The sequence below is a fragment of the Ahaetulla prasina genome, chromosome 1, assembly GCF_028640845.1.
Source record: "Ahaetulla prasina isolate Xishuangbanna chromosome 1, ASM2864084v1, whole genome shotgun sequence".
Classification (NCBI taxonomy): Eukaryota; Metazoa; Chordata; class Lepidosauria; order Squamata; family Colubridae; genus Ahaetulla; species Ahaetulla prasina.
In genome coordinates this window covers 100,475,396-100,592,464 of record NC_080539.1, presented here as the reverse complement: position 1 = coordinate 100,592,464, position 117,069 = coordinate 100,475,396, and the positions used below count along the sequence as shown (strand labels likewise).

At 39.0% G+C, this 117,069-nt stretch overlaps 1 protein-coding gene and 1 long non-coding RNA gene across 4 annotated transcripts; both read left to right on the top strand.

The window, feature by feature from the left end:
- The first annotated feature begins 4,575 nt into the window (after positions 1-4,575).
- On the top strand, positions 4,576-84,541 carry AIG1 (androgen induced 1). Of its 3 annotated transcripts, none has more exons than XM_058170431.1 (6): positions 4,587-6,063; positions 13,880-14,035; positions 20,694-20,795; positions 72,902-73,017; positions 74,123-74,165; positions 77,580-77,718. In XM_058170431.1, exons 1-5 carry the CDS (start codon positions 5,473-5,475, stop codon positions 74,151-74,153), a joined length of 996 nt encoding a protein of 331 aa, XP_058026414.1. In that variant the 5' UTR covers positions 4,587-5,472; the 3' UTR covers positions 74,154-74,165; positions 77,580-77,718. The 3 variants fall into 3 exon arrangements, with proteins under 3 accessions (XP_058026423.1, XP_058026414.1, XP_058026404.1); XM_058170421.1 differs by lacking the exon at positions 74,123-74,165 and adding an exon at positions 80,847-84,541 and having other exon boundaries at positions 4,591-6,063; positions 77,580-77,743; XM_058170440.1 differs by lacking the exons at positions 72,902-73,017; positions 74,123-74,165; positions 77,580-77,718 and adding an exon at positions 58,085-58,317 and having other exon boundaries at positions 4,576-6,063.
- LOC131191895 (uncharacterized) lies at positions 69,122-69,601 on the top strand. The gene is made up of 2 exons (XR_009153595.1): positions 69,122-69,276; positions 69,439-69,601. It is a non-coding gene; the product is annotated as an uncharacterized LOC131191895 (long non-coding RNA).
- Positions 84,542-117,069: the final 32,528 nt, after the last annotated feature.

Sequence of the window (117,069 nt, the reverse complement as noted above, 5' to 3'; positions counted from 1 at the left end):
ACTTGCTTGTCTAAGTTCATAATGGGACAAAGTAAATGGATGTGAATGCCAGAACAATTAAGTTTTTGTACCATATCATTGTTATACTTTTTAAAAACACATGACTTTCCTTTTTCATAGTTAGCCATGTTACCCATTACCCAGCTTTTATTCACTTTTTATTCTTACCAAATCTGGTTGGAGAAGCCAAATAATTTATGACATGTTAAGGATTCCCTCATTCCTTTCATATGCCAAATCAGGTGAGCATTTTTCGTGTCATAAGGCAATACAGTAGGTTGTCCCTAACAAGTACAAACTTGTAAAACCAGAATGAACTTCACAAATAGAAAGCAAGAGTATTGCAAGTCCAGTAATGAGTTGCCTGCAGCAAATTGCAGAAACAGAAAGGAATTTACCTCCACTGTCATGTGAGTAGATTTCCCTAGGTGCAATAGAAGTATTCTTTACTTTTCTCTTAGCTTATCCCTCAGATCTGCTCAGGAGGGTCTCCCAACTTCTTGGATTAGATCTATGATGGCATTGCATGAGAACTTCAGTGAGGAAGGAATATTCAGGACAATTTACCAATTCTGTCCATTTTGCTGGCAGACAGTCTCAGCCTGATACAATTTAGGGAACTGAATAGACTGAGATATAGAACAGACTGATAGGTATGCAGAGAAAGAATGCACAAAGACAGACATACAGACATGTATATAAGAAAAAGGGTTGATATAAACTAAGTGTTTTTCTGGTGAGACTGGTCTATCATGGCAACCCGGTCTACCCAAATATGGGATGGAGCATACTGCTTCCACTTTCGCTTTTCAGTCCCAATCCGGGAGTCTTCGCAGGCAGTCGCTTTCACGACAACTATTTTGGGTTAAATTTAAATTTACCGACAAAGAAATAAAGAAAAACTAGTACAGCTATTTCAAGCTTTTTAGCTCTCATCAGCTAGCCATATCCTTCTGGGATTCGAACAGAAATGTTGATAAACATTTTCAGACCTGAGCGCTTTTCAATAGCACATCTGAAAAACAATATCAGCCTGGACTACTGTTGTTTATATAAACTATTTAATAAAAAGTGAATTCTCCAAGAGATCATGGGGCTAGGATCCTGCACAATTAGATTACAGATTTCTAAAAGCTATTTACTTGCATCGTCCCTCGGATGCTAGGCTTTCACTTATCTGAGGAACCATTGAATCACAGGCTATTTGCAGACATTTGCTTGGAATGTGTCCATAAAACAGGGTATGGTATCTTTTTATAATTTGATAAAACATTTAATTGGACCTGATCTATTAAAAACAAAATACAATCCAATGCAGTATTCTCTGAAAGCAGACAGTGGAGCTCACAGAAGTAACACATGTAATTTGTATTTTCCTTTCATCTATACTTCTTTTCTTTCATGCAAAAAGAAAATGCAGATTTTAGTGCTAATATTATTCATGGAGATATTTGATATGGAACAAAACTTCTTTTGGATATTAGCTTATTCATGTTGCTTAAATGTTAAAACCAAAGCATATTACTTTATTTAATCTAAGAAAAAAAGAATGACTCTCAATGAGCAAATAATACTTGAATGCATATGACATCATATATGTGGGGTATTTCAATGGATAAGAGAAAAAAGGAAATGGTAGTATTAGGAAATATGCACGTGGACATAAATTGTGACAAAAGTAACACATCCATGTGAATAGAAGAAAATCAATGTTTATTAAGAAAAATGTGTTTGTTGTACGTTACAAAAATTCATACAGGTACCTACTTATCTGATTAGATTGTATTGGTAAGTTAGCTGGAACTGCCAGCTCCAATTATGATCCATCTCACTAATGTGAAAAAATATGCATGTTCCTAATTTGTTTAATATCAGTGGACTTTCAATTTTTTCCCCCAGAAGTCACATACTAGACTTAAAACTAGACTTAAAAGTGAATGAAGAAAAAAAACGATGACTTTAAACTGTAGTACTAGAGAAAATTGTTGAGTCTACCTTGGACTGTGAGAATAATTCAGTAGTATATAAAATAAAACCAGTCTCCTCATTGGAAGCACTAAAATTTAAGGTAAAATTTAAATATTTTTGACATATAATGTGAAGACAATCATTGGGAAATGCTATGATCATTGGAAAAATGGGAGGAAATGAAAAAGACATGTGGCTTGATGTTATCATTGATGACACAAATGAACGTATGAGTAGTTGGGTTATTGATAGATGATCTTAGAGACTTGAAGCATCAGAAATTATTGAACAGCAATCAAGGAAGTAGACTATAAAAGTACATCATGAGACAAGGGGGAGATGTGATCCAAGAGATTTTAAATTGTTTATATCATGCCTAGATGGTTAAGAGTCAACAATGATTTGATGGCAACTACTTAATTTACTGCAATAAAACAACAAAGGATATTGTGGCAATTTAAGGACATTTTTATAATAATAATAATAATAATAATAATAATAATAATAATAATAATAATAATAATAATAATAATAATAATAATAATAATAATATTTTAATTTGTATACTGCCCTTCTCCCGAAGGACTCAGGGCGGTTCACAGCCAGAATAAAATACAAAAAGAACAGTACATATAATATTAAGAACAACCCCTTAAAAAACTTATTCAATTGGCCAATAATTTAAAATACAATAACACTCTATAAAATTTACAAAAAATTTAAAAACCCATAAAAGCAAATTAAAAATTTTAAAATCAAGCCAGTTTATTGCTTATAAAGTTTTCAGGATGTTAATCACTTTTACCAAATGCATGTAACATACAATATTTCAGAGAGAAGTATTATACATTCATGAATTTAGGGTGGACAAGGGAAATATTAGCTCATAATGTAATGCAATACAGGAACTGCAAGCAATGAAAATTGACAGTCATTAAGAAATCAGTGGCTGATCATAATAAATATATTCTTAATAAGCTGTCTTAAAAGTTTTTCTTAATATTCAGTCAAAATCTTTCTTTCTGACAGTTAAATCCATTATTTCCTCTCCTACACTTTGGAACAATATAGAAGAGATCCTGACATTCTTCTGTAATATTATTTCACATATATGAAGCATGATATACTTCTCCCTTCTATACCATTCTCCCCTTCTCAAGGCTAAACACTGCAAATCGTTCAATATCAAATTTGTTTGAACTCTCCTTAAAGTGTGGTGTTCAGAACCGGTCTCAAGGAATTTGCCCAATACAGAATAATGCAGCACAATTACTTTTCATTATTAAAAACTACTTTAAAAGCTTCTCTTCGTGCAGCCAAAATTTTCATTCGTATTTCTGCAGTGACATCACCCTTCTAATTACACTAAACTGATAATCAACTACTATTCCAAGTTCTCACAAGTATTACTACATGGAGAATTATCCCATCTTATACCTATGCATTTGATATCCTTTTTCTAAGAGAAAGGTTTTGCATTTGATTCTGTGGGGTTTCATTCTATTATTTTCAGCTCACTTTGGAAGATCATTTAAAGTGAATACTGAACTACAACTGGATACCCATGAAAACGAGTTTATTGCACAGGACTGATTTTAAATCTGAATGGTTTACCTTTATATAGGTGATGAATAGTATTCTACCTTTTTGGTTCTTGGGCTTTGTTGATTCTCTCTATTTTATTATGGTTTCAAAATGTTCACTAGAATTTTTTTCATTGTATTTTTGATGCGTTTGAACAGAACGGACTATATATTATTATTGTCTGCTATGTTCAAACTAAAGTTCAAAGCAGACAAATATTTCCAATCAAAATTGACAAGATCTTGACAGATTTCACACAAAAACAAATCTTGCAAAATCTAACCACAATATCTCATGAATTCTGGGATTTATTGGTAGGTTACTGGACAACATCAAAAGAAGACATACAGAATACGGAACAACAGAGTTGGAAGGGACCTTGGAAGTCTTCTAGTCTTCATAAATGTACCACCCATGTCTACTTTATTGCTGCCCCACATTCCCAAGTAAGGAGATGCCAGAATTATTTTCTCAAGTACATTTTGTGCATTTGGGAGAAAGTTCTTCAGAAAGTCATATAACTCCTTTGGCATTCTTCACCATCTGTACCACCATCTGTACCACCTCAATATCTCTAAAATGAGGTACTGGAGCATTGTTTCAATAATCCAGCTTGTTTATAGTCATGAGTACTCCCCCTTTATTCACCTCACCAAGAGAAGATGTTGTTTTTGATATTATAGATGGCTCAATCTTCTGAAAGCTTAAGAGGTATAGGATAATAATGCTGCTTGCTAAGTACTGATAACTGTCTGAATGCAACATAATCATTCTGTATAAAACCTTAGGCATATTGCAACCACCTGAAAATATCCATTTAGAATTCTGCTTGCAACCCTTGAGAATATTTGCTCTGAATGGATGCCATCTCTCTCTCTCTCCCTCACACACACACACAAATCTCTCTAATTGATCTATCTAGTTATATTTATCTATATCTATTGCTTTTAACTGCAAGGCATTTTCCACATAGCTGAATTCTTTTTATTCATAAAATCAACTTCTCAACAGTGAAGAATTTTAGGGATGCCAGATACTACCAGGTTGAAGAGTTTATTCAGAGAATAATTTACAGCAGGAAAGTAAGTATACAATGGAATAAATGCAGATGGCAGTGTCAGCATCTGGGGGAATTTTGAACCAACTCCTTTATATCCCATTAACTGATTTTTAAATTTTATTTTAGTAATTTTGTGGAAAACAAGAAGGGGGGGAAGCTGGTTTTGAGATGAACATGTGCATTAGAATAATCCCAGGTTAGGAATAATTTAAGAAGATAATCAGACCCAGAAGGTGACTCTGAGAATGTTTCCGATTCCAGCAAACATCATCACGGTCCACACCTTGGATATTCTCAGGGTTGAACCGATTCTGAAGTCTTTACGACCCTCTTGATTGTAGTCAGCTACTGTAGAGTTTGGGAATCACAATCTATGCGCTCCTTCTTTGAATAGTGCTACACGCACTTAAACACGAGTGCAGGTAAGCCCGCTCTCTCTATAAAGAAATCTGGGGGAAACCCCCCCCCCGAAATTTAGTCGAGCTATAAACGGACCACCTCATTTCTCTGGAAAAAGAAAAAGAAGGGAGGTTCTTGCAATTGATACTGCAATGCAACATAGTTGTGTGGGTATACGTTTAGCTTTTAAATAAATGAAATCCTCTCTGCCACTTTCAATGACTCCGATCAGGCTGAAGATATCAGCCCCTTATGCTGGCGGAAGGTGTGGTTTTATTTCCTTATTTATATGGAAAAAGTGAAAGCCGAGCGGGAAATGCAGATCCCCAATTCGATGCAGACCACCGCTCAAGTTGCAGCCAAGATCTCGTACTTCAAACTTCAACCTTCCGTTCCGAAGCTCCTTCTGCGTTACATTGGGACTAAAAGCAAATGCAAGTGCAACGGGAGCGATAGAAAGTATGGGCGCGTTCATTTTTACCTCCCTGCAACTTTGCATTGTCGCCTCCCGGAGGAAGAGACGGAAGCACCCTTGGCGCCCAGGTGCAATCCAAGCCTTCCCTGTTTCCTATGGGCAATTCTCTCTCTCTTGGGCAACATTAAACATGGCGTCCAAAATCACCCCGGAAGTGGGGCACTGTGGGTGGATCTACACGCCAGAAGTTAATACACGCCAGAAGTCCGTGGCTCCGCTCGCGTTGCTTTCATCCCCAGCGGGGAAACACTTGAGCTGCGCCGAGCGCGCGCGGACCTTTTCGCTCGCGCTCCGCTTCCCCGGCCAGACGCTTGCTGATAGCGCCCGACGGCGCGCGCCCCTGAACCGCGAACGAAGCGCGCGCCCTTCTCTTTTAGCCGCCCGCTTCTTTCGGCGCTCAGGCCTTAATTGGGGGGGGGGGGAAGGAGACACCAACATGGCGCTCGTGCCCGGGCAGGTGCTGCGGGTCGCCATCCTCCTTTCCTATTTTTCCATCCTCTGCAATTACAAGGCCATTGACATGCCAGCGCACCAGACCTATGGAGGCAGCTGGAAATTTCTGACCTTCATTAACCTGGTAAGTCACCTTGCACCCCGCCACCGCCTCCTCTTCCTCGGGATGTGAAGGATGCGATCCCGTATCCCGGGCAAGGAGAGTGGCTGCGTTCCCTGGCTAAAATCTTGCCCCCGGGGATTTGGCCTTTTTTGCGCGGAAGGACTGGTGACGGGCAGCGCTTTCAAGGGGACGCCAGAAGGGGAGGTGCTGTGAAGGAAGACGCTGTTCATTCGCACCGTCGTATTTTTTAAAGAAAGAAGAAAAAGGCACCGCGGTCGCAACGCTGTCGTTTGGAGATGTCTTGTTTATTGACTACGCACATGAACAGTGCTAGGGAAGAAAGTGAAATATATTAGGATTATTATTGGCTCCCCCGCATTTAGAAATAGCGATATAAGGCACTTCTCCAAAAACATGAAAGCTGCAACTCTGTAAGGAGAAAGAGACTGCTAGGTAGCTGCTGAGAGGATAGCAACCCCAATGAATGACATTATTGTACATTAGGAAAAGGAGAAACCAGAAAGTTCAGTTGTCTCTTGAAAAAAGCACCTTTGGGATATTGTGCATTATATTATTTCACAAGCAAAGTGCTTTCCAAGAAGCAGTTCATCAATTTAAACAGGTTGGCTAGTTTCTTTTCTTTAGATTGCCGCATATTTCATGAACATCCGAGTTAAAATGTCACTTACATTCTAATTATTTATTTATGTTTGTTTATTATTTTATTATATTATTATTAATGGAAAGTCCAGTTTACCAGTTCTTTAGCTGGTGTTGGCCTTCCTGTGCATCAGTTCTTCCCAAGGGCCTAGGATATTATAATGGCATAATATATGTGTGAATCCAAGCAGGGTGGCCTTTTGCAATTGACAATTGGAAACTTCTTTCATTTGCAAGTTTTCTAAGTGCTGGCCAATATTTTTTTTGTTACGGCACTCAGTGTACCGATTCATTACTAACCGAAGCTTTCTCCTAGTAGGAACACATAAAAATATTATTCCAGAATTTCCAGCCACATTAAAATATTTGAACTATTATTTATCCTGCCATAGTTAGCTCTGCCCATTCTGGAGGAACTACCTGAAATTTTAAAGAACCTTGGCTAATTTTGTAGTCTAAAGGCTGAAGTTGAGTTCACCACAACTGCCTATAGCTGTCACTGCATATTTACGCTGCAAAGGAGTTGTTGGATAACTGTTGCAGATAGCTGCAGATAGACTGACGCAAACATCTCCCAAATCCCAACTGCACGTTGTGTAAAGGTGCACATCCTGTGTGCTGATTGGTTGATCTGATTTCCTGTTTTGTGCTTTGCTGTTTGGGTGCCCCCTAGTCAGAACATTAAATTTTCAGAAATAGAAATGGAACACCTAAATAACCATCCCCAAAGAACAAATGCATACTTTCCCTTTTGTGTAGTGCTGGAGAATTCTGCTAGAGAGTTAAAATTGGCAGAGTAAGAAGGTTTTGTTCATTTTTTTGAATCTGTAATGAGAGCAAGATATCATCTTCTAGTTTAGAAGGTCCCACTAAAATAGAGTGTCTTTCCCCTAAAGATATGAGAATCAGAAGTCATAATAGTGATTCATGACTCTTCTTGATAGATATAAAAGTGACAAGTATATCTCCAATGTTTTAGTCTGCCTCCTCAAATCATCAGTGTCCGATCTTGGGTACAGTAGGACTGAATATGGGTATAAATAAAAAACAAAGAATTTGCTTCCTTGACTCAAACTTCAATATTAAAATTAAGTTCAATCTTTTGCATCACAGAGACTCAAGGTTTGGGTAGTTGATCTGCAGTGATATTTAAAAGTTTGCATTTTCAATCTTTATGCAAAAATATTACCTAAATTTGTTTTAATCAGTTTTTTATGGTTTTTCTTTCAGTTTTTTTATTTGTAACTATTTATTGTTTTCTATTTTTAAGTGTGAGTTGCCCAGAGTCATATATGTGAGTTGGCCAGCTTATATAAATAGAATGGATAAATAAACAAATAAATCCCTTTATCAGCATTATGCCTATCTTTTCAAGAATGAAAAAAACTTTCCAGTGACCAGGATGGCCTTGTATTGATGTCATGTCTTCTATTCAATTATTTGACATTATACGTAATAGAGTCTCTTGCTGAGAAAGTGATCCATGTTAAATTGTGTTAAATTGTTTAGAAAAAAAGGGGGGAAATAACTATATTTCATAAAGATAAATTTTTGCTTTCTCAATTGGTGACAGCACATATTTGACCTTGTCTGGGCTTGGAGGCTAAGTAGTATCGACTAGCTGATACTTCAGTGACCTACAGATAGTATCAGAGCTGTGGATAGAGTGGAAAGTCAAAAATACATTCCAGTAGAAAGTTATGGCAAATCACTTCCAAATCATTATCAAGAAAATTGCATGAATCTTTCAATGAAGTCATAGGGAGTCAAGCTCAGATCACAGGAGACTTTATTGTACCTTATTTTTTAATATTCTAACAATACATTGGAAGCCTTCATAAATGCTTAGGGCAGAAAAAAAACTTGATGAAGATAGTATCAGACTGGGCTTTTCCTGTAGAGTTTAATGTCCAATAAATTGTATTCCTTGGTAGAAAAATGTTTCCCAACAGGATAGACCAATTTTACATTCTTTCTCAAAAAAGTGTAAATTGTAGTGTACAAATCTGCAACATGAGAAATGTTCTGATTTGATAGCACTCTTCCTTTCATCCAAACCAAATTACACAATTTTATTTTTAGCACATCTTTCTTCACACCTCCAGAGTTTTGATAATTTATAAAATATCCACTAGCATTTTACTAAACACAATATTTAAGTCTGTCTAAGATACGAAAGAAGGCAAGTGAGGGATTACAATAAAATGCATAAAATTATGCAAGTTGTAGATAAGTGAACAGAGAAATGTTCTGTATTTTGTATAGAATTGTCTATTAAAGCTACTTGTGCAGCAATTTACCACCAATAAAAGGAAATAATTAGAGTTGTTGGTAAAAGAAGTACAGACACAAAGGAAAAGGCTATCCGGTATCAAAACTACCATATTTACTTTCTACTTGCTAGGAGCAATATTGGGAGAGTGCTATTACACTTATCTTACTCATCCCCAAATGCATCCTCTTGGTCACAATATACAATAACATAAATTAAAAAATAGACTGTACTTACTAGAAAGACAAAAAACATTAAAAATAAAAATGAAATTGAATGGAAATGAGTTTGGATAGGTTTGGTTTATTTTGGATGATTTCAGAGGCTCATAGAATATATCCGAAAATAACATAAATTGTTCCTTTTCTTCTTAAATATTTCATTACAAAGATATTCTGATACGATACATTTATGCTTTGATACAGAAATGAACAAGCATTAGGTTAAGAACATCAATTTTGTCTCTTTGGGAATAGGGACACTAAATCTACAGACATCAACCAAATTTGTAGAGTGCCACAGATCCTGCTGTCTACATTTTGATGTTGCACATAGGGCTTGTATCATTATGCATCATAATATAGTATTCAGTTATTTGGCTTTATGCTGATTCACAAAGCAACACACTTTAAAATATTTGACTGTGGTATTTTGATTTCATCTGCAGAAGAGATTTACTAATTTTAACAGTTCTTTTGAGACCACTTTTGAAAAGGAATTAGTTATTTTTGGACAATTGCCTTGTTCAACGTGGCAGTGGCATATTAAATGTCTACAAATCTTTAGTAATCCTGGAAGTGCCTTAATTATCAATGTTACCTCTACCAAATTACCATTCATAGCTGCTTCTTAAAATAAATAAGATTGCTTGAATGTATATATTTGAAGTTCTTGGAAATTAGCGTACTTGGAATTTTTCTAGGTTCAATTTTAAAAAAAAATTCCAGAAGGTAAAATTTAGTTCGTATTGAGTTCTCAAATAATGTGTTCAGGCATTCTAATATATACTTGTATTCTAAATGGAGGGTTTTATATTCCTAATTGTATTTATTGTATTGTATTTATAATTAAGACAAATAATATCTAGTATGATAAACTCATGTTTAGTTTATTCATTTTATTTTTCACCAGTTTTCTTAATATTTTCTTAGCAACATTTTTTAGAAGTGATTTGCACTGACTTTTTACTAAGGCTGAGACAGAAAGTGATTGTCAAAGATTACCCAGTTGATTTCATATCAAAGGCAGGACTAACACTTTCAGTCTTCCAGTTTCTAGCCTAGGGTCTGCAGTCACTACTCCAATCTGGTTCTTGTTTTGCTGTTACTGTCTTTAAATATTAATAAAGTTAATTCAAAACATCAAAACCATTCTGATATGGCCAATAAATATAGGTCGAAATCATTCTTGGCTCTTTGTGATTATCTGGAAAAGCCTTTGCAGTTTTCTTAGCACAATTGTTGAAATCATTTGCCATTGCCTTCTTTCTAGAGGTGAAAGAAAATGAATGGCCCAACTAGTTCTATATTATCACTCTTATTAATTTTCTTATGGTCAATTATAATACTTAATTTAACATATATGTATGTAGATATTTAAGATGATGATAATTTACAAAGTAGTACTAATAATATTGCTACCACTTAGTTCCCTTTCCAGTTTATTTATCTTTCTTTTCTCTGAGATAATTCTTCCTCTGTCTTTTTGGTTTCTTAAGACCTCCATATTTTCTGACCTATTGCACTCAAAAACAGGGAGAGGATTGTTGTGGGGATAATAGGAGGAGGAAGGTGCATTGGACCTGTTCGCTACCTTTAGTTATTTTTAAAAATAATAAAGGCAGGATATAAACAGACAAACAAACAAAGCTGAAATCTGTTAAGGAAGACAAGTACAGTATTATCTACTGTGGAAAAATGCTTGCATTTTTACAAAGCTGGATTGAGAGTCATTTGGGATCATGTTTCATGTCATTCTGCATCAAACTTGCCTCTGCATGTAGATTTTGTTTTGTTTCTAAATCTATAAAAAAGACCAAATGATTTTTTTCCTAGGATTTCCTCATGGAAATTTCACTTTAGTTTGTTTTTAAATTGAATCATTGTAATAGTATTGTATCCTTTTCCTATTCAGTTCCATGCATTCTGATATTATAGAACTGGGGTCATAGATGAATTTTGTCAGAAGAGTCCAAATTATTGGACTGTATTTTGCATTTTTTTTTCAGTTTGGCTAATTAAATATATACATAAAAAATTTATTCCAGCAATGTATGAAAAGACAACCAAGAATCATTTGAATATGACGAGATAAGGAAAAAAATAATAAATAATAATATATTTATTCAAACAGTTACAGATCTACCGTAACATTCTGATGTCACAGGGGTAGCCTAATAGATCAAGCACTTTGCTTTGGACCATGTGGTATATTCTGTATATTTTAGAATTTTCACATAAATAATTCTGCGTAACTTCTTTTCCAAAAACTCTACACTACTAACCAGAGCATTCAAAACATTTGCCAGATCCATTCTTGAATACAGCTCATCTGTCTGGAACCCATACCACATCTCTGACATTAATACAATTGAACGAGTCCTAAATGTTTTACAAGAAGAGTTCTCCGCTCCTCTGTAAACAACAAAATACCATATTCCACCAGACTTGAAATCCTGGGATTAAAGAATTTAGAACTCCGCCGACTCCGACAAGACCTGTGTTTAACACACAGAATCATCTATTGCAATGTCTTTCCTGTTAAAGACTTCTTCAGCTTCAATAGCAATAATACAAGAGCAAACAACAGATTCAAACTTAATGTCAACCGCTTCAATCTTGATTGAAAATATGACTTCAGTAACAGAGTTGTTAATGCTTGGAATATACTACCTGACTCAGTGGTCTCCTCTCCAACTCCTAAAAGCTTTAACCAAAAACTGTCTACCATTGACCTCACCCCATTCCTAAGAGGACTATAAGGGGCGTGCATAAGTGCACAAAAGTGCCTACCGTTCCTGTCCTATTGTTTCCTTTCAATATATGTTCCTGTATATAATGTGACAAATAAATAAATAAATAAATAAATAAATAATTTGTCTGGTACTTATCAGAGAAAGACTTCTCTAAACCATTCTCTTGTGGCTGAGTGAACTATTTATTTTAAAACATGATAGAGTTTTCATGATATTGTAAACTTAATCTAGAAGTACAACTTAGTATAAATATCTGTGATAAATGTTTCTTTCTTTGCTCAGCAATTAAGCCAAAGTTTACCTAGCTTGTCGATGGCCTTTTCTAGTATTAATTGATGTTTGGCAGATGGCCTAGGATATATCACTAATCACAACTCTAATATTGTGTGCAATATAAAATATATTTAATTCAAAATAATTGTATATGCTGAATAGGTGTCAAGCAAAATTAAACTTTAGAAAAGATAATATGAAATGTGATCTAGTAAAAATACATTCTACATAAACACATATTTGCTAAATGGATAAAAATGCCCTGTCTTATAAACAGGACATGGAAAGTAATAAGGGCAGATTTTATTCATGCAGTTCAGAAGAAGCAGAAGAAACAGCATATAATTTAGAGCTTTTTAAAATAAAAGGTGATGGTTACTTAAGTAGATGTCAGGGCGATTTTTATGTTTTTTTCATATATGGCAAAAGTGCAAAGATGTTGTTGACAGGGGGGACCAGAAATGAAATGTTGGTGCATTAAGGGAGAAAAACATCCACAGAGACAGACAGTATAGTATGTTTTTCAGAATGATGCCAGACTGCCCCTTGTTCTCAGAATTGGCATTAATACCATAATTGAAGAGGAGAGTTCAGGATAAATGCACATATCCTGGATACTGAATACTGAATACTTCAGCTTCAATCAAAACAATACAAGAGCACACAATAGATACAAACTCATGGTAAACTGATCCAAATTAGACTTCAGAAAATATGACTTCAGTAAGAGTTGTCAACGCCTGGAACGCACTACCTGACTGTGGTTTCTTCCCCAAATCCCCAAAGTTTAACCTTAGACTGTCTACTGTAGACCTCACCCCATTCCTAACAGGGGATAAGGGTAAGGGGTGTGCATAAGTGCACCAGCGTACCTACCATCCCTGTCCTAATGTTCCCTTTTATTCATATCCTTTTCATGTATTTATAATTATGTTTACACTTGTATCTGTCATAAAATACATGCTTGACAAATAAATACAAATACAAAAAAATATCCTGTCTACTCTTCCATGCTTGCTAAGCAGCCCTTTCATCACTGAATAAAGAAATGCACTCACACTTAGTAGAGCAGAAAATAAGAATAATACATTTTCATTGCATATTAGAAATACCATGTTTCCCCAAAAATAAAACCCTGTCTTATATTTTTCTGAACTCTGAAATAAGCGCTTGGCCTTATTTTCAGGGAGGTCTTATTATTTTGGGGCACATGGAGCAAGACGGGGCTCCTCTTGCCATCTTACCTGATTTCCAGCTCTGTCTCCCTAACCTAACCAGAGGAAATGGTGGGGACCGGCTGCACATGCGTTTAAATATTTTTGGGTAGGGCTTATTTTCAGGGGGGGGCTTATTTTAGCACATGCACTCAAAATCCCAATTGGGGTTATTATCAGGGGATGTTTTCTTTTCAGGGAAACGGTAGTGTTTGACTTATTAAGCCAGAGTTACTCTGGATAGTAAAGATTACATTCCTCCTATTTTTTCTATGAAGCAAGGTTTCAGAGTAAGCCTGAACAATATCCAGCCTGATCATTTTAAAAAACTCAATAAATCTACTGCTGCCAAATGTCACCACCACCAGGAGGGATCTACAGCTAAAAATGATATTATCGAGACTGAGATATTTATGTTTCAATATGTTTATATTTCTAATGCAGGTTGTTCAAGCAGTCTTTTTTGGGATCTGTGTACTGACTGACCTTTCCAGCCTTCTGACTAAAGGAAATGACAGCCAAGAACAAGAAAGGCAACTAAGAAAACTCATCTCCCTCCGTGATTGGATGATGGCTGTCTTAGCTTTTCCCATTGGGGTTGTAAGTACCATGGAAAGAAAGGAATTTCCTTCCAATTTAGAGTATACACCCTTGGTTTTTAATCTGTTTTTAAAATGTCAGTTATTTAAAGGAAAGCTCATAGTCACCAGTTATAGACTAGTCACAATTTTATAGACTAAAATGTGCCATTTATTTACTGCCTTCTCTGTGGGGGCTTCTCTGTGGGGGCTCCCACCCTCTGGAACGAACTACCCCCCGGACTTCGTCAGCTTTCGGACCTTCGGACCTTCCGCCGCGGGCTTAAAACATACCTATTTAATTGTGCAGGACTGAGCTAGATTTTAAACTTATGGGTTTTAATTGGGTTTTGTTTTTATATTTTAATAACGGGCTTATAGAATAAGTTTTTTAATTGTTTTTATATTGTATTTATGTGTTTATATGTTTTTTAAGTGCCTGTAAACCGCCCTGAGTCCTTCGGGAGATAGGGCGGTATATAAATATGATTAATAAATAAAATAAATAAATAAATACTGCATTTATAAGTAATTCTATTTATTCATTCAATGTAATTATAGTAACAAAAATGTTTAGTACATACTGTAGGCTCAGTGGGCAATATAGGACTGCTATACAGAAAAAGAAACTGTATTTCCCAGCTTTAAATGTATAATTTATCTTTATATGCCTCCAAATTCACATGTAGGGACAGTTGTAATATAAAAATAATGCTTAAAACAATTAAAAGCACTGATATCAATTTAAAGTGCATTTGTAAGAAAAACAAAACAGCAAAATAGCATAGAGTACTTAAAACTTTGTGAATTGTTTTTAATTTTCAAAATTGCAGCATCATGACCTAAAACATGATCTGTTCTTTACACAACTCCTAAAACTAAAGAGGATGTAATTAAACAAATGAGTCAAAACCATTAGACTTGTTCATTTATTCTTTGAGGGAAATGATCCAAAGTTACATATTTATGTGTGGCAAAAGTATGTGAACTTTTGCTTTCAGTTACTAGTGTGCTGCCCTGCAGCTAAACATTTCCAATTACTATTAATCAGTCCTGAGCATTGGCTTGGAGGAATTCTAGTCCATTCCTCCTTATATATAGCAGCTTTAACTCCAGGATATTGGTGAGCTTCCTCACATGAACTGCCTTCTTCAGGTCAGTTCTAGGATTAAAGTCAGGATTTCGACTTGGCCTTTCCAAAATATTTATTTCTTCTACTTCAATCATTCTTTGGTCATACAACTTATCTATTTAAGGTCATTGTCTTGCTGCATGACCCACTTTCAGCTTCAGTTCACAGCAGATACCCTGACATTTTCCTGTAGAATTTTCTGTACAAATCAAAGTTCATGTTTCCCATCCCAATCCATTGATATCTCGTAGTCAGTGATGGCAAGTTTCCCTAGTCCTCAAGAGGCAGAAAAGCAGATCTAAACCATGATGTTTCACACAAAATCATGTTTCACAGATAGGATAAGGTTCTTATAGTGGAATAGTGTTTGCCTTTTGTCAAACATAATACTTTTCATTCAAGCCAAAACTTTTCTATTTTAGTCTCATCTTTCTACAGAACACTCTTCCACTAAACTTCAGACTTATCCACATAGTATTTTGCAAACTGTAGATGGGCAGCAGTGTTCTTTTGGAGAGTAGTGGCTCTCTCCTTGCAGTTGTTCCATGCACACCATTGTTGTTCAGTGTTCTCCCAATTGGGGAGGGGTGTCTCATGATCCCTGGCATTTGCCAATGTGAGAGAGGCTTTTAGTTCCTTAGATCAGCGGTCCCCAACCTTTCTGAGTTGGCAGCCCGATGAAGGGGGGGCAGAGAGAATGGTTTTGTGTAAGGGACAGGTGCGTGCATGCACACTGCTTCATTTGTGTGTGCATGAGTGGGGCTACTTGTGCGGCCCAATTCTCAATGGGCTGCAACTGCAGCCCACCAAAGGGCCACAGGCCAGGAGATTGGGGACCCGTGCCTTAGATCTTACTCTGGGTTTTGTTCTTGGTGTGATGTTTGGGGGAGGGTAACATTGGTGTTGAATGGCCTCCATTTGTACATGATCTTCCTGATAGTGAACTGGTGGAGTCCAAACTCTTTGGAAATAGTTTTGTAACATTTTACAGCCTAGTGAACCTCAATAGCTGTTTCCTCAGAAATGTGACTTTGTTAAAGTCACATGTTTCTATATATCTGTATAGTGAAGATCAGACTTGGTTAATGAATAGCCAGAATTCTGTACTTTAAGTAAGGAAAAACTTTTCACACTCATACCTGCTGAACGTGCGATTGATTGAAATGCCTGACTCTGATTTCTCCTTAAAATGAAGTCCTAAAGAAATGCAGACCAGCAGGGGCTGCAGACGGGCTGGCAGAGACTATGGGTGGGTGGTAGGGAGCATAAGCAGGTTGGTGAGGGCTGCAAGCAGAGAGGTTGCTCCAGGTCAGTGGGGGGTATTAAGGGCAGGCTGGTGGAGTGGGTGCTACGGAGTACGAGATCTCTGGGACTTTTCTTCTGGGAAACCGGCAGGGAAGGTTACCAATGGTGATCACATGATTGTGGGATGATGCAGCTGTAATAAATGTGAACTGGTTGCCAAATGCCCAAATCCGATCATTTGTCTATATGAGTGCTGTGACATCCAAAACTTCAAGGACTGGCTTAAGTATCACTCATTCAGTGCCATCCTAACTTTGAACAGTCACTGAACTGGGGATAGCTGCATAACTTTGTATATCAATCATCTTTGTATATGTGATATTACAAAGATATCACTTTGTATATCAATTCTGTATATCTTGCATTATCAGTTGAATTCATTATACATAATCAGAAGGCTTTTGTCCATTAAAAGAGTTTTGCTGCATGAAAAGTCCTTTTCTACTTCCTGAGATGAAGCCATAAATTCTAATAAGTGCAGTTGCTTAAAAAACACATTTTAATACTATCATTGTAATTTGGGGGCAATAATGTCTGAGTGAATTTTTTGAAAGCTATGAATTTTTTGAAAGCTATGTTAAAAAAATTGAACAAATAATGAAAATATAAGTAAAGAATCATAAATAGGGAAATAGCAAAGACTCAACCTTGGCAGAATAAAAAAGGCTTCAAGAGCAAGGGAAGGGGACTAAAGTAAATGTATGAAAATCATATTCTGTTTTTTTACATTTTTCTAGATTCCTAGAATTCATACATCTTAAGGAACTGCTTTGATCCAGATGGGATACTATTGAGTTTTAAGAAATGTTGAATGGGCAACTTGACTAAAATTAGAATAATTTGCTTAAGCATGCTTTTTTGAACCTGCCTGTTTCATTAAAGAAGTTCTGGCCACCTGGAGCAGCAGATGGTTGCAACCAATTTTGCATACATTGGCTGACTTTGACAGGACAGATGGAATTTCCTGTCTTTTTCACTTTTACCTCACAGGCAAGGTCAATAAGCTTTCTGTTCTTCAGAAAATATTCAAATACATGGCAGCTTTTTAAAATCTTCCATTAATATCAGATTTACTTTTTGAAATCTAGCACTGGAAGTTTCTTTTCTAATGCTTTTGTTTAATATGCCAGTTCATCTTGTTCTCTTAAATGAAATATAATCTTAGATTTCATTGATAAAAGAATTAAGAGACATAATCGTGACATGGATCGTGTGATCAAAATCACTCCATTTTTCAGGAATTCACAAAGAAGCTCAGGAAAGCATCCAGGGATTTTCAGGGTTAACTGAGACTGTGGATTTGATTTGCAGAAGAACACTAATTAAAAATAAGATTCATGGGAAAATAGCAAGTGGAAGCCATAACTCACTAATGACAGCATGGATACTATTCTGTAGTTTGCCATAAAGCACATAGATGACCCCATCCTTCAATTTTTGGGATTAATGTTCCAGAATCAAAAGTAGAACCATTCAGACTATTCAGGTGTCATTATGTCTGGCAGAAACCAAGTATTTCAATAAAAAAGGTACCATCTGTTAGAACAGAGGTGGGTTTCAGCAGGTTTTGATCAGTTCTGGAGAACCGGTAGCAGAAATTTTGAGTAGTTCAGAGAACTGGTAAATACCACCTCTGACTGGCCCGACCCCATTTATTTTCTGCCTCCCGAGTCCCAGCTGATTGGGAGGAAATGGGGATTTTACAGTATCCTTCCCCTGGAATGGGGTGGGAATGGAGATTTTACAGTATCCTTCCCCTGTCATGCCCATCTACCCACGCCCACCAAGCCATACCACGCCCATCAAGCCACACCCACAGAACTGGTAGTAAAAATTTTTGAAACCCACCACTAGCGTGGAAGTAATATTGTCACGGTATATGGAATATGCTTTGCTACCTCAGAACTGGTATAACCTGCTATCATTAAAGAAAAGCATGAATTCTGCTTTATAGTTCCACAGGATAATATTAAGTGGTGATCTGCTGTATTTTAAAGTTTGTGTTGATATGCCTTCCACATTTGTCATCACCTCCTTAAAGAAGCTCTGTCTCTTCCTATGCTCTCACAGTATTGGCTTGATCACAGGAAAATATACTTTTGATTTAAGGATGCAATATTTCAAACACCTACTTTCCTAGGATCATTGGGTTACTATGCAAGTCAGGAAAAGGCACTGCTTTTTTAAGGAAAGTATGACAAGTGTGGTATATGTGCATCTGCATCAGCTCTTAAATGGATTTCTGCCTTAGAGAATAAACTTCCCTCATATCAACTAACCAATCATAAGCTAAAGTACAAATGATTCACGCTCTGATTCCAGACATTCAAGCAAGGCCGCAAGAGAACAGAAGAAGAACAAATGGAGTGTTTTAGAATGACAAAGTCAGACTCCATATCTAAAGTCCACAGAAAACTTAGAAATTGTTCAATAGCTTAAACTAGAAAATCCTCAAATGTAACACTGAATTTTGGAGAAATAAGCCAAAACCTTACCTATCACGGAGTCTTAACAGGGAATATCCTCTGCACTCATATTGTGCCAGTCACTCATATACCCTTCCTGGCCCACACAATGCCTTTTTTGCACACCCTTGTGCATCATCTCTGATCTGTGCCTTGCACATCCTACTTGATCTATATGGTGCCTAGCGCACACCCTTGTGCATCACCGCACACTCTCCCCGACATGTGTAGGACCTCTCATTCACTCCCTCGCATCTTCATGCACTTTCTCTTCCGTGATCCATGGCATACCCTTCTGGACCCTCACTATGCCTCACATGCTCCCTCGCACATTCATTTCGAATCACACGATGCCTTTCTTGCTCCCCCTCACAATTTTGTGAATCCTAACTGTGGCATGCCTCTCATGCACCTTGGCCTGGGACTGCAACCTCTCCAAAGACTCTGATTGCACGTTGCCAGGAGGAAGTTGCCTCACCTAAAAATACTAATGACGGCAACCAAGACCGCAGTGATCGCCATTGCTAAGCAGATTTCTTTGCTTAACAACAGAAAGTCCAATTCCATTGGAAGTCAATGATTATCAGTACTATGTCCAGCATTGTACTTACTCCCCTTTTATAACATCTTTGTAGTTAGAGCCATGGTGGCAGAGTGGTGAGAATGCAACATTACAGGCTAATTTTGCCAGCAGTTCAATTCTCACCAGCTCAGGGTTGGCTCAGCCTTCCAGCCTTTTGAGGTTGGTAAAATGAAGACCCAGATTGTTGGGGGCAATATGCTGACTTCCTAACCTGCTTAGAGATGGCTGTAAAGCACTTTAAAGCAGTATATAAGTCTAAGAGCTATTTCTATTGCTAGTGTGCTGCTGTCAATCATATCTCAAGTAGGAAACTCAGCATCTTACATTAGAATATATAGGGTTCGCATATTTCTCAGGATCATTTGTTCATAGCTACTCTGAGTGTAAACTTCATTGAGCAGGAATAAACTGTGATACTTATAAAGTATGGTATAGTTTAGTACTTCAAATATGTCTATTTAGAGGAATGAATCTGCTAAGATTCAGTTAGTTCATGCATGACCCTAAAGGACCAGATCTGATGGGTTGTTTATGGTTTAGAGGAAACTACTATATCCAAAATATCACTCTAATTGCATACAATACAGATCATAGTACAATAATGAATACAGATAATCCTCGATTTATGACCAAAGTTATGACAACACTGAAAAAAGTGACTATTCATTCAGCAATCATTCAAATTTACCATAACAATGGACAAGGAGACTTATTACCAGTCCTCGTAGTTGCAGTTATTGCAATGTCCCCATAGTCATGTGATAGCGATTCAGATACTTGGCAACTGGTTCACAATTATAAAAGTCATAGTAGCATCCGGCAGTCACACGATCACCACTTGCAATTTTCAGTGCAAGCTTCCAGCAAGCAAAGTCAATTGAGAAACTGGAAGGAGGTTGCAAATGGAGGTCATGTGATGCCATGCCTAGCAGCCATCTGGAATTAGCTTAACAATGACAACTGAAATTGCTGCAAGGCAGTTGTCCTTAACTATGGGGTTGCCAGTCCCAATTACCATTGCCAAGTGAAGACTACCCACATATGTATAAGCTAATCAACCTAGATTTAAACTACTTTGTACATTAAAAGTATACACAACAGAACAGTAGTAATTGGTTGAATGTAATTCTTACAATAAAAGTGTGACTTTATATACCTGAATAGATATATATGTATTCTTTTCTCTTTGCCCCAGTTTGTTGTGCTAATGTTTTGGAGCATCTATATCTATGACAGAGAACTTGTTTACCCCAAGCTTCTTGATAATTTTATACCAACTTGGCTGAATCATGGAATGGTAAGTATAAAAACAGTGTTGTTTCTTTTAAAGAATATTAAGGATTTTTTTTTTCATCTGTAGATACTGAAATTCATAATATGAAGTGTCCATGGATGTCTACAGCATAATAACTGAAAAATGTCTGGTATTTTTTTAAAGGAGTAACTTTTCTACAACAGCTTATTGTCACTTACTATTAATATCAATAGGGAATTAGTTTTGCCAAAATTGAGGCCACAGACAAATATGAAATCACAAAGTTATTAGACAACTGTTAAATCTCCCAAATTTCAAACATGATTATTTATAAAATATACATAATACATCAGTTCCCATAAATGGCATTATTCCAATTTTAGTATATGTACTGCTGAAACAAGTACAAGTCCCATTTATGGTGACATTATAAATAAACAACTTTTTTTTTAAACAACAACTTCATTTCTTTCCCTCCCAATTTTGTTAAAATTGTAGAAGAAAAGGCTAGATATTTCCCCCAGTGTTAAAATTTATGAAAAATTTATTTCTTTACTGAATATTTTTATTGTATTCATGATTTCATGTATTAACTGTTGAAATGAATATCTTTATTCCAGTTTGAAATACTTTTACGCTGTGTTTTGTTTCTCAATATTAAAATCTATTTAAGTTCCTAGTACAAATATTTAAAAATATGTTAACAATTAGCTTCTTACATAAAGTATATATTTCTGCATATCACAGTCTGTGATGTTAGGTAAGGCTTTGCAAAAGACTCCAAAAGGATGCATTTTATTTATTTATATATTAAGTCAACATTTAGAATCTCCCGTCCCATTCTATAGAAATTGCAGAGATATTATATGGTCTTCGTTTAACAGCAATTCATTCAGTGGCCATTTGAAATTATGACAGCCCTGAATGAAGGGTCTTATGACCCACATACGAACGTACAACCATTGCAACGCTCCCCACGGTTATTTGATTGTGATCTGGATGTTTCGGTGTCCTGAAATCAAGTGATGGCTATCTGCAATCTTTCCTACTGGCTTTAACTAGAAAGAGCAGAGAAGCCAGTAGCAGAAATTTTGAGTAGTTCAGAGAACTGGCAAATGCTACCTCTGGCTATTCCCAGAGTGGGGTTAGAATGGGGATTTTGTAGTATCCTTTCCCTGGAGTGGGGTGGGAATGGAGATTTTGCAGTATCCTTTGCCTGCCACGCCCACAAGCCACGCCTGCCAGGCCACACCCATCAAGCCACACCCACAGAACCAGTAGTAAAAAAAATTGTATTTCACCACTGCCTGCAAGGGTTAGGGTTATGATATTCCTTCAGCTTTCCTTTGCTTTACAGACGTGCAAAGTTAATAAATACAAGGATTAGTTGCTTTTTTCATCACTATCGTAATGCAAATAGTTGCTGTGTGAGGCTGTTGGTAAACAAGGACTATCCATACTTACAAATGCAGCGGGTGGAATGGAATCTTATTTTGGGATAAATCAAGTAAAACCATCCAGTTAGTGAAACTCAATTCATGGTCTATACAGTGCAGACAGGTTGCAGGCAGGAGGGTAGTGTAGCAGTAAGAAAGAGCATCATTTTGACAAAAGCAACAAGATTATAGATGCCTATAGTCCAGTGATCAGTAAAGACTGATTTCTAATTACTGTATTTTATATTCCTAATATAAAAATAATTTAGATAGTAGGGCACCTTCCTGACTACTTTAAATTTACAGGTTGAAAGGCCTTGCTGATTAATTAATTGCACTATTACGAAGGAAAATGTAATATATGATCAGAGGATATGTGTTTATGTAGGTTACATTCTAAACATTTGTGGTGGGAATATAGAGGTGTCTGACATAGCAACTTAATATGTTCATAATTTGTGATGAGCAAGGAAATGCAATGGAAGGAAAATGGGATTTTCTTTAGACTGGAATTGTTAAAATAATTAGTATATGAAATAACTTGAGGATATTATCTAGGCTGAGTTCGATCCTGTGACTCCCGATGACATGGACAGGTTGTTGGGTAGGCTGAAACATGTTTATTGGACCCGTGTCCCTCCTGGATGGTACTGGCCACACGGGAGGTTACACGAGGCTGGCTCCTGGGAGTTACCAACGCTTCCTTGTTGGGGGGCATTTTCCCCACCGCCTTGAAAGAGGCGGTGGTGAGGCCCCTCCTCAAGAAGCCCTCCCTGGACCCAGCTGTATTAGCGAACTATTGTCCAGTCTCCAACCTTCGCTTTTTGGCGAAGGTTGTTGAGAGTGTGGTGGCATATTAGCTTCCTCAATACCTGGAGGAAACTGTCTATCTGGACCCGTTCCAGTCCGGTTTCAGACCTGGATACAGCACCGAGACGGCTTTGGTCACGTTGGTGGATGACCTCTGGAGGGCTCGGGACAGGGGATGTTCCTCTGTCCTGGTCCTGTTAGATCTCTTGGCGGCTTTTGATACCATCAACCATGGTATCCTGCTGTGGCGGTTGGAGGGATTGGGGGTGGGAGGCACCGTTTATCGGTGGTTCTCCTCCTATCTCTCTGACCGTTCGCAGACGGTGTTGGCAGGGGGGCAGAGATCGACCTCAAGGTGCCTCACTTGTGGGGTGCCTCAGGGGTCGGTTCTCTCGCCTCTCCTGTTCAACATCTACATGAAGCCGCTGGGTGAGGTTATCCGTGGTTTTGGGGTGGATTACCATCTGTACGCTGATGATACTCAGCTGTACATTTCCACCCTGAACCACCCCAATGAAGCCGTCGAAGTGATGGGCCGGTGTCTTGAAGCCGTGCGGGTCTGGATGGGGAGGAACAGGCTCCAGCTCAACCCCTCCAAGACAGAGTGGCTGTGGATGCCGGCGTCCCGGTATAGTCAGCTTATTGTATTGACCCCCAGGGGAAGAGTGCGCAACTTAGGCGTTCTCCTGGACGATCAACTGTCTTTAGAAGAACACCTGACGGCCGTCGCCAGGGGAGCATTTTATCAGGTTCGCCTGATTCACCACTTGCACCCCTTCCTTGACCGGGACTCCTTGCGCACGGTCACTCACGCTCTCGTTACTTCCCGCCTGGACTATTGCAATGCTCTCTACATGGGGCTCCCCTTGAAGAGCACCAGGAGGCTCCAGCAAGTCCAGAATGCGGCCGTGCGGGTGATAGAGGGAGCACTGCATTGCTCCCATATAACACCTATCCTGCGCGGCCTGCACTGGCTGCCGGTAGCCTTCCGGGTGCACTTCAAGGTGTTGGTTACTACCTTTAAAGCGCTCCATGGCTTAGGACCGGGTTATCTACGAGACAGCCTTCTGCCACCGATAGCCTCCCAATGACCTGTGCACTCCCACAGAACGGGCCTCCTCAGGGTGCCATCGACCAAACAATGTCGGTTGGCGGCCCCCAGGGGGAGGGCCTTCTCTGTGGCAGCACCGGCCCTATGGAACGAGCTGCCTCCAGGGTTACGACAACTCCCCGACCTCCGGGCCTTCAAACGTGAACTGAAGACTTTACTATTTCATCGTGTGGGACTAGCCTAAGAAATATTTTATTGTATTTTAAATGGGTTTTAAATCGGTCTTTGACTGTTTTAGTTGTTCTGGCCATTAAATATTTGGTTTTAATTTGTTTTTAAATATTGTTATTTATATTTGTATTTTAATATGGCTGTAAACCGCCCTGAGTCCTTCGGGAGAAGGGCGGTATAGAAATTCAATTATAAATAAATAAAATATAAAAACTAGTTTTTCCCTTATTGTCCCCCTCATACCCTGTTTCCCCAAAAATAAGACCCAACTGGAAAATAATCCCTAGCATGAATTTTCAGGGTGCTCGTAATATAAACCCTACCCCCAAAATAAGCCCCAGTTAAGATCATCAGCAGACAGAGGCATTTAGTACTGTATTTCCCCCAAAATGAGACCTAACCAGAAAATAAGCCATAATGCGTCTTTTGGAGCAAAAATTAATATAAGATCCAATTTTATTTTGGGAGAAACGCGGTACCAAATAATGTGAACATTCTAATTGTCCATGTGGGCCTATTATTAATTTTTATATGCAACTCTGTACAAGACCTTGCTAAAAAAAAATCTTTAAAACAAATAGTCTTGTCAATTTTTGTTTTTTCAAGTGTTCCTCTGTCTGAGTCACTATGAAAGTATTTTGCTGTTGTGGTGTTTCAGCACTGTCTAATGCTTTAACCATAATATTATCTTTACTGTTGATTTTCATTTTAATTCACTCTGATTCTTTGTACATCATAGTAACCCATTTGAGAAAAGGGAGGGGGGATTTCCTAACAGAATGTTTTATTTTTAAAACATTAAGATATTAACTCTTTGGAGAGAACCATGATTTTAGAGTATACTTCAAGAACTTTCATTATATACTGTATCTTTTGAGATGAATTATAAATCTGAACATAATTTTACATGTGTCTAAGGGACAAATGTATGTATCTAAAAGATAGCATGAATTCTAGAGTAGCTGTTTCTAGTACTTTAAATGTATCTCTTCAAATTTAGTGACAGGAACCCAAAATGACAAGTGGTGTGTTGACCCCGGTTTGGACCGGTTCACAAGCACTGGTAGTAAAACCAGCGGAAGGCTCCGCCCACTGGCCCAGACATTATCAGGAAGCTTCTGCGCATGCGCAGAAGACTGAGTGTGCGCGGCCCCATTGCAAACTGGTAGCAAAGGTAAGTAGAACCCACCCCTGAAGTCAGTGTCAGGAAGTGTAATGCATATTGAGCTAGGAATCCATGTTTCATTTACAAAATGTTGGAGACTGAACTGTCACAAGTCAACCAACAACAAGCAGATGCTTAGATCACTGGAATAGTTCAGTGAAATAATCTGCACAGTGTGCAGCAGCTGTAAAGAATTCTACCCATTCTATGGTACAGGTAGTTAGAAAAGGTATAATTTAAACAAATGTAGATTTGAAGTGCTATTCTGGCTGATCTCCAAGAACTGTTTAGGCTTATGTGCTTGTTTAAACAGTTTATATGAAAGTAAATTCAGTTAATTTGCAAATATGCTGCCTTATCACCTAAATATTATTGCAATTCATAACTATTCAAGCAGAAAAAGATATTTCTCCAGTACGGCCCATCAAACATTTGTAATTTATGTTATTATAACCCAGAAATGCCTGCATGGAATTGATTAAAACCCATTAGCTTTGCTGGCTGGGGAATTCTGGGAGTTGAAGTCCTCCAGGCTTAAAGTTGCTAAGGTTGGAGACCCCTGCTCCAGAAAGTTACAGGAACGTAAGAACTGTAATGGATCAGGCATGCACATTCTTATCATTTGTCTATATAAATACCTACAGAAATCAGCACAATCCTACTTTCCCACTCATGGAAATCAGATGTCATAGAGCATAACAAATACATGCTGTCAATTTTCACAATTTTTTTCAGTCATTTGTGCAAGCCTGATAAAAATTTACTTGTTTTGGGTATCATATTAAGAATTCTAAACACCAGTGGAAATATTTAATTCTTCATATATAGGATCCTGGTATATTGCATGTTTTGCAAATCATAGAACTGTGAACAATTGTAATGTAGTACATTTTACAGTTACGCTATATGGCCTGAAGGCCATTACTGGAATTATCCATAAAGAAAAGAAAATCCCTTGTGGAAAAATGCCCTACTGCAAATGTAGGCCTCGAAACTTGATAATTATAGGAATTATATGTCAGTGTATTATATACAATTTGATCCTCTCTTTGTAGTTTATATGCTTGTTTCCTTGCAAGTTTTGTTTTGCTTTCTTCAAGAAGCACAGTAACTCAAAAATAATCTTAAAACCTTTATTGGAATTTAAGCACATAAATGGCCATGTGGTCATGTTTTGCACAGAAGAGTAAACACATGGTTTTTGTACATGTATTTTCATTTGATTGTTTTTAAGATTGAGACTAAGAATGCACAGTGTGATGCATTCAGATTACACTTGCAGCTAATATTATTGCTTATGGTCATCAAATTTTACACATTTAATAAATGAAGAAAAACCATGCTAAAAAAATCCCAATTAACCCATTACTAAAAGCGATTTAGATTAAATTTAATATAGTAGCAATATATAAACAATATTCATGCTACTCCTAAGATAAAATTCAGTCATCAGATAAACCAAACCATGACTCACAAGGGAATGAATTTGGGGAAGTGGTGGCTGCATCTGTGCTACTGGCTGATGTTGTGGTCATATGATCTTCATTTTCATTTTCAATGTCCCATGACAGTTTCTCACCAATCTTGCAATCCCTCCCTCCCTCCCAACCCAGCTGTACCTGCCCGCTGAAAAGGGAAAGAAAGGAAGAAGAAATCCCTGTCCATCTTTCTAGGCCCATGGTACATCCCAGTAGGCTCCTCTCAACCTGTGTTGCTTCCCATGCACTTCCCATGACCTCCACACCCATTCTTGACCCCCTACTTTACTTCTCACCCTTCCTGCCTACCCACATGCCCTCCCCTACCCATGTGACACCTCTCAGGCACCCCCATGTACCATTCCTGACCTGTACTCCGTGCCACCTAGTTTTGAACTTGCAACTTCCTACTGGTTTCCCCAGTGGTTTCTTCCTCCAAGCTTCCCACCAGCAAAGCAAATGGGGAAGCCAGTAGGAATTCTCGGAAGGGAGGGAGAAAAGGAAGGAAGTTAATGATAAGAAGGGAGGGAGGGAGGGAGGGAGGAAGGAAGTTTTCTGATGCTCCCTACCCATTTCCCACCAGAAAACTCAATGGAGAAGCCATCAATAACTCAAGTTGCTCCCACTCCATTGCTTTTTTGCACCTAGGTGTGTCTCATGGTCCTGTGCATCCTATGGAGTGAAAAATAAGGTAGTTCATGTCTGTCTCAGTCACTAAATATTAATATATATCCTTGGGGGGGGGGAAGTTGCATTTCTGAACTATTGTGAATGCATTTTATGAAGAACAGGGAAATACAATTTATATATGTAAATAAGATTAGAATACTGAGTCTTGTTATAATTCTAAGAATCATGTCATTAAACAACGGCTTTGTCAAAAGACATCATATGATAGAGTTGAGATACAGTAAGATTTAAATTCTACTTTTCTGCAGCATAGCTGCAAGAAAAAATTTGGATGTTATCTGCTATCCATTTTATTAACTCTAATTTTTTCTGAATCTGATAAATTCTGTTTAATTTTACTGTAATTTTTAAATATAATCTATCATCACGTTATGTTGGCTTGTTTTAAAAATTGTAGTTTAATTAGAGCTTAGTATTCAGATACAATTTTAACATTCACATAAGTGGAGGAGGAGGAATACCAGGGGACATATGTGAGTTGAAGATTTGTACGATTTATTACCATAGCCATAATTTGTTATATTTAATATCACAACCAACCATAATTTATTATAACATCTAAATGGAGCTATTAATAATTTAATTCGAAAGCACGTAAAAAATGCAAGTAGAAAAATAGGGACCACCTTTGGTGGAAGGTAACAGTGTTCCGTGCGCCTTTGGCATTTAGTCATGCCAGCCACATGACCACGGAGACGTCTTCAGACAGTGCTGGCTCTTCGGCTTTGAAACGGAGATGAGCACTGTCCCCTAACGTCGGGAACAACTAGCACATATGTGCAAGGGGAACCTTTACCTTTACCTTTAATCAGTACAGGTTCACAATATATAAAATCCAGATCTAGCTGTTTATAATTAAAGACATGATTCACTTCAGTATCGGTATAAGTAACATACGTTCCATGAGCAAAACTAGTGAATTGAAGATGGCAAGGTAGAATTAACGATGGGTAACTTTATAGCAGCAAATGTCCAGTAGAAAGGGGGAGGGGAATTAAAGTTTACTGATACGTTGTATTTTGGTCTAAAAGACCTTTATGTTTTAAGTTCTTAAAAATGATCAAGAATCTTGATATTCTATGACTCTGTATTGTCTAAAAGTAGTATTGTATTTTTTTATTGTTTAAAATAAAGCAGGAATTGAGAACTTTTTTGTGCACGGTAGTGCTGTAACCTTCTCGTTACATTGACCATCAGGAGTCATCATGTTACCAATTTAACCCTTACTGGGAATGTCAGGTTTGTATCTGATGATTCTCAATAAGGATGAAACTGATAATACAGTGCCTCCTGATGGTCCATATAACTGACCAATACTATAAAAGACACTAAAAATAGAGAAAGTGGAAGTCCTGTAAAACCCCAAACACGGGCATAATATAACATCTGTATCTCACTGCTTTTTGAGACTTTAAGGGATGGTGGACTTCTCTGAGAATAGTCAGTCCACCATTACAGTTTTGCAGAAAACTGTAAGTGGATGAGTAAGAGGTCCAACTTTTTAAGACTATATACCTCTTTTCTCCTCCTTCCCAATCCTTCCCTTTTTATAGTCCCTTTTCCTTTCATTTATCCAAACACAATACACGTAACTTAGAAGAAAGCACTATACGTCTGTAGGTGGAAGTACTTTTGAAATATAGTAACAAAAAGTGATTAGAAAATTGTACTTTTTGTGAAATTTCAAAAACATTACAAATGCACTTTTGCTAACTAATACTTTTGTCACACACAAAGTCCTCCTTAATAAACTAAAACCTGATTATTTAAAATTCACTGTGTCTTAATCAGACCACAAATATTTCTTTTTAAGCATTCCAAAGTATTTCATTTATTTGTTTAATTTGCTGCTATAGCAACTGAATTCCATCAAGTTTAGCATATTGTTGGTGGTGGAGGTTTTTTTTTTTTCAAAATCACAACTGTGCAGTATGATCAAGTTGGTTTAGTCTTGGCAAGGAATATTTCTTTCAATTGAAGACATATGCAAAAAAATTCAGCAATCCCCATAAAAATCCTCTGTAATATAATAAGAATTATTTTATAGACGAGTGACACTTAAATTGCCTTAGTTACACCTGGCTGAGAAACTAAACAAGGTTAGATGTGGGTAGTTATACTTACATTGGAGATATCTACATGATTAGATTAGGAAATTGAAACATTTTAGGAAAGGTGAATAGCAAATTAATTCTATGTATTTAGTGGGAAAATTGCATTTAGAAAACAGGGAGACTTTACTTTTTAAAACTCAAATTAATGCATGATTTTTTGGGGGATAATGGTAAATTAGGACATTCTTCTGATTTTTGGGAATACATGTATTCTGTATAAACAGGACTGCAAATAATAAAGAAATTTGAGATGCCCCTATCCAGTTTCCGATCATCACTGTTTCTGCAAAGTGCTTGAACTGGCTTGACATTGATCATATTTTCATGAACTACAGATAGTCCTTAACCTACGACCACAATGGAGCCTGAAATTTCAGTAGTAAGTCATTGTGGTCATAAGTTGAGATACCACATGACTGGACTCCATGTTATGATCATCTTTACAATGGTCATAAAGTGAGACACCATGGTTGTAAAGTGAATCACATGGTCGTTAAAGAAATTATGTGATTGTTCAGTGAATCCATTCTTCCAAATGGTCATTTTTTTTAATGGTAAACTGAAAAAACATTATTGGAAACTGGGAAAAAACATTGTAAATCATGACTACAGGATGCTGTAACCAGTTGTAAATGAGAACTGGTTGTCTATCACCCAAAATGCAATCATGTGATTATAGAAGGAGGGTGCAGCAGTTGTAACTCAGAGGATGGGTTGTAAGTAGCTTTTTTAAAATAACTTCAAATGGTGGTTAAGTGACCGGTCATAGGTTGAGGACTCCCTATAACGTGTCCTGCCTCACAAACCTTGTGTTTCACAACTTCTTTTTCTTTTGAAATAAATTTTATTTACTAGTCAAGATCCCTGTCTTTCCTTCTTTCTTTCGTCCTCTGCAAAGAAAAAAGTCAGTGACAGCAGCTGCAATTTTTTATTTAATAGGAGTCAGGGGTTTGGGCAGATATTTTCATAATCTAAGATACTCATTAGTATCATGTTCATCAAGAAGGGCCTCAAGAAGTTGTTCACAGATGGACTTCCAACTCTGGTCAGAATATACAATGGCAGAAAGTTACTACTCTCTGTCAAGTAAAGGAAGTCTGTATACATTTTGCATTCGGAGCCAATGTAGATGATGAATGGAACAGCTACTGCCATGGAGCCATCTGTGGGCCTGATGGTTTGTTCTCACTAAATCTTGTATAATTCAGTTGGGGCATTCCCAGTTTCAGCATGTTTACATTCCCTTCATATCTTATGAAGAAGGAACCATCTGTAAAACAGATAATCTCTTTTAGAGTTTTTAAAGTCTTACATTTACACTTGATATAGAAAGACTCCTTTTTGATGCTTAATGAATTAATCAGTGAATTCTGGGTATCATTTTGAAATAATATAGATTCTTTTTGGATGAGAAGGATGAATGTAAAAAAAATTTCTGTATTAATTGATTTAACAGTTAGTATTTTTGTATACAGAAATATATAATAAAATTATGCCCTGGTGGGAAGAGTGAAGCAGAAACACTGCTGCCCAATTGTGAAACCTTCTTTAATAAAATTTCAATGCTTGAGTTTCATGAGGCTGTTCCATAAAAATTAATAAATGACTAGCTAATTCTTTTTATTTGAAATTTGACTGGTTCATGGTGTTCTGATCCTAGAATGTTTTAATGATGTAGAGTTCTGCATTGCATACAATTGTATACAGTTAAACTAAAAAAAAAGTGACATGAAATATATCCTATCTAACGTAGCCGAAGATGTTAATTGTGCTTTTAAATTATAAGTTGGTAGTTTAAATAATATTTCATTGGGAGTTCAATAGTTTTATGTTTTCCTGAAATTGTCTATACATTTGCTGTAAATTAAATTTCTTTTATTATAACCAAATAAAATTTTGTGGCTTCTTTTGGATCATTGTGAGGTATTTATAAGAAAGACTGAATATGTATATATAGTTATAATTCTTTGGAGGAAAAGAAGGATATAGGTTTTTCATTATACTGTGTTTCATGAAGAATGAGAAGAACCTCAAAATCTCCATTTTCATTTTTACTTGAATTGTTAAAAATGCTCATTAGATAAGAGCTAGGAAAGCAGACTTTATGAATAAGTCAATGTCTTTCAAAAGTGAAGGGGGAAGTTTAGGGGGCGAACTAATTAATCCAAAGAAAAAGTATCAAAGAGTAATAGCAATGACATCCAATTTCAGTGCTCTAATCTCAAAATAATCTTCTTTAAAACTAAAGAAAAGAGAATTGTGACCTGGGGTAATGTTTTTCCTTTTTTTAAAAAGTAAATATGTAGCTATTCTCAGCAACATGTTATGCATCTTTCAGTCAAAGTTAATTCTCACTCCAATTCTGTTGGCTGCCATGGTTTAGCATTATGATGTGCTCTGAAGATAGCCCTCTTCTTCACCTAGAGCTGAAATAAGGATTCACATAAATGTTACAAAAAAGGTTTCTTATCTTTTCAATAATAGTGAAAAGAAAATTATAAACTTAATTAAGTGCTTAAATAATATACAGTTTGAAGGCATTGTACATGGTGTATTACACTATTCTTTGGCTATTGTGTTGTTTTGTAATAGAATCTTGCAAGTCTTGTTAAGCTTCAGCTTCTCCTTTTCTTATTCTCATATAGATTAGAGGTGTCTTAGACGTTTACGCATACCGAACCTTCTTGTCTTGAACTCAAATTGTGAAAACATTCATCAACTTTAAGGATGATAAATTGAAGTTATAAAAATAATGTCAGTTTTAAAAATAATGTCAGTTATAAAAGTTTACATCTACTTTGAAAAATACCCCTTTTCAGATAAGACAGTGTTTATTAGTTATTTCTCAAATGTGGCTTAGTTGGCATAATTACAAATATTCACAGCTGTAAAAATGATACTACTGAGATCACAACAGTAGTCATGGATACCTGCATAGTTTTATTACTATATTAATGTCAGATTCATTTTTCTGGAAATAACATTACTGTATAGGAAAATGAAAGGAAGTTCCAATAGTAGTATTTTAAATTTGAGAGCAAGTGTTAATAGAAAGGGTGTTGGTCCTACCTGAACGCCTGTTTTCTGGGGCTGTGGAATTGTCTAGAAATGGGTTGCTACAGTCGGATCTGCCTGGAGACGCCTCCTGTCTTCCTCTCTCAGGCCCAGTTTCGACAAAGTCCCATCTGTAAGAGAAGCTCCGCCAAAAATTAGAGAAAGGCTGGCTCCAGGCCCACGAGCATAAGGGTGGGTCTGGACAATTCCACAGCCTCGGAGAACAGCCGTTTAGGTAGGACCAACACCCTTTCTCCTGTGAAGCTGTGGAATAGTCCAGAAATGGGACATACCAAAGCTTGACATCCCTAAGGGCGGGCAGCCATAGGCCCTGGAGCACCTGAGGCCAGACGCACCTGCTGCAGGACTCTCCTACCAAAGGATGCCTCCGCGGAGGCGAAGACATCCAATTTATAAAGCCTAATGAAAGGCGAAGGATTAATCCAGGTAGCCACCCTGCAAACCCTCCTCAAGGGAGGCTTGCGTAGACCACACAGCGGTGGTGGCTGCACTTCTTGTGGCATGCGCAGTGATGCATCTGGGTACAGGTAGAGTGTGTGTCTGGTAAGACATGGTGATACACGCCCTTATCCAGCGACCAGTGGTCGGAGAAGACACCTTAGTGCCTAACGAAGCTGGTTGATAGGAAACAAAGAGAGCCTCAGACTTGCTGGTGGGTGCCATCTTCTTAATATAGATCCTGAGGGCCCTCCTTACATCCAGGGTATGCCACCTCCGTTCCAAGACATGGGATGGTCTTGGACAGAAGTTTGGCAGGATGACCTCCTCAGCCCAGTGGAACTAGGAGTTGACTTTTCGGGATGAAGGAAGGGTCGAGTCTCAGGATCACCTTATCAGGATGGAAAATGCAGAGGTCTGCTCTGACAGATAAAGCTGCCAGTTCAGATATGCGCCTTGCAGATGTTACAGCGACTAGGAATGCTACCTTAAGGGTCAAATATCTGAGGCTCGTTGTTCAAAGGGGCTCAAAGGGAGTCTCAGTTAGAGCCCTCAGCACCTTGGGCAAATCCCAAGTGGGATATTGGTAAATAGTCAGAGGTTGTAGACATAGAGTAGACCGGGGGGCCATGTGCATCAGAGAGCATTGGTCCCCTCCGCCCCTCAAGTTGAAAACCTCGTGAAGTAACAAGGAAGTTGAGCATTCAGCTGAGAGGCAAACAGGTTCACTATTGGCCTCCCGAACCTGACACAGATGTTCTGAAAGATGTCTGGGTGGAGGTACCATTTGGCATTGTCCACCGTAGTCCTGCTCAGATAGTCTGCCTGAGCATTCAAGGTCCCGCAATGTGCTCCGCCTTGAGGGAAAGGATGTTCTTTTACACCCACTTCCGCAGACGAAAGGATTCCTCCAGGAGTCATCTGGACCAGGTTCCTCCCTGGCGGTTGACATGCACTTTTGCTGTGACATTGTCGATTAATATGAGGACATGATGCCCCTGCAGTGACTGTTGAAAGTGTTGAAGGGCCAGATGTATTGCCCTCAACTCTAACCAGTTGATATTGTTGGCGAGGTCTTGTGGTGACCAGCGACCCTGTGCCACTTGGAACTTGAAATGGGCCCCCCAACCGAATAGACTGGTGTCCAATGTGAGAGTGAGACTCTTGGGCTCCCTGAAGCAGCTTCCCTTGTCGAGAGCGGCTGAGGTACACCAGTGGAATGATCTTTTGACTGGTAAGGGGACCCTGACCATAGTCAGTGTATGGGAAGTGTTCACCCTTTGAAATGGTAGCAGGAACCACTGAAGTTCCCTCGCATGTAGCCTGGCCCAAGGGACTAACTGCATGCATGACACCATCTTGCCCAATAATTTGGACAAGGTGGCCAAGGGAACCCTATGGTTCTGCTGTATCTGACGTATCAGATCCTCTATACTGTCTCTCATTTCTTGTGAAAGAAACACTTCTCCCGTCTGGAGTCTATAATGGCTCCCAGATGAGTTATCAAGGTAACAGGGGTCAAATGGCTCTTTTTGTAATTGACCAGAAACCTGTGGTCCTATAAAGTTCGAATTGTCACATTTAGGTCGTCCTTTGCCCTTGAAAGGGAAGAGGCCTCAACTAGTATGTCGTTCAGGTAAGCCTGTAGCCTCACCGGTTGTAGCTTCAGGTGGGCTGCAATGGCAGCCAGAATCTTTGTAAAGCACCTGGGAGTCAATGCCAGCCCGAACGGCATGGCTCGGTATTGTAGATGTCTGCCTGCATAACAGAAGCTTAGATACTTTCGATGCGCCGGCAGAATTGGTATGTGGAGTTATGCCTCCAGGAGATCTATTGAGGCCAGAAAATCCCAGGGACGAATTCCTTCCAGAATGGATGTTAAGGAACTCATCTTGAATCTCTTGTAGACCAAGTGGGTACTGAGGTTCTTTAGATCCAGAATTGCCCTCCCCCCCCCCACATGCTTCGATACAATAAACAGAATCAAATCACCTCTATGGCTTGGATATCCAAGAGGTAAAGAATGGCCTGTTCCATGAGAGCCTGTTTGACACCGTTGTGTCATACAGGGCATTGTATGAAGTGGTTAGGGAGGTTGGAGAAGAACTCCAGCGCAAGGCTGAATCTGACCGAATTTAGAACCCAGTTGTCTGTTGTTGTTTGTACCCACTGGTCTACAAAGAGAGACAATTGGCCTCCTATGGGTGGATTTTCCCGTGAGTCATTTTTATCTGCAGGACTGGCAGTTGCCAGTTCCATGAAATGAGCACTTGGGGGTGGGAATTGTCTCGTTCTGTCACGAAAGGACTGCCTGTCTAATTGTCAGGACTGGCCCTGCAGGAAGAATCTCTGCTGGGAAGGTCCTTCCTGATTGAAATAGCGAAAGGACTGCCTCCTGTAAAAGGGAGTGAATCTCCTGTCTGCCTGCCTCGTTGAGGAAGATAAAACTTTTCATTTTTCCAATGTTTGCAGGAATGGCAACACAGTACTCTGAATACCTTGCCATGTGGGGCCGCCTGACAGCTGGCCTGAGGCTCGGGCGCCGGCGGCGTTACCAGCTTAGTTGGACTAGCCAGCATGGAGTTAGCCGATCTCATGGGCTACCCCATGACGAATAAGAAATTAGGCCGAAAATCAAGAATTCAAAGAAAAAACCTGAAAGCTGCAATAGTGCAGAAATGGATTGCTATCAGACGATCTGCAAGGAACTGTCTCTCAGGCCGAGTCAAAATTGAGCTGAGAGAAAAAGACAGGAGGCATGGCCAAAAAAATATGACTCAATCTCCAGGCAGATCAGACTGTAGCAATCCATTTCTGGACCATGCCACAGCTCCACGGGAGAATAAGCTTTTATGTAATTTATGGGTAATATCACCTATATTACAGGGACAGCAATATATCAAGTGAAAAAGGACCTTCAAAGTTCTTCGTTGTTTTCATTTGATGACTTATCATTAGAAAAATAGGTTGTTTAAATTTTTTTACACCAAAGCAACGTACATTTCACCCATTTGATTTCCTGTGTCTTTGAATTGTATTTTCTTCCACTTCCTTTCTATGCTCTCCTCTAGTTCTTTCATTTTTAAATGCTGATTGGAAAAATATCCTATAAATAAAACATAATTTTTAGTGTTACAACTTTAATTTCTTTAAAGTTAATCTAGAATCAAATAAGGATCTATTAAGCTCTAACACAGAAGACATAAATTACCATATTTTAGCTAGCTGGATGTTGGGAAAGTTATCAATGCATATAAAAATGTTACATTTTTTTAAATTAACTATAAAAATTGCCTTTTTTTGTCCACAATTTTTTGAATTCTTAAGTTATCCCATAAGGATTGAGTTTGGTATTTTCAGTTAATTTACTGCCACTCCACTGTCAAATGTAGATTTCAGTTCTTGCTTTATGTGTAAAACAATCATTTGATGATGAAATGCACAAAGAGGTGCGGATCTTAACTGATGGGACCACATAGAGGTTGACGATGTATCGTACTTAATGAATAGTAAGTTGAGATAAGCAACATTTAAAAAATAAAACAAAACAAATAAATAAATAAATAATAAAAATAGTGTCAAAGGGACAGAACCAGTAGAAAAGAATAGTATATCCACTTGGAAAGAGAAATTCTTGGCTCTTTTCTTCATTTACATCTCTGTCAGGATTATGTGCTAGATTCATTTTGTTATTCACCTCATTAATGAAATATCAGCAAAATGTTGTGTTACAAAAAGGGCATTTGAAAACTAGCTCAGCAACATTGCACAATGTTTTTGCTGTTGATTTTGAAATCTCTGTGATCAAGTATACTAAGAATAAAAAGAGAGTTTGGTTATGGAAGAGGAAAGAGGAATAGAGTTTGATTGTTCTTTGACACATATTTATGTTGTCTTTATCAAAAAACTTTCAACGACATTTTGAAGTTAATATTCCAGGCCTTGAACCAAGAAGGCTCTCTGTTTGTCTTTCACTTTTGGACTCCAAAGTCATAGCTAATCAATGACTTTGGCCATCCTCTGCTTTTAACCAAGGAATGCTCTCAAAATGCAAGATGTGATATAATGTGATGTAATGGCCAACGGGGTTATATACCCTTCGATCAGAAAAAACAGCATAACTTAGTGTCCGCTTTCATGCTTCAGATTTAGTTAGACCTGTGCAATACCAATTGAAATATGTGACCACCTGTCCACAATTCCCAGACATCTTGTGCAGTTGCTGGCAGTTGGAAAAATAGGGGGAGGAAGGGAATTTCCTCTGAACTTGCTACCACTGAGCGTGGGTGGCAGGGAGGTTCTTGGTTGCAGTCTGTTTCATAACTCCAATCTTTCACTGCCTTAATGTATCTTCACTGCCTTGATTTGTATCTTTATTTCTGTCTCTTGTATTTATGAATACGCCTATATTTTTAAGACTATTTGCAGTATAATTTGTCATATATTGTATTGATCTGAAAAATCTTTTTCTTCAATAGATTCCCTATGTGTCTGATTTGATTCTTTATTTAATTATTTTATTTGCTTGACAAGCATGTACAAGATAGCAAGTATAGGTATGAACATGAACAAAGGAAGTAAATACAGCAAAATGGGGACAGTAAGGCAGGGATGGTAGGCACGCTGGTGCACTTATACATTCTCATCAATTTAACCATTTATTTATTTTGCATCTTTGGATTCCATCTTTCTATTGTAAGTATTTCAGGAAGTTAAAAAGTATTTATCTTTTAAAAGTCATTTACCAAATTTAGATCTTTCACTAAAATTGACAGTTCAGTTCTGGTATAGCACTTTGTCATTCAACTATACACTCAATCTTAGCTCATAGGCATCTAGAGAGAGAGGGGGGTGGATACATGATACAAACTGCCCGTTTTGTATGTCCCTTGTGAAATTACACACACATGGGTCAAAGACAGAGCTTGAATTTGCAACATTGTTTTGTTTTTGTTAAGAACTGTTGGATTTTGCAGATCTCCATGAACCCAATTGTTCTATAGCCTTACATTAAGCATAGTAAAATCACATTATCATGAACCTGGATACAAATTAAGTATAGGAGTGTGTTGGGCTATGGAACAGTCCATATCTCTTAGCAAGTACTTCAATTTTTTTCTATACATTTCAGAAGCTGCATGCAAACATTAGTCTACTACCCTGTTTCCTCCAAAATAAGACATCCCCTGATAATAAGCACAATCGGGCTTTTGAGCGCATGCTAATAAGGCCAAGCGTTTATTTCAGGTTTCAAAAATATATAAAACAGGGTCTTATTTTCAGGGAAACATGGTATCTGCCCAAACCAGGCTTTGAAGAATATTCACTCCTAAGGACTACTTTTTTGATTCTCTCAAGCTTTGGTTGCTAACTGTCATATCTTTCTTCTGTTTCTTGACTTTCATTTAGCTCAGGCTGTGGGCAGGAAAAAAAAAACACCAGAATTAATTAATCAATTTAAATAAGACTTTTCTAATGAAATATGAGATAAGATCATTCATCAGAGCACCCCAAAGATTTTTTCCCGTGCTAATCCAGTTTATTTAGATATCAGGGAATTGTGATAGTAAATATAATAGTATTTTCTGTGCCTGGGAGGATAGTTTGCAAAGTATTGCAAGGCAGACAATCTGTGCATTCCTTTCTTATCAGGGAAATTGGTGGCAACATTTCCCTTGCATGAAGTGGCAACCAGGCAGAGAATGAGCAAGACCAAAAAGACCCTCCTTGAAATACTTATTGATTAATGGAGTGCTAAAATTTAAATACCCAGTTTCCTAACCTCTTTTGTTTTTTAAAAATTTGACTAATGAGAATCTTTGAGAAACTTACCTCATAGTGCACCTTGTTTGTCTTAAGGAGCTCTGGGAAATGGGAAGAAGACTCAGCTTCTGTCAACAGCTACCCAGCAGCATTTTGGGAGGGGTGACCTATTCTCTGTTGAGACGGTAGTCAGTCAGTTGTTGCAAGGAACTTAGAGGATCTAGATTATTTATACCCATTTCAGTCATGTTTCAGGCCAGAGTAAAATATGAGCACAGTGTAGGTCAGGAAATCCTTCATACTTTGGTTCAGAATGGGCCAACCTGCTGCAGCCACCTTGCTTCAGGACAACTAGTTTAACTTTTGTATTACTCATTTCATTCAGTTTCTTTTATTTTTGTTGACCAAATTTTCGTCAAAATTATTTTATCTCTTGTATTTTTCTATTCACTTTTTTACTCACTTTCACTATTTTATTATTATTGGCTATGGTTCCATTGAAATCAATTTAAGTTTTATAGTTCACATTTTCAGTTAGTTTTCTAACTAAACTGTGTTTTAATTTTAATCTTTGTCCTTTGATTGTATGTGTTTTTATTACTTATGCAAACAGCTTTTGGTTTAACTTATCAATAGAGCCGAGAACCAGTTTTATGTAGTGGTTAATGATGTCATGGTTAAAGGCACTAAGCTAGAAATTATTTACTTCTTTAGGCCCAAAGCCATCTGGGTGACTTTGGGGTAGCTATTTTCTCACACTCTAGGACAAGGACCATGGTAAACAAATTCTAAAATATTATTAAGAACTTGACAAGGCAATCACCAAAAGTCAAGACTGATTTAAAGATGCACACACACACATACATAGAGCAAAGACCTCTACAATGAACTAGGCCCAATGATGGCGAACCTATGGCACATGTGCCAGACATGGCACGCAGAGCCTTCTCTATGGGCACGCATGCCGTTTCCCCAGCCCAGCTCCAATCGCGTTTCTCCATTGCATTTCACTCAATCAATTCCAATTTCTTGTGAAAGAAAAAGATCTCTCAAAATTGATTGATTGAACTTTCTCATTCACGTGCTTCACAATGGGGGAGGCGGGGTCCCGTCCTTCTCCTGAAGCCCATTACAACGCGGAGCCACAATGCGACCCCTCGGCTGTGGTTCCCTGTTGCCCTCTCACAGCGGTGGTGATGGGCGGAGCCTTAGTGTGGGAGCAAAACGCCCCTGCGCTTGCCTTTGCATGGCAACAGCATTCCACCTTCGTTGCCGAACTCTTTGCCGCCAGCAAAGAGGGCTGGGAGAGAACGGCAGGGGTGGATCTTGTAGGGTGGGGGCCATCTCCCAAGTCTGGCCTTCCTCCTCCCTCAGCAGGGCCAAGAGAAAGAAAGGAGTGGCATGTGGAAGTGCTCCTCTCCCCCTGCCGAGCGCTGAGCACAAAAGCCCAGCCAGGTGTGGCTGGTGCAACAGAAGCGCCCCCATTGGCGAGTCGGATGGTGGAGAGGCCTCCAGACGTGAACTGCCACCTTTGAAATGTGCAGTGCCTATGAGAAAGCTGGGCACTGATGGCTGGGGCCATGAAGGGGCAGTGGAGGCGTCAGGGCTGATCGCCTCCCCTCAGCAAGCCGGAACCAGAAGAGCGCAGAGAGTTGTGGGCTGAGCGCCAGTGAATCAGAAGGCCCACTCTCACTTTGCCCCAACACACATTTCCAGCGATCTCTCGTCTGTCACAAAGTGGGATTGAGGTGGGAAATAGGGGGAAGGGAGAAGGGAGCAGGAGGAAGGGTGGGGGGGCTTCTAGGAGGAGAAGCCTGGCTGGCTTTCTGTTTGGTTTAGGCCGGGGGCCACATGCACTACACTCCCATCATTCCTGAGTTGTGTGTTAAAGAAATCCAGTGCCACCAGGGAGAAGTCAAGTTGTAAAAGAGTGATTGAAATTCTTCACAAAACCTCATTATTCAGGTTAAATTGCCATGTTGGCACTTTGTGATAAATAAGTAGGTTTTGGGTTGCAGTTTGGCCACTTAGTCCCTAAGAGGTTTGCCATCACTGGACTACGGGATTCATGGTATGTCTATTGATTTGTTATTCTGATAGGTACACCTTTGGCAAATAGTACTCTTAAGTTATTATTTCTTTTTACATTACTAACATTTTGGTAATTCAGATAAGACAGTCATGAAATAAATAACAAAGCTGCTACCTTGTTGTGACCAATTACCTACTTTTAAAAAATAGCTGTCAATTTATGTTCATACCTTGCAATATGCAAATTTCTGTATATAAGCTAGTAATCTTTTTGTTTTCTTCAGATATCATAAAATTGTGTTCATCAGTATCTATGTGTTTGTTTGCCTACTTGCCTGCTTGCCTATCTATCTCTACATCAGAGGTGGGGAACAATGGCCCTTTTATGGCTTTTGTTCTTCAACTCCCAGAATTCCTGACCCAGGAATTGAAACCCACAAGTCATATAGGGGCCATCGTTCCCCACCTCTGATCTACATGGTGTCTCTTAAGCAATCACATGAAATGGTGCTGAAAAACATTTTAGTTGAAAGCTCCTTCAGAAGTGGAAACGGGTGCACTCATTTTTTCCCTGAATAGCCAGTATTTCTGCTGGTGCCTGAAGTATTTTACCAAACATCATGTGGAACAAAGTTCTAATGCAATTCTGAGTCTTCTTGCTGAATTTGGATGTGTGGCTGGATCTTGAGCTCTAGCTCATCCTTAACAACTGAGAAAATATTTACACTGCTTAGTACAGAAAAGGGTAATTTTTTCCAAAGTACTATACAAGATCAGAGTTAGAAAATAGACAATGAATATTTTTAAAGAGTTTGGATTTATGCATCAATAATTTTATTGAATCATTTTCCAGAGACTCATTAGAACAGAGCATCAGTCTGCACCATATTGTACTTTCGTTAAAAGGCAAGAATTAAAGAGTTGTCACTATGAGATCACTAACTCATTTGGTATGAGCTTCATATAAACTACAAACTATGAATATATACCAGCATATAAACCTAAAAAAAGGGAAAAGGTATTTGATATATGTTTCAAATTTTGTAATGTAACTTAATAGGTTATATGAGCAATGAAAAAGGTTTCGTAAATAGGACAAAATCCATTCTGTCCCTTTGCAGTCAATGCATCTTTGTAGGATATATTGCAGGCTGCTGAAAGAAATATAAATACTTCCATCCTAATTCCAAAAATGTAGCATATTTCTAAATTTTATGCATAGCTTTTAAATGGCAAGTTAATACATTTATATTGAAAAAGTCTCATTAATCTCATGTAATTTGTGTATCATATACCGTAAATAGCTATGAAACTGAGCTATTCATTTTGAAATTCTTAGTTCATCTTTTTTTTGTCCCTATACTTTCACACAAACAGGTTCTCTGTACACAGTGCAGCCTTTCATCATCCACTGCATAAGTCTCCTGTCATCTCCTTTTTCAGATGCCTAACAGTAGATAAATGCATTCTCACTCAGTAATTATATTTCTTCACTTTCTGTAAATGTCTAAGTCTCAGGCTGCATCTTCAGGGAACAGGTGCACATTAACAGCTACAGTGCTTTTGATTTATAGTCCTGAAGTCATCCTTCAGAAAGTGGATATGTGCTGTGATACAAAATTATTCCCCTTTGATGGATGCTACTTCTGTCTTTTGTGTCTGGCAAAGGACCCATACTAGGTGCATAAGTTCAGTGTTGCCCTTCAGTTGTTGGCAATACAAAATGACGACCTGATACAGGATTAAAGAGGGGGAAGCATTTCCTCTGAATGAGATGCTATTAATTGCTTAGAATTTTGCAGAAATCTTAATCCAGCAAAATGTCTCCCCCATGTTGTTCAGTATATCTAGTATATGCTTATCAGAATACCATTAGCATTAAGCATTGTATTCCATGAACCTGCTGTAAAAGGACAGATAAAGATCTGGTAGAACTTCTTAATTAACTCCATGATTTCCAAGAACACTGTTGAGATCTTCTTCAGCTTGATCCAAATGTTGTATGTTAGCTGGTTGTTGTATGGTTGTTGTAATGTTGTATGTAAGCCCTGCTCTATCCTCCTCATCTGAGAATTCATCAGCACTAAGCAATCTTTAGTTTTGATCCAACCCATACATCAATCTCCCAATATTATTAAAATTAGACACACACACACACCCATTGGGTGTGTGGATGTGTGTCTAATTTTAAAAACACCCCATCAGGGTGTTTTTTCCTCTCCAACCATCACAGCATCCAGCAACAAGCTTTTATTTTGAATATTATTTCAGTGCCAATTCTATTTGTTTTCTCCAAATATTCTCATAGGATGGGATGGAAACCATAGTTATCTCATTTCTCAATAGAATCGGGATCACAATTCTTGGATCATCTGTTACTCAGCACTACAGCTCAAAGGAAGCTAAAACCGTTTTGGATATGATATAACTTAGTTCCACCCCACAGAAAATTGCAGGATGTCTGATTAATCCATGCATTATTATTTTTTTTACAATTCTCAACTTCCCTATAAAATGCTGTTGCAATATAATTTGGCTTCATCACCATATCTTCCTCATTGCAGAAAATTAAAGATGTCCTCAAGATTTTGTATGCCAAGATTTTGTAAGATATAGTCCTTTCCCACTATTACAGAGAGGGACTCCTCAGGGTGCTGTCGGCTAGGCAGTGCCGGCTGGCGACGCCCAGGGGAAGGGCCTTCTCTGTGGGGGCTTCCACCCTCTGGAACAAACTTCCCCCAGGACTTCGTCAGCTTCCTGACCTCTGAACCTTCCGCCGCGAGCTTAAAACATATTTATTTATCTGCGCAGGACTGGATTAGATTTTAAAATTTAAATTGGTTTTAAATGGGTTTTATTATGTATATTGTTATTTTTAATTATTCTGCCATTTCTAATAAGTTTTTTAACTGATGTTTTATTTTTTATTTATATGTATATTTTTTATTTGGCTGTGAACCGCCCTGACTCCCTAGGGAGATAGGGCGGTATAAAAATACGAAAAATAAAATAAAAATAAATAAATAAATTACCCCTCTTCACAAAGTCATTAGAATAAGTAACTTTAAAATTAATAAAATTATAGTACCATGAATTCTACCCCTGATATTTCATAATTCTAAAATAGGACAGAGGCATCTACTCCATTTATGAACTTTGCACAGTCAGTTATTACATTGATATCCAACAGTTCCAGTTGGTGACTGTCAAGTCCATCATCCCTCTGCAGAACAGTGGTTTAATCTTAGTCCATCAGTGTATATGCACTGATCTCCATCACCAGGGATCACAGGTGTTACCCTAAATTGACAACTTATTTCTTGTTTTCCCCAGAAGAACTCATCTGATAGGTAATTTCATTTAGGCTCTGCTATACTCTCTGCCTTTGTGTTCACAACAATAGCATGTCTTAACTCTGTCTCACACTGTCCAGTTAATTAGAGCTGTTTGTATCCATTTTCCATGAACACTATGTTTATTCAAGAGGCTATTGTGAAGAAAACATTTCTGGAAAGTCAAACGTCCAAGTAAATAATCATTTGATAAAGGTACTTTAAATGATCAAGACCAATGATCAAATATGTACAGTATATGTTGATATATTTCACATGCTAGGCAAATAATAGAATCATCCAAAGCAGATTAGAGCCTTATGGAAAGGGAAGTTGTATACTGGCTTTTAAAAAGGCTGAGGAACTAGATCAGTGGTAGTCAACCTGGTCCCTACCGCCCACTAGTGGGCGTTCCAGCTTTCATGGTGGGCACTAGGGGTTTTGTCCGATACTGAAGCACTTTCCTTTTTTTTTAATTTAATTGACTTTTTAAAAAAATTCATAGCATTATTTAAAAACATTTTCATTAGGTTTTCATAAAATTCCCCGTGACAATTTGAATTTCTGAAAATATACTATTTGTACTGGCCGCGCATAAGTTTAGTTCACGTTACGTAAGTGGAACTAAATGGCGCTATAATGTGACCACAAACAAAAAAGCCTCATCCCAGAATAGCTGGTGCATCTCCCCCCACACCACTCAGCTGTAACAGACAAGCTGTAACACTCAGCTGTAACAGACAAGCAGAGCTGGTAGCCCCCCCCCCAAACCCAATCCACGATGCGCGAGAGGCATGTGCATTACTGTGGAACCGGTGGGCAGTTAGAGAAAATTTTACTATTAACAGAGATACAAAAGTGGGCAGTAGGTATAAAAAGGTTGACTACCCCTGAACTAGATAATAGTACTGCTAGTGCACACTGGATAATTCAGAAAGCCAAAGAATACAAAAAAGAATATATAGTCAATATACATTTTATTGACTATTTAAAGATTTTCACTTGTGTCAATTATGACAAGCTTTGAAATATTTTTAGAAAACTGGAAATATCAAGACATCCAAGTTTCCTTGTATGAAACTTATAGATAAGAAGCCACAGTCTGGACAAAACATGGCAAAGAAGGCTGGCTCTAAATTAGGAAAGGAATGATATAATCTAAGTTAAAATAAGGTTTACTCCTATATGTTCATCGTATATGCTGAATACGTATCAAAAGAAGCTAGATTGCAAAGAAAAAAGACAAGCGTGGTTTTAAAATGTGAAGGAAGAAATATTAATATTTTTTGCTATAGTGAATCTACTGCTCAGTTGAAAATGGAAATCATCCACAAGCTCTCATAACAAAAGACAAGGAGCACAGTGGAAAAAAAAGGAACTAATGATAATCATTACAGCCTTAGAATTGACAAAGCCTTAGGATTGACAATGAACTTTTTTTTTTAGTTTCACTTGTCCTTTATTTTATTTATTTATTTATTTGTCAAGTACGTATTAGATAATATATATATATATAAGTATAAGCATGAATTGAATACATAAAATGAATACAATTAAAGGGAACATTAGGACAGGGACGGTAAGCACGCTGGTGCTCTTAAGCACGCCCCTTACAGACCTCTTAGGAATGGGGTGAGGTCAACAGTAGCCAGTCTAAAGTTAAAATTTTGGGGATGGTGAAGAATTATACACTAGCACTCAAAAGAACAGGCATTAAGGCTCTAGAAAACACAATTAGATGCTATGAAGTACTTAACAAGGGTCAGAAATCTGTAGGCGAAAGTTTTCCCTCTGACACTGCATAGAAGTGACAGCTGATTTTGTGGAAGCAGGATAGCAAGAATACTGATGATTTTCAACTTTGGTGTTGGTGAAAATTCCTGGGAATACTATGATAGTCAAGAAAACAAACAATGGAATTTAAAATAAATCCATAGTTTTCATTAAATGACCTGGCTCAGATTTTCATATTTTGACATATTACATGAAGAAGACCCGGTTCCCTTGAGAAGTTCGTAATTCTGGGAAAAGTGGAAAAAAAGAAAAAGAGGGCAACTAGCAGCAAGGGGATAGACTCAGTTATGGTGATCCTTAGGGAACAAATCTTCCTGAAGAAGATATATTTAGATGCTCACAAAGAGTTAACCCTAACGTGGTGTCTCCTAATCAATTTTAAAAAAAAACCCTAGATATGTTAGATTATTAAAATAAAATTGCTACAAAAAAGTCAAATTTTTATCAGACTTTTTACATTCACTGATAATGAGTATTAAATAATATTTCTTAGGATTTTAAGTCTTTTGTAGACTACATTTTTATGTCTCTAGATTATTTTAGTGCAAAATATTAAAGATATCTCTAAATATGATAAGCAATTTTATTAAGTTTTTCCATTCCCGGATTAGTTCAGAAATAACTAGTTATTCAAGTCTTATGGTTTACAACCAAATAAGATTATTTGGGGGTTTTGATCTTTTAATAATGTTCTGGCAAAATATAGTCACAGTTGTCATTGCATTTGAATGCTCTGAAGTCATATAATATTGTTCCTCTTGCTTGAACTAAAAAAAATAAAATATTTTCCTTGCTGCCATTCTAAGGAACAAAATAAAAGTCAAATGAGGTTTGTATAGTGGTTTAGAAAGCTTTTTCAAAAAAACAAACAAACCCAGTAATCAGAGTGATGTAATTTTGTGGCCTTGAATGATTGTCTTTTGCAAAGCCAGTGCAGCTTTAGCAGCAGGCTTCAAAAAGGCAGCAGCTTTTACGTTTTTTAATAAAGTTTAAGGCTTCTGTGATCATATATGATAGGTATATATTATGAATATCCCATTTGGGGCATAGGGAGGCTGACACAGATAATAGATGATTAAAAAATAGTTTTGCAAAATAGACAACACTGTATCTTTTTAACGAATCAATGTTTGTACTATTGGTATAAATAATATTTCTGATTAAGACTGAATGACAAGACTTTAAAATTTATTTATAGGTAAGCAATGAGATATGTGAAGAGAATTTTTGTTATAATATTAGAGAAGGTTGTAAATTTTGAAATTGTATTTGTCTTGATGAAGGGATGATTCATTTCTTCATATATCTTTTTTCTTTTTATTGGTTTTTATTATTTACTATTTTTTAATTTTCCTTTTTCTGTACTTTTTATTTTTCTTAGTTCTACTAGTTTTTTTATTTTTATATTTGTAAATGTTAATAAAAAAATTGTAAAAAAAAGAAATAACAGTTATAAGGATAGAAATTCGGATCATATCTACTATAATACCTTTTAAAAACTAAGCCAGTTTTACCTTTTTGAGCATTCCTTCCCCAGAACTTTGCCACTTGTGATTTATTTCACCAATGAGTCTTTTGGAAAATCAGTTAAAGATAATGGATATATAAAACCAGGATCCTCTTTAATTTTCTCTTCATGCTGTTTAGCAGGGGTCCCCAAACTTGGCAGCTTTAAGACTTGTGGACTTCAACTCCCAGAATTCTCCAGCCAGCTATCCTGGGAGTTCTGGGAGTTGAAGTCCACAAGTCTTAAAGCTGCCAAGTTTGAAGACCTCTGCTAATTAGGGACATATACCCTCAAATCTTGTTTTTTCTAAATTACATGTGCCCTATAAACTATTTTTACCTGTGATTGCTTTTAGTATTGATTCTTAATGTCTGCTTCCTAAAAGATGCCCATTTTTGTGAAGGGTTTTTAGAACCACATTGTTGTTTTATGTGAAGAGCCAGTAAAAAGCAGTTTGTACAGGTAGACTTCCATTAATGATAATAATTGGGGTTGTAATCTCAGCCGGTGAGCGAAGCGGTCATGCATGAAGGAGAAATCCAACTCCCATCCTTCCCTTCTGCTTGCATTCTTTTCTACCAGCTTTCCCATTGACTTTCTGTGGAAGGTGGCAGAGAAAATTGCAAATGGTGATCACATGATTGTGGGCACTTGGCAATCATTTATAAATATGAGCCAGTTGCCAAGCACGCTAAATGCAGTCACACTAGAATTGCTTTACAATTCTTAAGTTGAGGACAACCTGTAAATGATACTAGTAATTTAAGTGGATTTATGCTGTTTTTTACCACCCTCTCTTCTTGTATCCGCTCATGGTCTGTTAGATATACCTTAAACTAAGCTAGTTTGGCAGCTATACATTCCATCTCTGTAGTTTCCAGCAGCAGGAAGCATCAGTTCATTCTGACATCCTTAAGCCATCTGTTCCCAGCTACATCCTTTCATGTACTCCTTTGAACACCCACTTTATTTTTTTAAAAGAAAAGTGATTATTGCCAAATAAAATATAAACTACATTGAGGTTTTCTGTGGTGTAATACATTGGAACAGTATTAGAAAGGATGGCAATGTTTATTACCATTCCATTATCATTCTCCTCAGGTTTTATTATTTCTTAAAGAGTTTCTCTGATTAATCATTCTTCTGTAATAATTTACAGAATAATAATTCTGTAAATTTGAGTTGTATAGGTAAGAAAAATCTAAAATGTAAAGTTGAAAGGTGATTTTAGGACGATTTGCCATTTTAAAATGTAGCAAATTATGCAGTAGATTCTGGCTAAGTGTTCATCTATATTGACTGGGCCAAGGGTCTCCAACTTTGGTCCCTTTAAGACTTGTGGACTTCAACTCCCAGAGTCCCTCAGCCAGCAAAGCTATGCCAACTTCAGTATCAAAGAAGGCTCGCAGCTGAAAACTGTTCACAAGCCAGGCCATGGGTTGTCTGACTCTGTACCTATCATCAGATACATTTGAGTTTAATTTAGACTACTTCTTAGAATATTTGAAATCCTTGGAATAAAGGAAAATGTAAGAAATCATGTACTAAATATAACATATTGGAAATCATGAACATAATATCACATTATGCAAGCAGACTATATATATTTTCCCCTCTAGATTCTCTCTAGCAACTATAGCACATGGCACTTTAAGAATGTAAAGAATAAGGACTTTTTTTAAAAAAAAACTGGAAGCTTTATATGGACTTTTTACCGAAAGAAGATGGAACTGATGAATTATGGCTTTGGGAATTAGGATTAAAGAGAAAGGGAAAAGAGTAAGATTGCAATTATTAGATAGATAGATAGATAGATAGATAGATAGATAGATAGATAGATAGATAGATAGATAGATAGATAGATAGATAGATAGATGAAAGAAAGAAAGAAAGAAAGAAAGAAAGAAAGAAAGAAAGAAAGAAAGAAAGAAAGAAAGAAAGAAAAAGGCAGAAGTTAAAATTGTGAGGTTTTTTCACTTCTTTCCTTTATTTTCTTCTTTCCTATCTTTTACCATTTTGTTTTGTTTTGTTTGTTTGATATGTTATGCAATACATTTATTCTATGATAGGATTCTAATAAAATATGAGAGTGAGAGAGAGAGGGAGGGAGGGGGAGAGAGAAAGAGAAGAACTGGGGAGGGCCTTGTCTGCCAACACGTTCTCAAGTTACAGTTTCTGGCCTGCACTCAAATTTCTTTCTTTGTTTTTGTTGTGGCTCTTCCACCTGTTCACAAAGTTATCGGTCTTCCCATTATATAACCCAAAGCTTAAAATCATATAATGAGGCCCTTCTCCCTGTCCCCTCATCAAAGGAGATGATGTGGGGGAAGTTTTTCTGTAGTAGCACCCTATTTATGGAATTTTGTCCCCAGAGTGGTTTGACTGTCACCCATAGTAGCATAATTTTGGCACTAGGTGAAAACTTTTCTATTTTCCCAGCCTTTGTCGCTGGTTTTTAATTGTACTTTAATTACAGTTTTAGTTTTGGATGGCAGCCTCGCATTCACCTAGTTTATTTGGTGTTGATTTTATGCACTGTGTTTTAATTCAAATAGTTTTAGTGTACTTTATTGTAGAGAGCTTCATTTATTGGGTGGTTTAAAAATGTAAATAAAAAACTTCTGCCTTAATGGTTTGTGCATCTAAAGAGGCAGTTTGCCAGATTTCTTATTTACAATAATTTGAAGTTAGGTTGACTTGCCAAAATTCTTCTCTAGACCCAGGAGCCTATTTGGGGATTTCATCTGGGAACACATGTGACATAGAGTCATTCCTGGGGCATTTAAGAAAAGCAACTGCTTGATTGTACATTATACAGCCAGAGAGATGAGATCATATGGGGGCTGAGCTAAAAGGAATGTGAAATCCAGATGAAGCCAAATCAGAATTACTGCTTTGTTCAGTCATCTGCACCTGTGAATATGGAGGTGGGGAGTTATGAAGCTACTGGACAAGCTCAGGAATGTTCTAGTAATCTTCCTTCTTCCCACCGCTTCTTTGCCATTCCTTCCAGCATCCAATCTCTTACTCCTGTATATTTTCATCTTTGAGAAACCTGAAAAAAATTATAATCTTACATTCAATCTGATGACTAATTACTGATAGGTACTTGCCTAATACAAGTCCTAGTAGTTGTGAGGGGTGGCAGTTCATGTTTCTTTCCACTGCAGTTCTGTTGTTGATCGTCGGAGTCTAATGATCCTAAACTGTTATGCTTTCTGCTATGTTTGGTTTCTTTGGAATGAAAGACGTGACATACCATATGTATTCTCAAAAATGTTGTCCTCAGTCCACCTTATGGTGATTTTTGATTGCTCCACTTTAGGCAGAGACTACATTATCATAAAATCAACCACAAGTGGTTGTTTTATGGTCCGAATTAAATATAGCTTTAAAAAGAGCAAATAATGAATAAACATTTTCTGACAATTTTGAATTGGTATGTTGGAAGGCCCTAAACTTGAATCACCAGTTTCTTATTCTGCCTACTCTGTAGCAACTGTTCTAAAAAAGTATTTTAAATATTCAAGATGTTACATCTAGAAACTCAGATGTAGTTTTGTTGCACTAGTAAGCACATTTCACACTTTATATACAAAAGGATGGTCCTTACGACATCATACTGCTTTTGTCATTTTGATAAAAGCCTATACAGTAATCCTTCTGATGCCTTTACTAGCAGTAACTATAGTGTCCTGTTGCTTATTTTGTCTATGCAGGCTTCTGCCCTAAACAAGAGAACTGCTTTAGCTCTCAAATCATCTGTTCATGGTTTGTTAGTGGTAAAATGTATTTCAAACACAACTTGTGTACAAATCTTAGTAGCAACAAACTCTAAATAAAATAAATACAATAGACTCTGAGTGGCTTATGAAATCCAAATACATATTGTGTCATTTAAACATCTTACTCTGCATTTAATCTCTCCAATTCTTCCTTCCCTATATACTAACATTTGTACCAGAGTTTTGGTATTGTGCTAAGTCACTGTTTGGCTTGTTAGATTTAGTTTTGAGGCTGTGTGAATCCAGGAAGCTTGGATTTATTAAACAAATAAACAAATTAGCATGATGTTTGATGATCTCAAATCCTGTAGTGCTCTTCATTGTGAAGGAGGATGTTCCTAAGAGAGATGAGTGAAGAATGCTGGTGGCATATTTTCCCAGCAGGTTCATACAAGGTGTGAAGGTCATCCTAGCTTCAAGCTAAAGCAACTAGACTTCTACATAGGGCAGTAGGGATCTAGGAAGATATAGATGATCTATTTTGAGACAGTGACAAAAGCTTAATTTCATACCGAGCAAAAGAATCCAATGATAAACCATTCCTGTATTTTATCAAGAAAATACTACAGACAGGAAATGGTTGATTAAAATGGCACTTAACATGCTACTAAGGAAGAGCTGGGGATTTTTTGCAATAAAAATGGTGTTTATTTTATTATATGCATAATTTTATTAAGAATTTTAATTATAATAGTAAAATCTAATACAGGGCTGTCAAACTTGCAAGATGGGTCAAACTTGCAAGATGGGTCACACGCTGGCTATGCCCATACCCGGTTTAGCGAAGAAAAATAGAAATAGAAGACTTACAGAGATAGAAGGATATGATCTGAGATTTAATTGGCATGGATATACCACAAATTTATGGTACAATAAATTCAAGGTTAATATAGATTTCAGAAATCATTGTGGTAAATGTATTATACTGAGCATATGGAATAATGGGCAAACACAGATGGTTAACATATCATGCTAGAATTCTGTCAAAGGGAATGTAAAATAACATCAAGAGAGCAACTGATGGTATAGCTAATGGTTTTCTTATTACAGTTATCAGAAAGATTTAGAGTAGATAAAACAATGTACAGTGTTGAACATTGTAAAATGTATTTTGAAACAGAATTGTATACAAATGATGAACATGTGATTGCTAAAATGATAAAATAAAATGATTTCCTCAATTTTGATTGAAATTTGAAACAGAAGAACAAGTTAGGGAAGGTATGATAAAGTAGGCTAAAATGATTGATTCTAGAAGATATTCCTTACTTACTTAGTATTAAAAGATAAAGTTATATCAATACTCCAGTCATTACCGAATCCAAAAGTTGCAGGAACAGATGGAATATATACAGAAAGCAAGCAACAGAAGAAGTATCATTAAAAATTGTTACCAAACTATGGCAGTAAATGGGGAGAATGCAACAGTGGTCAATGAACTGGGAGAGGTCACTCTATATAATACCATAAAAGGAGACTTAACTCAGTATGTAAACTATCACACAATGTCCTTAATTACACATGCTAGCAAAATAATGCATAGGACCATTAAATATAGATTAAAGGCTTGCATAGAAAGGGAAGTGCCAGGTATTAAATCTGGTTATAGAACCAAGGAATAGGCAACTTTATTGTTGATGCTTACTGGATAATTGGGAAAAAAAGAATATAAGAAAGAAGTCAGTATGTGTTTCATTGATTACAGAATGACTTTTGATTGCTCTGATCATTTCAAATTGTGGAATGTGCTTAGGAAAATCAGAATTTCGGAACAACTCACTGTTCTCATGCAATATCTATGCATAAATCAGGAAGTTATAATCCAGGAGGAACATAGCAAAACAGTTTGGCAAAGGAGGGAAACAAGGCTGTGTTACTCTCCTCCTGTATATTCAATCTTTATGCAAAATGTATATTGAGGAAGCTGAATTGGAAGAATATGAATAAGTTTTATTGTTATGGCTGTTTTTCAGTGAAATCTATTATATTTTATGTGCAAATGCACAGTCTTGGGAATGGGGTTAATATGGTCAGTAGGCAATAAATTTATTTTAGTAGCTTCATTCAGAATTTATTGAATGCAAGAAATATCAGCAGAAAAGGTCAGCAAGGACAGTGCTGCATTAACCTTGCCAAAGGCCACTTGAATGTTAGAAAAAGCTTCCTAATGATAGCAACGGTTTGTCAGTAAAATAAAGATTGTAGAATCTTCTTTGCTGGATGTGTTCAAGGAGAGGCTGGGAGGGGGTTGGACTTAATCCCTTTAATGGCATTTTCTGATTCTGTGATTTTTGTAAACACGAGTAAGTCTTTTCTCCCATTCTGATTCTCTTACATGAGTTTGCTAATTTTAACACTGTTCCTATTTGGCAGTGATAGTTATTAACGGAATAGAATATCATTCTGGCAGAAGTAACAATACATGCTCCTAAATTAGTTTGCATCAGTGTTTGCACCTGAAGCCAATGGCCTTATTGCTAAGCGTATTAAGTTTCTATTTAGCAGGTGGTAATTTCATATTAAAATACATATTGTGTAATTTAGGCTGGTTGCACAAGAGTGACCAAGAAGACTTATCCGGAGTATAAAATTTTCAATTGGCAATTAAGAAGTATTCATAACAAACAACAATCAAAAACTCTAAACTCTGGAACGAACTCCCTCCAGGACTTCGTCAACTTCCGGACCTCCGAACCTTTCGTCACGAGCTTAAAACGCACTTATTCATCTGCGTGGGACTGGATTAGATTTTAAAGTTATTGGTTTTAAGGGTTTTTTTATTATTTATATTGTTTTTTAAATTCGGCAATAGAATAAGTTTTTTAATTGTTGTTGTTGTCTGTATTTATATGTATTTTAACTGCCTGTGAACCGCCCTGAGTCCTTAGGGAGATAGGGCGGTATATAAATTTGAAAAATAAATAAAATAAATAAATAAATAAATAAATCAGGAGTCTGCCTTGATGAGCAGAAAATTTCTTTGCTGAATTGAGTTTAAGAATTTTGCCTTGATGAACCAAAAATCACTGCCAAATCAAGGTTAAGATGATTTTGGGAGTAACTAAAAATACGTTTAAGCCATTGTAACCTCACAACATAGTAGTATAACTTGTATTGACAATTTCCACATTTTGGTTGAATTAGGTTCTATGTGCAAACCATTCCAGGAACTTCTTTGGAAGGTATTGCAAATATTGTTACAAAATATTAAATTTGTATTTAATATAGGTAAAGGTAAAGGTTCCCCTTGCACATACGTGCTAGTCGTTGCCGACTCTAGGGGGCGGTGCTCATCTCCGTTTCAAAGCCAAAGAGCCAGCGCTGTCCGAAGACGTCTCCGTGGTCATGTGGCCGGCATGACTCAACGCCAAAGGCGCACGTATTTAATATAGTGTAACAATATTTTTACAATATGTTTAGGGAGGTTCTCTACATGTGTAGATGTGAGGGGAATCTAAGCTGACATATGTGACACAATACTAGTTAAAAAGAAAAGTAGTATTTAAACAGTCCATTCATTCAGCAACCGTTAGAAATTGCAATGGTTCTGAACAAAAACCTGACCTGTACCTGAAGTTGGCAGGTGCTGCACCACCCCTACAGTTATGTGAACAAAATTCAGGCCCTTGGCAATCCGCCTGCATTTATGACTGCAGGGCTGCTGCTGTGGTTCTACTCCCATCCCACTCAACTGAGTCCTTTGGACCCATCTTCCACCCAGCTGGGTCCCCATAGTGTTGGGCCTGCTTCCTGCCCCCCTGGGTCCCACACCTTTGAGCCTCCCCCCCCCCCGCTTTCCTCTCTTTACTTACCTTTTCTGAAGATCACTTTTGGGAAGAAGAACTGAAGATCTGCATACAGCCTTCATAACCAGAGGGGCATGATAACATCCCGGAAGTAGATGCCATTTTGGAAGTGGCAGAGGTCTCTTCATGACATTCTAGAGTGGACTGACCGCAAATGCAATCTGCACAACTGTTTCTGCCTGCATGGAATTAAATGTTAACAGTTCTTTTTAAATACAAAATAAATATGAATTTTATGAAAATATGCAAGGGTACTTAAAGAATAAAAAATATCTACTTTGTTTGATATTCAGTTCATAGGTTGCCTAACTATTTAATCTAATAATTTGCTTTTGTCGCTAAAAGTATTAGTTCATAATGAAGGCGAATTTTCAGATTCACTTTTTTAATTTAATTGCTTTCTGTTTTACATGGACATATAGCAGGCCCAATAATGAATAACAATTGCCTAAATTAAAGTGAAATATCATAATAGCTAAATATACTATAATCGTAAAAACACAATAATAATAAATCTAAACAAGTACAAAGCTAAAATGAGCCCCAATGAGATTTCTGTGATAAGCAAATATTAACATCACTCCATCATCATCATCATCATCATCATCATCTTCAATTGCAATAATACACGAGCACACAATAGATTTAAGTTTAATGTTAGTGTTAATGTTAACCGCTCCAATCTTGATTGCAGAAAATATGTTAATGCTTGGAATAAACTACCTGATTCTGTGGTCTCTTCCCAAAATCCCCAAAGCTTCAACCAAAAACTGTCTACTATTGACCTCACCCCATTCCTAAGAGGTCTGTAAGGGGCGTGCATAAGAGTACAAGCGTGCCTACCGTTCCTGTCCTATTATTTTCTTTTGTTATATCCAATTAATATAGTTATTACATACTCATACTTATATATATGCTTATATATTGTATAGTTATTACATGCTTATGCTTATATATATATATATACTGTGTGACAAATAAATAAATCTAATCTAATCATGTTTAATAAAACACTTTTTCTATACAAAGCCTGCTATATACATGTTAGTGTAAGTCGATGTATCTTTAACAATAATGGAAGTAGTTGTTTATGGGCAAAAGTGAAAGTAGATTGATTATGTTTATGAGTTATATTTCTAACATTGGTGCATGCAGGTATATACTTTTTGCTGTAGTAGAACCAGAAACTAATATCTTCCTTCTCCTTGGTACCAAATTAAAAAAAATGAATGCAACTGAAGAAAATTTATTATTTGGATCTTTTGTTAAGTTCAAAAGCTAATCTACCATCCTAAAGTAACTGGGATCCTAAACCATTTTTGGACCAAATTCTTATACTAAATTGCATTAGGTCTGCCAAGATAATCATTATTATTCATGTTGTTATTGGAAAACATTTAATTTAAGCCTTCACAGATATCTCCCAAGTGTCTCATATTATGAGCAATGTTAAAACATTTGGCAAAGTTCTTTGTTTTGTAAAATGTTGATGGGACTGAGAAAAAGAGGCAGAATTATTCTCAGTAGTCTTCAAGGATAATGGAAACCCAGAAAAACGGTTTTTGGTATACAATCCAAATGAATGTATATAAAAATTAATAGTGAGCAGAGCCAACACCCTATTGATGCAACAAAGAATGAACTGAAGACATATGATAAAACTTTACTCCAGAAGTTTTTTTTAAGTTCTAGCTGTCAAAAAATGGTCATCATTTAAGAATTAAGGATGAAATTATCTTTCAAAATTTTATTTAGCATTATAGTACCATAAAGTTGAAAAGTGCTATTTAGATATCAAATCCATTCCCCTGTTCACTGTGGGCATCCAGATTAAAGCATCTCCAACATACAATTTTGCAATCCTTACATGAAAACATCTAATGAAAGGGAGCCAAACACTTTCTGATCATTGGTCTAGTGCCCATCTGCCATTTCCCTTAGGTAGTTTTTCTAATATTTACAAAATTTACCTTGTTTGTAACTTAAATTCATTATTTCTTGACCATTATTTCTTCTGGTACAAAAGAGGAAAGGTCTTGATTTTCTTATATGTGACTTCCTGTCAAATACCGGTACTTCCTATGTATCTATTTTATACCATGGCCACCATTTAGATGCAACCAGATCAAAAATTACTGCCCTTGATAGACTTAAAAACAGGAAGAAAGAATGTTAAAGCAAAGTCTATGTAGACCTTTGAACTAGAAAAATATTATGCTAGGAAAACACCAATTACTGTTGCAATGAAATAAAACATTAATTCATCATATAAAATTATTTTAACGATGCTTAATTTTTTAAAATATCATAATAGATACAGTATATAATGTTCAGGTGACTGTCTGTAGCAGAGGTGTCAAACTGGATTTCTTCGAGGGCTGGATCAGCATTGTAGTTCTCCACAGACTGGCCGGGGGTGTGTGTGGAAAGTGGGGGGTGGGGAGACAGGACGGACACCTCCTGCAGTACTTTACCGGCCAAAACTGGCCGCAGAGGACTGCATGTGGCCCGTTTGGGCCAGCAGAGGCACTGCGGGTCGGTCCTTTGAACAGACCAGAAAAGTTAAGGTGTAATCCCATTCCAATTTTACATAGGCATCCAGTAATATAATGATACTAGATAAGATGGAAATGCTTATAAATCCATTTGGGATTGTGGTTGGACTGTTTCAGAAGTATGCTTTGACAATAACATGTAGAAAGCATTCCATTGAAATGACTGGTTGTCGTGCTAGTCATTGGCATGGTGCTTGACTGCCCATCTGTTCTTCTCTGGAATCTTCATCTGTCAAATAAAAAATAATAATCCTTTTCTTTGTTTCATAGGAGAACTACTTAGAAATGAGCATTGGACAATGGGTACATGGCATGTTGGGGAGTTTTACAAAAATGTTGGGTTTTTTTTTATATATCTTATGTACTATATATATTTGTGATGCATGACGTGTATTACAGTATACTATATATAAAATAACCTGCCAATATGGAACATGGGGAAGGGAATTATTAATGTTAATAATACAACATTAATGTTTTTATTGTGCTTTGTTTAACATACTGTCCCAGGCTTGCGATTCTGCACGTATATTATATAGCATTGTATATGTTTAGTTCTCATCTGTCATGTTCTCATAAAATGCTAAATAATAATTGATAATTAGCACTGTATAAAATATTTCTTAACATTTAATTCTTTGAATGAATATACTTCATGTTGCTGCAATCTTATAGTATGTATATAATTTTACAGAATGATATTTGTAATAAGGTATGTTATCCTCTGAAAATTGGTCCCCTTACTTATCTGCTTTTGATTATGCTCAGAGCATACCGAAAAACTCCTGTACTAATTTTGTCCAAAACTGAAGCCACGTAGTTCATGCATGAAACTGTCAGACATGAGTAGTTGCAGATGTCAGTGCGTCAGTGGCAAGGAGCCAGGAAGATGGATTAAGGCTTAGTCACTGAAAAATGCATGCCAGCACATCTGAGGCACCAACACTGCGCCACCTCATAAGGAAAATGTGTCATGACCACAAATCGATAACCTCTTGGAGGCAATATATTTGATTAATTATACTGGCGCATGCTTGGCAATGTAGCTTCATTTAGCATTAACTTAATACTGTTTGCATGGGGCAGTATTGTAACCACATTCATAAGTCAAAAATAATTTTGCTTTTAAAAGTTCAGCGCATAGATATAATAATGTCTTTGTTGCAGGTTTTATTGTGTATATTGATAATTGCATGTTTTTTACTTATGAGCTACAATAGCATTCATTTAACTTCAATTAAAATCGCATAAAATGATTGCTTTTATTACAGCATCTAGAATAAAGATGCTGTAATTAAAACAAGAACAAAAACATACCATGAAACAAATTCAGATTGAAGGAATAGCTAGTATCGCACTGGAACATCTGTCCTTAGTGGACAACCAGCTAGCAGGTAGCAAGGAGAAGCCCCCTCCTGCTTGCATTTTCCATCATAGTTGTTCTGAAGTTAAGAAGAGAACCATTGGAATGGCTCTTTATTAAGCACTAAACTTTCCATTTTTCATTCTTTTTTCCCTCTGGCATTTCTGTTTCATTTGATAGCTTATAAAATAAATGATAGGCACTTTAGAAATTGAAACATGGAACACCTGAAGCCTTGGGTTATTTCTAGACATGTATCAAGTTGGGTGGAGATTGGATGAGAGTTGAACAAAGTATGGCAATTTATACTATAATTTATCTTGAGATCTGGAAGGCAGGAATTCTGGTTGATGACATTTGTTTATACTTTTCCCCATTTCCCCATGTTAAGTATTGAAAACAATTTGCAGCATGCACCATTATAAAAGTCAAAACTTGGCTATTTTGGAATATATGCTGTTTCCTGGACAAATGTTTGATCTTGAGGCAGGCAGTGGAAAGCATGAAGTTTGAGAAGTTGTTGAACATTGACAAAGGATGAGGGCAGGAATGCCTGTAGGAGGTGTCCAGAAAGTCAATAAAGGATAGGATTAAAAGGGATCTTGGATGTCTTCTAATTCAACCCTCTGGTCAAGCAGGAGACGTTATACTATTTTGAACAAATAGTTGTCCATTCTCTTTTTGAAAATCTCCAGTGATGGAGCACCCACACAATCGTTCCATTAATTAATTGTTTTCACTAACAGGAAATTTCTCCCTAGTTATAGGTTGGATCTCTCTTTAATGATATTTCACACATTACTTCTTGTCCTGCCCTCAGGTGGTTTGGAATATAAGTTGACCCCTCTTTTCTGACAGCCTGTGAAATATTGGAAGACTGCTATCGTGTTACCCTTAAGCTTTTCCTGTGATAGGCTAGACATACTTAGTTCTCTTAACCATTCATCATACGATTTAGTTTCCAGAACCCTTATCGTTTTTGTTGCTCTTCTCTGTACTTTTTCTAGGGCCTCAGCATCTTTTTCATATTGTGCCAATCCAAACTGGACTCAGTATTCCAAGTGTAGCCTCACCAGTACAGTATAGAAAGGTATTATCATTTCTTTCGATCTTGATGTTATCCCTTTGTTGATGCATCCTAGGACTGCATTAGCAATTTTAGGAGCTGTAGCACACCGCTGGCTCATACTTAAATGGTGGTCCACCAGAATGGATACTTCTGTGTGATCAAAGTCCATTCTGAGGGAATGTATCTATATTTAACAGAGTTCTCTTTCAGAGGTTTGTTTTAAGCAGACTACCTACTTTACAATGTGGATTTTGAATTTTGTACTGATAATTGTATCTATTATAGAAAGATACAAACAAGATTTCTTCCTGCTGCTCATAATCAATATTTCATATCTCACTGTGAAGCAGACTAACCTACAGTTGGTCTGCTATTGATTACTACAATATTTGCTCATCAGCTGAAGAGAAAAGTCTGTTAATGTAAGCATAAGAAGTGAAAGTAGATGAATTGTGAACTGTTCATTCTCTGCTTGCCCATCTAGGGTAGCAGCTCAGATAGCAGTAGGAATTATATACAGCGTTCTAAATTATACCATTATGTATCAATTAGAAAAGGACACCTAAATAAAATTGTTACGAATGGAATCTAGACATGTTCCATTTCTGATATATTAGTAAAAAGAGCTATTTAGAATATTGGAAATGTTGTTAGTAGAAATAACAAAAGAGTAATGACTTTCCAATCAAGCAAAATAATTCAGCAAAATATTTTATAGCTTATACTGCTATAAGCTATGAATCTATAATAGTGGACCAGAGGAATGCTGTCAATATAATTTACTTGGACTTCAGTAAGGCATTTAACAAAGTAGACCATAACCTACTGCTTGATAAAATAGAAAAATGTGGGTTAGACAGCATCACCACCAGATGGATTCATAAGTGGAGACAGCTTCATCACCAGATGGATTCATAAGTGGCTGACCAACCGCACTCAACGTGTAGTCCTCAATGGAACTGCATCTACATGGAGGTAGGTATGCAGTGGGGCATCCCAGAGCTCTGTTTTAGGCCCAGTACTCTTCAGCATATTTATCAATGATTTGGATGAGGGAATAGATGGGGAACTCATCAAATTTGCAGACTACACCAAGCTAGCAGGAATAGCCAACACTCCAGAAGATAGCTTAAGATACAGAAGGATCTTGACAGACTTGAACATTGGGCACTATCCAATAAAATGAAATTCAATGGTGAAAAAAGTAAGGTTCTACATTTAGGCAAGAAAAACAAAATGCACAGGTACAGTATACGTGGTACCTTGCTCAATAGTGGTGACTGTGAGAGGGATCTTGGAATCCTAGTGGACAATCACCTAAATATCAGCCAGCAGTGTGCTGCAGCTGCCAAAAAAGCCAACACAGTTCTAGGCTTCAAGGAGCACACTTCAAGGTTTTGGTTACTACCTTTAAAGCGCTCCATGGCTTAGGGCCAAGGTACTTACGGGACCGCCTACTACTACCGAATGCCTCCCACCGACCCGTGCGCTCGCACAGAGAGGGACTCCTCAGGGTGCCGTCCGCCAAGCAATGTTGGCTGGTGGCCCCCAGGGGAAGGGCCTTCTCTGTGGGGGCTTCCACCCTCTGGAATGAACTTCCCCCAGGACTTCGTCAACTGCCTGACCTTCGGACCTTCTGCCGCGATTTGAAGACTTATCTATTTATTCGCGCAGGACTGGCATAGAAATTTTAATAGTTTTTAATATTTGATATAAATTTTATGGGGTCTTTACGGTTTTAAATGGTTTTAATTTTAGCCTTATATTTAATAAGTTTTTAAATTATTGTTTTATTGTGTATATAATTGTTGTTTTATTTTGGCTGTGAACCGCCCTGAGTCCTTCGGGAGAAGGGCGGTATAAAAATCTAATAAAATCTAATCTAATCTAATCTAGGCTACATAAACAAAGGGGTAGAATCATGATCACGTGAAGTGTTAATACCACTTTATACTGCCTTGGTAACGCCACACTTGGAATACTGAATCCAATTTTGGTCACCACAATATAAAAAGGATGTTGAGACTCTAAAATGAATGCAGAGAAGAGCAACAAAGATGATTAAGGGACTGGAGGCTAAAACATATAGTGGTTATCTATACGATAAAATTGTTCAGCTTCGGGATGGTCTGGATCAAAATTGGGTGGATCCAGATGAGATGTCGGAGGGCTGTCTTGTTGAGACTGTTTGGGATGAGTTTGACCCTGTGGCTCCCGAGGATATGGACAGGTTGCTGGGGAGGTTGAACGCCACCACATGTTTACTGGACCCGTGCCCCTCCTGGTTGGTACTGGCCACGCAGGAGGTGACACGAGGCTGGCTCCAGGGGATTACGAATGCTTCTTTGTTGGAGGGGATCTTTCCGGCCGCCTTGAAAGAGGCGGTGGTGAGACCTCTCCTCAAGAAGCCTTCCCTGGACCCAGCTGTATTAGGTAATTATTGTCCGGTCTCCAACCTTCGCTTTGCGGCGAAGGTTGTAGAGAGTGTGGTGGCATGTCAATTACCTTGGTACCTGGATGAAACTATCTATCTAGACCCGTTCCAGTCCGGCTTCCGGCCCGGTTACAGCACTGAGACGGCTTTGGTCGCGTTGGTTGATGATCTCTGGAGGGCCAGGGACAGGGGTTATTCCTCTGCCTTGGTCCTATTAGACCTCTCAGCGGCTTTTGATACCATCGACCATGGTATCTTGCTGCACCGGTTGGAGGGATTGGGAGTGGGAGGCACCGTTTATCGGTGGTTCTCCTCCTATCTCTCTGATCGGTTGCAGACGGTGTTGACGGGAGGGCAGAGGTCGACCCCGAGGCGCCTCACTTGTGGGGTGCCGCAGGGGTCGATTCTCTCATCCCTCCTGTTCAACATCTATATGAAGCCGTTGGGTGAGATCATCAGTGGTTTCGGTGTGAGGTATCAACTGTACGCTGATAATACTCAGCTGTATTTTTCCACACCGGGCCACCCCCAATGAAGCTATCGAAGTGCTGTCCCGGTGTCTGGAAGCCGTACGGGTCTGGATGGGGAGAAACGGGCTCAAGCTCAATCCCTCCAAGACAGAGTGGCTGTGGATGCCGGCACCCCGGTACAGTCAGCTGCAGCAGCGGCTGACTGTTGGGGGCGAGTCATTGGCCCCAATGGAGAGGGTGCGCAACTTGGGCGTTCTCGTGGATGGTCGGCTGTCTTTTGAAGACCACTTGACGGCCATCTCCAGGAGAGCTTTTTACCAGGTTCGCCTGGTTCACCAGTTGCGCCCCTTTCTAGACCGGGATGCCCTATGCACGGTCACTCATGCCCTTGTGACATCTCGTCTGGATTACTGCAATGCTCTCTACATGGGGCTCTCCTTGAAGAGCACCCGGAGGCTCCAGTTGGTCCAGAATGCGGCTGCGGGGTGATAGAGGGAGCCCCTCGTGGTTCCCATGTGACCTCTCTCCTGCGCAGACTGCACTGGCTACCTGTGGCCTTTCAGGTGCGCTTCAAGGTTTTGGTAATTATCTTTAAAGCGCTCCATGGCATTGGGCCGGGATACTTACGGGACCGTCTACTGCCACCGATTGCCTCCCACCGACCCGTACGCTCTCACAGGGAGGGACTCCTCAGGGTGCCGTCAGCCAGGCAGTGCCGCCTGGCGACGCCCAGGGGAAGGGCCTTTTCTCCAGACAGGTGGGAAAACGGCAGTCAGGCATGGGTTAACTCTTGTGTCAAGCTTGTAGGACCGAGTCTTTAATCTGTTTCAAGCCCCGCCTTATCCTGTTGTCTCTCCAGTTTTTTACTCGGTCCCAAGCTGGACCAACGTGTCTTCCTGAGCTCCTAAGTTAGCTCTAGTTTTATTTTTCTTCTGTGCGTTTATTTAATCAAGTTTTCAGCGTTATTTCAAGATTTACAAAGGATTCAGATTTCAATCATCAAGCGGCAAAAGGAGAGCAGCAATCTTGCCGGCTGGCAGATTCATTCCTCAGCAACCTCCCGGGGCTCAGAGAGGTTTGCTTAGCTTCCCAACTCTGCAAAGGGGGCGGAGTTTTCCTGCAAGCTGCGTTTCACAGCCTTTGCTGAGCAGCTAAAACGGCACACGGAGAGATCTATTACAGCCCTTATCTTTCCGATCTCAGCTGCAGCTGCGGAGAACAGTTTGGCTGACGCTACAGAACCCTCCTCACGCAAGTATACCACCGGCTGGTGAAATCGTGGGGGAAGTAGAGTGGGGCCTCTTACTTGAGCTTTTGCCTCTGAGGCCACAAGGGCAGTTTATATTGGCGCGATCTCGAACGGCTAATTTTGGCGCGAAAAGACTCCGGCGCCATTTTGAGGCAATTAAAGTTCTTTAGCCGGTCGCCATATTGGGAAGCGATTCTTACTAAGCTTTTGCCTGCTTATTTCGGAGGATTATTAAAAAATGAGCAAAAAGACCAATAAAGAAAGAAATATCACCTCCCGGGTTCCTGAGGATGTCCCAGGGGAGGGAACATCAGCCCCTACAGGCAGATCTTCCAAAAGTAAGGGATCTGAACTCAAATCCAAACCCACGGTGGAGGAAAGGAGGAGACATAAGGCATTAGAAAAGGCAGTCTCCAAGGCCCAGCACCAGGCCTCTCTCACTTCCAGACCTCAGTCCACTGTGAGTACTACTCCTTCACGGGAGGAGGAACAGTCCCCCCACAGGGCAGCATCTGTTACCTCTTTACCCCCTAATTGGTCACCAGATCAACCAACTACAGGATCTACTCCAGTCCCTATAGATGGGGCCCCATTGTTTCAGACTATGCCAGAAACTGATATAAGACCAAGCCAACATTCTGATGCCAGGGAGCCCATTCAAACAGCGCCCCATTCCAATCCTATCCAGGGCCAGGGGGGCTTACAGCTTCCTCCAGAGTTTGGGATTCTCATTGCTGATGCAATTCGATCCAGCTTCAGGCAATGTTATCAGCAGGAGTCTAGGCCTCAAGCTACTCCAGCCAGATCTCATCAGGAACATCTAGGTTCTGAAGACATCATGTCAGAACACGGGCAGACGGTATCTCCTGACCATTCAGATCAAGAATATTTGTCAGAGGGAGAGATCCCTAGGGATGAGGCCCTTTCAGAAGATGAAGGCTTGGATCTTGAACAACCAGCCTTCATTGGATTATTTAATCCTCAAGTCTTTAAATCACTATTACATAAGGCCCAAATGACCACCCGATTGGGAGAAGTGGCCACAACTAGAATTAGTAGGGAAAAAGGGGATGATCCCTCTACTACTTTATTTTCTGAACCAGCAATAACAGCAGACGCTGTACCGTCCCCCAAACTATTTACAGATGTGGTTCAACGACAATGGGGAGTCCCAGGTTCTGGACCTTTCCAAACAGCCTAGACAAACGCTTATATAATATGACTTCTGAAATGTCCAACCTCCTACAGGTACCGCAGTAGACAATCCTATAGTCTCTCTTCTGCCACCTCCCACATAACGGGACCCCAGAGGAATATCTTCGTCCGGAAGGTAAAAGGGCTGAAAAGGTTCTAATAAAAGGGCATCAGGCGGCAGCTTGGTCAGTGAAGGCGGCTGCTTCAGCATCCTTTTTCAACAGAGCAACCATCATTTGGTTGAAGCAGTTACAAGCAAGGACAAACACAGCAGATACAAGATCCCACCAGGACCTTAACAAGATCATTGCAGCTCTGGAATACTCGGCAGATGCCACACTCAATGCCGCCGCTTCGCATCCAAGGCCATAGGGTCTTCTATCACTTCACGCAGGCTCCTTTGGCTTCAGAATTGGCAGGCAGATGTCAAAAACAAATGGAGACTAGCCTCATCACCCTTTTCAGGAGAAAAATTGTTTGGGAGTCACTTGAACCCCTCTTGATTGAAACAAAAGATAAGCGGAAGATTCTTCCATCATTGTCCAGGCGCCTGACGCTCGCTCAACTCCTTATTCTCGCCATCAGTCCTTTCGGGTTCCGATTCCAGCTTCTACCAGCCACGCCAACACAGACCGTTTCAACCCAGAGGCTCCTTTCAGCAGGACAATCAGGTCAGAACACCTTACAAGATTTCTTCCGAAAGCCCTTCCGTGGGGGTAGGGAAGGCTCCGTAGATCTAAGTAATTCACTCTTCCTCCCATTGGCGGACGCCTGTCCCTTTTCTCCGCCCACTGGGAATCTACTATTTCGGATGCTTGGGTTCTACAGACTATTAGGGAAGGTCTCTTTCTAGAATTCACCTCTATTCCCCCTAGGTTTTTTATTCCTTGTCCCATTTCTCACGACAGTCATAACTGCTATCATGGAAGAGGCCATTACTCATCTCTCCAATATCAAAGCTATTCAACAGGTTCCACAGTCTCATCAGGGCAAGGGGTTTTACTCTAGACTTTTTGTAGTAGCTAAACCCTCGGGGGGATGGAGGGCAATTCTGGACCTTAAATCCTTAAATAAATACATTGCTTATCGAAAATTTAAGATGCAGTCCTTACATTCTATTTTAGAAGCCATTCACCCAGAGGATTTCATGGCTTCAATAGACCTAACAGAAGCTTATCTTCATGTTCTTATTGCCCGGGGACATAGAAAATACCTCCGCTTCTGTTACAATGGCCAACATTTTCAATATAGGGCCCTTCCGCTTGGTTTATCTTCAGCCCCTAGAGTGTTCTCCAAAGTCATGGGAGCCTTAATTGGTCACATTCGCACTCATCCCATCCGTATCCAATTCTACCTGGATGATATTATCATGTCCCGATCTGAGCCCTTGGCTCATCGGGACCTAAATACCACTATTCATATACTACAGGAACATGGCTTTTCCATAAATTGGGCCAAAAGCCACCTCTCACCTTCCAACATTATCTTACACCTGGGAGCTATCATAGATTCCAAACAGTCATTAGTATTCCTCTCCCAGGATCGCCAGAATAGTCTCAAGGATCTGGTCAGACAGATCATTTATTCCCGATCCAGTCCCTTGAAATCTCTTTCCCAACTATTGGGGAAGATGGTTTCCACTTTTGGAATTGTACCCTGGTCTCGCTTACACAGCAGGGAACTACAATGGACCTTGCTCCCGTATCAACGAAGAGGCCAGTCCACATCACTAACAAGAATTCGTCTTCTACCAAAGACATTGACATCACTCCAGTGGTGGCTATCAGACGCTCTGTCCAAGGGCAGTCGATTCAGAGAACCCAACAGAATTGTCCTTACGACAGATGCCAGTCTCACAGGATGGGGAGCCCACCTGGGTCCAAATATGGCTCAAGGCTTATGGTCAGCACAGGAACGCAAACTCAATATAAACCTTCTAGAACTAAGAGCAATCCACAAGGCCCTTCTCCACTTCCACGACTTAGTGAAGGGTCAGGACATTCTTGTGCTCACAGACAACACAACAGCAAAAGCCCATATAAACAGATGGGGAGGCACACATTCAAGAACCCTCATGACAGAGACACTGACCTCGGCCACTGGGCCGAATTCAACCTTCTCTCGCTACGAGCTTCCCATATTTCAGGCACAGCAAATGTTCGGGCGGATGCCCTCAGTCGCCAGCAAATAGATCAAGCGGAGTGGAAACTAGATCCAGCTCTCTTTCAAAAGATTTCCCTTCGATTTGGGCTTCCCAAGGTGGATCTATTTGCAACTCCTCAAATCGTCAACTACCCAGATTCTTTGCCAGGTTCCCGCCCCAGGAGCGGAAGCGGTCGATGCGCTTAAGATCACCATGGCCACCGGAACTGCTTTATGCTCCTCCGCTCCATTAATTCCCAAGGTAATCAGAAAACTCCTGGAAGAGAAGGCCGAACTAATCCTAGTGGCTCCTCATTGGCCTCGGAGACCTTGGTTTATGGACCTCAAAGCTCTTTCAGTGACAACACCTTGGCGCATACCAGACAATCAGATTGCTCTCAGTCAGGGCGTTCTCATCCATCCAGAACCTCAGTGGTTACAACTCACCGTCTGGCGATTGAGCGGGACATCTTAGCGGGTCTCAACATTCCCCCAGATGCAGTACCGACAATTCAGGCGGCACGACGACCATCCACGAAACGCATATACCAATTCACTTGGAAAGCTTTCTCGATATGGTGCTCAAAGAGGTCCATTTCTCCTAGGGATCCTGACCTATCTCACATCATTGGTTTCCTACAAGAGGGCCTGACGTCAGGTCTCTCTCCTAACACCCTTCGACGCCAAGTCGCAGCTCTTTCCTCGGTGCTTACCTTCAACTCATCAGAGTCCCTGGCAAAGGATCCAGTCATCAGATTGTTTTTGAGGGGAGCCTCTAACCTGCATCCTCCTACTATTCACAGGTACCCATCCTGGAACCTTAATAAAGTTCTTAATACATTAATGAGAGCGCCATTTGAACCACTCCGAGAGGCTTCTTTACGACTCTTGACTTTCAAGGTGACTTTCCTTATTGCCATAACTTCAGCTCGCCGCATTTCAGAATTGGCAGCGCTCTCAACACGCAAAGACCTTTGCATTTTTCACCTCGATAGGGTAGTTCTGCCTCGACCCAACCTTTGTTCCAAAAGTTAATTCACTATTTCATCGTTCTCAGGAACTGATTCTCCCAAATTTCTGTCCCACCCAGACATCAAAGGAACATGAATGGCATCGTTGGATGTCCGAAGAGCCTTAAAGATATACTTACATCGTACTTCTCCATTTCAGAAACGGAAGCTCTCCTTGTTTCCTTCCAACCTTCTTCGTTAGGCTCCAAAGTTTCAGGACCTACCATTGGCAGATGGATACGGGCCACCATAGCCATGACATACGATTTGCAATCTCTTCCTCGGCCAAAGAACATCACAGCACACTCCACGAGGAGTGCCTCCACTTCGGCAGCTTGGGCGGCCCAGGCGCCTTAGAGGAAGTATGCAGGCGGCAACTTGGTCATCACCGTCGCCTTTCATCAGACACTATAAACTCGATACCTATGCATCGGCAGAAGCCTCCTTCGGTAGACGAGTTTTGCAAAGTGTACACGACAACCCATGACTCATCGGCCTATCTTCACCCTCCCGGACAATCACCTAGCTTTGGTATGTCCCATGCCTGACTGCCGTTTTCCCACCTGTCTGGAGAATGGACGTGGGGCTTACCTGAGACGCCCTTTCTCAGCAAGGAGGAAAACGGCAGTCAGCCCCACCCTTCTGGGGCCGATGTTTATCCATGGGGCGTACATTAATTGTTTGTCATTTCAGGAAGACACGTAGAGTCTGAGCAGCTTCCTCGCCAAAAACTGGAGAGACAACAGGATAAGGCGGGGCTTGAAACAGATTAAAGACTCGGTCCTACAAGCTTGACACAAGAGTTAACCCATGCCTGACTGCCGTTTTCCTCCTTGCTGAGAAAGGACGTCTCAGGTAAGACCAACGTCCATTCTGTGGGGGCTCCCACCCTCTGGAACGAACTTCCCCCAGGACTTCGCCAATTTCCTGACCTTCGAACCTTTCGCCGCGAGCTTAAGACACATCTTTTTATCTGCGCAGGACTGGATTAGAATTTTAAATTTTAAATTTGGTTTTAATGGGGTTTTTACTATTTTATTGGGGTTTTAATATTCGGCCGTATTTAATAAGTTTTTTAAATTGGGTTTTAACTTGTATTTATGTGTATTTTTTACTTGGCTGTAAACCGCCCTGAGTCTCTTGGGAGATAGGGCGGTATAAAAATATGATTAAATAAAATAAATAAATTAAATAATAAATAACATGAAGAACGGTTGCAGGAACTTGGTATGTCTAGTTTAATGAAAAGAAGGACTGGGGAGACATAATAGCAATTTTCCAATATCTCAGGGGTTGCCACAAAGAAGAGGGAGTCAAACTATTCTCCAAAGCACCTGAGGGTAGAACAAGAAGCAATGGGTGGAAACTAATCAAGGAAAGAAGCAACTTAGAACTAAGGAGAAATTTCCTGACAGTTAGAACAATTAATCAGTGGAACAACTTGTCTCCAGAAGTTGTAAATGCTCCAACACCGGAAATTTTTAAGAATATGTTGGATAACCATTTGTTTGAAATAGTGTAGGACTTCCTGCCTAAGCAGGGGGTTGTACTAGACGACGTCTAAGGTCCCTTCCAACTCTGTTATTCTATTTTAATCTTAAACGCTTAATTTACGGATTTGGGGTTTTTAAAGCTTAGATAGAAATTAAATTGTCATTAGAAACAAGTATTTGTATAATTATTATTAAAGATAACAGACATCAGTGATATCTGTTGATAGCTTTATCTTTTATGAGTATGTCCTATCATCTTTTATCCCATCCAAATACTGCCTGTAATGATCTCTTTTTTTGATAAATCACATTAACCGTGTCCTATGAGAAAAATACTTCTGTTCTGAATATCTATCATTAGCTAATCAAAAGAATTTGGATTTTAGTATTATATGAGCAAGGTATATATCTTTCCATTCATTTTCTCCAGATGCACATTGTATTTATATACTTTTGCCATTTCTCACCTTTTCCCCTTAAACTATAAAACCACAAATATTGTCATTCATCATAGAGAAAACATTTTTATGTTTTTCTGCAACTTTTCTACCTCGGTAACATTTTTCACACAATATTCCAAGTGTGCTCACACCATAAGATTTGTTAAAAATGATATTGGCAGTATTATTTTAATTCCTTGTTAATCCTCAATGTGAAACTTGTAACTGTTCAACACTCCAGTTTATGTGTTTTCACTGAGCAATTGGGGGTGGGGGGGCAGGGTTGTCATAATACCCATTCAGAGGTGGGTGTCACATACTGTAACAACTGGTTCACCTGGTACTAAAACTGTGAGCATCGAAAAACTGATGATTATATAGGATATGATAGTGCCAGGGCAAGATGGGGGGGCAGCCACCGGTTGGAACTACTGGTTCGCCCAAACTAGTCCGAACCGGCAGCTACCCACCACTGTACCCATTGCTTGCATATTGAAATATAAGTTATATTACAATGCCCAGTATAAAGTTAATTTTATGAAGTTCTTCATTACTTTTTGTTTGTTTGTTTTAAATATCCAATGCTTTATTGCTAATTCCATTTTATGCCAGTTCCATTTTAAATGTATTAGAAAGCATCAGTTCCAAAACACATTATTGGGAGATTCTTTTTAACCTCATATGTCACTTGTGAAAGCTCTCCTTTGATGTTTACCTGCTGCATCTTGTTGTTTTTTTTATCAGCTACCAATGAACCAGAGGACTTTTTTCCTCTGATCCCATATATGCTTAATTTACTTGAATGTCTACATAAGATAGAATAGAATAGAATAGAATTTTATTGGCCAAGTGTGATTGGACACACAAGGAATTTGTCTTGGTGCATATGCTCTCAGTGTACATAAAAGAAAAGATACGTTCATCAAGGTACAACATTTACAACACAATTGATGATCAATATATCAATATAAATCATAAGGATTGCCAGCAACAAGTTATAGTCATACAGTCATAAGTGGAAAGAGATTGGTGATGGGAACTATGAAACGATTAATAGTAGTGCAGATTCAGTAAATAGTCTGACAGTGTTGAGGGAATTATTTGTTTAGCAGAGTGATGGCCTTCGGGAAAAAACTGTTCTTGTGTCTAGTTGTTCTGGTGTGCAGTGCTCTATAGCGTCGTTTTGAGGGTAGGAGTTGAAACAGTTTATGTCCAGGATGCGAGGGATCTGCAAATATTCTTATACACTTGGAACAACAGTAGCCCTTTGTTTCTTGTTTACTATCTTTCCTTTCCAGTAAGTTTGTTTCAGTGGCGAGTTTCAAAAATTTTTACTACCAGTTCTGTGGGTGTCGCTTGGTGAGCGTGGCATGGCTTGGTAGGTGTGGCAGGGGAAGGATACTGTAAAATCTCCATTCCCTCCTCACTTCAGGGGAAGGTTACCGGTCAGAAGGTTACCTGGGGGCAGGACCAGTCAGAATTTTTACTACCAGTTCTCCAAACTACTCAAAATTTCCGCTACCAGTTCTCCAGAACTGGTCAGAACCTGCTGAAACCCACCTCTGGTTTGTTTCTACTGTTACTTCATACTGCAATTCTTGCAGTTGAATCTATATTTATACTGATTTTTATTTGGTTGTCAACTGTGAGTCTAAACATCACTTAAAAACTTAATGCTCTTGTCTATAATAATTAACAAATCACACCATGAAACTTAACATTCTGTTTAGGCTCAGTCTTTACAAAAAAAAAAAGTAGTGATTGTGAAGCAATATATATAAAATCGAAACATAAGTTGTTCTTCAGTTTATATTAATTATTGCATTGTCACCACCAGCACTTTTAATTATATTAAATAACAGATATTATTTCTAAAAAGTCACTTAACTGCAGCCTATGGTTGCAGAAAGCTGGACATTGAGAAAGAGCAAGAAAAAGAAGATACAGTAATTAGTTTCAAGAAGGCCAAATGATCAGCAAGTAAAAACTTATATATTTTGGAAAGTTGAGGGGAATAGATAATGGAATAGAAGAATGCTTGGCAAGGTTGAAAGAAGTTGAACAAGGGTAAACAATAGATAAAATGAATGTCTGGAACTAAAGGGACCATTGCAATGTTCTTGAGAGAGCTAATGATTATTGCTAATTAAATAATTGCTTAATAAATAAATTTATAGAAAGTGCTTGCATGAATTGTTTTCTCCTATCTTGCTTTCACTGTAGCATACAACTGTTTTACCCTTTATATTAATTGAGATGAGAACGACCCATCATGAATATCCCAGCAGGACCTACGGACTGATTGCTGTGTGCACTATTTCAGTTTGCTACATATTATGGTAAGGAATCCATTTTCACATTGTGAAAGCTAATCGCTGCTCTCTCAGTCTTGCCAAGCAGGATTTGATAAAAAGTTTCACACTGTGGTTTTTCTGATACTATATAGCTTATATTTTTAGGGACTTCCCCCACCCCTTCCATAAGACATTATTTAGGAATTCGTTCTATGCCCCTCTCTTTTTCCAATCAACGCAATTAAAAATAACTTTTCTATTTCTCTCATCAATTTTTACTGTTCAGTTTCATAAAAGTGAAGTGTATTAAAGTAAAGGTGGATGCAGACCGCAAGAGTTAGCTTGGGTCTCAGTGTGAGGATTTATGCCGAAGGGCACTTTACCTCAAAGCAAATGAAATATTGCCCAATTCAAGCTGGTATCTAAATCTGAAACAGGATTAAGAAACCCAAAGTTTTGATCTTCTGTATTGATTAAAATAGGAAAAATACAAATTGTAACCTTTGTAGGGCTTTTCGGAAGAAATGAAAATCATCAGGGAATAGATGCAAAAAAAAAAAAACCCTTCTAATTTTTAAATGAGAGTATTAAGTGTTGCATTTTTCATCTCTGACATAATTAGATGACATATGGAGGCAAAACTGCCTTCTGAGGAGATTTATTGGCCAGTTCCGAGCTAATAGATGCAAATTGGGGGATTGCAAAAGGGCGTCTTCAGTCTTCACAGTTTGGCTAAGCAACTTTTTGTTAATTCCTTTTGTTGCTTAACTGCTGAGATCTGTAAATGGAGGGAGGGAGGGAGGGAGGGAGGGAAGGAAGGAAGGAAGGAAGGAAGGAAGGAAGGAAGGAAGGAAAGAAAGAAAGAAAGAAAGAAAGAAAGAAAGAAAGAAAGAAAGAAAGAAAGAAAGAAAGAAAGAAAGAAAGAAAGAAAGAAAGAAAGAAAGAAAGAAAGAAAGAAAGAAAGAAAGAAAGAAACCTTCCTTGGATAACAATTTTGCCCCATGCTACCCAAAACCAAATTAATTCTGTGAAAAGACTAATATGCCCTCTTAGTTCCAGAGCTGTAACCTCTACTTTCAGATTCTGAAACCATAATATTTCAGCATGTAGGTTTTGTTTCCTTACTTACGAAAAAGCATTTCTTTTTTAGGCCAAGACTATTTTCACAAATCAGGGAATAATCCAGTAGCAAAGTAGGTTTCTTGAATATCTGAAAATTGTATGTAGTGTTAGTATGTCTGTAAATGTTGTTAGTCTATAAGCAAAAGTTGAAATTGCTATGATTTCTAACTCTCTTACAAAGAAACAAGAATTTCATTTTGTGTTCCCATATTAAAAGTGAAATATGTGCATTTAAATTCTTTTTTCCCCTTTTTCCTCTTTGCTTACCTTGACTAGAAATTCAGATCATTTCTTTTTTTTCCCCCTAGGCATATTCAGTATTAAATTGCCTTTTATTTTATAAGACCGGAAAATGGTAGGGACTCAACCAAATGGCTACAGCATGGGACTCTAAAATGAATTTTAATGCATGTTCCCTTCTGCTTATCTAATAATAAGCAGTATAACAATTGTACTGTTGAAGGCATTCATTAGAGTTAATAACAAATAATCTTGTACGGAAGCTTTATGCCTAAGGTTGATCAAGCCATTATTGTGCAGTATTGAGTTAGCATGCATTCAAGCAGGAAAGAACTCCTCAACAGAGGCCATCAGGTAATGTTTCCATGGCAGCAGCACTACTTTTTGTAATTCTCCACATAGACATTGCAAGAATACTGCTAATGCCACTCTTCCATAGAAGAGAAAGATAGCGAAACTAATTGTATACAGCAGATCTTAGCTGGTCTAACTGGCTAGTCATAGATAGTTCTGTCTTTATATTTGATGTAGAATTAAAGTCAATTATTTTTTCATTGTTAATATGATCTTTCACTTATTTGTAATGTAGCTTTGAGGGCAACAGTGACAATTTATTCAAGGATATAGATTACTAGACTCTAAGATTAATCCTGCACTGCTTCCAGCTGGAAATCTATTCCAAAGTCTGTTGAAAAACAGATCGTAGAGACAATCTTAATTAGAGAATAAGATTACTATATTTTAAAGAAGTGTTCCAAAAAATGAATTCGGCCCCACTATCCTTCATCCCTTCAAAATAAGTGCTGTTAATCAGAATATTCACATACCAAGCTTTTGTAGTAAAACTTAACAAATCAGTAAGTGTCAATTTCTGCTATTGGAAATATAACATCTAAGACATGAGGTGTAGTTTCTGTTGATAGCACAATTAAAGGGGTGAGAAATTTTCTATTGATTTCAATAATGCTTTTCCGAAAATATGCTTAGCACACCTATCTTGGTTTATTAGGGAGTAGTGAAGCAGATGGAAACATTTTCTGAGAGTTTCTCATACAAAGCATTTTGGGACACACCACACTATTTCCCCCCCAAAAAAGACCCCATATTTAAGGAACATAGTTTCACCTTAAATTTGGTCAGGCTAACCATTCACTTATATCTGTATTGTCTAATCCAAAAGTTGTGAATGTGGAATTCCAAACTTGTTTTTTAAACAACAGAGCTATCCTTACCTATTGCAAACTGGTGTGTAGTCTAAAATACAATAAAAATAAGTCATTCTATGCAGCTTCAGGCTGGTTTCCAGATTTATTTTCTCATTATGAACCTTTTATGAACTGATTCTGTTACACCAAAGAGGGGATCAGGCAAGAAAAAAAAGACACAAAAAGTTATGTGTGGTGACACAGTGGTTAAAATGCATTATTTCAGGATAACTCTGCCCACAGCCAGGAGTTTAATCCTGATTGGCTCAAGGTTGACTCAATCTTTCATCCTTCCAAGATTAGTAAAATGAAGACCCAAGTTGTTGGGGGCGATATGATGAAAGTGTAAATTGCTGAGAGTGATGTAAAGCACTATGGAGCAGTATATAAGTGTTATTGCTATTGCTAGTTTTTTTTCTGTCTATAGAATCTACCATCTATCAAGCTATCTAGCTATCTTGTTTCAGTTGCTTGAATTCTTTCGTTATGGCTTCCTAACTTTTTTTCAGTAAAGAAGTAAAGATTACTTATTGAAATTCTAATGAGCTTATATAAATAATTTCAGTCCTTCCTGTTGAATGAAGCAAGGATGCATGGATACCAGTAGAAAGAAACGGAGACCACCGATCTGTGCAGTGCTTTGGCTTTAAAGGCAAAAATAGGTTTTAGAGCCTGAGGGAAGTCACACATAATACTTACAATCTCTGAAATCAGATAGCTTTTCTCAGAGCTCAGTGCTGAGAAAAAAATGCAGCTGCTTTATGGAATTGCAGACAGGTGTTACACAAGCACCCACACACACGTTTCGGGTTTCAAATTTGAATATATCAGTGTTGCACAGGTCTGATATAGATTATTCTGACCCAGAGGGTTCCCAAAAAACCCCTCTTTATTTAACTACTGTGAATTCATGGCATTCACATACAGAAAAGTCTAGGCAGTAATCCTTCCAAGGGTTAATTGCAATAACAGACCTTATCAGTCCTTGGATAAATACCAGGCAGAGAGCTTCCAGTGGCAAAGCTGTAAATTAATTCCTGGCAAGAAGTCTCTGAGTCAGGAGCCGCAATAAGTAAGTCTTCCATAAGAAATACGAACTGTTGTCTCCTGCAATCACCACTCCCCTTTTGCTTCTATTTATTCCCCAACCAGGGAGAGGCCATTCATCATCTACATGTGCCTTTCTTCCCCAAGTCAGCCGGGTTCCTCAATTGTTCTCCTCTCCTGACAGCTCTGTGCATACACACATCTGGAACAGGCCCCGGTTGTTCTTTTTCCCCACTTATCTCCGAAGGCAGCTGGGAAATGTCGGACGGCCCTGGCTATATCTCTGCTTCCGACGCAGAGCATCCATCAGAGCCTTCGCCAGACTCCAGGACTGGCCCAAGTTCCTCCCCAACCTCCTCATCGTCTGAGTCTGCCGCCAGCTTCGCTGGCAGCTGGTGGGCCACAACATAGACAACAACTTTAAAAACACTGTCAGCCCCACCAGACTGTCAAGAATCAACTTCACGGGAAGGCTAAAACTACTTTTATGGAGAGTTATAAAAAGAATTTTTGAATTTGATTGTGGTGTTTCTCTTTCCCTTTTTATACTCCAGTGTATTAGAGAGGTGTCTAGGCCATATATATTGGTTGTGTACTTAACTTATGTTCTTGCTGTTTTGGTAACGAATCAGACCTATATCTGTTAAGATTATCTTCCTTGCTTTCTACAGATATCTCACTGTTTATTGCCTTTGATTGTAAGTAAAGTTAAATATATTGATTGGAAATCAAATAATATTACAGTTGATGCATAGAATGGGTTTGGTCTATAGGTCCTTCTGTGGAGGAAGAGAACCATTGTCTCCTACTCAGGGTAAGGTCTATGAAGGCTGTAATCCAATACTAATTTAATTGGGAGTAAACCCCATCGTGTGAATTGTTTCTGAGCAATCTTGCATTGGATTGAGCCTTAGGAAAACAAGTGCATTTTTATTGTGTTTTTAACGGAATACTTCATTATTAACCATATTTTCTGTGTGTGTTTTTTCTTAGGGTCTGTTGGATATATCATGTGACTGGGGTTTGGGTATATCCTCTCCTGGATTACCTTGGTTCAACGGCTAAAATTGTCTTCTTTGCCACTGTAACTGTAGTAATAAATATCTTTTACTTGCTGGGTGAAATATTAAACAACTGCATATGGGATACACAAAAATGTGAGTATCGGATTGAGAAACTTTTTTCAATACAAAATCATACTTTAGTTACTTTTATTATATGTCATACTTTTACTATGACTGTTGAAATATTTTTACAAAGCAATGTCGGCTGGCGGCCCCCAGGGGAAGGTCCTTCATCTTTTTATTCGCGCGGGGCTGGCTTAAATTGATTTTAACAAATTTTTAAATTCTTAGAAATTAATTTTAAATGGGGTTTTTTAGCTTATTATATATTTTACTTCTCAGGCCAATTTTAAAATAAGTTTTTTAACTGCATTTTAAATTTGTATATTGTACCGTCTGTTTTATTCTTGCCTGTACACCGCCCTGAGTCCTTCGGGAGAAGGGCGGTATAGAAATCAAATAAATAAATAAATAAATAAATAAATAAATTAACTCCATTATTTCTTTAAATGTAAATATGGTAATTATTTCACATATTATTATTACAAACACAATTCTACAGCAAATGAGGTAATCAATGCTAGCTCGTAGCTAAAAGCATCTGCCTGATTAGCCTTTTCCCCTTTTTTGTTGATTTCTTAACTGATGCTGGCTGTGCTCATAGAAATACTAAATCTAATTACTGAATTAACCTTTTTTTTGGGTTTGCTCAATAGTCAACCAAATCCCCTGGATTTATATAATATAACAAGTCATACTTACCCCATCCCATCCATAAAATAGGAGTAGGAGGTATTTAAGCATGTTCTGAAGATCTCAAAAGCAAATGTAAACATTGGTTTATTTTGGTTGATTGTAATTATAAAAGAGGTAGCAAAGTCTCTCAGTAGGTGGCAGAATCTTTCTGGGCTTAAGAAGGTAAACATGATTGATAGAAGACTTCCATGAAGTAGTAGGGAATAATTTGTCTAAGTATGCAAGAGGAAGAGAGGAGCAAATAACATTTCTATTGTTGCTAATAAAATGACATTTATGTGCCCATGAATACACTCAGTTAAGCAGTATCCTAATTTTATCAGTGAAGAGACTGCTTAACTGTATTAACTTTGGGTACTGATGTAAAATATTGGGAAAATATTCATCAATATCTTCTTGCAGATCACACAGAAAGAAGGTTCAGAAATATACATGCCAGATAGTGTTTTAAATAGTTTGCGAGTTCCTAACATATCTTAAAATAATGCAGTGTGTACATGCCAGATGTAGGAAACAAGATGACAAAAATAAGAATTCCACAAATGGAAATTCTTAATCTGAACATTTTTTTTTCTTTTTCAAGAGTTATGTTTAAATACCAGAACAGAATAAATTGCAGTTGATTTTTCCAAAGTAAACCATTAGTAAACCACTAATGTGAGCAAAATAAAAAGTAAAAATGCCCTATTCCCCAGGCCAGATTTGATTCACAAGCCTGGATGCTAAGATTTTGAACATTGGATCCATCAGCAATGAAATATTTTTCAACAAAGCTTAGATGACCTTTTTATAAAAGGCAAATGAAATTGTGGATATTTAAACCACTCAGTGGAAAATGTTCCTCCAGCAGCAAAGGAAACAGAAGACCAGAAATTGGCACAACTGTACTAGCCAAAGCCAAAATGCGTTCTTAGAGCCATGCTGTTGTTTGTTTTCTTAAACCTTTGACTGCAATTTGATTGTTTTGAGTTTGTCAGCAATACACAGATCACTGTATTTAAACTATTGATTTTAACCAACCTCAATTGTTTTCTTATTATGTATTTCATTACTATCAGATTCCCTTGCACGCCTGCTATAATCAAAACCAGAATATGAACTTCTTTAAAAAGAGTCCATGGTTACTTAGAATTTTAAGGTAGCCAGCTCTCCACACCTAGCAATTAAAAGGGTAAAGAAAGGATCACATTTCCTTGCATATTACGGTATAATAATGGCAGCATCTAAATGATCATTTTTATAATTATTAGGATTTTTCAACTCAATAAAATTATACCAAAAAAAGTAAAAAGAAAGAATAGCAGCATTAAAAATGATTTAGGCATCATACTATAGCTGCATTTCTATACAATTTTATTTCAGATAAAGCCTGAATAAACATTTCTAGAGTTAGCAAGAAGCCCTGAAATGGAGGACTATTTGGATAAAGGATTTAACTATATCAACTATTTGCTGAATGTTTACTTGCAGATAAAAGTATGTTGTAGTATTCTAACTTAAAAGAATAGCAGAAAATGTACTTATCATTTGTTAATTGTATGTAATAAGATATAAAGATACATTTTTTATAAAATATAAGAACATTACTTTTTTTACTTTTTAGAAAAATACATTAATTTTTAAAAATAATAAAAATGTAGCTTGAATAAAATGTAGCTTGTTCACAAACAAACCATTCTAAGTCTTACCATTGGACCTCAAACTGTTTCCAAGGGATGCAGGTTAATATATGAAAGAAATATTTTTATTGAAATTTATCAATAAAAATATTTGGTTGGAAGCTTCGTATTTTGTTAACATTCAAAAATCAGAGTCTTAGTAGGCACCTTTTCAGATCAACAATTTGATTTGATAAAGTAAGTTGTAAGAAATTTCTGCCTTTTAATAAAATATGTTACTCTAAATGAACTATTAGATTACTCCTGGTTTTTGTTTACCATAGACCAGGAGTGTCAAACTCAAGGCCCATGTGTGGCCTTCCAAGCCTCCCAAGTTCTGTTTTCGCTGGCACAGGGTTGCAGAAAGCTATCGCAGCTGAAAACGGAGCTTGCAAGGGCTGCACGTGGTCCTCCCGAGCTCTGTTTTCGCTGGCAGAGGTTGCAGGAGGCTGTCGCAACCAAAAACGGAGCTCGGGAGTCCGTTTTTGCTGGCAGAGCACTCAGGACACCACAGGTATCCCCGATGAGTGACGTCAAGGTGGCCATGCCCACCCTAGCCACACCCACCTCAGACTCCAAAGGTCAAACACAACCCTGATGTGGCCCTCAATGAAATTGAGTTTGACACCCCTGCGATAGACTAACATAGCTCTCCTCATCTATTGGGCAGACCAGTAAATTAAAAACAATTTATGCAGAGGAAAATAACAATATTCACTTTCTTGTTTACACAAACATTTCAAAAGCTGTTTTTTTGTTGTTGTTGTTGTTGTTGTGATCAGGTATAGAAGAAGGAAAAGGAAAACATAAATCAGACTGAACACAGGATAAAAGAAGAAAATAGAAGACCAGCTGTTATATGAACGGCATCTCATAACATCAAAAGAAATTTCAAAGAGGCATTTATATTAACAGTGCATTCAAAATACTTTGTTTTTTAAAACGAGATGTTGATTTTATAATCTTCTTGATACCTTTGCTACAATATTGGAGGAATTGGGATATGGGTATACCTCATGTGCTGAATATGACATTATTTATACAGAGAGTGTGTGTGTGTGTTCGTGTGTATGTGTGTCTTTCCGGCAACTGCATTAAGAATAAATTAATATCTACTCTCATCGATTGTAGGGCCAGCAGTCAGGAATGGGTTAACTCTTGTCTGATATCCGAGGACTGAGTCTGCAAGTTTTTAAGCTCCTCCTCTTCCTCTTGCTTCCCAGCTTTCAGACTCAGTCTGATTTGGACAGACATATTTGGCTGATTTGCCCAATTTTTGACTTTTAGAGTGACAGTTGCTCCCATTTCTACCTTGGTTGAACTTGCCAGCGTGAAGGGACTTTGAAACATTAGAAAAGTCAAACTTGAATCATTTGGGTTAAATCATAAAGCTGCATCTGTGAAAGGATGGATAAGCCCCTTTGAATAAATTCAGGACTTTTGATTACGAATAAAAGAGGTCTGAGTTGCTGCCAATACATCTGGATACAGTGGTGTGTACCTAAAGCATAGGGCATTCAGGTTTGGGGTTGTCTGTGAAAGATTTATGAAAAAATACCAATGAAAGATTTCCCTGAGAGTTATAAAACAAAAAGGGAACATCCTTCATTTTTTAGAACCTCTTTTTAAATAATTCATTGAGGAATAATACAACTTCTTCAAGACAAGGAGTTGGTTTAATTCATGATACCAATCATTATATCGTCTGAAAAAGCCGCTTGTAATTGAAACACATGTATATTATTTCTTGCATATTTATAAAGAATGGAGATGCATCTAATGGGAACAACTGAATTAGTACTGGTTCTGGTGCCCAAATGATTCAGAATGACAGAGGGAGCATTGAGCATGGCAGTGTGAGAAGTGAACAGTACAGTACAAAAATTTTGGGAGGCCTGCTTTAAGATCCCAGGAGAAAAACAGGCAACTTTTGTAGTTTTGTACACTAGAGAATCAGTTGAAATGTTCGAATCGTGCTAGAAGTATTGTTCTTGAAATGGACTGCTCTGTCTGTTGATTCAAATTAGTATTAATAACTTCACAATTGTAAAAACAGGCCACTCCCAACATACAGGCAGCACGTGTGTGTGTATATAACGTTTGAATGTAACATTTGAAAGTACAGGTAGTCCTCAACTTAACAACAGTTCACATAGTGATGTTCAAAGTTTCAACGGCACTGAAAAAAGTGACTTACGACCATTTTTCACACTTACGACTGTTGCGGCATCCTGGTCACATGATCAAAATTCAGACGCTTGCAACTGGCTCATATTTATGATGGTTGCAGTGTCCCAAGGTCATGCAATCCCCGTTTGTGACCTTCTGACAAGCAAAGTCAATGGGAAGGCCAGATTCACTCAACAACCTTGTTACTAACTTTAACTGCAGCGATTCACTTAACAACTGTGGCAAGAAAGGTCATAAAATGGGGCAAAATTCACTTAACAACTGTCCCTTAGCAATAGAAATTTTGGGCACGATTGTGGTCGTAAGTTATAGACTACCAGTATATGTGTTTTACTTGCCAAGGAAATTTTGTGGAATATTCTGATGAGACCAATACAATTCAGTGTGGCAATAGTGAGGAAAGTGGTGGCAATTCTGATAAACAATCGCATTTGCCAACAGAACTTCCTATTACAATATAATGATTTTTCATCTAAGGGTATCCTCTGAAAAGATTCTAGTAAATCATTGGTATGATTCTCCTAGGCCGTTTGAACTAGAAAAATATTAGCAACAATAGATCTAAACAAAATTCATGGTGGACTAGAAAAGAACTAATAAAAGTACTGAAACATAACATCCTGAAATAAAAGGAAATAGTCAGAAAGGGCAACTTTGAAATACATGTTTTTAAAGACAAAAATGAAGGAAGAAGCAGGTAACACTCAACAAGATGGGAAGAGCATCTTGTGTACCAAAAATGACGGATTGGTACAGTTAATGGAAAAGCTTTAAAATGAGGAGTAACCAAATATATACCATAATACAGTTTTTCCCATATAACTGAGGAATTTATGATGTAATCGTATTTATGTCTGTGAGAGATCGGAATGCTGTAATGGAGCTTGTTCCTTGGTAAGTGGCTTATGACTGCATTTACTATTTGCAACAACGGCTAAAAGAACTCAGTTGAATCACATATTGTTTATCAGGAAATATTTATAGATGTTGTAAATTTAAGCACTTCACTGGTACAATGTAAATTAAGGTTTCGTGATCAACAATGTAAATTTAACTTGATAAAAAATAAATGCCTGCAGTTTTGTTAATAGTACTCAAGCATGTTCATATGGTAAGGCTTACGTAACTCATTTTTTTGCTGCTGGGACTTTAAGTCTGTATTTCTCATTCTCATTGTTTTATTCATTAACTTAATTGTGTCTTCTGAGTTCTTGTAGCAACATCGCTCCTTCCTTCCTACTTCTTATACAAAGGAAATGACTGATGCCTAGAAACTACAGTGTGAATTCTTATTACTGGCCTCAAGTCTCATGTTTATTTTGCTGATAAGGATCATGTGAGGATAGGCCCTTAGTATGCCACAGCTGATCAAAGGATGTACAAATAGCCGGTTACAAATATCACCATCTGATAAGTGTGAGGGGTGGCCACCAGTGCCCCCCCTTCAATGAAAAAACAGATTACAGCTATAATCTCGGTAAATTTAATAGCAAATTACTTGGGAACATTTTAAGTATTAAGATTACAAAAAAGCTGGTACAAAGTAAAGAATTATGAATGAACTGGATATAAATTTCAATAGATCTATTTTTGTTTATAAACTGGACCTTTTTCTGATTTTAAAAACTGGTTCAAAATAGCTTATTTTCTATGTTAAGGGGGAAAATATTGGATTTTGGTAGCAAAACAATGTTCTCTGGTTTACAGAGATGCTTATTATGCTTTCTTACAAAATCTCTCAAAATCAGTCCAGATAAAGTCTATAATTGTAGGGTCTTCTTCTAAAGATTTGTATAAAAATTTATAATGATTTGGTCTGTCAAGCATGCTAAAGTAATACAGGTTTATATTTAGTACCACTCTCCATGAACAGCAGCTTTCCTGTCAACAAAAAAGCGGCAGGAACAAAATCTGGATCAAAAACATATTCTTTTGCTGAGCTTTTCCAAGCTAAGACTAACCTTTGTACTTGTCATGTTTAGTCTGTGAATAATTGGCCAAGATTGAAATGGTTAATACAGATATGTGCAAATGTATCTTCTTTGTGAATTTCAGTTCAATGTGACAGATTTTTTAAAATTCTGTTTAGATACCATTTTAAATAGAAATCATGTCATTACACATATTTTTAAAACACAGTTTATTAAAATGTTAAACCTTTATCACATGGATAATATTGCCCAATCTTTCCATTGCACAGTCCATAAAAAGAGAATGAACACAAGTCAAAGATTTTATGTTAAAGGTAACACTGACCTTCCATCATAATAAAATAATCTTTGCTATACTTCGTGCTTTTTAAATTGAAGTTTTTCATATGTTGATAATTTCTACATTTTCATTTCACAATTCAGCATCAGTATCACTGAATTTTGACTAAAACAAGAACCAAGACCTTGCCATCATACCAGATGTTTATATAATAATCAGGGGCGGGTTTCAAAACCTTTGCTACCGGTTTGCTTGTGGGGGCTCACTTGCAATTCTTCTGCACATGTGCAGAAGTGGGTGGGCGGAGCCTCCCGCCACTACCGGTTCGCCCGATCCAGGGCGAATCGATAGCAACCCACCACTGGTAATAGTACCCATAAAGGTTCTTAGAACTGATTGCTTGGATTCCCAAATAATTTGTAAGTCTTTAAAACTAGGGGCTGTATTCTCTTTTTTATAGGTGTTTTTTTTTGTTTTCTTCTCTATTATTGTATGTTATTGTATCTTTTTAAAAAGTAAACAGCAACAAAAAGATTAGAAAATTAATACATTTCAAATATTAACTAGAGTTCCTGATTATTTCTTCAGAAATCCTTTTTTCCTTCCCTAATGCTCTAATGTTTTAAGAATCTAGTGCTACATAGATCCTTATCACACATTTTTGGACTGAGTTCATTAGTACTCTAATATTAAATAAACATCTGGGAAACTTCCTACAAAACAGGTATAAGAACAGTTCTTTTGTAGCATTGGATAGAAATAACTTCTTCATTATAGCAATTCTTTCTCGCCAACTTTTCCCCAAATGACCAAAGTAATGTACTCAGCATACTGATGACACTTCCCTCTATGGCAATAGATGAGCTCACCCAGTTAGCTTACCTAAATGTTGAATAAAAGAGAGCACCGACTTCTGTGGCATCACACAGGGTAGGTACCAGGAGTAGGATCCCTCCTCCCCAATCAGCAACCGGAATCAATCCCAGAAAAAAAGGAATGAACCAGCACAACATCATGCCACCCAGCCCCAGTCAAGAAGGATCCTGTGTTTGATGAATTGAAAGCTGCCGAGGGGTGAACTAAGGCAAGGATGGATGCACTTCCACCATTCTGCCCATGCCAGATAACACATAAAAGTGTGATCAATACCATTTCTATTCCATACCCAGTTCTGAAACTTGACTGAAAAAGATCCATCAGGATCTTTGCAATTGCTGCACAACCACCTTCTCAATGCCTTCCCAAAAAGGGGAAGTGGGATCCTGGACAAAAATTGCCCAGTATTCTGGGATCTAGTGATGGCTTTTTGAGGAGGATCTAAACCAAGGTCTAAGAAATAAAGGAAAAACTCCCTTACTCAAATAATTCATCACTGCTAGGACACAGTCATATGACATTCTGTGGGCCACTTTCACAGGCCAAGAGGGGCATGGATCTATGGAGCTTGTGACTCGGCTCACAGTCCTAAAGATCCTGACCACTTCCTCAGGTCTAACAAGTTCCTGAGATAATTGAAGAAGACTCTTAAGAGCCGTGGAGACACAGTGGTTAGAATGCAGTACAGTGCAGGCTAACTCATTGCTCACCACCAAGAGTTCGATTTGGACTGGCTCAAGGTTGACTCAGCCTTCCATCCTTCAGAGGTCGGTAAAATGAGAATCCAGATTATTGGGGGAAATATGCTGACTCTGTAAACCGCTTAGGGAGGGCTGTAAAGCACTTTGAAATGATATGTAAGTCTAAATGCTATTGCTATTGTTCTAGGCATCTCCTCTGAGCCTGCAACAAGGCAAGCATCCAACTGCAAGTGAATCTGGAGCAATTTTGAGCAAATCCCTCCATACAGCCCTACAAAAGCTTCCTCGGGGTCCCATAATCCAAGATGGCTCATACCACCTTAAAAAGAGTTTTGGGGTGGCCATCTGAAGATGCAATAAAGGTGGAGAAGTATTGCCCCAAGATAGGCCATAATGGCATCTCTAACCCATATTCAGCAATGTTTGGCATGTGTTCATCCTTTGTGAGCACCCTAGATATCTCTTCTCCTGTTACATCTCTCTCCGTAAACTATGACAAGATGCATAGGAGCAATCCAGTCCAAAGCCCCGGCAGCCCTTTTGTTACAAGTACTATCAAGGCTTTGCGACATCATGCAGCAGACCAGTAGGAACAACACCCAGTTCTCTCTGGAACAGCAAATTAGCTGTTGTTTTTGCTAGAATATATTATTTATCAGCTGTAGAGGAGAAAGTAAATTATCTGTGTAACCAAATCATGCATCTCTGGTCAGCATCAGATACTCAAATCAGAAGCAAAAGTACTGTTCAAAGATGGAAATACACGCAGGTCCAGAATATTTCTGCCTTTCAAGACTTTAAACTGAGGAAAAATTGTCTTAAGTTAGATAATGTAAAGGAAACTAATAGCAGTTTGGAAAATGTAAAGCAAATAGCACCAACTTGGTTCTATAATATCTTAATCCTGATCAAGCCTGTCAATTGCTTTTTCAAACATTCTTCCTACAGATTCTAGCAAGTATAGAAATGTTTCAAAAAATTTTTTTGTTGTACAACACTCTTTCCAGTTAAATTCCGTCATGCTGGTAATTTAGGAAAAGGTAATTTAATACCCACCCCCCAAAAAAGCCCAAATACAATTAGCTTATCTAAAACCTTATTGGGGGCAAAAGTATATAAAATATTCATGACTAAAAGTATCATTAAAGTTCAGCAACCAATCTGATACCAAATGGGGAAAAAAACTAATTAATGTGTAAAAACATTCAGAATAAAGCTAATAAACCCCAAGAAGCTAGAATTAGAATAGAATAGAATAGAATTTTTTTTATTGGCCAAGTGTGATTGGACACACAAGGAATTTGTCTTGGTGCATATGCTCTCAGTGTACATAAAAGAAAAGATACGTTCATCAAGGTACTATATGTACTATATATGTACTATATGTACTATATATAGAAATATGTACTATAGATACAAACTATATTTGCATTTCATGTGCACCTCCACATTTTCATTTAAAGTGTCAGCAATAGAATAATGCAAATGATGAAAAGTGTATTGCCCTAAGCAACTTTACTTAAAATGTTCAGCTTCAGTTTAAATATTTATGCATTTAAAATAGTATAAGACGGGAATCTTCCGGGATGTATTTTGCATAATATGGGATTTCTGTCAGGAATTTGAAGTTGGAGATATGAGGGTGGCACAAACCACTATCAAGATTTCAGCATGGAAAAAGAAGGGAAGATGCCTTTATGGGTTTGATAACATAATAATATGACAACATATAAATTCTTTGAACTACAGTATTCTCTTTTACATGTATACATGCAGATGCTTACAATGTGCAAATTTGTGACATTGTGTGGGAAGCTTGTTCAGTTGCACGTTCTATATAGGTGCCAACAAAAAAAATGTTGTCATGGTAATTGTTTCTTTTGCTGAATATTAAATAAATGGAAAAGCAAGACATTTTATATTAAAATAATATTATGCCACCTGATTTAACCAAAATTGGTTAGGACACCAAGGCCAAAGTCCTATTCCCCTCAGTCACTGGACTTTTGAGCTGCTGGAACTTCAAGGGTTGGTCTTTCTGCTTCCTTTTTGCCATTATCACCAGCAGCAGCCCATTTGACCGGCAATCTGGGAAGACCAGATCGTGCTTATGGCAATGCCAAAACAATGATCTGGGAGAATTAAAAGCCTCCTGGCTTCTTCCTTCTACCCAAGACCCCTGCTTTAAGCTTCCTTTTTCATCCAATCAACACGGCTGGAGGAACATCTCTAGAAGAGGCTTCTTTATTGCTTTCATGCAACTGTGGCAGAGGTGGTATTCAGCAGGTTCTGACCAATTCTGGTAGTAGAAATTTTGAGTAGTTCAGAGAACCGGTAAATACCACCTCTGACTGGCCCCGCCCCCATCTATTCTCTGCCTCCCGAGTCCCAGCTGATCGGGAAGCAATGGAGATTTTGCAGTAACCTTCCCCTGCCACGGCTACCAAGCCAAGCCAAGCCTACCAAACCATGCCCACAGAACCGGTAGTAAAAAAATTTGAATCCCACCACTGAACTGTGGGTAGCAAAACACTGGTACTGCTTATCCAAAAATAAAAATTTTGGCTTTGAGAGAGAAGTTTGGGAACACTTAAAGAGGCAGGATGCTTAACCCTTTCCCCACAACCTTTGCTCTGCTCTATCTCATCCTTAAGGATCTCTCTAGAGCAGGGGTCTCCAACCTTGGCCACTTTAAGACTTGTGGACTTCAACTCCCAGAATTCCTCAGCAAAGCTGGCTGAGGAACTCTGGGAGTTGAAGTCCACAAGTCCATAGGTCTTAAAGTGGCCAAGGTTGGAGACCCCTGCTCTAGACAAGGGATGAGCAGCTATGGCCCCTTTATGACTATGAATTCCTGAGCTAGTCATGCTGGCTCTGGAATTCTGGGAGTTGAAGTCCACAGGTTGTAAAGGGAACATAATTGCCAACCTCTGGTCTAGAGTTCCAAATTTACTCTTTACTTGCTATTCCTATTTCTGGCAGATGTGCTGGATTATAGTACCCATATTTCTTATGTATTTAACACAGTGGCAAAGAATTGTAGTCCAGGATATTTAAAAGGCATATGTGCCTATTTATTCTAACATTCCTAACTCCAGTGGAGGTGAGGGGAGGCTATAGATATGAACCATTTGAGAAATGGAGAAGGAAGCAGGAAAAGTAGTAAGTTGCCCATTCCATATGTTTTAGCAAATTTAGAAGAATTTTCTTCTATAAAAATGTTTAAGGATCCCAACACTTCTGACCTGTTATTTCATATTATATAACTCCCTTAGGAACTCTGAATCAACCATACACATAACTATACTGCATTGAAAGAAGAAATATTTAATTTAGTCAAAAACAAATTCCAACCCACTGTTGCTAATGAACTGAATCACAATTAGTTGTCGATAATTGCACAAACAACCATCTAGGTCAGGGGTCTCCAACCTTGGCTACTTTAAGCCTGGCGGACTTCAACTCCCAGAATTCCCCAGCCAGCAAAGCTGGCTGGGGGATTCTGGGAGTTGAAGTCCGCCAGGCTTAAAGTTGCCAAGGTTGGAAAACCCTGATCTAGGTGGATGATAACCCTGAAGCCAGACATAATGGTCCCATATAGTACTGCATTTCCTTTAAAGCCCAATTAAGGTTTGGAAGTTTTGGAGAGTCAGGCTGAGCTACATGAAAACTATTTTAGGGCGTTTTATAGAGTTGTCTCAAAATAGCAATTTTCAACACATTTCTGAAGGAGCTTTTGACTACATCATCTGAATAAGCAGGGGAGGTCTCCTATTCCCCTTCCTCCTATGCTGCAACCCATCATCCTTTTCTGCCCATCCCTGTCACATGGTAGAGTCTGTGTTGTGACATGGATGGCCATATAAATCACTTAAATAAAACAATGCAAATAAATTAATCCCAGACGGCATAACTTCTTTCTCAGTGGTAACCTCTTTCTGATGCATTGTCTCCTGGTTCTGTCTTCTTTCTGTGTTTAACAGCCTGATATTCTGAAATAAGGCTGAAAGCAACAAGTAAAAAATATATTTCTTGGCAAATATTGGAAGTACACTGGTGTTGATTGCTGACATTTTTTTTGAAAACCTTAACAAAATACATACTGTGAAATCTGTCTTGAAATCAATATTGTTCTTGTTAATGTTCAAAGTTGTAATTGTGTGGCTATTGCACAAATACTACATACTAAGCAAAGCGACAAAACTGTTTTCCTTCTTCAATGATCTTGACGCTATTCCTGCAACTTTCCGGAACAGCAGCATTTGTATTGTAAATGAACCAACAGGTGTTCAACATTTGCACTATGCTTTGACCAAATCAAGACACACAACACAACTCTGTGTGTTTGTTCAGTGATGTCCAGATGGCTGTCAATTGCAATCTGAACTCAGTGGGTGCTGTCTCTGAATAAACATCCTGAGAGTCACACATACATGTGGAAACATCATGGTGACTCCTTCTCAGGGAAATACACCTCCTCAGGCGTCTTGTTTGAAACCAAAGTCACATTTGCTCTCCATAATGAGAATGCAGACTTTTTACTTGCTTTTTTTTCTTACTGAGATGACAAATGACAATTTTGCATTTGGTCATCATCAGACTTACAGAACAACTCAAACCCAAGACAGATTTTTAGACAGATCCTTGTTAAAGTTCAATCAAGGCAACCAAAGGAAAACGGAAAAACAGAAAAATGGGATCTGCCGTCCTTACGCACATCATGTTTCAATAATTGTGGCAGATTATTCTGCTAACTTGTCGCTAAGGAAGGCCATCTTGCTACCAGTCCAGGAAAACTGTAGCCGTCTGGATATTAGCATACTACAGCTGCAGAGAATCCAATTCAGTAAGGCTCATCGAAAGAAATGCAGTAGAATAAATGGGCACCAACTATTGCTAGAGCATAAAAAGTGATGCAAAGTGAATCCATGGGTCTGTTTAGTGGATGTCCATGCTGCTTCATAGTCTGTTGTGACCCAGGCCCAAGTAGATGGTAGTAGACGCAATCAGTTCAAAAACAAACAGACTTTATTAGAACAGCTGAGAATTAATTCATTCTCATCATAGTCAAAACTAAATCAAAGCAAATTCTTCATAACACAATTCTTCAGTCTTATCACCAACCTTGGTCTAATTAGGCAAACTGCCAAAGGCTTTTCTTGGCAAAAGTTCAAAATCAGAAGACGCCGACAAGAAATAAATGCAGCAAGACAAGGAGCAATTCTATCAACATTGTTTTCCAACAAAGAGCCCAAACACCATTGCTGGTCTTTTAAGCCTTAATGGGAGGGGCCAATCATCTCTTGGCCCTACTCCCAAGTCGTCCTTTGCTTTAGCTGCTCTTGCCTTCTGGCAGCTCTTCTCATGCATGCATTAGGAACAGACTCCTCCTGTTTCTCTGCCTCACTACTATCAGACTCTGGAGGCTCCGGAGTCCACACATCACTCCCAGATGACCCTGGCCCCACCTCTGCCTCTGCCGCAGACTCCTCATCTGAGCCTTCCCCAGACTCCAGGACTGGCCCATGTTCTTCTCAGCTTCATCGCTGTCTGACTCCGTTGCCAGCTCCGCAGGCTGCTGGCGGACCACAACACAGTCCTTGCAAGACTGCCTGTCCCAAATATTTTAATTTTATTTGTATATCATATGTAGAAACCACCCATCTCCCTCATAGAACAACTCTGGGTGGTGTACAAATAAACATAAAAACAAAAGCCATATATAAATAATCTAATTGAATAAAACACTTAAAAATAGGAATAAATTAAAATTTAAAAGGTGTGGGTGGGCCTTCAGGATGCTAACCAGTCCCACGTCGACATGCTCTTCTGTGGGCTCTAGCAAGTCAGCTGAGCCAGGTCTTCAAGCATTTAGGAAAGGCCAGGAGAGTGGGGGCTTGCCTCACCTAGACTAAATTGTGGATTAAACTATTTTTTTCCGTGCAGCAGCTTAAATATTCTCATCAGAACAATATGAACAACTTAAAAGCTCAGCAATGTAGTCATGGAAACAAGCACGAAGTGGGGGGGGGAGAGGACTTGCAAGTGGCTGAGGCCAACAGCTGAATCATAAAAGGATAACTAAGAAACCTGTTACATTCTGAGGGAAGCTAAAACAAATCTGTCCAGTTTCAGGTCTGTGGGAAAGAAAACACACCCATCGCTGGTTATCTTCAGAGCTGTCAAGGAGGAGGAGAAGAACGAAGATATGCTCAAAGGATTCTAGATGGCCAGAAATAACGGAGAAGGATGCCCTGCAAATCATTGCACCATACATGTGTTGCAACTATTAATTACTTTTTTTCCAAATAGAGTTTTTTATAACCTTCCCTGTGAAAATAGCAGCCTTTGGAAACTCTTTAGACATTACCCCCATCTGCTGAATGAATGCTGTTAATTTTATGAGATGCTAGTTCCACAATACATGGTTTGGCACAAGGAGTATATTATCTATGGCATTAACATAACATCAAGAATCTGGCTTAAATGGAGACAAATACCACCACCTTGGAAATTGTAAAGTTAAGCTTATCGACTTGAAGTTCTCTGTTCTCGCCTGATACATTTTGGCATTACAGACGATAGATCTAGGTCAATTATTGAACCCTCCTCAAGGCCTGGCTGAGCTCCATTTGACTCAATATTTTCGGGGAGGTAAAGAACGAATAGCCATTTTCATCTTGTCTGAGTTGCCATGGAAAGATTCCAGCCCTTCAGAAGGTTACCGTAAGTCAGATGTTTCAAAGTCTTTTTTCAAAAATATTTGTGGCTGGAAAATGAGATTTTTTTTCAAGAATTAATAAAAACCATTCAGGACTATAGCGGTATCACTTTCTTACCTATAACCATTGGCAATCTGATCTTCTCATAGAATCTTGGAACAACGAAGAATCATTCTTAACACTACCTGTTCTTCTCATATCTTTTTTTTTTTAGGACTCTTAAGACAGTCTCATAATGCTTTCCACGATTCAAGACTATTTTAAGCAGGGGTGGGTTTCAAAACCTGTTGCTACCGTTTGCTCTTGGGCGCGTGGGCACGCTCCCGCATGTATGCGACACTTCTGCGCGTACGCAGAAGCCTCCGGGCGGGGAGGGTGGAGCCTCCTGCCGCCGCTACCAGTTTGCCCAATCTGTGACAAACCAGTAGCAACCTATCACTGATTTTAAGGCAATACTAGTTATGCAGGCAAGCAGTGCGCAGAAAGGAAATCATGAAAATCTGTATGTAACTGAAATTCATTGCCTGCAAATAACAATACTTTTGAGCTCATCTTCTTAATGAGAAAGCAACATATGTAAGTGATCATTGTAATATTCTGAATTGATACTCAGAAACATCTTTCCTCAACCTAATGTTCTCCAAGCTCATTGGACTACAATTCTCTAGTTCTAATATTTCTGCCAAGGAGTTCTATCTGGGCACATCAGTTTAAATTTATATACTGCAGCATCTATTTTGACATGGTCTGATGTATAGGTTCTGTTTATATGGATATGTCTAGACTTCATGATAATCCTTGTGAGCCATAAGGATTTGATACTGAAGAAAAAAAAGCAATAGCCAAACACAAAATTCTAGAATTTTTTTTTACTGTATTACACATTCTATTTTATTTTATTTTTTTTGCAATGTTAGTTACAAGTTACAATGGCACAGAAAAAAAAGTGAGTCCTTGCAGTTATAACTGTGAGATCATCCACATGGTCATGTGATCAAAATTTGGGTGCTTAATGATTGGAAATTCTGGCTCAGTTGTGGTTGTAAGTTGAAGATTACCTATATTGAATCTATCCTTGAGGATTAGTACCTGATTAGTCCTCAAAGAACCCAGCATTCCTTAGAATAGAATTTGTAAGCCACTGGAAAAATCTACATGAAATGCAAACCGATAATATAAATTAAAGCAGTACAACACGAGTAAGCTAGTGGTGGGTTGCCCCAGTTCGGACTGGTTCTATAGAACCGATAGTAAAAACGGTGGGAGGCTCCGCCCACTGACCCAAACATCATAAAAACTCTTCTGTGCATGTGCAGAAGAGCACGCTCGCATGTGAGCAGAGCGCCCACGTGGGCACGATGCGAACTGGTAGTAAAGGTAAGTAGAATCCACCCTTGGAGAAAGCAATCTTGTTTTTAAATGGAACTCAACTCCTGATGACTTACATCAGTGGTCACCAACCAGTGGTCCGTGGACCACTGGTGATCCACGAGAAAAGTTTGGTGGTCCGCAGAAAAATTATTTGCATTTTTTATATTGCACTAAATACTATTTATCTTTATAAAAAATTCATATTAGTGGTCCGTGGGATTTAAAATTATGAATTTAGTGGTCCCTGAGGTCCGAAAGGTTGGTGACCCCTGACTTACATGAATAAATCCATGCATTTATATTTACAGTTGTCTTCCAGGATGGTGTGGTTTTGTTGTTTACTTCCCAGTCTTCAATGAAAAAAAGTCTATATTGAAACATGGAGAGGGAACTTTGTGGCAGTTATCCATATAACCAGGGTTGAAATCTAAAAAATTTTTGCTACCTACTCTGTGGGTGTGGCTTGGTGGGTGGGTGTGTCCTGTGACTGAGTGGGCGTGGCCAACTCAATGTCACTCACATCCATGCCCACTCAGTCACAACCCCCCCACCAAGGCTCGCATACAGAACCCAGTAGGGGAAAAAAATTCTTTTCCCTTTCCCTCGCCACCTGTTCTCCCTTCACCTAGGCCCCGGAGCCGCCACCTGCCTCAATGGGGTCGGGGAATGTACCATTCCCCAACTCCGGCCTTTCTCCAGAGCTGCCTCCCACTCACCGCCCGCTCGCCGCCCGCTCGCCCTTCACCTTTGGTCAGGGGCCGGGGCCTCATTCCCTGAAGCCCCGGAGTCACCCCCTGCTCGCCGCTTCCTCAACCGGGTCGGGGAATGCACCATTCCCCGACACCAGCCTTGTCCGGGAGCCGCTGCCTGCTCTTCTTTGCCACGCGGCATATACTTACTTTCTTCCAGCAGCTGGCTGCCGGGAAAAGCAAGCATCCAAAAGTTACCGGAGTTCCTCTCCTTGAATATGCCGCCTTGTTCTATGCACTGGCTGCGCAAGCGCACACCCAACCTGCCACTGATAAATAAATGAAATAAACGGGTGTGCGCTTGCACAGTCGGTGCATGGAAAACGCAGCAATGGTGGCGACAGATTCAAGGAGAGGGACTCTAACTTTTGGACTCTTGCCTTTCCCGGCAGCCAGCCGCTGAAAGAAAGTAAGTATATGCTGCGTGGCGAAGGAAGAGCGGGCGGCGGCTCTGGGACAAGGCTGGTGTCGGGGAATGGTGCATTCCCCGACCCAGTTGAGGCAGGCGGCAAACAGGGGGTGGTTCCAGGCTCTCAGGGGAATGAGGTATCCCTGGGCCCTGATCAAAGGCGAAGTGGGAACAGGCGGCCAGTGGGCAGCAAGTGGGCAAAGGAAGAGCGGGCGGCGGCTCCGGGGAAAGGCCAGAGTCGGGGAATGGTGCATTCCCTGACCCGGTTGGGGAAGGCGGCGGCTCCGGGGCCTCGGGGAATGGGCCCCGGCCCCTAACCCGAGGGTGAGCAGGTGGCGAGCTGCCTTCATGGTGTTCCAGTGTTGTGAAGGCTGGACTGCGGGCTGTGGACTGGTTCGGGGGCGTGGCCAGCCAGCAATTGCTACCGGATTGGCGAACCAGAACCAAACTCTGCTACCTACTCGCCCGATCTGGTCCGATCCAGTAGCATTTCACCCCGCATATAACATTACAGAAAGTGTTCTAAGAAGATCAAGAGATTAAACATTATTGACATCCTATGACTATCATTAAGTGTTGTACCTTATGATTCTTGATGAACGTATCTTTTCTTTTATGTACACTGAGAGCATATGCACCAAGACAAATTCCTTGTGTGTCCAATCACACTTGGCCAATAAAAATTATATTCTATTGGGTATCAGCATTTCACATGAGTGAACAAATCTGCCGAGAACGTCGAAATTCAAATATTCCACACTTCTACGTCAGCAGGTGATCAGCACTGGCAAGAGTCAGTAAGAATCACATATCTGTTTACCATAGAGATCTCCTTTTTTTTCCAGATAAGTCCTGTGCAAATATATTCCAGATGGATCAGTCCATGAAAAGTTGTTTTTAGAAGGCTACCATAAATCACAATTCAGCTTAACATGGGGAGATTCCGGAGAAGAAATAATGTGAGATGCATTTACCATTCCTCCTTTTCCAAATTAACAACTGACAAGTTATGTTCTCTAGGGTTACCGGATTTCAGTTGACCACTAGAGGGGATTTCTGTATGTCTACTTTTGGCAAGCAATTGCCTGGCTTTTTCCAGCACAGATCTGCTAGATCTACCATCCTGCTACTTTATACCTCAGTGTTTTCATGAACGTTGAATATTGAATTGCCTATTAATTGTACATAATTGCATCATGGAAGCACAGTGATTAAAAAAAAGAGGGTAATGGGTTACAAGTTTTCTTGGCAACATATGGAAATGATTGCCACTGTCACTTTTTTGTGGGAAGGGTTGTTGGGTTTTTTTAGGGTGGGGGGAGAGATTTCACAATCTAGCCAAAATTCCCAGGTGATCTCCCACCCATGTCTGATCCTGATCAGTCCGCAAAGTCAGCCAGTGTCCTCCCACAGATCAATTGGGATCCCTTTGTCCTATACAGACAATCTCTGCTAGAAGCTACCACTGCTAAGTTAAGCCGTTATAGGGTCTCAGCTGAGGAACCGTTGTGAATACATTTCAACTGTTGTCCCTGAAGGAAAAAAATAAAAACTGTTATAAAACCAACTGTTATTAAGTTTCAGCTCTCTGCAAGACAAAACCATCTAAGCCACCTAGGCGATACTTTCTCTCTCCCACTCCTGTGCATAATTATCCCCTTTTCCCTTCCCCCCCCCATCCCAGTAATGAAGGTAATGTACAAAATTTCAGATTTATAAACTTCTGAATAGGCTTCTGAAAAATAACCCGAAACCTTTAATATCTCTGAAGAAAACAGCTTTACAGGTGTCTTTATATGAATTGAAATAATAGAATAACTTGGAACATTAAGCACTTAAGAGCCATTATCAGCTCTTCCTTGCTTTCAACTGCTGTACTTGGGTTGATAAATGTACTGCGATGTATGATTGCTGATGTGTAAGGCAAGTATGACTTCTTCAGCATATTAAAATTGGATGTTAGAAGCAACCATCTAGCTATGAGGAAGAATTATGTTAAATAAAATTAGGACAAAGGAAGCATACTTGGGAGGTGTGAACAAGATTTTTTTTTTTATTTACATTTATATCCCACCCTTCTCCGAAGACTCAGGGCGGCTTACAGTGTGTAAGGCAATAGTCTCATTCTATTTGTATATTTACAAAGTCAACTTTGAGAGTTGAGTTTGAGAGTTTGAGAGTTATTGCTTAAATCTTTTACTTATAAATACACTGTTATTTGAAGCCACAGTTGGACTCTCCAACCCAAGATAAAGAACTCTCTTAGAAAAGGAGAAATTTCACCAGTGGCTGCCTTGTTATGGTTACCAGACCTGAGATGCAAAATTCTGGATATCTATTAGTTGGCCACAAAAAGAGATAGCCAACTCCTACCCTCAAAACGACGCTATAGAGCACTGCACACCAGAACAACTAGACACAAGAACAGTTTTTTTCCGAAGGCCATCACTCTGCTAAACAAATAATTCCCTCAACACTGTCAAACTATTTACTAAATCTGCATTACTATTAATCTTCTCATCGTTCCCATCACCAATCTCTTTCCACTTATGACTGTATGACTGTAACTTTGTTGCTGGCAATCCTTATGATTTATATTGATATATTGACCATCAATTGTGTTGTAAATGTTGTACCTTGATGAACGTATCTTTTCTTTTATGTACACTGAGAGCATATGCACCAAGACAAATTCCTTGTGTGTCCAATCACACTTGGCCAATAAAAAATTCTATTCTATTCTATTCTATTCTTTGCTGCCATTTTATATTTGTGGAGGAATTTTTGCAGTCTTACTGTAACCCTCCTCCTCCTCCTCCTCATATCAAGAGAGGGAAAAGGAACCATCCAAATGATGTTTCTAACAAAAGGCAAACACAAAAGCAGAACAGCAGAGAGCAGCTGTATGAGTTGTGTTGTCTTTGAGAGTAGGAAGGAGAAATTTGTCCAAATGCAGCCCACGGGACTCTCAAAAGATGGTGTTTACAATTTGCTTTTCAATGCAAGCTAGTTAAGACACGGCCAAACGCAGAATTAGCAGGAGGAGGTCTTTCCACGTAAGACTTTCTACCCTCCATATTTGCGGTGGGGGGAGTGGGGGCTGTCAAGCAAGGATGCTCGCTTTAAATTGCAAGTGCCCCAACCTTTCATAGGTCATGAGTTTTGTCCTTAAAAAAAAACCCAACGTGTGTATCCCCATAGTTCAGCTGCATTTTGCTTTCCCAGCAAGGCATATGGCATAATGATTTCAATTGCCGTTCTTAAAATACTGAGCTTGTTGATCAGAAAGGTCAGCAGTTGACGGTTCGAATCCCTAGTACAGGTCTCCTCCTGAGCAGAGGGTTGGACTAGATGACCTCCAAGGTCCCTTCCAATTCTGTTACTGTTAACTTAACCTTGACCCAGAGAGCTCTGACAATTAAAAATCATATGGTTGTGTGAGTGATTGGGTGTTTTTTTTTGTTTTTGTTTTGTAGTTTGACTTGTTTTGTTACCTAGAACAGAACACCACATCAGGGCCAGCCTTTTCTTAGGCCAGAAAAGAAGGTACAAGCCTTCAAACTCACCCTTTCTCTTTATCCAGCTGAGCTGCCAACAAAAACAAACTGGAAAGAAGAAGAGGGGGGGAACAGCTGGCTGATGTGGAAGAGGCATTTTAGCACAGCCTTTGACTGAACTGTGGGAGGTTGCAGGCATTTCAGTTTGGCTCCAGTTATTGAGTATAGGGGTGGTTTCTGGATATCCTTGGATTCTCCCTAACGCAGGAATTAACAAAAGGCAAATTAACTTGCTTGCTGGTAGATGACAAGATGATCTGCAAGAGATTATCTGCAATCTCTTGCTCCTTTTCCACCTATTTCTCTTTTGTTTTCTTTTTCGCCAAGCAATGTTGTCTCTTTGAAACAAAGGGTAACAATTTTCGAAGTCTTTGACTATTTGCACCGAAGCTTTTCTTAAGCCTTCAGCAATCTTTGGTGCTTAAAGCTGCTCAACTGATCCAGGCAAAGAGATGGATGCAGAATGGAAATCTCTTGTCTTGGGAGAAGTTTGGTCCATGTCATACCCAGCTCTCTTGTACACAATATACATAATGTGTCTGAAAGTATTACATATGCATCCTATATTTGTGTGTTAAATTTATGTTTTACCGACAAAGAAATAAAGCGCAAGCAGTATGCTCCATCCCATAATTGAGTAGACCAGGTTGCCCTGATAAAAAACACTTAATACATCTTATATGCTCTCAATTATGCAATATATATTACTACATATAGAAGTCTATAGTGGTAAAAGTAATATTCTTTCCCATATAAAATATGGACATGTGTTTATTTATATATAAATAAACACATGTCCATATTTTCACATCTGACACAGACTATCACCTAAGGGAAACATTTAAAAAACGAGTACTGTAGTTGGGCCCAGGGCAAAAAATAAAACTTATTTGATTAGATTTTATTTACATTTATATGTGATTAAATTAAACCTAGCTAATATACTACCAGCCACATATTTAATAATAATTTATCTTCTGTTTAAAATGTCCATTTGATAACTCTTTGAAGCTTCAAGTCCCACCCTCCAAGGTGTCAGGCCTGGCCCAGTCGCCCCCCTCAGGAAAACAAGACTTTTGAACCCATTGAATTGAAACAAAAGAACTTTTACTGAGAGAAAGTGGATGCAGTGAAGTCAGGCAGAATCTGAGGTTTCCGCACAAGGTAAAAGCAATTATTTCGGTTTCCCAGTCCCAACCCGCCACTGACCAGTTCACTGGCAGCCAATGTGATGCCGAGAAGATGTTTTGAGAATGCTGAGGTGCTAGGCAGATAACAGTTCATAATGGTGAAAACCATCTGGGAAGGAGTCAGTCCCTTCTCTGAAGACAGTCGCTCTCCCTAATTCCCAAGCGTACAGCAGAAGTGGGAAAATCCCAAGCATGCCATCCCCCTTCACCCCTCAGCACAATGGTGGACCTGACACAAGATTTTTTGGGGGCAAATGTTGTCTTAGAATCAGAATTCCAGCATTTCACTGCTACTCTTTAGACAAAACAGTACTCTTTTTGAAAAGAGCAGGGGACCGTATCATGTTCGGGGAGTGCGGGACCGTTACTTGCGAATGGTCCCGCACTCCGGTCCCTCTGACTTTTCCCAGAGTGGCCAGGTACCTCAGAGCCTGGATCTCCGGCTGATGCTATGCAATGCTAGGTCCATTGTAAATAAAGCCCTCCTCATTTACAACCTCATACAGGAGGGGAGTACGGACCTTTTTGGCATTTCAGAGACCTGGCTGGCACGAAAGGGGGGGTACCCCTTATAGAAATATGCCCACCGGGTTTCTGTGCATTCCATCAGCCGAGGACCCAGGGTAGGGGTGGGGGGGTGGCGATTGTTATTAACGAAGATCTGCGGCCAAGGGAGGCCACTGTACCACATTTAGCCGGCTGTGAATCCCTCTTTGTGAAGTGGGGTCATGGGATACAGGTGGGCCTGCTGATCACATACCTGGCTCCCTGCAGTGTGACAGCGGCCCTGCCTGAGCTGCTGGAGGTGATAGCCGGGCTGGCGGTTGATACCCCCAGACTTATTGTTATGGGGGATTTCAACCTGCCATCGCTCAGCGAGGCATCGGCAGCAGCTCAGGAGTTCAGGGCCTCCATGACGGCCTTGGACCTGATCCAATTAGTTGACGGTCCCACTCACATTGGAGGAAACACGCTGGACTTAATTTTTGTCTCTGGACAGTGGCTGAGTGATCTAGATGTAAGGAATTAGTCGTTCAACCCTTGTCATGGTCTGATCACTCTCTTCTTCAACTGGATCTTCGAACCGCCCATCCCCATCGCAGGGAGTCGGAGCCAATACGTTGGTTCCGTCCCAGGCGCCTGATGGACCCGGAGAGGTTCCTGACGGAGTTTGGGCCTTTTCCTGAGGCCCTGGCCCACGACTCGGTGGAGGAACTCATCACCGCCTGGGAAAGGGCGGCGGCGGGGGCCTTGGACCAGTCGTGCCTTTGCGGCCTCTGACCCGGCGCTATTCTCGACCGGCTCCCTGGTTTTCCGAGGAGCTGAGAGAGATGAAGCGCCGGAAAAGACGCCTGGAGAGTGTCTGGAGGGCCAGCCGTTCTGACTCTGATCGAACACTAGTACGGTCTCATATCCAGACCTATCTAGTGGCAATAAGGGCGGCGAAACGGGGATATTTCGCCGCTCTTATCGCGTCGGCAGATAATTGCCCAGCCGCCTTGTTTAGGGTGACCCACTCCCTTCTTTCTCAGGGGGCCAGGGAGGACCCCTTGCAGGGTCGTGCTGAGGACTTTGGACAGTATCTGCATGATAAAATCGCTCAGATTCGGGAGGGACTGGACACAGACTGGGTAGATTCAGACGGGGGGACGGGGACAGGTCTTGAGGTTGTCTGCTGGGAGGAGTTTGATCCTGTGGCTCCCGAGGACATGGACAGGATACTGAGGAGGCTGAGAGCAACCACATGTTTACTGGACCCATGTCCCTCCTGGTTGGTACTGGCCATACAGGAAGTTACACGAGGCTGGCTTCAGGGAATTATTAACACTTCTTTGAGAGAGGGTGTCTTTCTGGCTGCCTTGAAAGAGGCGGTGGTGAGGCCCCTCCTCAAGAAGCCTTCCCTGGACCCGGCTGTTTTAGCGAACTACCGTCCGGTCTCCAACCTTCGCTTTGTGGCGAAGGTTGTTGAGAATGTGGTTGCTTATCAGCTCCCTCTGTACCTGGATGAAACTGTCTATCTGGACCTGTTCCAGTCCGGTTTCCGACCTGGGTACAGCACAGAGACGGCTTTGGTCGCGTTGGTGGATGATCTCTGGAGGGCCCGGGACAGGGGTTGTTCCTCTGCCCTGGTCCTATTGGACCTCTCGGCGGCTTTTGATACCATCGACCATGGTATCCTGCTGCTGCGGCTGAGGGGTTAGGGGTGGGAGGCACCATTTTTCGATGGTTCTTCTCCTTCCTCTCGGGCCGTTCGCAGATGGTATTGGCGGGGGGGGGGCAGAGGTCGACCACGAGGTGTCTCCTATGTGGAGTGCCACAGGGGTCGGTCCTCTCACCCCTCTTGTTCAATATCTATATGAAGCCGCTGGGCGAGATCATCTGTGGTTTTGGGGTGAGGTACCAGCTGTACGCTGATGATACGCAGCTGTACATTTCCACCCCAAACCACCCCAACGAAGCCGTCGAAGTGATGTCCCAGTGTCTGGAAGCCGTGTGGGTCTGGATGGGGAGAAACAGGCTCCGGCTCAACCCTTCCAAGACTGAGTGGCTGTGGATGCCAGCGTCCCGGTATAATCAGCTGATTCCATCGCTGACTGTGGGAGGTGAGTCATTGGCCCCCACGACGAAGGTTCGCAATCTGGGCGTTCTTCTGGATGCACAGCTGTCGTTGGAAGTTCAAACGACGGCCATCGCCAGAGGAGCTTTTTATCAGGTTCGCCTGATCCGCCAGTTGTGTCCCTTCTTAGACCGGGATGCCCTATGCATGGTCACGCATGCCCTTGTTACCTCCCGTCTGGACTACTGTAACAGTCTCTACATGGGGATCCCCTTGAAGAGCACCCGGAGGCTTCAACTGGTCCAGAATGCAGCCGCGCGGGTGATAGAAGGAGCAAGTCGAGGCTCCCATATAACACCACTCCTGCGTAGGCTGCACTGGCTTCCAGTGATCTTCCGAGTGCAATTCAAGGTATTGGTTACCACCTTTAAAGCGCTTCATGGCATGGGACCTGGTTATTTACGGGACCACCTACTGCAACCGATAGCTTGCCAGCGACCAGTGCACTCCCACAGAGTGGACCTCCTTGGGGTACCGTCAGCTAGACAATGTCGGCTGGTGACCCCCAGGGGGAGAGCCTTCTCTGTGGGGGCTCCAACCCTCTGGAACGAATTACCACCTGATATTCGCCAACTCCCCGATCTCCGGACTTTCCGACGCGAGCTGAAAACATGGTTGTTTCATCACGCGGGACTGGCCTGATAGTTTTAATTGGGAATTTTAAATGGGTTTTAAGGAGTAGCCTAAATTTAAATATTTCGTTTTAAATTATTTTAATGTTTGTATGCTGTTTTTTATACGGCTGTAAACCGCCCTGAGTCCTTCGGGAGAAGGGCAGTCTAGAAACTTAAATAAATAAATAAATAAATGAATAAATAATACTCTAAGACTAGTTCCGAGGATGCTTAAAAATCAGTAAAAATAAAATGATTCCCTTATTCAGAATTTTTAAAGGAAAAAAGGAAGAGGAGGGATAAGGAAAACAGGCACCCGTTTTCAGATGAAATGTTTCTATAAAAGTAGTTGCAGTTGCTCAGAGCCCAAGGGAAGGTTTCAGTGGGCATTCCAGCATAGTGATAAACTGGATACAATACTGATTACTGCAATCCCTCCATTTATTTCTGTACTACTAACACACATTGTAATTGGCTCATATATGTAATGGCTAAACCATTAATGCAGCTTTGGCCTCTAAGCAAAAGGAGATCACCAGGAAGTATGATGGATATTTGTGGATGTGGAAGAACTGGATCATGGCTTTCCTGCTCTCCAAGTTGGGGTAAGAGTAAGGAGATCTAGCTTTTATACCAGGAATTGCTTGTGGTGTAAGAGATTTGATCAAGGAATGAACTTATTTCCTCCTACAACCTCCACCACTTCCAGTTTGCACAAAACACATTGTCCAATTTGTTTGGATTCAAAAACTGAGGCAATTTTTCTGAATTAGGCAACTAGGGTTTGGCTCTACTTTGTTATTGTCTGGCGTTATCATGTTCTTCAGCCTAATTGTTTCTGTCAACTACATGACAAGTTGGGTACGACATCAGTCTGACACTGTTCCTTCCCCCCTCCTCAAAACAGAATGTTCCCTCGGCTGTCCTAGCCAAGCGGGACTCTTCTACAGCGTCAGCAGGACCTCTCTTCCAAAGGCTGTCTCTAGAAATTGTACATCTTTATTTATTTGCTTGGACTGAATTATGCCTTGTTTTTCCTCCTCCAAAGAGCACTTGGAGAAGCTAATAAAAAAGCTTCAAAAATTTTTTTCTTTAAAAAAAGCAATGCAAATGATTAAAGACATGGCAGGAATACTAACACCAGCCCTTAGGAAACACTCTTCCCCTGGATTACTCCCTGGCTAAAGGGTGCCCTTAGCCTTTGTGCTCTGAGAATGCTTTAGCCTTGGGGACCTGCATGCCAGTGGTTGAACTTATGACAGCAGAGGCATCTTCAAAAAGGAAAGGCAATCCCTTTCACAGGCAGGCCCTCAGGGGTTAGGACCTGAAAGGTCAAGGCATCCAATACCTTAATGTCTGTGGCCTACTAATTGACCACCAGTGCAGAACATACCTGGCAGGCCTCTTGTGACCTCTGTCCCTTGGACCAATTAGCTGCTCAACAGATAATTGCTCCCTTTCCAAAAGAAACTCCATATCGAATGAGCTGTGTTGAAAAGAAGACAGCCAGTGGAATCCTCTCTCTCCAGCAACATATGCTACTGGGTGAATAGAGATGAGCTTCTGCAAGGAGAAAGTTCTGAAGTCTTCTGCAGACGAAGACTTCAGAACTTTTCCTGGATTTCTGTCTACAAGTCTCCAGGAACACTTTTAAGCCTATTGCTTAAAAAAGGAGGCCACAAAACCTAGGATTAACGTTGCTTCCTTTTTTCTATGAGGTAAGTTCCTTTGGACTTGGAGACCCAAGAAGACCCATTTAGATGCTACATCCCTCTTCTTCCCCAACATAACTTTGTGTGAAGTCCTCTCAGTGGTTTAATATTTTAAGCTTGTGGGTCCTTTTCCAAGTCAAACTGACTTCATTGAATATTGCTTGCTTGCTATCGAATCTACTAAACTTCACAAATGTATTGAATTGTGTGTGTGCATTGTTCTCAGGAATGAAAGACAAACATCACTAATATAATCATACTAGTCATCTTTCCAATAAAATTGCTGGTCAGATTCTTCCAAGGTCTAGCTTGAAGCCTTAAAAAATCCTAAAAAACCAGTAGGACCAGAAATCATAAACACCAACATAATGGCAGTCAGTCATAATATGCATGCCACAGTTTTAAAATACCACCTATAAGTACTTAAAAAGAATAAAAAGAATAAAATTTTGTGCAATTCCCCCTCTCCTTTCTTTGTTTTAAATTGGAGTTTGTTCTTATTTAATCTGTGAACCCCATGAAAATATAAAGAACGAAGATATTGTACAACCCAGTGCAATTTAGAAATGATTTTCCTTAATAGATGGCTCTATTTAACTATTCTGCCAGGGAGAAGATTAGAAATTGGAGAGCTTTTCTTGGATGACCCTGAAAATGGTCATCTTTTCCAGAATATAAGTGTTCCAGAAGGAAGTAAATCTGGAGAGGGTGTGGATAGGAGTGCAAGGCGTATATTTTAGACAATCTAAAGAGGAATAACTGAGAAATTAATCCCCAAGGATCAGGGAAAGAAGCAAGCTGCAAAGAAAAGAACTCCCATCCAAAACAAAAGAGCTATTTAATATTCACAAATAAGCCATAATTGGCCTGATTCATATATAATGCTAAGATATAAACTGTAATTTCCACAATGGTTAGTTTCACGTAGGATGGATGGATACGTAGATAGAAAGACAGACACTGGTAATACTGTAGACCAGCAGGTGCTAAATCAGTAGATTCAGCTTTGGGATCCTGTGGTCCTTCAGATCCTCTTGAACAACTCCCACAAGCTCCAGCCGACATAGGCAATGATACAAAATGCTAGCAACCATTGATTATCAAAATATCCAAAATACAGCTTTGCTACACATCATTAATTCTGTTATTCAGGGCCAACTAAGATGTGTAGAAATGACATTGGGTGGATGATGAACCATAACATGATTTACTTAGTTTTAGCTTAGCACATACTGGTAGTTTATTGTTTTAGAACTGCTTAGCATTATACGTGTGACTAAGGCCAGTTATGGCTTAATCAACAAACCATGGTAAAACAAAACAATTTTAATAGGATGTATAAATTCATAATATTCATAATATTATTATATTACTGTAGAAAGTAGCAAGAAGATATACCTATGGAGGAAAAAGACCTGATGCGCTAATATTTTTATGAAGGGTCAATAATAATTTTGATTGATTGAAAAGCTTACAATAGCTAGGGTTAAATTTAGCTGCATGAGAATATGGCTACCATGTCCGAGCGATCGTCTGGAGGTTTTATTTTTTGTTTATTTATTACATTTATAATAATAAATGTAATTCCTTTCACTGATAAGGTGATTCTTGGCACTTTTTGCTGCCCAAATGACCACTGAATCCTGGAAACTAAAATCTAATAAGGGGAAGCACTGGTGCTCTGATTCTGAACAGTACGATACAGAGGTGGGTTTCAGCAGGTTCTGACCATTTCTGGAGAACTGGTAGCAGAAATTTTGAGTAGTTTGGAGAACCGTTAGTAAAAATTCTGACTGGCCCCGCTCCAGTCCCACCTGATCTCTGCCTCCCGAGTCCCAGCTGATCAGGAGGAAATGAGGATTTTGCAGTAACCTTCCCCCAGAATGGGGCGGGAATGGAGATTTTACAGTATTCTTCCGCTGCCATGCCAACCAAGCCACACCCACAGAACCGGTAGTAAAAAATTTTGAAACCCACCACAGGTACGATAGGCCAAAATGCATTTTAACCTCATTCTCTGCTGAACTGCTAAACCTACTGAGTGATTTTGGGTTCAGTGTTGTTTCTGAGCCCAACCCAAGACTGCTGTTATGGAGAAAAAAATGGAGAAAGTGTACTGCATACCACTTTGAATTCCTGAATGAAAGGGGTGTTAGGCTAAGAATGGATATCAATTTAATTAATTTAATTTAATTTAATTTAATTTAATAATAATAATCAATTTAATAGGTGGCTCAGTAGTTAGAGTGCAGTACTGCAGGCTACTTCAGCTGACTGCTAGCTGCAGTGCAGCAATTCAAATCTCACCAACTCAAGGTTGACTCAGCCTTCCATCCTTCCGAGGTGGGTAAAATGAGGACCCAGATTGTTGTGGGCAATATGCTGACTCTGTAAAACCGCTTAAAGAGGGCTGTAAAGGCACTATGAAGTGGTATATAAGTCTAAGTGCTATTGCTAATAACATTATTACAATAAGTTATAATGACTGGTTAGAATCATAACTAATGAGAAAATTTGAACGCTCTATATTTTTAAATAACTTCCAGCAATTATTTTCTTATAAGATATTCCAATTATTAGAACTGGGCTGCAAAAATCTGCACAAGGGGACAACAACTGCAGCCCTTATGTGGGAGTCCTAACTCATGAGTAAAATACATCTCAACTTTATATGCCGATCTACACAGAGTGTACCACACATTGGAAAACAAAATGAACAAATAGCAAGGCAAGCATCTGTAAGCCCATGATGCAACAGACCAGGATGAAAGTTCATCAACTTCACATTCTCTTTACTAAAGTAATCAATCTAGTATTAAATTCATTGCTTATCTATATTGTTTCATTATTGTTTATATGCTAATGTGTATTATTGTTGTTATTATCTTTTACAGAAGTACCTGTCCCCTTTTTAATATATTTGCAAATATGTTTGAATGTAATTAATAAATGTACAATTATGACATTATTGATTTATGTGTCCATGTGTAGGTGAAGGGGCCCATATTAGTCTTGTTTCAGCACTTAATAATCCTCTTGACGGCCCTGCTCTTTAGAACCTCATTAGAAGTGGAAGTTGTGAGAAGTTCTGCAGGATCTGATTCAAAGTCGCCCAAGCACAACAAAAAACAGCTTACAGTTCTCCACAGTGTAGATCTCATAGGAGAAGGGGAAAAAATGAGCCAAGGCTATAAAATCCTTAAATTCTTAGTAAAAATGACTTTCCAATTGTCTTAGCACTCTCTTCCCTTATAAGGTCCGAGAAAGATTACTTTAAATTAATTTGTAAAGTTGGTTTATACCATGCCCATCTGCTTCAGCATCTTCAAATGAATTCAAGTGTGTCATCAAATAGCATTTGCCGTTAGATTCATTTGTTCGGTTTTATCTTCACATAAAAACATGTGGAATCACTGAAAGTGGAAATGAAAATACTCCAGAACTTCTCACATTTTGCATTTCTTGGCTTTTATATATTAAAAAAAAAGTGGTTACAGGAAGACTACATTTACTGTAAGACAAAGTGCTTTCTCTATTTTCTTTTCCCCTCATAAAAATGATGATGATTGAGAATCGATTGAAATCTCGTAGCTCTCGGCTTCTAAAATGGTCTGATCAACACCATGGTTCTTTGCAAGTTGTTTGTATTACTTTTCATTACTGTCTCCCCTGCTTCATTTATAGACCGGTCCTCTGATGTTTGCTGGGGAAACTTTAGCCTTGTTGCTGTGTTATAACAAAGACTCAACAATAGGCTTTCAACAAAGATTTTGCAACCAGACCTGAAAGTATAATTAATTCAACAATTAATGGCACTGCGCATATTGCCCATCTACCTATGTTTTTGTCCTTTGAAGCAATGGTGGGTTTCAAATTTTTTTTACTACCAGTTCTGTGGGTGTCGGTGTGGTGGGCGTGGCAGGGGAAGGATACTGTAAAATCTCCATTCCCACCCCACTCCAGGGGAAGGTTACTGCAAAATCCCCATTTTCTCCTGATCAGCTGGGACTTGGGACGCACAGAATAGATGGGGGCGGGGCCAGTCAGAATTTTTACTAACGGTTCTCCGAACTACTCAAATTTTCCGCTACCAGTTCTCCAGAACTGGTCAGAACCTGCTGAAACCCACCTCTGCTTTGAAATCTTTCAGCCTAATCCGTAGCTTCCCCAGGGTTAAGAATCACTAACATTAATTTGACATCAACCACTAGCCATGGATCCAGCTTTCAGGAAGTGCCAGTTGGAAAGGACAATCAGATGACACTTTACACTTCAATTTAAGAGAAGGCACATTGTTAAAGGACCATATAGGACAGAAGATAACATGACATGGCAATGGAGCCCCATTGACACTTAAACTTTTGGAGACTCACCTATTGTGGGATAATGTATTGTTGGCATCTAAATTATCTTCTTCAACTGATTAAGAATAGGCATACAAGAATGGGAGTAGAGCATTTAAGATATGTGTGAATTTAGTAAAATGAAAAAGTAATTGAAAAGAAAGTAAATCGGGATTGCTCGAATACCACTTTGGAAAATACTAAATTGAAAATGATACAACAATAGAGAGAGAATGGAGAGGGACAGAGGAGAGGAAGGAGAGAGAGGGAAAGAAGAAAGGGAAAAGGAGAGGAAGAAAGAGAGGGGAAATAAGAGTAGGTGAGAAGGTTAGAAGGGAGGAAGTAGGGAGGTAAGGGGGAAAGGAAGGGGAAGTAGAGAGGGAGAAGGAGAGGAGGAAAGAGGAAGGTAGAAGAGTAGATGGAGGATGGGAGGAAAAGGAAAGAGAGGAGAAGGAGAAGAAGGATTGTTCTAAAACAAGGGAGATGAAATGGTAGAAGAGCAACCCCAAATATATTTAAATTGTTTAGGATGAAGATTGCATTAGTATGAAAGTTAAAATAAAATATGTATGTTAGATAAAAAACTGTACATTTAAGATATGTTTATGAGGAAAAAAAATAAAACCTTTTCAAAAAAAGAAGAATGGGAGTAGAGCTATGGATGAGAGTCAAGTGATGAAAAAAAGGTCCAGATTATAAAGGCTAGAACACATGTAAACTGACAAGAACACATATTGTAATTTTTGCACATTGTTACTCATCTCTCCTAAGTGTACAACATGTCCACTACTCCTCTGGTATTCTGCCAACTGAGATTAACGTATCATGCATCTAACACAATGGACTCTCATCTACAAAAAGTTATGTGGCAATAAAACTGTTGGGCCTTGAAGTAACACCTGACTTTTTTGGAACTTGAAGACAGCCCTGCCAAGTTCAGCAAGATTTATTCCTAAAATGTGCACACTCTGGACTGAGACCTCAGCCTTTCTGTAATACGAGGGGGTTAGCAAATCTAAATAATAGTCTTGTGATTTTATAGAAGACCTTAAATTTTTGTTATCTCTAAACTGCAGCTGGGAGGCATGATTCTGCAAGGGAGGACAGGCAGATTATTATAGTAATTGTGTATTTTGAACATCTTGGCAAAAGTGGTTGAGACTTCTGCATTTATACTTTTTATAAATAAAACTGTACATTTAAGATATGTTTATGAGGAAAAAAAATAAAACCTTTTCAAAAAAAGAAGAATGGGAGTAGAGCTATGGATGAGAGTCAAGTGATGAAAAAAAGGTCCAGATTATAAAGGCTAGAACACATGTAAACTGACAAGAACACATATTGTAATTTTTGCACATTGTTACTCATCTCTCCTAAGTGTACAACATGTCCACTACTCCTCTGGTATTCTGCCAACTGAGATTAACGTATCATGCATCTAACACAATGGACTCTCATCTACAAAAAGTTATGTGGCAATAAAACTGTTGGGCCTTGAAGTAACACCTGACTTTTTTGGAACTTGAAGACAGCCCTGCCAAGTTCAGCAAGATTTATTCCTAAAATGTGCACACTCTGGACTGAGACCTCAGCCTTTCTGTAATACGAGGGGGTTAGCAAATCTAAATAATAGTCTTGTGATTTTATAGAAGACCTTAAATTTTTGTTATCTCTAAACTGCAGCTGGGAGGCATGATTCTGCAAGGGAGGACAGGCAGATTATTATAGTAATTGTGTATTTTGAACATCTTGGCAAAAGTGGTTGAGACTTCTGCATTTATACTTTTTATAAATAAAACTGTATGGGTTAGAAGTGTATGTCTGTTGAAGAAGTAGGCCCAAATAATGGAACAGCTTTTGAACAGATCATCTTAATTCAATCAACCTGTTATCTAAAGCAGCAACAGCAGACTTGTTTTTAGAAGGAACATGCAATCTCTTTACAGCAGAAAAGTACCTGACTGTCCTTGAGAAGGCTTTGCAAACAGATAAATAGATCATCCAATTTTTTTTTTTAAGACAGTTGGATTTGCTGAGTGATTTACATTTTCAATATGACATGTTCTTAAAATAGCCACTCAAGATTTGTCAACATAGTGAAAAAAACCTCATTGTTTAAATACAATCAGTGTGGTGCATTGTGTAATGATGAAAATGTAAATCACTCAGGAAAGCAGATTGATTTGCTCCATCTACCTACTTACTTTCTTGTCTCTAAAGGCTCCTCAAGAAAAGTCAGGCAATTTTCTGCTGCAAAGAAATGGAATGCCCCTTCTATAAATATAGAAATATTCTGTTATTGCTTTAGATTCTCCAAACTTGGCAACTTTAACTTGTGGACTTCAACTCCCAGCATAGCTTGTGGACTTGAACTCCCAACACAGCTGGCTGAGGAATTCTGGGAGTTGAAGTCCACAAGTCTTAAAGTTGTCAAGTTTGGAAATCTCTACTTTAGATGATGTGATGTTAGAGTAGGGCTGGGAGACCCAGGACCAAGTCTACCCTTGCCATGAAAATTACTAATTGACTTTGGGCCTATCTTCCTTCTTCAAGTGCAGTTTACTCACAGAGTGATATTTAAACAATAAAATGGAGAATCCATATAAGATTACTGGAACTGGTGAAAATGCAGAATCTAATTCAAATGAACTTTTTTTCTGCACTCGTATCTGAAGCACCAAGGCATTTCCAGGTTGAAAGGATAAGCGCAGGATGTTCCTGGCAGGAGCTGGAGTGAAGGCCAGGAGCTCAATCCCGCCCCATGGCATCACCCGACTCTTGAACACGGGCTTGCCTACTTCCATCCCAGGGTCCTAATTATGTAAACCATCATGTTCCTTACTCAAATGAATGCAACGGAATAACACAACAACTACAGTAAAACCCAAAATCCTTTCCCAAACTCATTTTGGGAATATTTCTGGAAAAAGAGCATTGTTTCAAACTAAAAAGAGTAACAGTCATTTAGGACAATTTGTTTTGTTTTATTTATTAAGAAAATTTATATGGCTACCCAACTCACAGTAACTCTGGGCAAAATAAGCCTATTGTCTTCTTATTACCTTCCTATTTGCAGATGCCAATCACTGTCAGTGCAAAGCTTATCAAATAAAGTGTGGTCGAAGGCATTTTCTTAAACTGCTTTGTGACTGTTCTGCAACACACGAACACAAATCCAAAAATGTATGCTGCCTTCTGATCACTTATCAAACAAGTTAATCTAATTACAGAGCCTCATTAGTTGAGAAAGAATTGGATATAAATTCATAAAAAGTAATTTGATTAGTAGAATGTAAAGTGCATCTATTTGGGGTCTTCTTAATGATTAAAAATATCTAGATTTAAAATGCATATACTTAAAGCAACGTTGACCGACAAAATTGCAGATCTGAAACTGGCAAAAATGAACATTGGCTAGTTTCCCCTTTTAAAAATCCAGGACTGACCGTCTTGCCAAGGTAATACTGGAGTATTTTCTGGAACTAAGATCTAATAGAGAAAGGGGTTGATTTATCTGCTGTTGACTTTCTTTGGCAAATTGCTGCTGAGCCAGAAAGCAGGGAAAAAAAGCTACATCCTTGCGGACTACGATCCTCTCTGGTGTAAGAAGATTCAATTTTAAGACTCCAGTCAGTCAAATTTGCAGACATGCAGGTCAGAATTTGCTCTCACGTAGATTTAATCACATATTTTAAGGACGAAGGGGGAAGAGAGCACAGCCCTGAAAAACATCCAGGATCTCTATGGAAACACAGGAAACACATTTCCTCTCAGACCAGTGTTTAACATCTTCTCAGATCATACAAAGCCTCTTGAGGCTCTGCTAGATGTTTAACAATAAATTCTAGGATGCCAGAGAAAGCCTTTGGCAGTTCTTGCCCCCTTCAGACTTATGCAACCAGCCCTAATTTAGCAGAGATGGCCTGATTGCAGACATTTCAGTCTGGCAACTGTAATTTCAGGGCAGGGAATTAGTCTAATGTTCCTCTATCCACTACGTCAGGCTGGCTACCAATACCAAACACAGCAGCCAAATGTTTATTGTTGCAGAAGTTTGTTGCTAAGGGAATCTTTGGTCTGTAGCAGCATCATGATTACAGCTTTGCCCCCCTCCTGTTAAACAGATTTTTTTCCCCCTTCCCGGCTTGCACACTGTATAGTTATTTTCCCCACCAAAGCATTCTGCCAAAAAAACTTATGTGCGGAAAGCACATTTTGAATATCAGGTTCAGATGTTTAAGTGGAGGAAACAGGGAGGTAAATTTCATTTTCCTCCTTTTCCCCTTTCCATCAAAAGTGCTGAGTGGCATTACTGCTGCTTTTCCAACCGAACGGTATACGCAAAGCTCCAGCAACTACTCAGACTTATGGAATGATGTGCTGCTGCTTCCAGAAGTATGAACATCTAAAGCCCTCGTGGGACCATTTAGGCATCTTCTTAGGATTATAGGTTCCAGCGGAATTATTTGTTTTTTCTGACTCATGATAATCAATACATCATTTATATGACAGCTTTGAAACAAGGCAGCAGCTGAGACGCATCAACTGGATTTCTTTTATCTGTTAAAATATTTATAGCAGGCTCAATATGGGAGCAAATTTTAATCCATGAAATAATACGATAAAATGAAGGGGAAAAAAATACGTAACGCGATTACAAATGAAATGAGTTTAAACTCCCAGATCCTGGGGAAAAGAGGAATGGTTTGATCTGGCATCTGAAAGACGCCACCAGAGCATATAAGGAAGGTCTGCTCAAAAAGTTAGGCATATTTCCTTGATTCTCTCCCCTGGACCCACTCAATTTCATTGAAGAAAGGGAGAGGATGACATATGCCGAAAAGATCCTGGAAGGCTTAGGCAAGTATGCACAGAAAGGGCTACTCTGACCCCAAGCCAGCCCAAGCTTGCATCATATGATTGTATCACTCAATTCTAACTCTGCTTTAAAAAAAAAAGTTCATTCCATAACTCTGCTTACTTTATGATCGATGGTATTTGTAAAACCGGACAACCATTCCCTGTAAAAGGAGGGATCACCTTTCCACAAATGTGGTTTAAAATCCATTTCATTAAAATGAAATTCAACAGTGAAAAAAGTAAGGTTCTACATTTATTATTATTATTATTATTTATTAAATTTTTATACCGCCCTTCTCCTGAAGGACTCAGGGCGGTGTACAGCCAAGATAAAACACGAAATATATACAAATTAAAACATTTAAAACCTAGCAAATTACAAAAAGGCTGATAATTAAAATTTAGTTTTAAAATTTTAGAAATATTAATAAAACCCCGAATTAAAATTTAACACTATTATGCCATTTAGGCAAAAAACCCCAAAATGCACAGGTACCGTATATGTGGTACCTTGCTCAATAGTAGTACCTGTGAGAGGGATCTTGGAGTCCTAGTGGACAACCATTTAGATATGAGCCAGCAGTGTGCAGCAGCTGCTAAAAAAGCCAACACAGTTTCTGGGCTGCATAAACAGAGGGATAGAATCAAGATCACGTGAAGTGTTAATACCACTTTATAATGCCTTGGTAAAGCCACACTTGGAATATTGCATTCAGTTTTGGTCGCCACGATGTAAAAAAGATGTTGAGACTCTAGAAAGAGTGCAGAGAAGAGCAACAAAGATGATTAGGGGACTGGAGGCTAGAACATATGAAGAACGGTTGCAGGAACTGGGTATAATGAAAAGGACTAGGGGAGACATGATAGCAGTGTTCCAATATCTCAGGGGCTGCCAAAAAGAAGAGGGAGTCAAGCTATTCTCCAAAGCACCCGAGGGTAGAACAAGAAGCAATGGGTGGAAACTAATCAAGGAAAGAAGCAACTTAGAACTAAGGAGAAATTTCCTGACAATTAGAACAATAAGTGGAATGACTTGCCTGCAGAAGTTGTGAATGCTCCAACATTGGAAATTTTTAAGAAAATGTTGGATAACCATCTGTCTGAGATGGTGTAGGGTTTCCTGCCTGGGCAGGGGGTTGGACTAGAAGGCCTCCAAGGTCCCTTCCAATTCTGTTGTTATTATTATTATTAAGTTTATACCTATAGCCGCAATCATATAGATCAAGGGCAGTGGTGGGTTCTAACAGTGGTGGGTTGCTACCGGTTCTCCCCAGTTCGCTCCTAACGTCAGTTTCGCCCTCCCGCCCGCTCCCACGCTATACCTATCTTTATTCCTTTGTTTTTAGATCAGCTGTAAGGCGCGGCAGAGTGGATTGCCATGTCTCAGCTGTTTTTTTACTCAATGCGCTTGCGCGAAACGCGAGTTTGTTTGTTGCTAAGTGAGACAGTTGTTAAGTGAGTTTTTCCCCATTTTATGATGTTTCTTGCCACAGTTGTTAAGTGAATCACTGTAGTTGTTACAGTTGTTTAGTGAATCTAGCTTCCCCATCGACTTTGCTTGTCAGAAGATGGCAAAGGTGATGACATGACCCCTGGCACATCGCAAACGTTGTAAATATGAAGCAGTTGCCAAGCATCTGAATTTTGATCACTTGGGCATGGGGATGCTGCAATGGTCATAAGTGTGAAAAATGGTCATAAGCCACTTTTTTCAATGCAGTTGTAACTTCACATAGTCACTAAATGCATGGCTGTGTAAGTCAAGGACCTGTATAGTCCATAATGAGATAAGCTTTAGCTAAGAAACCTTACAATCTATGGCTAAATAAATATGTTTATTAACGATCCTTACCTCAGTGTAGTAAACTGTTTTCTGGAATCACACATGGTGGCTCTTGGACCAATTCCGAGTACAGTTTAAAAAAAATACATTTTTAGCAATCATTTCAAACTTCTGACAAGAATGCTATATGAGTGCCCCCACTTCAGTGGTGGGTTGCCCCCGGTTCAGACCGGTTCTATAGAACCGGTAGTAAATCCGGCAGGAGGCTCTGCCCACTGACCCAAACGTCCTCAAAAGCGATCTGCGCATGTGCAGAAGCTTCTGTGCATGCACAGAAGAACGCGTGCACGATGTGAACCAGTAGTAAAGGTAAGTAGAACCCACCCCTGCCCCACTTCACAAAAATGGAGTCAGGACGAGAGAACAGCTATTAGAACTTGCGCCTCCCATCACCTGCTTCAGTCCTCCGACTGGTGCATTTGAAGTCAATTTTAAGCTTAACTGTTGAAGACCAACGTGCTAGAACAGCTGCTTAAAAGCTACCAATTTGTTTTCCTTCTTTCTGCATACAGTGTGAAATTACTACATGAAGGAAGCCAGTCCGGATGATGGATATTAGAAACACAGATCTTAATTCCTATAACAACAAAATACTGGGGGGGGGGGGAGGGAGAGGAGGTTCGATACAACCCATAACATTAAAATCCAGGAGGCACAAGGCAAGTGCTTGATTATTGCCGAAATTATTTATTTGCTCAGCAAGCACATTTTGGGAGAGCAAGAGTTCCCTTTCAATCTTCCTGAACTATTCATTGCTGGAACACTGAGGTCCTCTTCTGGAGGTGCCTCACAATACACCTAAAAATAATCCAATAAAGTTTCCAAGTGTGAGTTCTGAAACTTTGGCTTTGTGTTTCCTTGTTGCCCGTCAACTCTTTGATACGGGCCAGCTCAGGAAACAGACACTGCAAGGACTGTCAGAACTCTATTGTTGTAGAGTATCATCATAATAAGTCTTGAAAGCTGTCATAGTTACCCTCTGCTCTCTCTAATACCACCCAGAATCAAGGTGAGGTTTTGCTTCCACTCCATCCTTTCCC

What these genes read in the sequence shown, in the direction of transcription:
- AIG1 (XM_058170421.1), top strand. Translation starts at nt 5,473, where the DNA reads ATGGGCGCGTTCATTTTTACCTCCCTGCAACTTTGCATTGTCGCCTCC. An exon ending in CTTGGCTGAATCATGGAATG is followed by an intron (nt 20,796 to 72,901) that starts GTAAGTATAAAA and finishes CTTTCACTGTAG; the next exon opens with CATACAACTGTTTTACCCTT. An exon ending in CATATGGGATACACAAAAAT is followed by an intron (nt 77,744 to 80,846) that starts GTGAGTATCGGA and finishes TGTTGTGATCAG; the next exon opens with GTATAGAAGAAGGAAAAGGA.